At 36.5% G+C, this 114,783-nt stretch overlaps 7 protein-coding genes and 2 pseudogenes across 7 annotated transcripts; 8 read left to right on the top strand and 1 right to left on the bottom strand.

Annotated features, from left to right (window-relative positions):
• The first annotated feature begins 12,170 nt into the window (after nt 1–12,170).
• On the top strand, nt 12,171–13,121 carry LOC136175011 (olfactory receptor 52A1). The gene has a single exon (XM_065945304.1). The coding sequence runs from the start codon at nt 12,171–12,173 to the stop codon at nt 13,119–13,121; it is 951 nt and encodes a 316-aa protein (XP_065801376.1).
• Nucleotides 13,122–29,627: 16,506 nt separating this feature from the next.
• Nucleotides 29,628–30,578, top strand: LOC136175007 (olfactory receptor 52A1-like). Its single transcript, XM_065945299.1, has one exon. The coding sequence runs from the start codon at nt 29,628–29,630 to the stop codon at nt 30,576–30,578; it is 951 nt and encodes a 316-aa protein (XP_065801371.1).
• Nucleotides 30,579–41,242: 10,664 nt separating this feature from the next.
• On the top strand, nt 41,243–42,193 carry LOC136175828 (olfactory receptor 52A1-like). Its single transcript, XM_065946036.1, has one exon. It carries the CDS (start codon nt 41,243–41,245, stop codon nt 42,191–42,193), a length of 951 nt encoding a protein of 316 aa, XP_065802108.1.
• Nucleotides 42,194–53,921: 11,728 nt separating this feature from the next.
• LOC136175827 (olfactory receptor 52A5-like) lies at nt 53,922–54,878 on the top strand. Its single transcript, XM_065946034.1, has one exon. It carries the CDS (start codon nt 53,922–53,924, stop codon nt 54,876–54,878), a length of 957 nt encoding a protein of 318 aa, XP_065802106.1.
• A 7,465-nt stretch (nt 54,879–62,343) lies between these two features.
• On the top strand, nt 62,344–63,294 carry LOC136175074 (olfactory receptor 52A5-like). Its single transcript, XM_065945388.1, has one exon. It carries the CDS (start codon nt 62,344–62,346, stop codon nt 63,292–63,294), a length of 951 nt encoding a protein of 316 aa, XP_065801460.1.
• A 10,448-nt stretch (nt 63,295–73,742) lies between these two features.
• Nucleotides 73,743–76,119, top strand: LOC136175826 (olfactory receptor 52A4-like; annotated as a pseudogene).
• Nucleotides 76,120–81,451: 5,332 nt separating this feature from the next.
• Nucleotides 81,452–82,393, bottom strand: LOC136175121 (olfactory receptor 51V1-like). Its single transcript, XM_065945430.1, has one exon. It carries the CDS (start codon nt 82,391–82,393, stop codon nt 81,452–81,454), a length of 942 nt encoding a protein of 313 aa, XP_065801502.1.
• Nucleotides 82,394–82,922: 529 nt separating this feature from the next.
• Nucleotides 82,923–85,578, top strand: LOC136175825 (olfactory receptor 51V1-like; annotated as a pseudogene).
• Nucleotides 85,579–102,522: 16,944 nt separating this feature from the next.
• LOC136175824 (olfactory receptor 52P1-like) lies at nt 102,523–103,476 on the top strand. The gene has a single exon (XM_065946033.1). The coding sequence runs from the start codon at nt 102,523–102,525 to the stop codon at nt 103,474–103,476; it is 954 nt and encodes a 317-aa protein (XP_065802105.1).
• Nucleotides 103,477–114,783: the final 11,307 nt, after the last annotated feature.

The following is a 114,783-nucleotide window of genomic DNA, read 5'->3' as shown; positions in this document are numbered from 1 at the left end:
CAATAAAGCAAACAGAGCACACTATTAAAGATATGGAGGTAGAAGAAATTGTGGAAGGACATCTTGTTGAATAATGCAGAAATAATTTTTTTTCTTAGAAATAAATTTGACCCATAAAATATTTGTCTTTAAAACACTCTGTAAATATAAATTATGAAGCAAAACATGAAGAAATACAGTGAGAGAAGGAATACAAAACTTGTTAATGAATAATCAGACATATGTAAAAGATATATGACTAAATAAAAGCTAAATCAACCTATATACTGCCTACAAGAGCGTCAATGGATTTTAGAATTATGAACACCTAGAAGCTGAAAGTAAATGCACAGAGGAAATTTCATGACAGCGGCAAACAAAAGGCAGGAGTGGGAATGCTTTTATCAGACAAAATAAGCTTTTAGCTAAAATTGTCAGCAGGAGTTCCCTGTCTGTCCAATGGATAGGATTTGGCACTTTCACTGTCTTTGGCCAGGGATTTTGTCCCAGGGATTAGTTCCCAACTAAGCACTTCCCAGGTGGCTCAGTGGTAAAGAATCTCCAGCCAATGCAGGAGACACAGGAGATGTGGATTTGATCTCTGGGTTGGGAAGATCCCCACAGGAGGAAACGGCAACCTGGCTCCAGTATACTTGCTTGGAAAATTCCAAGGAAAGAGGAACCTGTAGTCTAAAGTCCATGGGGTCAGTCTATAGTTCACAGACTATATTCCATGGGGTAGCAAAGAGTCAGACAAGACTGAGCAACTAAGCATGCATGCAGAGAATTAAGATCTTGTAAGCTGCAGAGCGTGGAAAAAAAAAAAAAAAAAAAAAGATCACTTAAAAGCAAAGACATCATGTAACATTAAAAGGGAGGATTCACTATGAAAATACATTATAAATACTAGAAACCCCAAATATGTGAAGCAAGCATTGATATAACTAAAGGGAGATACACATAGCCACACAAAAATAGTAGGAGAGTTCAATATGCCACTTTCAATAGTGAATGGAGCATAAAATTCATATTTGAATTGTCTCATTAAAAGGAAGGGTCACATAGAAGGAATTCTATTTAAATAGAATTCATTAGCATAGAACATGTTTGCATTTAAATAGACCTTATACTTATTTGTCAATGAGAACAACAGAAAAGAAATTCACCCTATGTTGCTCTGGGAGGGACAGGGTGAGGAGGGAGGTGAGAGGGGGGTTCAGGAGAGTGGGACACATGTATATACCCATGGCTGATTCATGTTGATGTATGGCAAAAACCATCATATTGTAAATTAATTAGCCTCCAATTAAATGAATTGATTTAAAAATTAGCCTATTAAAAATAAATCTCTATATTTAGCCTGTGTGTAGTGTAAGGGTGGAGAATGTTAAGGAATTATCTGCAAGTTGTAGCAATGCTTTCAGGGATATTAGGTGCAGATACCCCAAGGAGGCATGATTAAAAGCCCTGTGTCATTAGCTAGTGGGTAGTAAATGCCTCGTTTTGTGTTTATAACTCCTCCTTCTTCACAATTCCATTAGGAAACATTAAAATCAGTACCTAGCAGGTTTTTGTTTCAATTCAAGCTGAATAAATTGACGCTATACCCCAGAATAACACAGATCTTGTTGTGAGTTTTACTGGAGAATAAACACAAAAGCATTATCTCAGACAGATCTACAAAAGATGAGAGATGTCAGTATTGCAGATAAAGGAGAAAAGCATAAAAGGTTATCTCAGAGATGGGCACCCATGGCAGATGGCCCAGCACCACATAACTAAAATTCCTGATGTAGACTCTGTGCAGTTACAAAGGTGCAGGTAAAAGGAAGAGGGATTTCAGGACATAGTATGCAAAGGAGTAAGACAAGCTGAGGAGTTCCAAGCCATGGGTGATAGTGATATGAACATGAATCTAGTTAGAGCAGAACCAACTCTCAACAGTTGGTAAGTAAGTCTCACTACTCCCAAATTTATCTTCATGGTTTTTCACTGCCAGTTTTTTCAATAATAATCACCCCATCCCATCATCCTTGTATTCACTTTATATATATGTACATACTTCCCACCGGCTATTCCTCTCTCTGTACTTGTCAGATCATGTTCAAATCCTACATTAAAATTACCTCTTCATTCTTTTACTTGAATTTTAACAGCACAAACCACAATTGCTTCCTGCATTACTGCCTGACTTATTGCCTATTAATTGTAGGATTAACTTCTCATGATATACTGATGTAAAACAACTTTATTGGAGAGTCTATGAAAGAAAGAAATAAGCTAACTTTATTTTCTCTGAATTATAGACAATTCTCCAATGTATAGCTTTGAGGATTATTTGATTGAAATTATATAATATTTAACAAGTAACGCTTTTGATCAGGAAAAAAAAATCAATAAAATTCATGATCCAGGTTTTCATAAAAATTAGTTCTCAGTGAATTGAGAAATGATCAAAAATTTCTCAATTTCTCAGTAGTCTCTGCTCAATTACCTCTAATGTCCCAATGTCAACCCTCAGTCTTCTATTTCTATTCTATGTTTAACTCCTTTTAAGGAACATATCCTTGCATTTCTTCATTTTCTATTAATTCCTTATGCATGGGTTCACAAGAATGACGCAAGTATTCCAGATTATTTATTTCATTAAGAAGTGATGAGCCTAAATTATCCAGATCTTATGGTATTGGTGACTATGAACAGTTTAAAGCCACAAAACAAGGCTCAATTCCAGTCAAGTTACACATTTACGCATGTTCCTGTATCCTTGAGTCGTTAAGAGTGAGTCTTCTTATGCTGTACATGACTCCTGATGCCTCTCTTGCTTCCTTGGAGATTGCTCCCTCTAGGTATCCATAATATACACTACAGTTATGAAAGAATTTTTTAATCTAATGTAAGGGCAAAACGTTAAGAATTTAAGCTTATAGAATTATAGGCAAAAGTATAGGTTTACTAGAAATGTAAACTATAGCAATGAACTTTAGCACAAATTCACTAAATCTTTATGGATTTCAATGACCTTTTCTTAAACTCTTCATTCACATTCTCCTGAAGGATATTCTGTCTTACATAGGGACAGATGGTATAGTTTGATAGATTTATGGATATATACATATACAAAATCTTAAGTTTTGGGTCACAAGTACTTCTCTCTCCTTCTCTTTCATAGGAAACTTTTCACTCTCACATATCGGTCAGAGTCTGAGGATTTGCTGGTCCAAACCAACTCTTCCTGATTTAGAGACAACTGACAAAAAAACAGTAGCAAAGCAATTAAGTAGAATGTGTAGAAATTCATCAAACTTTGATTAAAATAAAATTTTCAAGAAAAAGTGACGTCTATTTTTTGGTCCAAAGGTATGAAATTAAAACAGTCAAGTCAGCAGTTTATTTCCCACCCTAGTTATTTTGTTGGTTTTAAAGTATTGCATAGAAGATTTTACTGTGGTACAAGAACTGTGGATTTCTACTTATGGGATATCTTTCTTAAAAACAGTGATGTATATCTTTGGGTCTTTCTTTCATACTTCAGATATGTAAATGAGATGGATAATATGATCTCAGATTTCCAAAAAATCAGAAAGACTCAATATGCTGACTTTGGGTGAAAAGTAAAGGTAGAACAAGAAGTAGTAGCTAAAACTGACAAACATTTGTTTGCATCAGAAGACCCAAGGAGATTATGTCCATTTCAGCACCACAGTCTTCATGCCTTCTGTGTTGGCCCTAAAAGGGATCCCAGGCCTAGAGTCTGTGCAGTGTCGGATTGGGACTCCATTCTGTGTCATGTATCTCATTCCTATGATTAGAAATTTCCTGCTGTTTATCATTATCAAATCAGAACACAGTTTCCATGAGGCCGTATACATTTTCCTAGGCATGCTAGGAGTCACTGATATTACCCTTCATACCAGCATTGTGCTCAAGATGCTTGGAATCTTCTGGTTTCATGTAGCAGATTTATTTTGATTCCTGATTGCCTCAAAAGTGGCTTATTCACACATTACAGTGCATAGAGCTGGGCATCCTGCTTGCTGTGGCCCTGGACCACTAAGTCGCCATCCACTGAGACATATTGCCATCTTCACCCACCATTTAGTTACTCATAATCAAGGTTGTGGTACTACTCAGGGCTACCACTCTTGCATCTGCATGTGTGCTAAGCCGCTTCAGTGTGTCCATCTCTGAGACACCATGGACTGTAGCCTGCTAGGCTCCTCTGTCCATGGGATTCTCCAGGCAAGAATACTGAAGTGGGTTGCCATTTCCTGCTCCAGGGGATCTTGCCTACCTAGGGATTGAACTCGCTTCTCTTACATCTCCTGCATTGGCAGGCAGGTTCTTTACCACTAGTGTCACCTGGAAAGACTCTGGTACCTAATACTGATAAAGTTCTAGTTAAAATTTTATCATGCAAGAGTCATATCCCACTCCTAATGTGAGCATACGGCCATTGTGAAACTGATTGCAGGAAATGTCTGGGTCAACAGTTTGTTTGTGGCTTTCACTGTTGCAAGAGAGTTTCAGGAAAATATCTATTTCTGATTTATTGACCATGGTTTGTTTGTGGCTTTCACTGTTGCAAGAGAGTTTCAGGAAAATATCTATTTCTGATTTATTGACCATGCCAAAGCCTTTGACTGTGTGGATCACAATAAACTGTGGAAAATTCTGAAAGAGATAGGAATACCAGACCACCTGGCCTGCCTCTTGAGAAACCTGTATGCAGGTCAGGAAGCAATAGTTAGAACTAGACATGGAACAACAGACTGGTTCCAAATAGGGAGAGGAGTACATCAAGGTTGTATATTGTCACCCTGCTTATTTAACTTATATGCAGAGTACATCATGAGAAAATATGGGCTGGAGGAAGCACAAGCTGGAATTAAGATTGCTGGGAGAAATATCAATAACCTCAGATATGCAGGTGAAACCACCCTTATGGCAGAAAGTGAAGAACTAAAAAGCCTCTTGATGAAATTGAAAGAGGAGAGTGAAAAAGATGGCTTAAAGCTCAACATTCAGAAAACTAAGATCATAGCATCTGGTTCCATCACTTCATGGGAAATAGATGGGGAAACAGTGGAAACTGGCTAGCTTTATTTTTCTGGGCTCCAAAATCACTGTAGATGGTGATTGCAGCCATGAAATTAAAAGACGTTTACTCTTTGAATGGAAAGTTATGACCAACATAGACAGCATATTAAAAAAGAGAGACATTAGTTTACCAACAAAGGTCCGTTTAGTCAAGGCTCCGGTTTTTCCAGTGATCATGTATAGATGTGAGAGTTGGACTATAAAGAAAGCTGAGTGCCGAAGAATTGATGTTTTTGAACTGTGGTGTTGGAGAAGACTCTTGAGAGTCCCCTGGACTGCAAGGAGATCCAACCAGTCCATCCTAAAAGAAATCAGTCCTGGGTGTTCATTGGAAGGACTGGTATCCAATATTTTGGCCACATGATGTGAAGAGCTGACTCCTTGGAAAAGACCCTGATGTTGGGAAAGATTGAAGGCAGGAGCAGGAGGCGACAGTGGATGAGATGATTGGATGGCATCAGTGACTCAATGGACATGAGTTTCGGTAAATTCTGGGAGTTGTTTATTGACAGGGAGGCCTGGCGTGCTGCGTTTCTTGGGGTCTCAAAGAGTCGAACACAACTGAGCAACTGGACTGAGCTCTACTGTTGCGGGGTTTGGCCTCACATTCATTACATCGTCCTATGGATAGTTAGTTATCACAGCTTTTTCTTTTGACCCAGAGTGAGGCAAGGTTGAAAGCATTCAATACTTGTATCACTCATATTGGTGTCTTCCTCCAACTCTACCTCCCTGCCTTATTCTCTTTCCCCAAACCAAACATAGGTTTGGTTCTCACGTCTCACCTTACATTACATCCTCATTTCTAGCATTTACTTGGTGCTCCCTCCATGTCTCAATCTACTTGGTGCAAAGACTAAGCACATACTTATGCATATGGTAAAAATATTCTGTTCATAAAATTTACTATGAATAATGCAACGATGCATTTTTCTTTGTGCATAGTAACAAAGTTTCAAAACAAAACTACAAAAATTCATGTTTTTGAAATTCTTTAGTTTTCCATTTAAGTTTTATTTTTATTGTTTTTAATTTGCAGTCAAAAACCAGTTTTCATAATCTGGCATGACAGCTATGTAATGTAGATTCATGTACTCTATCTGGGTAAAGAAATTAAGAAACATAAAAGAGTAAACTAGTGAACATAGGTTCTTTCCTTTTCTTTCTGAAATGGTGATGTAAGGACCAATTCAGGAAGGAGCTTCTTGGGGCAAATAATGTTATAAACCTCAGTTGTGTTGTTACACATTTATGTCTCCTTTGCAAAAAATCACTTAAGCTGTACAAAGGATCATTTCTATACTTATATTAGACTTTAATATAAAGTTTAAAATATTAAGTAAGTGAATCCTCAAAAATGAAACAAAACAAAGGACAAAGGCAAAAAGTCTGAGAAGTTGATATAGGTTGAAGGAGTCTAAAGAGATATGAATATAAAATGCATTGTATAATCCTGAATTGAATTTTAGGCAAGAAAAATATACACATATGTCTTTGGACTGTTTTTAACCTCGGATATGGACTAACGCTTAGGTTATAATATCACTTCAGTGTTAAATGTCCTGATACTGGCTATAATACTACAGTTAAACAGGAGACTGTCCTTTTCCTAGGGAAGCATGTTTAAATATTTAGGCACAAAGGAACACTGTGTCTTGAATTTACTCATAAACACTTCATAACAATTATCTATCATATATCTATCCATGTATCTATCGAATTGTTCAGAGGTAAAGCAAAATTGAGCATAATGTAAAAAATATGTAAATCTGGGTGAATTGTTTAAGGAATTTTCTTATAATACTTTTGACAAATTCTATATATCAATGTAAGATGTGTTTGTACCAAGCACTGTTCTTTAAATATCTCAATTTAGAAACAGCTGCCATTATTTATTCAGTCAACCAATCCAGAAGCATCATTTGCCTTTGATGTTGTCCACAATTCCACATTGTACACGTAACCAATCATCTGATCGTATTTATCTCTAATGTATCCTCAAATAATTTATCTTCTCTCCATTAGTCACTAGCTATTCTTTTTTTTTTAGTCTTACATATGATCTTATGAAAAATAAAATACTTTGTTTTTCGTCTTTCATTTGCTGGCAGTTTTCATTTAAAAATAAAGTACTTGATTCATCTGTATCTTATTCCTAATATTTTGTATGCAAACGTATTTTTTGCCTGGCTGACTTCTATCCAATATTTATAATTTAGTTAAATGTTTCCTCTAAGAAATTTAGCCATTTTCCTTATTTTTTTCTCTACATCTCCTAATAGCGCTCATAGCATGCATCACAGCACCTCTTCCTTTTTTCTGTGTGTAACTTCTTTTTTCGTATAGGTCACATGTGTCATCTATTTGTATTCTCCTGACCTACACATACATGTTACATTTTAAATATGAATAAATGTATATTGCATGAAGGATTTAGACAATAAAGGCACAAAAATTCTACCAAAATTTTCATAATGAGCATTTATTCCCACAATAGAATAATTTAAATGGTTTCCTAATGAAGACATATGGAGGAAGAGTTGTTCCAAACTGAAATAACTTAAATCATTTAATCTTTTCCTATTTGTGGAATAAAAATTTGTTTCTACTATTAGATAAGTTTCAACTAATATCCTTTATTTTTTAGAGAGTTTAAGGTTGGCAGAAAATTGAATTAAAAGTCAGAATTCCCATATAAACTTTCTCTGCAGAATGAATATTTAACAATTACACCTGAGTTAAGCTGCATTGTCAGTCACAAAACCACGTCACCACATTTATTTGATATATCCTAAATTTAAAAGCATATGTCTAACATTTCTTCCTGTATGGTCTGCATATACCACACTAAGTAAGTTTTTTTGTTTATTGAGATATAATTTGCATACCATATAGCACACTCTTTAGAGAGTATTAATCTCTGGTTTTTGACATATCCAAAAACCCATGCAATCATCACTACTATCAAATTCCAGTACGTTTTTATCATCCTCATAAAGATATTCCATCCCCCTTAGCAGCCACTCCCCATTCTTCAACCCCATTTCATGGTGCACATTAATTGACTTTTTGTGTCTGTGACTTCTCATCTCTGGACATCTTATGTGAGTGAAATGAAACAATATTTGGCCTTTGAGTCTGGTTTCTTTGACTTAGAATAATGTTCTCAAGATTCATTTGGGTTGCAGCATAAATAAGAATGTCATTTACTTTCATACTTGAATGATATTCTATTGCATGAGGTACCTGAGTCTACTCTTGCACCAGGAAGCAGATCTCTGGCCATAAATCTTATCCATAGTCCCCTTCTCTCTCTGCATGGTAAGGATGTCCATCTTTATTCAAAAAATTCCATAAAAAGTATAAGCATGTCTAGACCCTTTACATTTATATTTCTCAGATTTCAATGAGATTTATTTCTTTTTATTTGATGATGTGCCCTGGTTTTGTGCTTTATTTTTTCTGGTTATGAGGTTATATCCTCAACTATGGCTGATTTCAATCTGCTGATATGAATCACTGAGTGCCCAGATGCAAAGATGTGCACACACCCTGATCCTGGCTGAGCTGGGTTCCTTCATATAAATGCCCTCAATCCTATACCATTGTTTTCTCTAGGAGGATGACAAGTTTATGGCAGTTTGATATGAGGATGTGGTCAGAGAGTCTTAATTCAAAAGGAATAGGACTACTGAATGGGGCCTGACCCAATGACACAGGACAATACCAGTGTGACTTCAAGTAAGATCATCAGGTAATCCAGGGTTGTTAGCCTCTCTCTTGTATTCGTCAGTGAATCAAAGTTTATTCCCTTCAAAATATTAAAGCTTAAAATCCTATTGGAAGGCACAAAGTCTTCACTCAACCTAGTAAATACATGTCCTAAATAACAGTTTCAGGTTGGGAAGTTGATATCAATTTGTGAAAATATATACAATCCTTTCATAATAATTCTGAATATGACTGGAACAACTTGGAGAGAGATAATTTGGATACTGGAAAGATTTGTGTAATCAGCTCTTACATGGGAGAAGCTCAGAAATTGTCTGTAACTGAGGCTCTGAGGTGAATGTTCCAAAGTCAGCACCCATTAGGACCCTAAATAAAAAGACAGTGACCTTAAACAAGAAATATAAAATTAGATTAAAAACATATTATTTTAATTCTCTGTCAGTATGTCTATGCTGACTAGTCTGAATATCTCAAGTTGTTTTTATTTACCTTTATTGTCCCATTATTTTTGTAGATAAGTGTCACCGATTTGTTTTTTCTGGTCTTTGGCACTGTCTTCTCTTAGGAATTTATAAACAGAGGCTAATTTTGGTTCCCAGTCCTAAAATGAAACCAAAGTTTGAGAATTATTTTCAGATGCTAAACCATCTATGAGAGAAAAGGTTTTGTATGTTCTGAATGATAGTGTGCTTTCTTTTCCATCCTTGTCCCCAGTGAAATTTAACATGCACCAGAGATTTGTGAAAACCAGTCCCCAGGAGCATCCTATAGTATAAAACCTTCACCCTTCGCCATCTGAAATGTCAGAACATTTTCTCCTTTGTGGCTTCTCTGTGTATTATCACAGATAAGCCCTGGTAAGTCTTTGGGGATAGAGATTCTGCACTGATTATGGGAAACCGGAGGGTTGGTTTCAAAAACAAGTATATGCCAGGTGATCCAATATAATTCCAGGATGAAAAAAAAACAAAGCAAAACAAAACAATACAGTCTTATAGTAGTTGAGTGTTCAGTCACTAGGGAGATGTGTCCCATGCTTTTCAAAGCATTTTGAATCAGTTAACGCTACCCTTGGTGACAAGCTGTAAAGCAAGTTTGAAAAAAGAAAGGTTTTTGGAGAATGTCTGTGTTCATAGATGAATGGAAAGCCTGTTTGTTCAAAGGTGAGGAAATTACACATGCTCAGACTGCAAAAGATGCAGGAAAAAATAATCATCAAGTAATTCTGTAGAAATGCTCTTTCACATAAAGGACTCCTTTAATATCTCAAGATATTTGTGAGAAAAAGATAAATGTGCATTGATTAAGAGCTGGCATTTATTGACAAATCCATGCACCTTATGATTCTTTCCAAATATTTAGATGGACTATATCATGTAGTACTGTCACATCATAATTTGTTTCTATCTATGATACTTCTTTATAATAAAGAAACTGAGACAATGTAAAATTTCATAATTGTGTTCAGGGCAGGCAAAGCTAAGTAGGACCATCCAGAATTTAAATTCTGTTGAGTGGCTTCAGATCCTGGACAATTAACAGCCATGACCCATGGCTAATTTGTATCATTGGGGCATATATTTGAGACTATTTTTAAAAAGAGGCAATTTAAGGTTCATTATAAAGAAGACCTATTTGTCATCTAGAGAATTCATGAGCCTCAATTAGACAATTCTCTTATTAATGGAAGCTATGTGAAAGTCATTCGGTCATGTCTGATTCTTTATGAACTCATGGACTACACAGTTTATGAAATTCTCAGGCCAGGATACTGGAGTGGGTAGCCTTTCCCTTCTCCAGGGACTCTTCCCAATCAAGGGATTGAGTCCAGGTCTCATACTTTGCAGGCAGGTTTTTTACCAACTGAGCTATCAGGGAAGCTCAAGTATTCCAGATTTTCTATTTCATGAAGAATACATGAGCTTCAATTAGATGATTCTCATATTAATGGCCATTATGTATATTTTAAACCCAAGAAACAGCCTGTATTTCAGTCAAGTTACACTTTTGCTCATGTCCTATATCCCTGAGCCATTAAGAATGAGTCCTCCATCTCATTAGAACGGATTCAAATGAATTCTTTTTAATGGCTGAGTATTATTCCATAGTATATGGATGATTCATGTTAATGTATCACAAAAACCACTACAATATTGTAAAGTAATTAGCCTCCAACTAATAAAAATAAAATAATAAAAAAAGACTGAGTCCTCTTGCCACTATACATTGCTGATGCTGTTTCCCTTATGTCCTAGAGATTCCCTCTCCTCTAGGTATCTTATACTACATATAAAGGAAAATTTTTAATCTTTGATTTGAAATCTTTAATTTTTAAGCACACGATAAATTTTATGTAACTCGGCTGTTAGAAATATGGGCAAAATGAGTACAGCTTTATTAGAAATGTAAAATGTAACAAAGAACATTTCCCCAAATTTGCTAAATGTACATGGATTTGAATGACCTTTCCTTCAACTCTTCCTTCACATTCTCATAAAAGACTATCAATCTCATATAAAGACAGATTGCATTGATTGGTAGATAAACATATTATGCTTTTGAATGACAAGAGTTTCTACCTCTATCTTCTTTAATAGGGATTTTTTTCGTTCTGATATACTGATCAGAGATTGTGCATTTGCTGGTCCAAGTCAACTGTGCCTGATTTAGAGACAACTAAGGAAAAGAGATGCTTCCCAGGTGGTCCTAGTGGGAAAGACCCCGCCTGCCACTGCAGGGGACTTAAGAGATGCAGGTTCTATTCCTGAGTCAGGAAGATCCCCTGGGGGGGTCATGGCAAACCACTCCAGGATTCTTGCCTGTGGATTCCCGTGGACAGAGGAGCCTGGTAGGCACTGTCCTTGCAGTCGCAAAGAGTCGGAAATGACTGAAGTGACTTAGCAAGCAGCCAATAGAGGAAAAGAGGCTAGTGAACCTGTTAACTGAAATATGTAATGTGGAGAGATCCATTAAACTCTGATTAAAATGCAAATTTCACACAATATAAACAAGTTTATTTTCTTTCCCCACAGGTCTGGAATGAATAAGAGTCAATACAGCAGTTTCTTTCCCAATTCAGTTATTTTTCAGATTTTAAAACATTGCCCATCTCTGCACACAACATTTTATTGTGGTACAAGAACTATGGTACTGTGTGTGTGGATGTCTTTCCTAAAAACAGTGATATCTCTGTTGAACTTTGTTTTACCCTTTACATGTAAATGAAACTGATGATATTATCCAAGATTTCCACATAAATCAGAGAGACTCAATATGATGACTTTGGGCAAAAACAGGAAGATGGAAAGAAAGTAGGATTGAATGAGAAACTTGGGTTTGCATCAGGAGGCTCAAGGATTATGTCCATTTCCAACGTTACAATCTTCATGCCTTCTGTGTTGACCCTTATAGGGATCCCAGGCCTAGAATCTGTGCAGTGCTGGATTGGGATTCCATTTTGTGCTATGTATCTAATTGCTATGATTGGAAACTCCTTGCTTCTGATCATCATCAAATCAGAACACAGCCTCCATCAGCCCATGTACATTTTTCTAGGCATGCTAGGAGTCACAGACATTGCTCTCAGCACAAGCATTGTGCCCAAGATGCTTGGAATCTTCTGGTTTCATGTAACAGAGATATATTTTGATTCTTGCTTGCTTCAAATGTGGCTCATCCACACACTTCAGTGCACAGAGTCAGGCATCCTCCTGGCCATGGCCCTGGACCGCTATGTAGCCATCTGTTATCCACTCAGACACGCTGCCGTCTTCTCTCACCACTTAGTCACTCAGATAGCAGCTGTGGTAACACTCAGGGCTGCCATTCTTGCAACACCATGCCTAGTGCTGATAAAGCTTCGATTACAGTTTTATCATACAACAGTCATCTCTCACTCCTACTGTGAACATATGGCTGTTGTGAAACTAGCTGCAGAAAATATCAGGGTCAGCAAAATCTATGGTTTGTTTGTGGCCTTCACTGTTGCCGGGCTTGACATTGTATTAATCACATTGTCCTACATACAGATATTCATCACAGTTTTCCGTTTGCCTCAGAAGGAGGCCAGGTTGAAAGCATTCAACACTTGTGTCGCTCACATCTGTGTCTTCCTCCAGTTCTACTCCCTTGGTTTCTTCTCCTTCTTTGCACATAGATTTGGTTCTCACATCCCTCCTTATATTCACATCCTCTTTTCTAGCACTTATCTGCTGGTCCCTCCATTTCTCAATCCACTTGTCTATGGTGCAAAGACCAAGCAGATCCGTGTCCATATGGTAAAAATATTTTGTTCAAAAACTTTACTGTGAGATAACCTTTACGTTTATCTTTCTGTGAATAGCAACACTATTTCACAACATGGTAAAGCAACAAAAAGTTCTTGTTATTGGAAATGTTCAAGTTTTCTATTTCATTTTTTTCAACTTGAGTCCTAAAGTTTTTATCCAATCTTAGCAAAGGAGATTTTAGCAACTTGGGAGACTATTCCAGAACAGTTATCAGTTAACAATAAGTAAAGGTGTACATTAGGGCAGGTAAATTGACAATGCTAATTAAGATTTAAAATGTGTTCAATCTTCGTTGCCAGGAAACCTCAGTTCAGTTCAGTTCAGTCTCAGTCATGTCAGACTCTTTGTGACCCCATGGACTTCAGCACACCAGGCTTCCCTGTAGATCACCAACTCCTGGGGCTTGCTCAAACTCATGTCCATTGAGTGAGTGATGCAATCCAACCATGTCATCCTCTGTCGTTCCCTTCTCCTGCCCCCAGTCTTTCCCAGAATCAGGCTGTTTTCCAATGAGTCAGTTCTTTGTATCAGGTGGCCAAAGTATTGAAGTTTCAGCTTCACCATCAGTTCTTCCAATAAACACTCAGGATTGATCTCCTTTAGGATGAACTGGTTGGATCTCCTTGAGGTCCAAGGGACTCTCAAGAGTCTTCTCCAACACCACAGTCCAAAAGCATCAATTCTTCTGTGCTCAACTTTCTTTATGATACAACTCTCGCACCCATACATGACTGTTGGAAAAACTATAGCTTTGACTAGACAGACCTTTGTTGGCAAACTAATGTCTCTGCTTTTTAATATGCTGCCTAGGTTTGTCTTAGCTTTTCTTCCAAGGAGCAAGTGTCTTTTAATTTCAGGGCTGCAGTCACCATCTGCAGTGATTTGGAGGTCAAGAAAATAAAGTCTTTCAGAGTTTCCATTGTTTCCCCATCTACATGTCATGAAGTTGAGAGGGTAACAGGCAGGAAGGCCAGGGGGTCTCCAAATGGAGGAAAGAGGCTGCAAGTGCCAGACACTTTTTTCTCTCTTAAGCGGCAGGAAGAAACAAACCAGCGATCTGTTTTTCCTTCTCTATACAAATTTAAAAGGAGGTTTCTCTTAACATGCTGTGTTGCCATGACACCTGGTCTCACCTAAAGCTAACTACTCTCAAACCTTGAGTTAACCAATACATTTCTTTTTCTTATGGAAATGTTGTCTTAAGCTATGTTAATGTACCCCAGACTCTATCTTCCAGTTGGTTCCGCCAAAGGGCCTAAGTTACTTCCTCAGGTATTGTTCCCCTAATCTATGTAAATGGAACTATTTGTTGGTATTCTGCCCTTCTACAAGATTCAAGTCAATCGTTTTATGGCCAGGGATGAATTATCTGGTGCCATTCTAAATTTTATGACATTCCTTTCATTTCATTAACAGACTGTGAGTGACTATATAACATACAGCTAAAGACTAAGAGGGGGGTACTCTTTTGCCCGCTTCTGATGCCTATGTCAGAAGCTTTCCCTATCTCCTTTATACTTTAATAAAACTTTATTACACAAAAGCTCTGAGCGATCCAGCCTCGTCTCTGGCCCCGGATTGAATTCGTCTCCTCTGGAGGCCAAGAATCCCGCGTCTTATCGTTCAGCAACAAACTTTCAAAGTGATGGGACCGGATATCATGATCTTTTGTTTTTTGAATGTTGAGTTTTAAGCCAGCTTTTTCACTCCCCTCTTTTACTTCATCAAGAGGTTCTTTAGTTCCCTTTTGTTTTTTGTCATATGGGTGGTGTCATCTACATTTCTGCTGTTTTTGATATTTCTCCCGGCAATCTTGATTTCAGCTTGTGCTTCATCCAGCATGGCATTTCCCATGATGTACTCTGCATATAAGTTAAATAAACAGGGTGACAATGTACAGCCTTGATGTACTCCTTTCCCAGTTTGGAAATAACCATTGTTCCATGGCCGCTTTTAACTGCTGCATTTTGACCTGCATACAGATTTCTCAGGAGGCAGGTAAGGTGGTCTGGCATTCCCATCTCTTGAAAAATGTTCCACAGCTTGTTTTGAGCCACACAGTCAATGGCTTTTGTGTAATCAATGAAGCCAAAGTAGGTGTTTTTCTGGAACTCACTTGCTTTTTCTATGATCCAACGGATGTTGGCCATTTGATCTCTGGTTCCTCTGACATTTCTAAATCCAGCTTGAACATCTGGAAGTTTTGGATTGACATACTGTTGAAGCCTAGCTTGGAGAATTTTGAGTAGTATGTTGCTAGTGGGTGAGATGGGTACAATTGTGAGGTAGTTTGAATATTCTTTGGCATTGCCTTTCTTTGGGATTGGAATGAAAACTGACCTTTTCCAGTCCTGTGGTCACTGCTGAGTTTCCAAATATATTGACATATTGAGTACACTAAATAGCATCATCTTTAAGATTTAAAATAGTTCATCTATTTTAAAATTCTATCACCTCCACTAGCTTTATTCATAGTGATATTTCCTAAGGTCCACTTAACTTCACACTCTAAGATGTCTGACTCTAGGTGAGTGATCACACTATCGTGGCTATCTTGGTCATGAAGGTCTTTTTTGTGTAGCTCTTCTGTGGATTCTTGACACTTTTTAATATCTTCTGCTTCTATTAGGTCCATAACATTTCTGTCCTTTATTGTGCCCATCTTTGCATGAAATATTCCCTTGGTGTCTCTAAATTTCTTGAGGAGATTTCTATCATTCCCATTCTATATTTTTTCCTGTATTTCCCTGCATTGATCACTTAGGAAAGCTTTCTTATCTCTCCTTGCTATTCTTTGGAACTCTGCATTCAGATGGGAATATCTTTGCTTTTCTTCCTTGCCTTTAGCTTCTCTTCTTCTCTCAGCTATTTGTAAGGCCTTCTCAGACAACCACTTTGCCTTTTCGCACTTTTCCCCCCTTGGGAACGGTCTTGATCACTGCCTCCCGTACAGTGTCACAAAACTCTGTCCATAGTTCTTCAGGCACTCTTTCTATCAAATCTAATCCCTTGAATCTACTTGTCAATTCCACTGCCTCTGAATAATAAATATTTTATCTGAATAAATAAAATCTTATATATTGAGAGAATTTATTGTGTTTAGAGTCAAAGTCTGAGTTAATAGTCCATCTCAATCCCATATCAACTCTGTGAATTTAAGGAAGTAGCAGAACTTTCAGAGCCTTTGTGAAATCATCCCTAAAACAGTGTCTCCTGATAATTATGAGGGCAATACATTAGAATACAAATGCAATTCTTGCCTTTTTTAAAAAAATGACCACTGATTTTTACATTACATTCTATTAATAGCACCAGGATCCATGCAGTGCTGCACTCAGTCATGTCCAATTCTTTGTGACCCCATGGATGGGAACCTGCCAGACTCCTCTGTCCATGAAAGTTCCCAGGCAAGAATACTGGAGGTGCTGCCATTTCCTTCTTCAGGGGGTCTTCCTATCTCAGGATTAGAACCCATTTCTTATCTGTCTCCTCTATTGCAGATGGGTTCTTTACCAGTAAGCTACCTGGGAAGCCCAAATAGTGTATGTTAAGTGACATTCATTCAAATTTAATCACGTGTAAAGAGGACAGAAATTATCAATAAATGTTAAAAAATTAGGTATATGCCATGCATAATGAGAAGGCCATTAAGAGTCTGTATGTTCTCAGCACAGTTCTAACTGATCCTTTAAATGAAGGGTTGGAGGAGACTAATTTCTTCCTAATTTCTGAGGCCCCTTCCTTTCAAAACTATGTCTGCTCCTTTCAAAATGGCTGACAGTCAGTCAAGTCTATTGCCTGACCCCCTCCTTCTTTTTCTTGCTTTATAAACCTCTTCTAGATTCAAGCAAAAAGGCCTAGTTATCTCAATTTTTAGCATAGACTAGCCTTGCTCATTGGAAAGTCCATTCCTAGTCTAACATGTAATAGTCTGTGATCAAAACCCAAATAAACAGAGTTTTCCAAGCCTTGCTGTTTTCTACTAAATATGATTTAACCCATATTCTTGTTCAATTCCCAGAGCAATCACACTGAAGTCAACAACTCTAGTAACAGTAGAGGGCAGTAATACCAGAATCAGACATACTGACAGGGATAGAAGCAATGTACACAAATTTTTCACGACTGACACATTAAAAAAATTCACCACAGTATACAACCATAGCAAAATTCTCCCCAAACTATGAGTGGCACATTCTGTGGACCAAACTGTCTCCTCATAAGTCATATATAAAAGCCCTACCTCCCAATGTGATGTTCATTGGAGATGGGACCTTTGATAATTAATTAGGTTTACTTGATGTCATAAGGGTGAAGTCTGCATGACAGAATTAGTGACCTCATGAGAAGAGAAACCAGAAAGGTTAAAGTAAAAATTTAAAAATTGCTACTACATTTTAGTCAAAAATTCACAGTAGAATACATGATTAGAAACAAAAAGCGATAGAATTGAAGGAGGAGAAAGATGGAAACCATACAGGCTAATGAAAATAAGATGCCATCACAGAAAATAGTACTATTTTACCAAAGAGATATTTTATACAAATCTCATGGTTTAAACAAATTACAAATCTAGAAAAGAGACCAAAATTGAAAAGAAAGAAAGAAAAGAAACAGAGAAACATTAAAGAAAACCATTTGAATCTGAAGTGGTAGAGAGAAAAACAAGGGAAAAAGAATTGCAGATCTAGAGCAACCAGAAAACAAAAATGATGAAATGGCAGTACTAAGTTCTCATTTGTCAATTTTCACCATAAATAAAAGTGTATTGAATTCAATCAAGAGACGCAGCCTGGCTGGATGGACTAAAGGACAGAATTATATATTACTGACAAGAGACTTAGCTCTAAAGACAGAAGTTGGCTAAAGTGAAGGGATGGAAGATGATACTCCAAAGAAATGGCAGTCTAAAGAAAGCAGCTTTTATTATACTCACATAAGACAGAATAGACTTCAAACCAAAATAGGTAACGAGAGCAAAAGATAGACATTATATACAGGGGGAAATTCATCATAATAACTTGAGTTATTAATACCTAATGTGGGAGCACCAAAATATATAAAGGAATTATTAAAAGACCTAAAGAGTAAAAACAATATCACCACATAATATTAGAGGTCTTTATCACTTATAGCGATGGATATGTCATATAGACAGAGAATCACAAAGACAGGAAACAATGGCCTTGAATAAAACTTTAGACCAGATGGATTTACTAGGTTTGAGCAAATTATGCTCTCCAAAAGTAGCAGAACACACTCTGCTCATTAAATGCATAAGCAATTTTCTCAAGAATAGAACATAATTTGAGATGCAAAATAAGGCTTCATAATTTTATGAAGATTTAGACCAAACATATCAAGCATCCTTTCTCACCATAATCATATGAAACCAGAAATAAAAATAAGCTACAAGAAAACTGGGAAAAATATTTGGAGATCAAACAACATGCTATTTAACAGCTAATCTATTAATGAAGAAGTCAAAAGAAAAATTTCAAAACTATCTGAAGATAAGTGAAGTTAAAAATATAAAATAAAAGTCTATGGAATGTAGCAGAAATAGCACTAAAGCAGAAGTTTACAGCAACATAGGCCCACTTCAGGAAACAAGAAAGTATAAAAGATCAACAAAAAGACAATATAAACGGTCAACAAAACTGAAAATAGATACTTTAACAAGATAAAATTAACAAACCATTGCCTAGACTCACTAAGAAAGAAAGAAAAAGAGACACAGAAGTACAGAACAGACTTTTGAACTCTGTGGGAGAAGGTGAGGGTGGGATGTTTCAAAAAAACAGCATGTATATTATCTATGGTGAAACAGATCACCAGCCCAGGTGGGATGCATGAGTCAAGTGCTTGGGCCTGGTGCACTGGGAAGACCCAGAGGAATCGGGTGGAGAGGGAGGTGGGAGGGGGGAATCAGGATGGGGAATACGTGTAACTAATGGCTGATTCATATCACTGTATGACAAAACCCACTGAAAAAATAAATAAATAAATTTTTTTAAAAAAAAGCAAAAAAAAAAAAGAAAGAAAGAAGGCTTAGATAAATGAAATCAGAAAGAAAAGAGATGAAATTATAGTTGACACCACAGAAATACTATAAACATCTATATGGCAACAAACTGAACAGCCTAGAAGAAATGAATCCATTTGCAGAATCATTCAATGTTTTAAGACTGAATCATGAAGAAATAGGAAATCTGAATATACTGATCACTAGTAGAGTTAGAATTGTTAAAAATCCACCCTCCCCAGCAGCTGTTCAGGACCAGAGAACTTCACAGCTGAATTCTATCAAAACATTCAGTCAATTTAATAGCTATCTTTCTCAAGTTCTTCTAGTTTCTGAATTATTTTATTATTGCCAATATTTCCCTGAAACCAAACTATTCATAGAAAAGGGCACTAAAATAAAGAAAAATTAAAAGCCAAAAACTCTGATGAATTTGAATGGAAAATCCTCAAAGCAAAATATTATCAAACTAAATGATATGTTGAAAATGTCATATATCATGATCAAAAGGAGCCTCCTGCCTATCTTCCCACCATATCCTTCTAAATTATTGCAGAGCATGGATCTGAGCTCCCTGGGTTATATAGCAGCTTCCCTCTCGCTATCGAATTCACTCATGGTAGTATATATGTCAGTGGCGGTGGTGGTTTAGTTGCTAACTCATGTCTGGCTCTTGCATCCTTATGGACTGTAGCCCATCAGTCTCCTCTGTCCATAGAGTTCTCCAAGCAAGAATACTGGATGGGAAGCCATTCCCTTCTCCAGGGGATCCCCCTGACCCAGGGATCGAACCTGGGTTTCCTGCCTTGTTGGTGTCTCTATTCCTACCCCTCAAAAAGTTTCATCAGTACCATTTCTCCAGATTCAGAAAATAACACAACCCTGTAAAGTAATTATTTTTAATTGAAAATGAAATAATTAAAAATAAATAAAAGAGAGGAACACAAAAAATTAAAAAAGAAGAGAATAGAAGAGAGAGAAGCTAGGAAATACTGGTCAACAGTGGCAACGTCTAACACAGGTGTAGAGACAATCTGCTGTCTTTTCACCAGAGTACATCCTGAGAAGAATGAATCTTCTAAACATGATGTGGCACTCTGTTCTACCACCCATTCAATCAGTATTCTTCTTCCTCTGAAACTGAATGTGTGACGATTTAATAGTCTCTATCTCTTACTTACTGATTAACCTATGTGTGTGTGTGTGTTCAGTCAATTCAGTTGCGTCCAACTCTTTGTGACCCTATGGACTGTAGCCCACTAATTCCTTTCTCCATGAGGTTCTCCAGGCAAGAATACTGGAGTGAGTTGCCATTCCCTCCTTCAACCTAGGGACTGTACCCTTCCCTCCTGTGTCTCCTACATCTCTGGTGGATTCTTTACTCACTGAACCACCTGGGAAGCCTCCTTCAGTTTCTAACAGGAAAAGAGGAAATACTATGTCAAAAGTATATTAAGCTTGATTTAAACACGAGAGGCTGTACCTGGCACAGAGAGAACGTGATGCCAAAATTATGCTTTTCATCCAAATCTGAAAGAATTAAAATACTTATTAGGGTAGAAATATTATAGAAACAAAAGAGATGAAATATGGAACAGTAGAGACTAGTGAAGACTGATCAATGGAAGAGTTTCTCCTGTACAAAATAGGCAGAAATGTTGCTGTTCCAGCCAATTCTTATGTTAACGTGTTTTCAAACAAAACTACATAGGTAAAACTTTAGGCTATCAAGAATAATAATGATATGATTATTTGAATAAATCTCTAGCATATGCTAACATTCTTATTCTTGCAGAAATACTAGGAATGGGAATGCTGGGGCATTTGCTATGTGAAAGGTTACCATTTAAAACAAATTTCAAACAGCCCTCACTAATGGCCATACAATTTTACACTCCCATCAGCAGTGTATGAGAGTTTTGGATGTTCCTCATTATCACCAGTGATTGGCAATGTCAATTTTTAAATCTTCATTTATTGTAGTTGATGAATAATTATATCTGATCATAATTTTAATGTGTATCCTCTAAAAGATGCTGTGATTCTTTACATGTGATTTATGTGCTATATGTATCTTTTTGTGTGTTTAGGTGAAGTAACTTAAAAATCTTTGTAACATATTTTTAGAAATATTCCCAAATATTTTTTAATGTACTAATATTTCTGAGTCTATATGTATTTTAGCTAGTTTTCTATCTGATAATGATTTTAACCACAAACTACTGTCTTCTGTGCTGCTGATATCATCTCATGAATCACAAAATTTTTAAGATTTACTAAAAAGAATTATTTTTAATGAATTTTTTAATTGTTGTGAATGTTTTTGCATTTCCTAAATAAAAAAATTGGCTGGTTATGTATTTTGCAAATATTTCCTCCAAGTAGTTGATTTTAATTTAATCTAATAGTATGTTAACAGATATTTTTTTGATTTTCATGAAGCCTCATTTATCTCTTTATACTCTTGGATTATGCTTTTTGGTCCTTTCTAGGAAATCTTTGCCTAATATGGTAACAAAAGTGTTGTTATGTTTAGCTTTATAATCCATTTCAAATTATTTCATTATCACTTGTTAAAAACAAAGCTAATATTTTAAAAAATGGCTATCCTGCTGTTTAAATATTATTTGTATAAAAGACTATTCTCCATTGAATTATCTCAACATTGTTTTTGAGAATCAATTTATTTTTTATGTAGCAATTAATACTGACCTCATATTCTGTATGTGTTTTCATTGTAGCAGATTTTGGAGATAGAAGTCATTCAATGACTCATATTACTAAAATAAGAGATGGACAGAAAAGAGTTCTTAGGTCTTACTCTGCTAATGACCTAGTTTACAAGACTGATGTTTGCTTCATAATGAATACATATCTGTAATTGTGGTAAACAAATTAAAATTGATGACATTCTATGTTAAACAATATTTAATAACCTTTCTAAAATAAATGAACAAGAGAAGGGAAGGGAAAAGGAAAGAAAGAAAGAAAAAAAAAAAAAAAAACCCAACAAGCATAAGGATTGATTTAGGTATGAAGGTATTTCTAAACGTTCAAATAAAAAAAAGTAAATCCATCCTTCCAGGAGCAAAATTAACTGGGGACAGTTTTCCAAATATATTAACATGAACTGAAATCTGAATAAGATATGCTAGGCTTCTATAACGGAGAAGGCAATGGCATGTCACTCCAGTGCTCTTGCCTGGGAAATCCCATGGATGGAGGAGTCTGGTGGGCTGCAGTCCATAAGGTCGCTAAGAGTCAGACATGACTGAGTGACATCACTTTCACTTTTCACTTTCATGTTTTGAAGAAGGAAAGGGCAACCCACTCCAGTGTTCTTGCCTGGAGAATCCCAGGGACGGGGGAGCCTGGTGGGCTGCCCTTTATGAGGTCGCATAGAGTTGGACACAACTGAAGCGACTTAGCAGTAGCAGCAGCAGCAGCCTTTTATAATGGGAACAGAGTGAAGAAAATGAAAAAAAAAAATTGCTGGAGTATTGTTCTAGTAGATGATATGCTGAAGGTAACTGATTTATTTTAAGTAGGTGAAATTGCTATCATATTTGTATAATTTGAGTGTGAGGACTCAGGCAAGAACTTGGGGAAACATCAAAATTTATACTCAATTAGTAGAAGGCAACAGGTGAAAAACGAAATGGTAAATCAGAAAATAAAAGATAGGCTGAAGAGATGTATAGATGTCAGTTGGACCTCTGAATCAATTCCATTCAACATGAATCAATATAATACTTTCATTCTCCACAGGAGAATTTCTGGAAGGAAAATTTTCGTCGTATCTCTTTTCGTCGTATCTCTTAGTCACCTTGAAATCCATTGGAAATAACCTCCTTCAGCCCACAGAAAAGATTTGCCCTAAATCTGCCGACATGTCTAAGCTACATTAAGTATATCTAAAATTTAGTTACATATAAGAAAATCTAAAAACTGGGTAAAATGTCAAAGAGAAAGTTATCATGTGCCTAAAACTTTCTTAGAATTTGTTTGCACTCATGATGAAAGATATCCTAATTTGTCTCCTTATTTCCCAAAATTTGAAAATATATTTTCTTAATTAAAAGCACATGGAATGATATCTTCATATATCTGTAACACACGTAATACCTTCTTTATGAAGGAAGAGAGGAGAAAAGGAGGGAAACTTGTAAAGTGAGGGATGGAAAAAATTTATTCATGTGTACAATTTAGTCAGAACTCTCTCTAGTAGGATTTAGAAATGTCAACCACTATTGGTCACGCTAAGAAATAAACAAAAAAAAAAAAAAAAAAAAACAAATATTGAATATACAAAAGTAGTCTCAATAAAATACAAATCAAAGGAGTGAGACTGTAGGAAATGAGAAGTACATAATAAAATAGCATGTGGATATAGATTTTTCCTCTCAAAATGCCTCATTGCAAGAAACTGTCACAGGTTTTTTATTCAAGGAGAAATCATTGGCAAAGAAATGTCTATATTTAAGTAGAGCTTAGATTTTTTTTTTTTGCAAATTAGGAGATCAGAAAAACAACTGAGATATAAAAAGAACACAGGTATATATAAATATCTCTTATTCATTTTATGCAAGAGAAAAATAGAAGAGCAGGGATGTGTCTGTAAATTGTAATAATAATTTCAGGGATTCCAGGTGTGGATGAACCCAAGAGGACATAACTATAATTTGCTGGGTCCCTTGTGGTTTAACTGATGGTTAATAAACCCCTCATTTTATGTTTATAAATCTTCCTCCACACATTCATTATAGAACATAAACTGATGGGCAGCAGCTTTCTTATTCAATTCAAGCTAAATAAATTGATGTTATGCCTCCAAGTAATACAGATTTTGCCCTTGCTTTTATTACAAAGTGACCACAGATATATGGTCTAAGACAGACTTACAAAAGATGGTGAATGTCTGTTATGGAGACCAGAGAAAAGCAGGAAAGGCTGTCCCAGAGATGTTTCCCCATCACAGATGACGCCGTACATGGGGTGTGGATGGATTTGTGTTCCTGACGTTGAATGAGTGTTGTTACAGAGGGTCCAAATAGAATGAAGAGGAACTGAAAACATGCAACACAAACAACAAGAAGAGGCAGTATGTTATAAGAGTTGAGTGATGTTAATATGAAGAATTGACAATACCTTTCTGATAATCTAGTGAGAGCAGAACCAGCATGCAGCAATTAGCAAGTAAGTCTCACCTTTCCCAAGTTTACCTCCATAGTGTTTCATTGCCAGATTTTTCAATAATAATCACTCTAGTCAATCAAACTTGTACTCAGTTATGTATTTTCCACCTGACATTCCACTGTCTGTACTTATCAGATCAAGCTCAAATATTGCTCCTACCCCTTAAAAAACTCAGAAATTGTGGTTGTTTTTAAAGGATTTCTATTTTAATTCTTATTATGTTTTAGAAAGAGAAATGATTATTACTAGAGTCAGTAGGTGGATTAATCATAAAATTAGTCCTTGAGGAGCAAACCAGTGGATATCCGACTGCTTCTTTAGTGATCAGTCTCTCATAGATAATTGTCAACTGATACAGGCGACAGAATGAAAATGACCTACTGATTCTTTCCTTTGTGGTTTAGCAAGAGGAACCACAGCTGCTTCCTGTATTGCTGCCCCATTTGTTGACATTCATTGTAGGGTTAGTTGATCATGATTTTACTCATATGAAGCAACATTATCGCAGAGTCGATAAAAAATAAAAATAAAAAATCCTAACCTTATTTTCACACAATTACAAATATCTCTCTAATGTATGGTTTGAGGATTTCTTGATTCAAAATACGCAATGTATGCAGTGCAAAATATGCAATTGGAAATGCTTTTGATCTGATAACAGCTTTCATATAATGGATAAGCTCCAAAGTTTTCACAAAAAGTCAAAGAATTGAGTAATGATTACATTTTTTTTTAAGTTGCTGTAAATTTCTCTTCCTAAATATTTCTGAAATTCCAAGATCAGCTCTCTCTCTTCTTTGTATAGTTCTATATTTGAATTCATTTAGGGAATACATCTTTCCACCAGTTTATTTTCTAATAATTTCTTATGCCTCAGCTCAGAAAAAAATGACTCAAGTGTTTCAGAGTTTCTGTTTTTCACGAAAAATTAATGAGCCTAAATTAGTCAAATCTCATGCTAATGATAGCTCTGAGAAATTTAAAGCCAAGAATCAGTCAGTTCAGTCACTCAATCATGTCTGACTCTTTGTGACCCCATAGACAGCAGCAGGCCAGTCTTCCCTGTCCATTACCAACTCCTGGAATTTACTCAAATGCATGTCCATTGAGTCAGTGATACCATCCAACCGTCTCATCCTCTGTCATCCACTTCTCCTCCTGCCTTCAATCTTTCCCACCATCTTGAGTCAGTTCTTCACACCAGGTGGCTAAAGTGTTGGATTTTCAGCTTCAACATCAGTCCTTCCAATGAATATTCAGGACTGATTTGCTTTAGGATGACTGGTGGGATCTCCTTGCTGTCCAAGGGAATCTCAAGAGACTTCTCCAACACCACAGTTCAAAAGCATCAGTTCTTCAGTGCTCAGCTTTCTTTATAGCCCACTCTCACATCCATACATGACTACTGGAAAAGCCATGACTTTGACTAGATGGACCTTTGTTAGCAAAATAATGTCTCTGCTTTTTAATACGATGTCTAGGTTGGTCATAGCTTTTCTTCCAAGGACCAAGTGTCTTAATTGCATGGATGCAGTCACCATCTGCATTGATTTTGGAGCTCAAAAATATAAAGCCTTTCAATGTTTCCCCATCTATTTGCCATGAAGTGATGGATGCCACGATCTTAGTTTTCTGAATGTTGAGTTTTAAGCCAAATTTTCCACTCTCCTTTTTCACTTTCACCACGAGGCTATTGAGTTCTTCACTTTCTGCCATAAGGGTGGTATCATCTGCATATCTGAGGTTATTGATATTTTTCCCAGCAAACTTGATTCCAACTTGTGCTTCATCCATCCAAGAATTTCCCATGATGCACCCTGCATATAAGTTAAAATAAGCAGGGTGACCATATACAGCTTTGACGTATTCCTTTCCCAGTTTGTAACTGGTCTGTTGTTCCATGCCCAGTTCTAACTGTTGCCTCTTGACCTGCATATAGATTTCTCAAAGGGCAGGTCAGGTGGTCTGGTATTCCTGTCTCTTGAAGAATTTTCCATAGTTTCTTGTGACCCACATAGTCAAAGGTTTTGGAATAGTCAATAAAACAGAAATAGATGATGATTTTCTGGAACTCTCTTGCTTTTTTAATGATCCAGCAGATGTTAGCAATTTGATCTCTGATTCCCCTGCTTTTTCTGAAACCAGCTTGAACATCTGGAGATTCACTGTTCCTGTACTGCTGAAGCCTGGCTTGGAGAATGTTGAGCATTACTTTACTAGCGTGTGAGATGAGTGCAATTGTGTGGTCGTTTTAACATTCTTTGGTATTACCTCTCTTTGGGATTGGAATGAAAATTGACTTTGTCCAGTCCTGTGGCCACTGCTGACTTTTCCAAATTTGCTGGCATAGTGAGTACAGCACTTTCACAGAATCATCTTTTAGGATTTGAAATAGCTCAACTGGAATTCTATAACCTCCACTAGCTTTGTTTATGGAGATGCTTCCTAAGGCCCACTTGACTTCACATTCCAGGATGTCTGGCTCTAGGTGAGTGGTCAAACCATCATGATTATCTGGGTCATGAAGATGTTTTTTGTATAGCTATTCTCTGTATTCTTGTCACCTCTTCTTAATATCTTCTGCTTCTGTTAGGCCCATACTATTTCTGTCCTTTATTGTACCCTTTTATGCATGAATTGTTCCCATGGTATCTCTAATTTTTTTGAAGAGATCCTTAGTCTTTCCCATCCTATTGTTTTCCTCTATTTCTTTGCATTGTTCAGTTAGGAAGGCTTTTTTTTTTTCTTTTTTAAAAAATCTCTCCTTGCTATTCTTTGGAACTCTTCATTCAAATGGGTATATCTTTCCTTTCCTTCTTTGCTTTTTGCTTCTCTTCTTTTCACAGCTACCAAGACAGATGGGTCATGGTGAAGACTTCTGACAAGTTGTGGTCCACTGGAGAAGGGAAGAGCAAACCACTTCAGTATTCTTGCCTTGAGAACCCCATGAACAGTATGAAAGGCAAAAAGATAGGACACTGAAAGGTGAGCTCTCTGCTACTGGAGATCAGTGGAGAAATAACTCCAGAAAGAATGAAGGAATGGAGCCAAAGCAAAAACAACACCCAATTTTGGATGTGGCTGGTGATGGAAGTAAAGTCTGATGCTGTAAAGAGCAATATTGTGTAGCAACCTGTAATATTATTTCCATGAATCAAGGCAAATTAGAAATGGTCAAAGAGGAGATGGCAAGAGTGAACATTGACATTTTAGGAATCAGCAAACTAAGATGGACTGGAATGGGTGAATTTAACTCAGATGACCATTATATCAACTACTGTGGGAACGAATCCCCTAGAAGAAATAGAGTAGCCATCATAATCAACAAAACCCAAAATGCAGTACTTGGATGCCACCCCAAAATGATAGAATGATCTCTGTTCATTTCCAAGGCAAACCATTCAATATCAGAGAATCCAAGTTTTGCCCCCAGCAGTAATGCTGAAGAAGCTGAAGTTGACCAATTCTATGAAGACTTACAAGACCTTCTAGAACTAACACCAAAAAAAGATGTCCTTTTTATGATATGGGACTGGAATGAAAAAGTAGGAAGTCAAGAGGCACCAAGAGTAAGAGGCAAATTTGGCCTTGGAGTACAGAATGAAGCAGGGCAAAGGCTAATAGAGTTTGCTAAGAGAACACACTGGTCATGACAAACACCCACTTCCAACAACATAAGAGAAGACTTTACACATGGACATCACCAGATGGCCAATCCAAAATCAGGTTGATTATATTCTTTGCAGCCAAAGATGGAGAAGTTTTATACAGTCAGCAAAAATAAGACCGGGAACTGGCTGTGGTTCAGATCATGAACTCCTTATTGCCAAATTCAGACTTAAATTGAAGATGGTAGGGAAAAACCACTAGACCATTCAGGTATGATCTGAATCAAATTCCTTATGATTATACAGTGGAAGTGAAAAATCAATTCAAGGAATTAGATCTGATAGACAGAGTACCTGAAGAACTGTGGACATATGTTCATGATATTGTACAGGAGGCAGTGATCAAGAGCATCCCCAAGAAAAACAAATTCAAAAAGGCAAAATGGTTGTCTGAGGAGGCCTTACAAATAGCTTTGAAGAGAAGAGAAACAAAAGGCAAAAACCCAAGAGAGAAGACTCTATTCCAGTCAGTTACCCATGTTCCTATATCCATCGGTCATTAAGAATGAGTCCTCATACCTACATATTTTGCTACTGTTGCCAATATTGCTTTCTTGAGTTCTCTTGACTCTAAACATTTTGTAATGTGTATTACAGAATATATTTTAATTTCAGCAGAAAAATGAAGCATTTCAGCTGTTGGAAATGTAGGCAAAACAATTCAGTTTTATTAGAAACATAAAGTACCAAGAAACTTTGGTTCAGACTTAACGAAATGTACACAAATTTTAATGATCTTTTCTAAAACTGTTCCTTCAAGTTCTTCTGAAAAGACATCTATTCTTCCACAGAGATGGATAATACATATCCTCAATACATAGACAAATATATTTTGCTTTTAGGTGACAAGTGTTCCTATGTTTATTCTCTTTCTTAGAGAGAAACCTGCTCTAATATATTGCCAGACTCTCAATGTCCAAACCAAACGGCCTTGACTGAGAGACAACTGAGAAAAACAAGAATGCTGAAGCAGTAAATGGAACGTGGAATACGAAGAGCATCATTAACTTCTGATTAAAATATAATTGCCAACCAAAATAAACAATTTTTTTTGTTTTCACAACTTCGAAGTTAAGTGACAGACATGTCAGCAGTTGAGTAAGAAGTCCTTGTGTGTTCTTGTGAGTATGTACTAAGCCACTTCAGTTGTGTCAGACTTTTTGCAAGCCCATGGACTGGAGCCCACCAGGTTCCTCTGTCTGTGGGATTTTCCAAGCAAGAATACTGCAGTGAGTTGCTCTGTCCCTCTCCAGGGGACTGTCAAACCCAGGGGTTGAACCTGTGTCTCTTATGTCTCCTGCATTGGCAGGTGGGTTCTTTACCTATAGTGCTATCTGGGATCAGGTATTTGGTTGGTTCTAATGCAGTTGCACTGTAATGCTAATACAATTTTTATGATGGTACAGGGCTTATGCATGCCATTATTAAAAACATGTGTCATTGTAGATCTTTCTTTTACCTTTTATCTGATATGGATGATATGATATGATATTATATGAGGTGGATGATATGATCTGAGAGATCTAACAAAATCATACACACTCAATATGATGACTTTGGATGAAAATAAGAAATAGAAAAGGAAGTAGCATGGACTGAGATATATCTTTTGTTTGCATCATGAGGCCCAAGGACACTATGTCCATTTCCAACACCACAGTCTTCATGCCTTCTGAGTTCACACTAATAGGGATCCCGGGCCTAGAGTCTGTGCAGTGCTGGATTGGGATTCCATACTGTGCCATGTATCTCATGGCTGTGATTGGAAACTCCTTGCTTCTGATCATCATCACATCAGAACGCAGTTTCCATCAGCCCATGTACATTTTTCTAGGCATGCTGGGAGTCACAGACATTGCTCTCAGCACAAGCATTGTGCCCAAGATGCTTGGAATCTTCTGGTTTCATGTACCAGAGATACATTTTGATTGTTGCCTGCTTCAAATGTGGCTCATCCACACACTTCAGTGCACAGAGTCAGGCATCCTCCTGGCCATGGCCCTGGACTGCTATGTAGCCATCTGCTATCCACTCAGACACGCTGCCGTCTTCTCTCACCACTTAGTCACTCAGATAGCAGCTGTGGTAACACTCAGGGCTGCCATTCTTGTAGCACCATGCCTAGTACTGATAAAGCTTCGATTACAATTTTATCATACAACAGTCATCTCTCATTCCTACTGTGAACATATGGCTGTTGTGAAACTGGCTGCAGAAAATATCAGGGTCAGCAAAATCTATGGTTTGTTTGTGGCCTTCACTGTTGCCGGGCTTGACATTGTATTAATCACATTGTCCTACATACAGATATTCATCACAGTTTTCCGTTTGCCTCAGAAGGAGGCTAGGTTGAAAGCATTCAACACTTGTGTTGCTCACATCTGTGTTTTCCTCCAGTTCTACTTCCTTGGTTTCTTCTCCTTCTTTGCACATAGATTTGGTTCTCACATCCCTCCTTATATTCATATTCTCCTTTCTAGCACGTATCTGCTAGTCCCTCCATTTCTCAATCCACTTATTTATGGTGCAAAGACCAAGCATATCCGTGCCCATATGGTAAAAATATTTTGTTCAAAAAGTTTACTGTGAGAAAAAATTTTATGTTTACCTTTTTATGAATGGTAACACTATTTCCCAACGTGATAGAACCTCAGAGTCCTTGTTATTGGAAATGGTTTTTGTAAAAACAAGTTTTGCTCAAGTTTTCTATTTAATTTATTTTCTTTTTTCAATTTGCAAGCATGTTAGCTATTGGCTATTAACCCATGACAGTAGTCAATAGGATTGTGGATCCAAGACAGATAATGAGAAGGAGAAGCATAAAGGAGGAAAGAACTGAATGTTTCTCCTTTACATTTCTCTTTAATTTTTTTAGTACCTGCTTGAGTGTACTCTTGTAAACATCTAGCTCTGGAAAGATTCACAAATTGTGCATCTCTCAATGAATTTAGATAAGCCCAAGGCTCAGTGTTCTGCAGTATCCTGGTACTCAATTCATCTAGCTCTTGATTTTGTTTCTTTGTTGTCTGGGTCTTCTTTAAAAAATGGAGGAAGAATATGTTAACTGTTCTTATCAAAAAAAAAAAAAAAAAAAAACAAACAAACAGAAATTATACCTTTATGTTTGTAATGAGAAAATGAAGTCTAAAACTTTCAGTATTTTGCAGAGTCATTCATAAATTTATAGGCACAAAACTCATAAGCAGTAAACTCGTAAGCAGTAAAATTATTCCTCTTAATTAATTCAACAAGTGTTATCAAATTCCTAAGCCATAATAAATACTATGCTACAGAATAGTAGCATAGCGGTAAATTTGACACAGCGATCAATTTTCATGAGTTTGTAAACTTTGTATCCTTTTTATTTCCTAGTGAACAAGAGAGAAACAGAGACATGGCAATGAGAGAGAAGTGGTAATAGCATGCACAAATTAATCTCCAGATTTTGTAGGAAATTGAATATTTAGAAGACAAGAGTGCCAGACTCTCACTTTTTTGAGAAATGTCCAATCTTCATGGTAAGCTTTTGAATCTGACTCCCTTGGGTCCAGGTGTGAAAAATCACAACTGTGTGTTCTCCCAAGAGCAGGGAATAAGGAAACTCCAGGACAAATCATGAATGCCCTCACTCATTCAAGTGCTGAGATTTGAGCAGGAGATGGGGAAATGGTGGGTGGTAGAGATGGTAATCAGTAGTAGCAATAGAGACAAATACAATTTATACACCATGTCAGCTATTCATAACTTAGGAATACTTAGTGACTTTTTTCAACTTTAAGTTTTAGTACAACTCTGGGACAAGAGGGGAAAAAATAATCGAAGTTTACATTCTCTTCTTTGTGAAATAGATACTAAAATCAACCTTAAATTTATGGCCTAAAGTTTTTATCCTACCATAGCAAAGGAGGTTTTAGTAATTTGGGTGGCTATCCAGAATGGTTTTCAGTTAACAATAAGGGAAAGTGTACATTTGGGTAGGTAATTTGGGAATATTAATTAAAATTTAAAATGTGTAGAAGTTTTATGCCAGGCAACATGGAAGACTATAAATCAAATGTTGAAAATAGTTACAACTAAATGGGTGAGATTTGGAAAAAAAAATATTGTTTAAATTAATATTTCTGTAATCTGTGAAGTTTTTAGAATTAGGTACAATAATAAAATATACATACTGAACATGAGTATCATGATGGCTAAAGACAAAATGAGGTGGATTTTTCTGGGATAGTAAGAGGAAATTTAAGCAGAAAGTGATTAGAAAAAAATCGGATGTGATATTGTTTTCTAACCTAAATTGTACAACTTTGAGAATTAAGAAATGATTCTTAGATGCCTTACAATATACTTTTTTAGCATTCATACTTTCCTTTATACCATCTAAAACAAGTAATTATAAACCTCTTGAATATACACTTCCCAATAATAAAATTACCTACCAAAATATATATTTTTACAAACTATTTACTCACAACTTCACAACTGCTGGACTTTATCAAACTTTAAATCTTTAGCAGTCTGAGGGATGAAAAGATGAACTCTCAATGTTGATTAAATTTTTATTCGTCTATTAATAAGTTTGGGCATGTTTTCTGTTTGCTGAATGGGCAATATAATGAGGGGCAATTAAGAGTGGGAGTTGTACCACACAGCATTGTACACCTTATCTTTGACAAAGGAGGCAAGAATATACAATGGAATAAAGACAATTTCTTTAACAAGTAGTGCTGGGAAAACTGGTCAACCACTTGTAAAAGAATGAAACTAGAACACTTTCGAACATCATACATAAAAATAAACTCAAAATGGATTAAAGCTCTAAATGCAAGACCAGAAACTATAAAACTCCTAGAGGAAAACATAGGCAAAACACTCTCTGACATAAATCACAGCAGGATCCTCTATGACCCACCTCCCGAGTAATGGAAATAAAAGCAAAAATAAACAAATGGGACCTAGTTAATCTTAAAAACTTTTGCACAGTGAAGGAAACTATAAGCAAGGTGAAAAGACAGCCTTCAGAATGAGAGAAAATAATAGCAAACGAAGCAACTGGCAAAGCATTAATCTCAAAAATATACAAGCAGCTCATGTAGCTCAATACCAGAAAGATAAACTACACAATCAAAAAATGGGCCAAAGGACTAAACAGACATTTTCCAAAAAAGATATATGAATGGCTAACAAACACATGAAAAGATGCTCAACATTATTCATTATCAGAGAAATGCAAATCAAAGCCACAATGAGGTACCATCTCACGCTGGTCAGAATGGCTGCCATCAGAAAGTCTACAAATAAATGCTGGAGAGGGTGCTGAGAAAAGGGAACCTTCTTACACTGTTGGTGGGAATGCAAACTAGTATAGCCACTATGGAGAATGGTGTGGAGATTTCTTAAAAAAACTGGAAATAAAACTGCCATACAACCCAGCAATCCCACTGCTGGGCATATTACACCAAGGAAACCAGAATTGAAAGAGTCCCATGTACCCCTATGTTCATCGCAGCACTGTTTACAATAGTTAGAACGTGGAAGCAACCTAGATGTCCATCAGCAGATGACTGGATAAGAAAGCTGTGATACATATACACAATGGAATATTACTCAGCTATTAAAAAGAACACATTTGAATCAGTTCTAATGAGGTGGATGAAACTGGAGCCTATTATACAGAGTGAAGTAAATCAGAGAGTAAAACACCAATAGAGTATATTAATGCATATATGTAGAATTTAGAAAGAAGTAACAATGACCCTATATGCGAGACAGTAAAAGAGACATAGATATAAAGAACAGACTTTTGTACTCTGCGAGAGAAGGTGAAGGTGGGATGGTTTGAGAGAATACAACTAAAACATGTTCTATGTGAAACAGATCGCCAGTCCAGGTTCGATGCATGAGGCAGGGTGCTCAGGACCGGGGCACTGGGACGACCCTGAGGGATGGGGTGGGAGGGACGTGGGAGGGGTTTCAAGATGGGGGACACATGTGCAGACATGGCTGATTCATGTCAATGTGTGGTGAAAACCACTGCAATATTGTAAAGAATTAGCCTCCATTAAAGTAAATAAATAAATTTTAAAAAATGCTAAGATTGTGGCATCCAGTCCCATCAGTTCATGGCAAATGGAAGGGGAAAAGGCAGAAGCAGTGACAGATTTCCTTTTCTTGAGCTCTAAAACCACTGTGAATGGTGACTGCAGCCATGAAATTAGAAGACCATTGCTTCTTGGCAGGAAAGCTATGACAAACCTAAACAGTATATCAAAAACCAAAGACAGCACTTTGCCAACAAAGGTTCATACAGTCAAGGCTATGGTTTTCCAGGAGTCATGTATGGATGTAAGAGCCTGACAATGAGGCAGAGAGTCAAAGAATTGATGCTTTCAAACTGTAGTGCTGGAGAAGACTCTTGAGAGTCCCCTGGAAAGCAAGAAATTCAAACCAGTCAATTTTGAAGGAAATCAACACTGAATATTCTTTAGAAGGACTGAAACTGAAGCTGAAATTCCAATACTTGGGCCACCTTATGTGAACAGGTGACTCATTGGAAAAGACCCTGATGGTGGGAAAGATTGAAGGCAGAAGGAAAAGAGGGCAACAGAGGATGCAGATGGTGGGATGGCTTCACCAATTCAATGGAAATGAACTTGGGCCAGCTCTGGGAGATGGTGAGGGACAGGGAGGCCTGGCGTGCTGCAGTCCATGGGCTTGCAAAGAGTCGGACGCAACTTGGTCACTGAACAACAAAACAACTGTTATTCAAACAAATACACATTGATGCATCTTCCTTATTAAAAATTATATTATGTGGCCTATTCATGTTGATGTATGGTAAAAATCACCACACTATTGTAAAGTAATCATTCTATAATTAAAATAAATAAATTAACTAAAAAAAAAAAAAAGAGTGTGGATTCTAGAGGAGTAGTATTCAACCATTTTCACTCTAATACTCCCTAAATTTTTAAAACCAATTATGTATCAATTATCATATTTTAATGTTGACGTCTAATATTTTTCACCTTAACTCGAAATAGATTTTAAATATATTATTTTACAATATTTTGTTACATATGTGATTTAAATATATTTCTGCTAAGTCTTTGGATCTGCAATATATCTTTTCTGTATAAAAATGCTAAATGTGTACCAACTTTACAAAAATCAGTACTCATTATTGAAATCAGATTGACATTGTTAGAAAAAGTCCAAATTTACTTGTCAAACATGTTACTATGCCCTCCATATTTATGTTTGCTTTTAATTCTTAGAAAGAAGCAAAGAAGAGAATGAGAATGAGGAGAAGAGGGAAAAGAGGGTGGGGTGTGAGGGAAAGAAAGAAAGAAGGCAAGAAGGAGGTTAGTTCAAGAGCAGAGCTCTGCTGAAAGTCTGACACTCTCTACTGCACTTTACTAACCCTGCCGTCAGAGAAGACAGACATATTCTTGAAACAGTCTCTTGGCACAGAGAGAACATTATGTCAAAATTATGCTTTTCATCTCAATCTGAAATAATTAAAATACCTACTGGGGCAGAAACATTACAGAAATAAAAGAGACTAAATATGAAACGGTAGAGACTAGTGAAGACAGCAATGGAAGAGACCTTTCCCTGTACAAAAACGGCAGACGCTATGCAGTTCCAGCCAGATCTTAGCATTCAGGAATAATAGTCTTATGTTAATGTATTTTCAAAAAAATAACATATTTAAATTTTTAGGTCAATAAGAACAATACTGATATGATTATTTGAGTATATCTCCCACATACATTAACATTTTTATTCTTTTTGTGTAAATACTAAGCATGGAAATGCTGGGACACTTGTTATGTACAAGATTAACTTTTAAAACAAATTTCAAACTGCTCTTACTAATGGCCATACAATTTTATGCTCTCACCAGCTGTGTATGAGAGTTCTGGATGTTCCTCATCATCACCAATGATTGGCAGTATCAATCTTTAAATTTTCATCTATTGTAGTTGATGAGTAATTACATCTGATCACAATTTTAATTTGCATCCTCTAAAAGATAAAGATGCTGTGATTCTTTTCAAGTGCTTAAATGCCATATGTGTATTTTTGTGTGTCTATGTTAAGTAATTTAAAAATCTCTGTGATGTACTTTTAGAAATACTCCTAAATATTTCTTAATATATTAATATTTCTGGGCTTCCCTGGTTGCCCAGTGATAAAGAATCCACCTGCCAATGCATGAGATCTGGTTTGATCCCTGGGTGGGAAAGATCCCCTGGAGAAGGAAATGGCAACCCACTCCAGTATTCTTGTTTGGAAAATACCATGGACAGAGGAGCCTGGTGGGCTATAGTCCATGGAGTCACAAAGAGTTGGGCATGACTGAGCGCAGCACAGCTATCTAGCAAGGATGGATTTCTGGGTTTATATGCATTTTAGTTAGTTTTCTATTTCTAGCTTCTTCAATTATGATAATAATTGTAATTCTACAATATGCTCTCTTCTGTATTACAATACCATCTCATGAGGGGCAAAAATTTGAAGAGTTATTAAACAAAACCATTTTTAATGAATTTATCTTTTTAATTGTTGTGAATGTTTAAGCATATCCTGGATTAAAAAAAAAAATGACTATCTATGTATTTTGCTTCCCTGATAGCTCGTATGGTAAAGAATCTGCCTGTATTGCAGGAGATGCGAGTTCAATCCCTGGGTTGGGAAGACCCCCTGGAGAAGGGAATGGAACCTACTCCAGTATTCTTACCTGGAGAATTCCATGGACTGAGGAGCCTGAGGCTATGGTCCATGGGGTCACAAAGAGTCGGACACAACTGAGTGACTAATATATTCACATTCATGTATTTTGCAAATATTCAAATATTGCCTCCCAGTCTCTGGTTTTATCTTTCTACAGCATGTTAATCAATATTTTTTATTTTCATGAAATCTAATATTAATCAGTTTATACTCTTGTTTTATGTTTTTTGTACCTTTCTAAGAAATCTTTGCCTAGCATGATCAGAAAAATGTTGCTTTCTCCACGCAATTGTATAATTTTCGAACTTACATTTAGGTTTATAATCAATTTCAAGTTATTACTATTTGTTAAGAGGAAAATTAATTTTTAAAAATGACTCCCCTGTTGTTTAAATATTATTTGTGCAAATGACTATTCTCCATTGAATTATCTCAGCATTGTTTTTGAGAGTCAATTGATTTTTTAATATGGGTATTAATAACAACTTCATGTTTTATGGATTTTGGCACTTTAGCAGATTTTGGAGATACAAGTCGCTCAATGACTAGCTTTTTTTAAAATATGAGATGGACAGAAAATAGGTCTTAAGTCTTACTCTGCTGAAGGCCTAATTTGCAAGATTGATGTGTGCTTCATAATGAATACATGCCTACAATTTTGGTAAAAAAAAATTAAAATTGATGGCACTCTATATTAAAGAATATTGAATTACTTTTAAAATATAAACATGAAAAAAGAGAAAAAAGAAAGAAAGACAGTGAAAGCCAACAAACATAAGGATTGACACTCATGAATGTATTTCCAAATGCTAAAATAAAGAAAAAAACTTGTTATCCTTCTGGGAGTAAAATTAACTGGGGACAGTTTTTCAAAGAATATTCAGTTTTTCAAAGAATATTCAGCATGAACTGAAATCTGGATAAGATATGCAAGCCTTCTATAATGGGAACAGAGTAAAGAAAATGAAAAAAATTGTGTGGAATATTGTTCTAGTAGATGACATATTGGAGATCACGGAATTCTTTTGAGTAGATAAAATAACTGTTGTATTTGTATAGCTTGAGTGCCAGGACCCAGGAAATAGCATTGGGAGTCACCGAAATTTAAACACAATTATTAGAAGAGAACAGATGGGACACAAAATGGTAAATTAGGGAAAAAAACATAGGCTGAAAAGAAGTATAGATGTCAGTAAAATCTCTGAATTGGTTTCATTCAACATCATCAGTATAATGTTTCTGGAAAGAGAATTTAGATCTTTCACTTTTCATCACTATTTCTCATTCACCCTGAAATCCACTGTCAGTACTTTCCTCCAGCCCACAGAAAAGATTCGTCCTTAATTTGCCAACATATCCAAATTACATCAAGTATGTCTAAAGGTTAGTTACATATAATAAAGTCTAGAAACTGGGTAAAATACGTCAAAGAGAAAGGCATCATATGCATAAGACTTTCTTAGAATTTATTATTCGCACACATGATAAAAGTTATACTAATTCATCTCTCTGCATTTCCAAAAATTTGAAGAAATACTTTTCTTTATTAATAGAATGTGAAATGATTCCTTCATATATCTGACATACATAACAACTGCTTTAGAAGGAAGAGATGACCAACTGAAGGGAAGTTATAAATGGAAGGGTGGAAAAAATAGTCATGTGTTCAACCATTTACTCAGAACTCCAACTGGTCGGATTTAGAAATGTCCCCCACAGTTGATCACTCTGAGAAATTCGCCAAAACAAAATTACTGAATGTACAAAAATAGTCTCAATAAAGTACAAGTCAAAGGAGTGAGAGTGCAGGAAAGAAGTGCATAATAAAAGAACATTATGGATACAGATTTTTTTCTTCCCAAATTGTCTGATTGAAAGGAAGTATTCCAGGTTATTTATAAGTAGAATTCATTGTCAAAGAAACATGTCTATAGTAGTAGTAGACTTTCTGTTTGTTTTTTCCTTTGAGAAATGAGGAAGGAAGAAAAAGAACTCAGCTTATTAAATGAACACTGGTGTATATAAATATCTAATTTTATGCAAGAGAAAAAAAGAGCAAGGAGATATCTGTAAGTTGCAGCAATACTTCAGGGATATTAAGTGTGGATGAACCCAAGAGGACATAACTAAATTTGGTGGGTCCCTTGTGGTTTACCTGGTGGCTAATAAACCCATCATTTTATGTTTATAAATCCTCTTTCTCCACACATTTGTTAGAGAATGTTAAACTGATGTTTAGCAGCTTTCTTCTTCAAATCAAGCTGAATAAATTGATGCTTTGCCTCCAAGAAATACAGATATTGCCTTTGGTTTTATTAGAGAATGAATGCAAAAACATGATCTCAGACAAACTTACAGAAGATGGAGTATGTCAATTAGAGAGACAAGGGAAAAAACATGAAAGGCTGTCCCAGAGATATCTACTCACCACAGATGGCCCCAGCACCAAATGGATATGTGTGCCTAACATTGACTGGGTGGTGTTCCAGGGAGTCCAAATAGAATGAAGAGGGACTGAGAACACAGAACACACAGGAGTAAGCCAAGTCAGTGTGTTATAAATGTTGAGAGATGTCAATATGAAGAGCTGACAACACTTTTCAGATATCTGACAGAAGCAGAACGGGCACTCAACAATTAGCAAGTAAGTCTCACTGTCCCCAAGTTTACCTCTGTAATGCTTCATTGTCAGCTTTTTCAATAGTAATCACTTCCTCCAGTCAACTCTGCACTCAATTATGCACTTCCCACCTGCCAATCCACTATCTGTAATGATCGGATCATGCCCAAATATTGCTCCTACCACTTTAAATGCTGTGGATTTCCATTCTAATTCTGATTATGTTTCAGAAAGAACAACTTGACTATTGTTAGAGTAAAGCATGCATGGATTGATATAAAATTAGTCATTGGGGAGCAAACCTATGGATATCCAATTGTTTATTATAATGACTAGTCTATCATAAATATATGTCAACTGATACAAGTTATAGCATTAAAGTGACCTCTTGAGTCTTCCATTTGTGGTTTGGCAGCAGGAACCACAGCTGCTTCCTGCATTACTGCCCCATTTGTTGACATTGAGTGTAGGGTTAACTGATCATTAGTTTACTCACATGAAACATCTTTATTGGAGAGTCTATGAAAGAATGAAAAAAAAAACTAACCCTATTTTCATAAACTTACAAACATTTTTCTAATGTTCAGTTTGATAAATTCTTGATTTAAAATATGTAGTGCTTAACAGGAAATAATTTTGATCATATTAGCAACTTTGATATAATGGGTAAGATCTGAAGTTTTAAAAAATATCATTTGTCAGTGAATTGAATAATGATTACATTTTTTCACTTGCTTTAAATTTCTCTTCTTAAACATTCCTGAAATCCTGAGGTGAGCTTTCTGTCTCCTGTGTGTAGTTCTATGTTGGACATCTTTTTTTTTTTTCTTTCATCTTTAAAGGAGCATATATTTCCATCCCTTCATTTTCTATTGAATTTTATGCCTGGAAAAGTGGCTCAGAAAAAATGGCTCAAGTGTTCCAGACTATTTTGCATTATGAGCTTAAATTAGTCAAATCTCATGCTAATGACAGCTTTGAAAGGTTTAAACGCAAGCGAGAAGACTCTGTTAAACTTACACTTACCCATGTTCTTATATCCATAGATCATTAAGACTGAGTCCTCTTACGTCTCTATTCAGTTGCTACTGTGTCTCTTGTTTCCTAAAGGTCCCTCCACTCTATTTGTTTTGTATGTATATTCAGTAATGTATTTTATTCATTTTAAAAACAAAAACAGTTATTTCATCTATGGGAAATATGGGCAAATCTAATAGTTTTATTAGAAATGTAAAAGGTGGCAAGAAACTTGGGATTTGAGTGATGTTTTCTAAAACTCTTCCTTCACATTCCTCTGAAAGATATCTAGTCTTCAATAGAGATACGTAATATAGATCACTACATAAACAAATATATTTTCATTTCAGGTGACAAGCTTATGGAGGTCTATTCTCTTTTTTGGATAGCATTCTGCACTAGTAATGGTCAATTCTGAGTTTTGACCAGTCCAAACTGACTGTTTTAGACTGAGAAACAACAGAATAACAGAGCACTAAAGCAGAAATTGGAATGTGGAATATGGAGCGAACTATCAACCTCTGCCTAAAATGTAACTGCCAACAAAACAAACAAGCGTACTATTTTTGTCCACAGGTCTGAAGTGAAATAACAGATGAGTCAGTAGTTGATCCCCTTATTCGGGAATTTGACTGGTTCTGTCTAATGCAGTGGCAAATCATAGTTTTAGGGCTTGCGGGTGTCTGTCTTTAAAAAATGATGTGTCATTATGGATCTTTCTTTTACCTCCTATATTTGAATGAGATGGATGACATGATCTTAGTGTTCTAGCAAGAATCATGCATTCAATATTGTGGCTTTGGATGCAAATGGGAATTAAAAAAGGAAGCAGCACTGACTGAGGAATTCTTTTGTTTGCATCAGGAGACCCTAGGATACTATGTCCATTTCCAACATCACAGTCTTCATGCCTTCTATGTTCACGCTAATAGGGATCCCAGGCCTAGAGTCTGTGCAATGTTGGATTGGGATTCCATTCTGTATTATGTATCTCATTGCTATGATTGGAAATTCTTTGCTTCTGATCATCATCACGTTGGAGCCCAGCCTCCATGAGCCCATGTACATTTTCCTAGGCATGCTAGGGGTAACTGATATTGCACTTCTTACCAGTGTTGTGCCCAAGATGCTTGGAGTCTTCTGGTTTCATATGCCAGAGATATATTTTGATTCCTGCTTGCTTCAAATGTGGCTCATTCACACGTTTCAGGGCATAGAATCAGGCATCTTGCTGGCTATGGCCCTGGACCGCTATGTAGCCATCTGTTATCCACTCAGACATGCTGCCATCTTCACTCCCCACCTCATTTCTCAAATAGCAAGTGCAGTAACACTCAGGGCTGCCATTCTCGTAGCCCCTTGCCTAGTACTGATAAAATTCCGATTGCAATTTTACCACAAAACAGTCATCTCCCACTCCTACTGTGAGCATATGGCCATTGTGAAACTGGCTGCAGGAAATATCCGGGTGAACAAAATCTATGGTTTATTCGTGGCTTTCAACATTGCAGTGTTTGATCTCTCTTTCATTACATTGTCCTATGTACAGATATTTATCACAGTTTTTCGTTTGCCCCAGAAGGAGGCCAGGTTGAAAGCATTCAACACTTGTATCGCTCACATCTGTGTCTTCCTCCAGTTCTACTTCCTTGCCTTCTTCTCCTTCTTTGCACATAGGTTTGGTTCTCACATCCCCGCTTTTATCCATATTCTCATTTCTAGCATTTACTTGCTCATCCCTCCATTTCTCAATCCACTTGTCTATGGTGCAAAGACCAAGCAGATCCGTATGCAAATGGTAAAAATGTTCAGTTCGGAAAATTCACGATAAATAATACTTTGCTGTTTAACTTTTTATAAATGGTAACAATATTTCACAACATGATAAAACAACATGCAATTTGAGATTCTTGAATTTTCTGTTTGTTATATTTGTTGTTTTTAATCTGCCATCATGATAGCTGGTTTTAGGATCCTATTGAGTGGGTTAGTGAGTGACTGAAGTCGCTCAGTCATGTGTGACTCTTCGTGACCTGGTGGACTGTAGCCTACCAGGCTCCTCCTTCCATGGGATTCTCCAGGCAAGAATACTCAAGGTGGGTACCATTTCCTTCTCCAGGGGATCTTCCCAACCCAGGGATCGAACCCGGGTCTCCCGCATTGGAGGCAGACGCTTTTAACCTCTGAGTCACCGGGGAATCCTATTAGCACATGTCAATTCTCTGTTAATAGGATTGTGGACTCTACCTGGGTAATGAGAGCAAGAATCATAAAAGAGGGAAATTGTGAGCATATATCTTTCCCTTTACTTGCAGAAATGGTGATATAATGAACAATTCTGAAAGGGGCTTCTAGGTGCAAGTAATGTATTCTTCAACTGGGTGGTTACATTTTTATGCCTACTTTGTGAAAAATTATTTAAGCTGTACAACATATTTCTGTGCATATATCAGACTTCAACACAAGCTTTAAAAATATTAAGTCAATGAATTTTCAGAAATGAAACAAAACAAAGGAGAAAATTTATCAAGTCAAAGAAATTGCTATGGGTTAAAAAGTCTAAAATGACTTGAATATTAAACGCACTGTGTATCTGAATTGAATTTGGAGCAAGAAAATAAAGGTATAGAAGTCTTTTAACTATTTTCAAACTTAGAATATGGACTAATATTTAGGTTGTAGTATATATTTAGTGCAAAATGTCCTGATATTGGCTATAACTAACTATAGTTATACAATAGATTATCCTCTTCCTAGGGAAATATATAACAAAATCGTTAGGTGTAAAGGGATATTATGTCTCTTGTTGACTCAAAAACACTTCAGAAAAATAATCTATCCAATTATCTACCTATCAGTCCATCTATCTAGGAATATGTTGAGTGATAAAGAAAAACGGGGCAAAGGGAAAAATCATTTGTGACGCTGGGTAAATTGTATAAGGGAGATTATTGTACTATTCTTGAAAAATATTGCACATCAAGATCAATTGTATTTTTCTCAAGTACTTTTGAAAAATATTCTCAATTTAGAAATGGTTACCATTATTTACTCACTCAACCAAGCCAGAAATGTCATTTGCTTTTGCTGTTGTCCTCAGTTCAAAATGTACAGATCTCTGCTGGGAGCCGTTATGGGAGATCCCGCCCGTGACGAGGTCACGAAGAAAGTACCAGACAGGCAAGGCCGTCCGGGACCCCATCCATGACGAGGTCACGAGGAGAAAACCTGACAGGCAAGGCCGTCTAGGACAAGGGAGCCTTCAGGTTGGCCTCGGCCTCTACCCCACCCTGTATCCTCCCCCCTTTTCTGCTGTTGTTCTTGTTCGCCTGCTGCGGATTCTTGTGTTGCCTGCCAGGAGCTCTCCTGCTCCCCTTTCACTGAATAAAGACCAACTTAAAACCCTAACTAATAAATCTCCTGGACGCTGGTACCCTATGAAGGGGCCAGGGATGAAGGAAATGCTTTAATTCAAACCCTTTTGCTGGCATTCTGGCTTGATTGATAAATGTGTGCTGTCATTGCAAAAACTGCTCTTGATTGTTCTAAACATCCTAAGCACAGTACACTAACAAAAGAAACTATTAAGCATAGGCCCCTTCACGGGGTGAGAAAAGCTCCACAAATATAATAGCCATAAATGTGCCTAATATAAAATAGTTTAGATAGAGATTAGCTGGCGACTTCTTGCAGGTAGTTCGCTTTTACACTAAGAGCCTGTTTTGTGCCATATCTGCTGTTTCTGCAGTCCTTCGCATTTCTGTTCTGTAAAAATGTAATCCTATATAGTTCCCATAGAGATGATGCCTATTTTCAAAAAATAGATTAATTATAAGAAAAACAGGGTCGGCTACTGAAGTTGCTTAAGTTACACCTGGTGCAAGCCATAAAATGTTAGCAGGCCTGAAGGCCAAATGATAAGAAAGACTCTTGTGAACGAAAAGTATGTGGGTGACATCCTGTTTCTGTTAAAGGTCAAGTTGCTCTAATGTTTTGAGATGACCTGTGTGTAAGTGATATGCACTTCCCCCCAAAAAATGTTGTTAAGTGTATAAAGGGGCCGTGCAAAAATAAACTTCAGACTTTGTCTGTCTCTCTCATTCGCCAACGCGGTTCATCCTGAGGGTTCCCCTGGATCCTGCTGGGGCTAGACCCCGGCAGGTCTCAGTGATTATTTTGAAAATAAATTCTCAAATAAATTACCTTCTCTTTATTGTGTGAGCGTGTTCACTTGTGTCCAACTATTTGCAACCCCCTAGACTGTGGTCTACTAGTTTCCTCTTTCCGTGAAAGTCTCCAGGTGAGCATATGAGTGGGTAGCCATTTCTTCCTCCAGGGGATCTTATTCCATTTTCCAACCTTACATAAGAGCTTATAAAGAATAAAGTAATATATTTTTCACCTTTTATTTGCTGGCATTTTTCATACAAATGCTGTGGAGTTTTCAACAGAAAGTACTTGAAAATCTGTATCTCATTCCTGATCTTATGTATATCAACATATGTAGTTTTTTACCTGCTGAATGCTCTCCTGCTTTTAGAACTTAGGCATTTTCTTTAGGGAATTTAGACCATTTTCTTTTCTGTCTCTGTCCCTTCTAATAGCTCTCATAGCATGTATCACAATATTTTCTCTGTATGTAACTTCTTTTTTCATATAGATCTCATGTGTAAGGTATATGTATACTCCTGACCTACACATACATAACACATTTTAAGTATAAATAAATACATATTGCTGAGCATTTAGAAAATGAATGCACAAAAATTCTACCACAAATTTCATAATGAGAATTTATTTTCACAGTAAGATAATCTGCATAGTTTCCTAAAGAGGACAAAGCCTTCTCAGGTGGCACAGTGGTAAAGAATGCCCCTGGCAGTGCAAGAGATACAAGAGATGCAGGTTCAATCCCTGGGTCAGGGAGATTCCCTGGAGTAGGAAACATCGACCCATGCCAGTATTATTTCCTGGAAAATTCCATGGTAAGAGGAGCTAGGCAGTCTACAGTCCAATGGGATGCAAAGAGTAGGATGTGACTGAATGAATGAAGAGGCATGCACTGAAAAACATGTGGAAGAAGAGGTGTTCCAAACCCAAATAATTTAATCATATAATAGTTTCATAGTAATAGAATAATTATTCCTACTCTTAAATTATCTTTCATTGCTACCCTTTAGAACAGTTTAAAGTTTACCACAAAAATAGGTAAAAAGTCAGAGTTCCCATATAACCTTTCTCCCGGAATAAATATTTAACAATACATTTGAGCTTAGCTGCCTTTTTGATCATCAGTTCATGTCACCACACTTATTTGATGTATCCTAAATTTAAAAGCATGCATCTAGTAATTTTTCTAGTATGTTCTTTCTATAATATACTGATTCAAAAAATTTTTTTAATTCATTGAGATACAATTTACATACCATGTAACTCACCTTTTAAAGAGTATAAATTTCTGGTTTTTTATATGCTCAAAAAATTGCACAACCAACACTACTATCCATCCCAGAACATTTTCACCATCTTAATAAAGATATTCCACTCTCCTTAGCAGCTACTTCTCATTCTCCTGCCCCATTACAGGGCAACCACTCATTGACTTTCTGTGTCTGTGATTTTACTACCCTGGGCATCTCATATAAGTGGAATGAAACAATATTTGGCCTTCTGTGTCTGGCTTTCTTCTTAGAAAGAGTAATGAATAAGAAAAGATAAGAAATAAAGATAAGAAAGATATCTACCTATCAATTAATGTTCAGTTCTATCAAGATAATTAAAGATAAGAAACAAAGAATAATACTAAGAAAACATTTAGAATAATGTTCTCAAGGTTCCTTTGTGTTGTACATAAATAAGCATGTCATTTACCTTTTTGTTTGAATGATATTCTATTGTATGATGTACCTGAATATGCTCTTGCATCAAGTAAGCAGATGTCTGGCCAAATAAGCTTTTCCATGATCCTTCTCTCTCTGAATGGTATGGATTGCCATCTTTGTTCAGACAGTTCCATAAAAATTATATGCATGTTCAGACCCTTCTCATTTTTAGTTTTCATATTTCATTTAATCATATTTCTTATTTGATGAGTTTTACTAGCCATCTGTAGTAAAGCTATTTGACTTCACTTTCTAACTGGTTATGTCTTTAAATTGTTTTTACTGTTTGTTTGTTTTTGTAAACATTGGGAGATAAGTGCCTTTTCTGAAAATCTGCTCTGTTTCCTATTTTATTTCACAAAGGTATGCATTTCTATTAAAAATGCTTTGGAAAAGTTCTTATTGATATTCAGGGTGCAAAGGAACTATAATACATGTGTCACAAAACAAAAAAAACAATCACATCATGTAGAAAACATATTTTCCCCCACTGTACTAACAGATTTTAGCTAAGTAAATATATATGCTTCTAACATTCTACAGCATTAGGATGGCTTCAGGTTCAAACATTTTCTGCATATTTTCAAAAAGTATATACGGAGTCATACAATAGGCTTATATTGGCCATTGCAATATATATAAAGAGTAATGTATAGACTTCAGAATCTGTGGTCCTCACCTCCACCTGCTTCATGTACTATCTGAAAAGTAGTAATCTTGATTTTCCTGAAAATATTTCATTTAATCATGGGTTCACCTGTTACTTCAGTGGGCTATTGGCACTCTGATAAGTACAGGTTTTGTGTCTTATTTTTCTGGTGCAGATGCTCAGCTAAAGCTGATTTCAATCTGAACCACTGAGCGCCCAATGGCGAAGGCATGCACACACTCTGATCCAGGCTGAGCTGGTTTTCTTGTTATCTGCTCACAATCCTATACCATTGCTTTTTCTGAAAGTGGAAGCTGCTCAGTTGTGTCTGACTCTGCGACCCCAAGAGCTGTAAGCCCACCAGGCTCCTCTGTCCATGGGATTCTCCAGGCCAGGATACTGGAGTGGGTTGCCATTCCCTTCTCCAGGGGATCTTCCAGACCCGGGGATCGAAATCAGGTCTCCTGCTTTGCAGGCAGATTCTGTACAGTCTGAGCCACCAGAGAAGCCCACCGCTTTTTCTAGGATGATGATAATTTTATGGCCATTTAATAAGAGGGTGAAGTCAGAGAGTCTTTTAATTCAAAAGGGACAGGACTAATGAATAGTGCCTAACCCAAGGATACAGGACAAAACCAGTGTGACTTCAAGTATGATCGTCTGGTAATCCAGGGTTATTAGCCACACTCTTTTGTTCTTTTCAGCGAATCAAAGTTTATTTCTTTCTCTTCTTGATACTGAAGCTTAAAAACACAATTGTGAGGTACAAACCTTTCTTTCAACCAAGTCAATAACTCTCAGAAATCGATATAAATTTTAGACACTAAAATTTTTCAAAATACACACCATCCTTTCATAATAATTCTGAACATAACTGGGCTAATTTGGTGAGATCTGGTTTGGATATGGTATAGATTTGTGTCCCAAAGTTTACATAGAAGAAGCTCAGAAAATGTTTGGTAACTGAGGCTCTGAGGTGAATATTCCCAGGTCAGCGCCAACCATGGGACTAAACAAGAAGTCAGTGCTTCTCTGACTAAAATTAAACTACAAAAATATATATTTTTTACTTCTCTGTCAGCATGTCTTGGCTGATTATTTTGAACATTTCAAGATGTTTGTTTTACCTTTATTGTGTCATTATTTTTGTAAATGAGTATCACTGACTTGTTCTGTGATGTCTTGAAGCACTGTCCTCTTAGGAATTTTAGGCAGGAGGTTCATTTTGGTTCCTAGTCCTAAAGTGAAACCAAAGTTTCAGAATTTTTTTAGATGCAGAACCAGCTATTAGAGATAAATCTTACATGCTCTAAATGATAGTGTGCCTTCTTTTTCATTCCTGTCTCCAGTGACCCTGAAAGCTCACCAGGGATTGGTGAAAACCAATCCCCAGGTGCATCCTCTAGTATAAAGCATTCACTCTTCACTATCTGAAATGTCAGAAAATTTTCTGCTTTATATTTTCTATTTGTCTTACCACAGATGAACCCTGGTAAGTCTTTGGGTTTGGGATTCTGCACTGAGTGTGGGAAATTGGAGGATTGGTTTCAAAAAGAATGTATATGTCATACAATCCAATATAATCCCAGGATGTAAAAAGCAAAAAGAGAAAACGTAATATGGTCTTACAGTAGCTGAGTGTTTAGTCACCAGAGAGATGTGTCTCATGCTTTTCACGACATTTCTGAATCACTTAAGCCACACCTGTTAACAAATTTTAAGATGAGGTTGAGAAAAGAATGATATTTAGAGATTGGTCTGTGATGAAGATTAATGGAAAACTTATTTGTTAAAAGGTCAGGAAATTATACATGTTTACTTCCCTGATAGCTCAGTTGGTAAAGAATTTGCCTGCAATGCAGGAGATCCCGGTCCAATTCTTGGGTTGGGAACACATGCTGGAGAAGGGATAGGTTACCCACTACAGTATTCTTGGGCTGCCCTTGTGGCTTAACTGGTAAAGAATCCACCTGCAATGCGGGAGACCTGGGTTCAATCCCTTGGTTGGAATGATCCCCTAGAGAAGGGAAAGGCTACCCACTCCAGTATTCTGATGTGGAGAATTCCATGAACTGTATAGTCCATGGGGTCACAAAGAATCAGACACGACTGAGCGACTTTCACTTTCACATTCACACCGGAAAAAATGGAGGAAAAACCTGCCCTTCAAGTAATTCAGTAGAAACACTTATTCAGATAAAGTGTTCATTAAATATCACAAGTTATTTGTGAGAAGATAAATGTCCATTGGTTAATAACTGGCATTTATTGACAGATCAATACCTTTTATGTTTCCTTCCAACTATTTAGATGGATTTTGTCAATAATAATCAAAGTCACATGGTAATTAGTTTCTATCTATGAACATTGTTTTAGAAGTAAAGAAATTGATACAATTCAAAGTTTTATAACTGGGTGCAGAGAAGGCAAACCTAAGTAGTAGCATCCAGATTTTAAACTCTCTTGGCTGACTGCAGATCCTGGGCAATTAACTGCCATGACCCATGGCTAATATATATCATTGGATTGCAGATTTATGACTTCAAAAAGAAATTAAGAGGGAAGCCATTTAAACCTCATTATAAAGAATATCTATTTGACATTTGGAGCTGTCCTGAAATGTGGCATGCTATCTCAGAAACAAACAGTCCTCCACATTCATGAGGACTTGAGGCAGCGATTGGCAGGTGAATGTCAGAGAGTTCATAGAGGAAAGATTCCTGACATTGTAGAAAGTGCGGAGATAGAACCCTGAATTCCTTAAATGTTTTAGATCTTTAAATTCAGCTGATTAAAATTGGAGTTGTAACACTAATAATTCATGGTTTATGCTGTAAAGATGATCCATGTATATTTACCCTGGTTTAGGAATTTCAAGAGCTTAAGATGCCTTTCCTCAGTCTTCTAAACTACTTACATTTGTATACACAGAGTTCTTTGCAGCTTTTCTTTTGTCATTTATAGCTGAAATTCTCAAGGAAAAAGCTCCTTTAGCCTCATCTCTCCTTAATTTCTGCTACATAAAGTCAATGAATCTCACAGATTTTTAATTCCTAGTTTTTCTTTTGCTATACCATAATACTTCATAATGCAATGTGTGGACTATCACAAGATTCATTCTGACTGGGTCTCTTTACACTTAGCTGCCACATCTTACATGCCATTCATCAAACTGCTGACAGAGTGAATTCTTTACCTTCAAAAGAAAGTGTCCTTCCACCAAAAGTATAAAATCATTTGGATTCAAACATTTGATATCATTTCCTTTTATTAGCCATCATTTCTGCTTATGAAATGTTTTGTATATGAAAAATATTTATATTGAGAAGATGTCACCATATCTCCCATGCTCTTGTGATTTTTGTACAAACTATTTTCTGTTACTCTGCCTGTCTCAGTCTCTTTTATCTGGTAATTTCTACCAAAAAATGATTCCCCTTCATAGGCAATTTGTTCTGCCCATTTTGATTAAAAGTACATAATCATTCATTCTTATTCACTGAAAAGTGCTTTTTCTGTATAACTGTATAACAATGTTTAGCAACCAGGGTGATCTGTTTTTCCCTACACATCTATGGGCTATTTGGTGATATCTGAATACCTTTTTAGTGCCAAGATGAGAAAGAGCTACTGACATCTAATGTGTAAGAAACAGGGATGTTGTAAACCTCTACAACGCAGAGAATTACCCCCAAACAAAAATTTATCTGACCTATACTGTGGTGGGCTCCCCTGGAGGCTCAGTGGTAAAGACTGCCTGTAATGTGGGAGACCTAGGCTCAGCCCCTGGGTCGGGAAGATCCAACCCCCTGGAGAAGCCAATGGCAACCCACTCCAGTATTCTTCCCTGGGAAATCCAGTAGACAGAGGAGCCTAGGGGGCCATAGTCTATGAGGTCACAAGGAGTCTGACACTACTTAGCAACTAAACAATGTACCATGCTTAGGAAACACTGTCCAAAGAAAACTGTCATTAGGACTCATAGAGTTAGAGTCAATGAAAAAGTTAATCTAAGAAACAAATCTAGAATTTTATTTGGGTCTAATTGAAGATTAGAATCCAGGAACAACATCTCAGAAAAATCTGTGGACTGTTCCCCCTATTATATATGAAAGCATAGTTACATAAATTTTAGGGCATAGAAAGGTGTACTTTGAATGATGATTATTGAGAGTTTATATTCTGGATCTCCAAGAACAACGTGGTGGGTCATTGCAACCCCTTATAAGGTGAAGAGGGACTGTTACCTTTTAAGGAGCTGTGGTGTCAGGAGAATGTCTTTCTAATGAAGCAGGTATTTCTGCCCATGGGTTAGTTTGGTCTGATGCTTAAGACAGATAAACATTGCAATCTAGGGGGAGAGAAGAGGTCAAAGGGCAGAGAAAATGATTTCATGTTTAAATTATTTGTCTTCTCCATAAAACAAGAATTTTCTTTCTCAAAAGGAATATAAAACTATCATCTGGAAAGATAACTGCATTTTTCATAAGCGATATTGTCTTTTACACTGAAGGCACACTGTTGTATTTCGGTATCTGCTCATTTGTTTACTGCTCTCTTCTCTTTTGCTCACCTTTCTCCAATTATTCACAGTATTAACTTATCTAGAGCTATGGCTTCCATATTTTATGGATTCTCTAGGTCAAATATTCCTTATACAGCCATGTTAAATCTCTCAAATATTCTGTATAAAGAGAGTAGTATATATTTTTGAGTCAAATCACAGGGATTGTTAGCAAGTATGTGGATAAGATGACGTTCCAAGTCGGGTTCTATGCCAGACAAGTAGCGTCTGACAAACATGTACTATAATGTATGTAGTAAAACTATTTAGTAAGTTAAGAAGCTAACCTAAGAGTTGTCTTCTTTTAGATCCTGAGAGGAACAATCTCATCGAAATCTTTAGTGTATTTTAATACAATCCATCCTGATTTAGCTGTACTCTGAATGTATCTCCTCATATTTACTGAATTGTAGCTGTAAAATCTCAGAAGACACAAATTACTTTTTTTGTTTTACCTAGATCAATATCCCATATAATTTAGAACAAAGTACATTTACTTACGGGCTTCCCTGGTGGTTCACTGGCAAAGAATTTGTCTCTCAGTGCAGGAGATGAGAGTTTGATTCCTGGGTTGGAAGATCTCCTGAAGGAGGAAATGGCAACCCATTCCAGTGCAACTTCCCTGGGAAATCCCACAGACAGAGGAGGGCTACAGTTCACGGGCTAGCAAGAGAGTCAGACATGACTTAGCGATTGAACAACAACAAATATTTATTTATAAATTAACAAGTCTTAGCTCTTCATTAACTAAATAAGGTAATGCTAATATAATAGAGGAAAATAAAAAAAATTAAAAATTTACAAACTTAGATAAATAATATAATACATATTTAATAACGGTTGACACTACTTTCTGAGTTTCAAGCACTCAGCATAATGTAAGTACTTCATAGTTATATGGTAAATACACTGACATTTGTTCTACAGTTGGTGCAAATAGTACTTTGATTATAGTGGATGCTTAATTAATATATATTTAATAAAATCACTAGGAAATAAACTTCTCAAATGTCAATTTCTGATTTGAAAAACATCTGATTGGTATATTGTGCATTTGCTCCAAGAAGAGTTTCTAAACATGAGTGTCCAAAAGGAAAGCCTTGTTCATAGGGGAATAGATTTTGAGAAAAATAAGCAACAAATGCTCTTGCAATTGACCTCAGGTAGGATAGATATATCTTTTTGTCTGTGAGAGAATCTTAGCTCATCAGGGGAGACAACTTGAAGGATGATGGAGAGAATATGAACAGAGATTTTCCATATTCTGAATCTATTGATTTAGGACTTTCTCATAGTCTTTGTTTTATATTTGTTTTAATGGTTCCAAAAAGGAGCTTTATAATTAGTCAAAAAATTTACTAATTTACTAATGAACTAATTTACTAATTTACTAATTTACTAATGAACTAACTAGTGAAGGGCAGAGACAAAGAAGGAGATGAACCTGGTCCTATGAAATACAATTGTGTAAAAGAAAAATGTCAACTACAGAAACGGTATTTTGAGTGGCCATTAGATGCATAAGGCTATAAGTAAAGGAAACATTATATTTAATACAAGTTCTTATGTTATCGCAAATAATTAAGAAAAAAATAAAAGCTTTTCAGACCTAATGGTCATTGGTAAAGAGGGGGAGGAACAGAAGACTTAAGTTGACACTTGAAATTCAATACAAGTGATGTGCACATAGCAGGGCACAGTGAGAACAAATCTTAAAGGAACTGCTAAGGATAAAGGGGTAACACCCATGAATTTAACAGTAATGGATTTATTTTCTGACAGCTTAAGTAGAGGAAGGTAAAGATGTGTGACTCATTTTTGGGAAAACACTGAAGGTCTGAATAATTAGTTGAAAGCACTCTGAGACAGTGTATTTCAGAGGGATCTGGCCTAGAAGAAACCAATTTAAGAGAAAAAAAAATAGCGAGCTGCAAAACTGAAAAATATTCTAATCAAACTTGCTTTCCGATTATGATCAAACAGAATGACTTACCACTACTGTAGATCCTTTATGCCAGACTAGGTACAGTCTAGTCTTCAAAGTCATTACTTTGAATTAAATGAATTTTTCCCTCAATTCCAATTGGTAGGTGACCAAGACAGAAAAAAACCACTAATGATGATTAGCAAGCACAAAAGCAAAAGCTAAGGGGAATCTCTGTCAGGAGTCATGGACCAGGAAGAAGTCATACAGTCCACTTAATTTTTCTGCCTGAAAAAAAAAAAAAAAAAAAAAGGCATGCAGAAACATAAAATCTGATGATTGGTTACTTAAAGACATTGAGAAAAGAGACGGAAAATTAGAGAGGAGTCATTGGGCAGAGAAAGTAAGATGGTATCCTCCTAATCTAACTAAAGTATATTTTGCCAAAATAATTCATTCTAATTTTTAATTTTGCAGTCTTAACAGGAGTTAAAAGATGACATAGAAGGAGTACTTCTTGATTCCACTACTCAGATCACCATGCTCAGACCCAATGGCTCAGTCTTCATGCCCTCTGTGCTAACGCTCATTGGGATTCCTGGCCTGCAGTCTGTGCAGTGTTGGATTGGGATTCCATTCTGTTTCATGTACCTTATGGCGATGATTGGGAATACTCTAATTTTAGTGATAATCAAATATGAAAACAGCCTTCATAGTCCAATGTACATTTTTCTGGCCATGTTGGGGGCCACAGACATTGCACTTAGCACTTGTATTCTCCCCAAAATGTTAGGCATCTTTTGGTTTCATTTGACAGAGATTTCCTTTGATGTCTGTCTTCTACAAATGTGGCTTATTCACTCATTCCAGGCAACTGAATCAGGTGTTTTACTGGCCATGGCCCTAGATCGCTATGTGGCCATCTGTAACCCCTTGAGACATGGCAGTATCTTCTCCCAAAATCTCTTGACTTACATTGGAATTGGTGTGATACTCAGGGCTGTCGTTCTTGTAGCACCATGCATAGTGCTTATCAAATATCGTCTTAAATTCTACCGAACCACAGTCGTCTCCCACTCTTACTGTGAGCACATGGCCATTGTGAAGCTGGCTACTGAAGATACACGGATCAACAAGATATTAGGTCTGTTTGTTGCCTTCACTATCTTAGGATTTGACATCAGCTTTATCACTTTGTCCTATGTTCAGATCTTTGTCACTGTCTTTCAACTACCCCATAAGGAAGCAAGAGTGAAAGCCTTCAATACATGCATCGCTCATATTTGTGTCTTCCTGCAGTTCTACCTCCTTGGCTTCTTCTCTTTCTTCACACACAGGTTTGGTTCTCACATACCACCATACGTTCATATCCTTTTATCTAGCCTTTACCTTTTAGTTCCACCTTTTCTCAACCCAATCGTCTATGGAGTGAAGACCAAACAAATCCGTGACCATGTCCTGAAAATGATCTTCTCCAAAAGACATCCTGATCATTAGTGGCTCCTTCTGTAGAGATGTTAGGTTAGTCTAAATTAGCAACTATAATATGGTGAGAAGTTACATCATGAACAAATATCTACAACTGAAAACAATCTTTAAAGCTCAAATGCTGATAGTTTAACAAATCCTCAAATACTTAAAAACTTGGGTTTGCTATTCACATAAAGAATAAGCTCTCTTATGTGGACATTTCAAATTGTTTCTGTTACTCTTGTTTGGTCCTGTTTAAGCCTAGAATTTCCCTTCTAGCAATATATATTGACAGCAAAATTACAGAAAACAGCACTTTATTTCCAGTAATTTTCAAGCACCGTGAAATATATCAATATTTTCAGGTTGCTAAACCAATTCAAAGCTATAATTCTAGTTATGTTTCACTTTCTAATATTTGTTTATGAATCTATATTTTGACTTTTTAAAATTACTTATCTATTTTTGTCTACTTTCTCTGAATAACTGCTGGATATATAAGCTATGTAAGATTAGTAATATCAATATCAGAAATATAAAATCTGTATGATGCTGACCAAAGTCTATCAACACTGAGGAGTTTTCACAATAAAGCATGCATTAAAAAATACTAATAGAAACTTTCAGCATATCAAAAATATGCATTTTTTAGCCAAAAAATCCAATCAGTATCTAAATAGAAAACATCCTTCCAGAGAGAAATAGTTTAATGATTTTGTCCAATTTGAGATTTGCTTGAAATTAGAGCTTTAGTTCTAGCATTGAACACATATACAAATACATTTTCACTGCATTTAGAAATTTCATGCTGCAAGCATCTTGAGTAGAGGAACTGTGTCTAATTGGTGCTTTTGTCAACAGTAAGGTAATGCTTGAGGCTTCTTCAAACTTCAGAAAAATGGCATTGAATAATGAACAATTAAGACATGTTCTTACTGTTGATCAATGGTATTCAAAATCAACAAACAAAGAGACTTTAGGGTAATAAAAAAACTTAAGAAAAACACATTAAACAAAGAGAGATATCTGAATATGTAGTTGTAAACTAATGCATAGTCAAAGAAAGAAATAACCCAACATTTCACTACAAAAAAAAAAAAAAAAAAAAAGAAAAAGAAAGAAAAAGGAATCATGTCATTTAAGAGGAAGAAGCAGATAATTACTTTGGAAGAAATAATTTTGTTGAATAAAGCAGAATGAACTTGTGTCATCATGTACTTTTGCAACTGACCTCAGGTAGGTCAGATACTAAACAGCATGTGGAATCTTTGGAATGTTTGCTCTTGACCAAGGATTGAACCCATGCCCCCTGTATTAAAAGGGATGAGTCTTAACCACTGGACTGCCAGGGAAGTCCTGGACTAAGTTTTTAATAAAATTTTTATAAACCTGAGGTATATGAAGAAAGAAAAAATACAGTGAGGGAATTAATAAAGCAATATGTTAGTGAATCTGAGATGTACAAATATTTCTTTAATCAGGTAACAAAAACTTAATTACTTTTAAATCTGTTACAGCATTAAGTGTTTCAAAAAGTTGTGGCAACCATAGTGCATAATGAATAACTGATGAAGCATCCACCTCTCAAAAGAAGTAAAATAGCAAATATATGAATTCTCCCCAAGAGGTTATAGCATGTAATGTGCACAGAATGAAGATAAAAAGTTGTGATATCCCTTAATAAGAAACCAAAGCAAATGGAATGTGATGATAATAACCAATTAATTATGCAGGATTGGGAGAACCATATTCCAAAATATGAAGTGCAAAATATGCCAATGTGCATAAATTATACTAGAAAAAGCACATACATTTAAAAAACTCAGTAAGAAAAATCAACCTAGCTGTATCAACAACAACAAAAAAAGCAAACACATTCCATGTCCATCAGAATGCCTGGCTTCATTTATCTTCTGGAGTATGAGAAAAGACAAACAACATTAACCATAAAATTACATCATCATACACAAAAGTAATTTTCAAATGAGTTATGTAGGGTATAATATGACTGTGGGTTGACAGTCACGTTTTTTAAGCCTATAATTAGCTAAAGAGACCAATAACAAGGTGTAATAATCGAGCAACTATTTGTTGTCTCTAAAATAGAAGATTAGAAATAGGTCAATTAGTAAGAGTTGACAGTTCCAGAGAAAATACAAGCAAAGTAATTACCTTACTTTTCATAAGAATTAATAGTTAGAATTTAAACATTGATTCAGGTGATTAGAAGAAAGTAATATAACCACTAATGCAGATATATTTCCTTTGATTTTTGAAATATAATTATCATACAGAAAAGTGTAAATAACCAATTTTTATAAAGTTCATGAAAATAACTTCTAGATGAAGAAACAATTTCTCATTCCTTACAAGTCTTGTGTTGTGCTCCTTCACCACTACAGTCTCCCATTGTTCCTAAAGATAATCTCTATATTAATAGCTAAAGTAATTATACATTTTTCTATATATGTTGACAACCTAAGCATGCATTCTTAAACCTTATAGTTTAGTTTTGCTGATTTTTCAATTTAAAATAATTGGAAGTACATAGTATTGATTTTTTTCTGTTTTACTTCTTGTGAATTTTTGGCTAGAATATTTCTTGTACATTTATCATGCTCATGTTCCTTGCTGCATAATGTATTCTGGTATGAATATACTACCGCTTCTTTACCCATTCTCTGTTTATGGGCATTGGGAAGATTTGATTATGAAGAACACAATTTTAAACATTCTTGTATATGTATCGTGGTGCACTTAGAGTGATGATTTCTGCACCTAAAAGTCATATTGCTAATTCATAGGGTACTGCCAATGTTAGCAAGTGGTGTAATGCATTTCTAAATGCTGGTTCAATTATATTCACTGGCAGAATATAAGAATCTTTACTACTGGACATCTTTAATAATATTTGAAATAGCTTCTCATCATTTTAGCCATATGGTACATTTATAATAGTAGTTCTTTGTGATTTTAGTTACCATTTTCAAATAAATAATCAGTTCAGTTCAGTTCAGAGAGTTCTTCAAGAAAATTAGAGATACTAAGGGAACATTTCATGCAAAGATGGGCACAATAAAGGACAGAAATGGTATGGACCTAACAAAAGCAGAGGATACTAAGGAGAGGTGACAGGAATACACAGAAGAACTATACAAAAATGTTCTTCATGACCCAGACAATCACAATGGTGTTATCACTCACCTAGAGCCAGACATCCTGGAATGTGAAGTCAAGTGGGTCTTAGGAAGTATCACTAGGAACAAAGCTAGTGGATTTGATGGAATTCCAGTTTGAACATGAGTTGCTCACATTCCTTGCTTCATCCTTGCAATAAAACGGTTCCTGCTCTAACTCACAACTTTTCAGTTTCCTTGTTCTCCTGTGCTTTGCTCATAGGGGTTTGGCAAGAAAGTTGTTTTCACATAGGATATAAGCACTACTGTATTCAGTGTTAAATACTTCCTAATATTAGATCTTCTGGAGTTAACACGAAAAACAAAAAAAAAAATTTTTCCATCATAGGGGAATGGAATGCAAAAGTAAGATGTCAAGAGATACCTGGAGGAACAGTCAAGTTTGGCCTTGGAATGCAAAATGAAGCAGGGCTGATTCTAACAATGTTTTGCCAAGAGAATGCACTGGTTATAGCAAACACTGTTATAGCAAACACCTTCTTCCAACAACACAAGAGATGACTCTACACATAGACATCACCAGATGGTCAATACCAAAATCAGATTAATCATATTCTCTGTAGCTAAAGATGGAGAAGCACTATACAGTCAGCAAAAACCAGACTGGGAGCTGGCATTCAAAAATAGATTATCATGGCACCCAGTCCCCTCACTTCATGATAAATAAATGGGGAAACAATGGAAATAGTGACAGACTTTAATTTCTTGGGCTCCAAATCACTGCAGAAGGTGACTGCCACCATGAAATTAAAAGACATGTGCTCCATGGAAGAACAGCTATGGCAAACCTAGACAACTATTATAAAGCAGAGACGTTACTCTGCTGACAAAGGTCTGTACAGTCAAAGTTGTTTTTTGCAGTAGTCATGTATGGATGTGAGAGTTGGACCATAAGAAGGCTAAGTGCCACATAAGAATCCATGCTTTTGAACTCTGGTGTTGGATAAGACTCTTGAGTGTCTCTTGGACTACAAGGAGACCAAAACAGTCCATCCTAAAGGAAATCAATCCTGAATATTCATCAGAAGGACTGATGCTGAAGCTGAAGCTCCAATACTTTGTCTACCGGATGCAAAGAGCCGACTCATTAAACAAACAAACAAAAAAAAACACCTGATAATGGGAAAGATTGAGGGCAGGAGGAGAAAGGGACAAGAGAGGACCAAATGGTTAGATGGCATCACCAAATCAGTAGACATGAGCTTGAGTATGCCCTGGGTGATGGCAAAGGGTAGGGAAGCCTGGTGTGCTGCAGTTCATGGTGTTGCAAAGAGACACAACTGAGCGACTGAGCAACCAAATATATTTAAGCATACCGAAGTTCCTGTGATCAAGATGTTGTGGGAAAATTCTAGATCTCCATTTCTGATAAGACCTATCTCTTTAACCTCCTATCTCTTGAGACAGGAAGTGCCCAATCCGCGCACTGCTGACTTCTTTTTCCCTTTATATTTGCAAGTCTTACTTCTTATAGAGCTTGCATGCTTGCTAAAAGGCTTCAATCATGTCTGACTCTTTGTGACCCTAGCACTCTAGCGTGCAGGTCTCCTCTGTCCAGAGGATTCTCCAGGCAAGTATACTGGAGCAGGCTGCCAAGCCTTTCTCCAGGGGATCTTCCTGACCCAGGGATCAAACTCATATTTCTTACGTCTGTCTTCTCTATTGTCAGGTGGGTTCTTTACCGCTAGTGCCACCTAGGAAGCTCCTTACAGAACTTGCTGAGCAACAAAGCCCCATCTGCCCCACCATTTGCAAACACACTACTGCCTTGATCACTGATATGCATCTGGAAATCTTTAGAATGATGTTGAATGGTCAACAGTAAATAAGTAGAGGAAATAAGAAGAGGCAGTTGTTTGCTTTATTTCCAATTGCCTTTCCTTAAAAAGCATGAGATAAAGTAGGCCAATGTGCTCAGCCATTGAATGGAGTTCTACTCTATGAAGCTTTCCAACTTGGCATTTCTTTTCTGTGTCACCTATGTGAGAATAAGAGGAATACCAATTTCTAGTGCTCTGGGAAGCACAATTGTGCTCTTTGATAAAGACAACATTGTCATCTCTTGCTGGACTGGATACATCCAGTCTCCTGGAAATTGAGTGAGAAGAGTATGCCAAGAAATGTTCATTTCCTTCTGGCCCTGAACCTCCTTCTTTGTCTCATGGAGTTATAAAAAATAAATAAATAACTCTCTGAAATTGCAAAAGTTTAATGAATTTGTCAGCAGGGAAATTGATGTTCCACGCAAGTTTTTTGTAACTAAGACCAGCAAAGAACAGCCTTCTCTTGCAAAGAACAACTTATTTTTATAACTAGGACCAGCAAAGAACAACCTGCCACTTCTCTCTCCTGCTTATAGAAACTAAGTGGATAGTTAGGAATGTGTCCTAGGTTAAGTGGAGATGACATTATATCTTGAAGTACAGACACAGGTACAAAACAATTAATAGAAATTGCAGAAAAAATAAAAGCCCATGTCATAAAAATAAGTGTTAATGCATTTTGATATAGTCTGACTTTGAACTTCTAGGAATTACAATCAAACAGTAATAATAAATTTGAGAGTCTGCTTTGGAAGATCATGAGGTTAAGGGCAGTGAGCATCAGGCTATTGGAGATGTTGAGTAGACCTGCGGATGTTTTAGTTGAATGAGAGAGGATCTTAAATGATTTGAAAACTATGTATCTTCAGCTGTTGTATATGAAGATACAGAGTTCAAAAAAGAAGACAGGGTTAGACGTTAGCTCAATATAAGCTCAACTTCTTGTAAGAGTTGTACAGTAATTACGCACATAGTTGTGGAAAGCATCAGCATATACATAATCAGCTGTCAGGAAGCTATACTGAATTCTGCATGAAAGGGAGATTTGATAGAACAATCTACAGTACATTTCAAATTTAAACACTATGAGTAAAAATAAGGGTCGTTTGGGCTAGTGAAGCACTCAGAAAACTATCTGGAGGTGATGACTTGATTTATGGAGAAATGATTTGCATAGTTTAGAACATCCACACTTTAAAAAGGTATTGTTCAGCTTGATTTAGACTTCAATTACTAATTACTATGCTACTTTTCTACTTTAACTTCAAAAATATATATATTCATTGACCCATGCTCTTGTTATCCTTACAGCTGAACTTTATAGTCCATTACCAGTGTTTAGTTACTGGAAAGTGTCAAGTGTTCCTAGCAACAGCCTTTGTATTGCAATGAGATATCATTTCAGTAATTTCTTTTTTCTGTTCCTGCTGGCTCCCAAGACAATTCCACCTGAAAGTGCTCATGTGTTTTTTCATTATTCTCCAGAGAACATCTTGAACAATTCTCCAAGAGGACCACTCTAAACTTTTTGTGTTTCAGCCTTCATAGAAGAAACATCATTCACTCAACCTTACCCCAAACCTCATCAGCATCTTCTCATTGCTCTCCTGGTGAAACATCCAAGGACTCTCTTCTCCTCCATCATGAACTTTCTAACCCTATTAATTTTACTAAATAATGCTTTCAAAGGGCAGAATATGTGGTAAAGAGACAGATCGAGGACTGTAGGTACTAAAAACCTGAGAAGTGGAGATATAAGACTCATGTCCTATGTCAGAATTTCCAAGATCATAAAAAAAATGTACAGCTGCCATTGTTGATCTGATGTCTGGGCACTGAAGCAAGCTCATATTTGAAAGTTATTTGCTGAAAAGGAACTTCATGGTAAGGAGACATTTGTTATTTTTAGTACTGGATTGTTCTGTGGAAACAACAAGACCTGCTACAGTGAAAGGACAGCAAAGTGTCGGGAGAAAGCTGAGAAGAAAGAAAAGTGAGGCCAAAGGACTTTGATGCCTTTCTGTATAGTGTATTGTTTCATTTTTTCCTTTTTCTTTTTCATTTTTTTCCTTATTTTAATGAAACATTAAAAAAACAAAAGAGAAGATGGAGTGTAATAGGAAGAGGAGCATGCCAGAAAAGCCCAATCACATGGGCCCCATCATAGGCATGGAGTCCAAATACTTAGTTTTTATGCTGTGGATGTCACAGAATATGGGGGGATAATTATGCTAAAGTGAATACTGGTGAAATACAAATATTTCACTAAAGTGAATATCTTTCCATAGGTCTCAATATTGTCATTTTTTTATTATTGGAAAAAAAAGTTATAAATAAGCTGATGAATGTGTTCTCTTATTTCTGTCATTCAGTAGTTGAGTGACTGGCTGAAAATAGCATAGGTATATGAGAGTAGAGAGATTCAGAGTTTGACCACTGTTGCCCCCTCGCTAAGATGACCCCTAAACTGTCATGTCTATTATGAATGACACTGTGTTTATGCCCTCTGTGCTGACCTTTATTGGGATTCCTGGCCTAGAAACTGTACAGTGCTGGATTGGGATTCCATTCTGTGCAATGTACATCATTGCTTTGATGGGAAATTTTCTACTTTTGATCGTCATCAAATCTGAACCCAGTCTCCATGAGCCTATGTATATCTTCCTGGCCATGTTGGGAGCCACGGACATTGCACTTAGCACCAGTATTGTCCCCAAGATGCTTGGAACTTTTTGGTTTCACTTGTCAGAGATCTATTTTGATGCTTGCCTCTTTCAGATGTGGCTCATCCACACATTTCAGGGTATTGAATCGGGAGTCCTGCTGGCCATGGCTCTGGACCGTTATGTAGCAATCTGTTATCCTTTGAGGCATGCTACAATATTCACTCAACAACTAGTCACTAACATTGGACTTGGAGTGACATTGCGGCCAGCCATCCTTGTTATCCCATGCCTACTGCTCATAAAGTGTCGTTTGAAACTCTACAGAACCAAGTTAATATCCCACACTTACTGTGAACATATGGCCCTGGTGAAGCTTGCCACTGAAGATGTTTACATCAATAAATTCTATGGTCTCCTTGGGGCTTTTATTGTCGGTGGCCTTGACTTCATTTTGATCACCCTCTCTTATACACAGATATTTATCACTGTCTTCCATCTGCCCCAGAAAGAGGCACGGCTTAAGGCATTCAATACATGTATTCCCCACATATGTGTCTTCCTCCAGTTCTATCTCCTTGCTTTCTTCTCCTTTTTCACTCACAGGTCTGGGTCTTATATCCCATCATATATACATATCACCTTGTCCAACCTTTACCTATTGGTACCACCTTTCCTCAATCCATTTGTCTATGGGGTGAAGACCAAGCACATCCAAGATAAGGTAGCAAAAGTGTTCTGTTCCAAAGATCAGGCTTGACCCTGATAGAGCAAGTTTCTCCTATGGATTTATTGTCTTATGTCTTGGGCATATGTGATCTGCAAAACCAGTTAGTGGCTTGAAGTATCATCTTACTTGATGATGAATACTTTAGTAAACAAATAAATGATTGCTTTAGAAAGTTCACAGGGCATTGGACTTAAGTCCAAATGAAATTAGAAGAAATTGAGGGAAATAAAGCCTAAGGCTCTCAAAGTCTGAATGCTTTTATTTTGAAAAGTCATAAAAAATGATTTTCGTCATCACCAGGGCGAAGTTTGGCTGAAACAGACAATTGTAGAGATCTTTCTTAAATCCAAGAATGCTGTAATACTTACACAGATTCTTTCATTCTTAGAACTTGAGGATCCACCACCTTAGTATAGTAAGTTTCTGCTACATTCTCCAACTATTGTAAAATCTTCTCTAGAATTTACTTATCCCATCAAAATCTGTCCCTTGCATATCTTCTGATCAAATATATACAGAAATTCACATAAATACCTTCTTCCTGAAGCCTATTTCTATTTATTCATGCTATCATATTGGCAATTTTCATCACACAGAAACTTCTGTTTCAACAAATCTAGGATTAGGACATACAATACTATGCTTATCTTTCATGTTCTTAAGTATTCATTTAATGTCTTTATTTGTATAAAGAGTAACTTGAGTCATAAAGCTTTGATATTTGGGCCATTTTATAAATGTTATGAATGTGGAGGCAAGTTCTAGAATTACTCTAGATAATACTATTCTAAAGTTTGCTAAATTATTTTACTGACTGAACACCAATATCACTTTGACCTAATAAGGAGAGAGGTCTAAGAAACTTGGACAGAAATTATGGAAGTGAAGATTCTTACTGTATTTGTTTCCCAAAGTATCTTTGCTTTTTTTCATAGAAACTTAGGGGTTATTTTTGTTCCTTATTAAGATGCTCATATGCCAATGATAATATGTAATGGAGAAACTACATTTGCATGCCATTCATTAATGACTACAAGCAATCAGTTGTTTGCTAGGAATATTCACTAGAAAAGGCAGATTTCAACTGGGTAGGAAAAAAAATCATTGAGGAATTTTATCACATGCAGGAGTTTTGAAGCGAAATGAGCTTGGTTCAAAACTTGTTCTTGCCATTTCTTATCTACATTTGCAAAACAAATTATTGGCACAAATTAAGCTCTCTAATCTTTAATTATAAAAGAATGATACATGTCTCTTTGAAAACTAAGGATTATGGTTGTCATAGTATAATATAATGGATACCTTTATATAATGGTCTTTACAAGGGGCTTGGTAACTGTTAAGGAATCGGTTTTCATGACCTTCAGCTTTATCATCATCATTATGTTTCCTCATGCAAATCATCATCTCTGCTCTTGTTATTGATAGAAACATTGTGCAGTACATTTCAGACAGTTTATTAGTATCCTAAAAAATGCATTTTAGAACTACAAATTTGAAAATTTTTCATGACCCAATTTAGATACTTTTTGTTGACCTATGCATGTTGAGTGCAATGTTTCTGTATCTGTATCTAGTTTCATTTCTATATTTTTATGTGTCTATAGTCAAATCTGTTAATTTTATGTGACTTTATTACTTAAAATTGTGCATTTGCTTCCTTATTTTTAGCTTTTGAAGTGTGCTAAAAAAATTTAATTATTAAATATGGCTTATTCAATTTGTCCTGTTAGAACTGTTGAATTTTTAACTTGTGTATTTTTAAACTAGAGTAGATATTCACTTCCAATTATTAAAAATACATATAGCTTTAAAGCAAATGTTTCTTCTTGATTAATTCACTTTTTCATTATGAAGTATTTCTCTTTCTCTAGTAATATATCTTGACATAGCTTTAATTTTATTTTCTACTAATTTTTCTTCTAATTCTATAATCTTGTCTTCTCTCTGTAATTCTTTCCTGATTTCTTAGGTTCTGCTTTTGACTTCATAGTTTTGGAATATCCATCTAATTTGTTCTTCTTATCTTTCTCTCTCTTTTATACATTTTGGTTAAATTTTCAATCTTCTTATTTTACTTATTTATTTATTATCTGTTTCTCTATTTCCTTGAACACACTGAACCCAGTACTTGAAAATTATTGACTGTTAATTATGATAAAATGCAACTTTGGATCCTTTTCTATTAATTGTTCTCTTTGTTTCTGAACTCATATTCCTTTTTCTTGCTAAGTCTTATTATGTCTCACTGGGAGTTTGACTTTTTATACATAAAATTGTGAATTCCTGATGAAGTTATAGTTTCCTCCAGTGATAGGAGGGCTCAGCTTATTAGACATGGAGTCCAAGGTATTCCACAACCACCTGTGTCTAGTAGAGAGTTGATTATATTTTATACTGGCTTATATCCTATCTATAAAGCAATGAACATCTTAAGTGAGGGTCTTACTCCAAGAGCGTTCAAATGAGAACTTAAGGATGTTGCTTTAAGCTAAAGCTGAACAAACAATGTTTTAGCCCAGAAATAAGACAGATCTGAGAATCTCCACTGCCCTTCCGTCTACTTCCTACATACCGCTGGGCATGCTGTTTTCTCTTCTTTAAAATGGGACTCAAAACATCCGTTCTAGAGAGCTATTGTGAGAAATAAGGAAATACTCCCCAATTATGTAGTTCATATCATTGTAATGTAGACATATCATTGTAAATATCCAGGGCCAACTGTGGATACTCCTGGAATTAAGATTAGCAGAAAAACAACTACATGTTCAAAAGCAGAGGGACAGAAATGTTGCACAGCTGGGAGTCCTCAGGTTGGAACACAGCCAAAGTCTCTGGGCAGGACTATTGGAAGCTTACTAATTAGCACATCAGATTCCCTTTTACTTATTCCATCTGTTACTTTTACTGAGATGTAATTCATATACCATAAAATTTGCCACTTTAATAGGTACAATTCAGTATTTCTAGTAAAGTTTAATGATTGTGCAGTCATCACCGCTATTGAATTCCAGAATATTTTCCTCCTCCCTTTAAGATACCCATACTCATTAACAGTCAATCTAAATCATTTCCCTCCTCCACCCTAGTCTTAGGAACTGGCAATACACTTTGTATCTTCAAGTTATGTCTTTCTGCGTATTCATGTAAATGAACCATCCTATATGTGGTCTCATGTGTCTGCTTCATGTGTTTAATATAACATTTTAAAACAATTTTTAAGGTTCATCCAGGTACCACAAATCAGTATTGCATTCCTTTCTATGACTGAGTTGTACTCCACTGTATGGATATACCATTTTATGTTTAGCTATTCAAAAACTGATGAATGTTTCAAGTGTTTCTGCTTTGTGGAATCATGAGCCACCATTTAAAAAGCATCATCAAAGAGGACACTTGAGGCTAACTGTCATCAGTTTAAAGCAAGTTCAGTCAGGGTTCTTTATGCATTTTTATTTAGTCATTATCATTAGCATGACTGAAGGAATGAACAAGTGGTATTTAAATTTAGCCACATATCTAGTGAAATCTAATGGCATCAGAAAAGAGAAAAGGAGTTGAAAAAATGGCAGGTAACTTTGGTAAGATGGGATGTGAACTGTGAAAGAGAAAATGGATGGTAATAAGAGGGTAAGATCAAGAGATTAGATGCATCTCATTGTGTTAAAGTATTATTGAAATCAACTGGTTACAAATACAAGAAAATATATTCAAAATAATAATCACCAGGTGAAAAGTGAAATCATTAGTCACTCTGATTCTGCAATTCCATGGATTGAAGCCTGCCAGGCTCCTCTGTCCATGGAAATCTCCAGGCAAGAATACTGGAGTGTGTTACCATTTCCTCCTTCAGGATATCTTCCAGATGCAGGGCTTGAACCCAGGGCTCCCACATTGCAGGCATATTCTTTACTGTCTGAGCCAGGTAGACAGTATCTACGACCTCTGAAAATAGGGGACAAAATGCTGTGCAGATGGTGTAGAAATGTGACTCAATTATATTGATACTTCTCTCTGTGACAGGTTTTTAGCTTTTATTCTTAATTTCCTTTTTTACAGTTCATTATAATACTTCTGAAAAAAGCTATGTGAACATATTCCTGATGTGTTACTTGGCAAACAAGTTCAAACTGAATAGGACCCTCAGGTACAAATCTCACCCAATCCCCTATGTCTTTTTACTTGATAAAAAGCATCATTCCCTGAGTTCCAAGCAGATTCAAGCGGATACTAATTAGGGAAGCAAAAGAATGCAGAAATAAAGGAAAAGCAGTCTAGGAAAACAACAGAAAGGGAAAAACTAGAGATCACTCCAAGAAAACTGGAGATACCAAGGGAATATTTCAAACAAAAATGGATACAATAAGGGATGGGAATGTCAAGGACCAAACAGAAGCAGAAGAGATTAGAAGTGCAAGAATACACAGAAGAACTATACAAAAGATCTTAATGACCCAGAAAACCACCATAGTGTGGTCACTCACCTAGAGCCAGACACACTGGAGTGTTAAGCCAAGTGGTCCTTTGGAAGCATTACTGTGAACAAAGCTAGTGGAGGTGGTGGAATTCCAGCTCAGCTATTTCAAAGCCTAAAAAATGATGCAGTTAAAGTGCTGCACTCAGTATGACAGCAATGTTATAAAGCTCAACAGTGGCCACAGGATTGGAAAAGGTCAGTTTTCATTCCAATACCAAAAAAGGGCAATGTAAAGGAATGTTCAAACTATTAGTCCAGTTGCACTTATTTCAAATGCTAGCAAGGTAATGCTCAAAATCCTTCAATCTAGGCTTCAACAGTACATGAGGTGAGAACTTCCAGACACACAAGCTGGATTTAGAAAAGGCATAGGAACCAAAGATCAAATTGCCAACATCCTTTGGATCATAGAAAAAGAAAAGGAATTCTGGAAAAAACATCTACTTCTTCTTCAGTGACTACACTAAAGACTTTGATGTGTGGATCACAACCAACTGTGAAACATTCTTTAAGAGATGGGAATACCAAACCACCTTACCTGCCTCCTAGGAAACCTATATACATTTCAAAAAGCAACAGTTCGAATCGAACATGCAGCAACAAAGTTTGGTTCCAAATTGAGAAAGGAGTACATCAAGGCTGTGTACTGTCACCCTGTTTGTTTAACTTCTAAGCACTGTACATTATGTGAAATGCCAGGTTGGATGAATCACAAGCTGGAATCAAGATTGAGGGGAGAAATATCAACAACCTCAGATATGCAAATGATAGCACTCTAATGGCAGAAAGCAAAGGGGAACTAAGGAGCCTTTTGATGATGGTAAAAGAGGAGAGTGAAAAAGCTGGCTTAAAACTCAATGTTTAAAAAAAATAATAAGCTTATGGCATCCAGTCCCAACACTTCATTGCAAATAGATGTGGAAAAAGTAACAGAATTCATTTTCTTGGGCTCCAAAACCACTGCAGATGGTGACTGCAGCCACAAAATTAAAAGATGCTTCCTCCTTGGAAGAAAAGCTATAACAAACATAGGCAATGTATTTAAAAGTAGAGACAACACTTTGCTAACCAAGGTCCATATAGTCAAAGCTATGGCTTTTCTAGTAGTCATGTACAGATGTGGTGTTAGAGTTGGAACATAAAGAAGGCTGAGCACCAAGGAATTGATGATTTCAAGCTGTGGTGCTGGCAAAGACTTCTGAGAGTCCCTTGGACAGCAAAAAGATCAAACCAGTCAATCGTAAAGGAAATCAACCCTGAATAGTCACTGGAAGGACTGATGCTGAAGCTTCAATACTTCGGCCATCTGATGCAAACAGTCAGCCAACTGGGAAAGAGTTTGGTGCTGGGAAAGTTTGAGGTGCTGGGAAAGGTTGAGGAGGAGAAGGGGGCAACAGAGGATGAGATGGTTGGATGGCATCACTGACTTAAAGGACATGAGTTTGAGCAGACTCCAGGATATAGTGAAGGGCAGGGAAGCCTGGCATGCTGCCGCCTGTGAGGTTGCATAGAGTCAGACACAACTTAGTGTCTGAACAACTAGTCAAGGAAAATTAGTGCAGTTATAAGGAAGAGCTGTAGTTCCTCTTCAGTGTATGTTTATAACAACCTGATACATGTCTTTAGATCTTTTCCAAGAACTAAGACCCCTTCCAGCTGGAGGATGGTAATTTCATACTGGGCATAGGCACATGGACCCCAGACCGATCAAAACCAGATGGCTGATAGCTGAAGTTTCCTGACCTCTATCTAATTACTTCACTGCCAACCAATCAGAAGAAAGTCACACATCCTTAGCCCTCCAGCCAAATTTGCCTTTGAAAATTGCTCCCTAAAAATCCATGGAGAATTTAGGTCTTTTGAGTTGAGGTGCTCATACTCCTTGCTTTGTTCTTGCAATAAAACTTTTTCTACTTCAAACTCCAGCTTTCCAGTTGTTTTCCTCACTGTGCTTTGGGCACAGGCATTTGCATTTGTCAAGAAAGTTTTGGGACTTCCCTGGCAGTCCAGCAATTAAGAATTTGCCTTGCAATGCAGGGGATGCAAGTTCCATCCCTGGTTGGGAAACTGAGATCAGGTTGCATGGTGCAGCCCAAAATAAAGTTATTAATAGTTTCACATGGGATATAAGTGCTTTATATTCAGAGTTAAAATCCCTCCTAATGTACTTTAACTTCTTTAAAAAATATTTATTAAAGTCTTCTTTGTTTTGAAAATTGTGATATAGCTTGGGATAAGGCAATGATTGTAAACATACACCCTAGAGTATATTCTATGCATAAATATCATTTGTGTAGAATTTCTTGAACTTAAAAGAACACAGTTTCCAATGCTCATGTGCTATATTAATAAAGGGTTGTCTTTTTCACAAAATTTAATCTCATTCAGAGATAATATTTTGAACATGTTTCATAAATTGTTAAATAATTATGAATTAATGATACATCTAATGTAATTATTAGTAAAAATAACCAAATAAAACTGTTAAAGAGCAGTTTTAGCCAATAGGTTAATAATATTTTACTTTCAGTTTTTAAATTATTAATATTTTCCCTTTTTTGCATTAATTTTGCATGATGAGAAATTTAAAGTCTATATATATATATCTTACATTAAACTATATATTAAAAATGTTTAAGACTACAGAAGTTCCTGTGATCAAGAGACTGACTGTGGAAAAAGCCTATGATCTCCATCTCTCAGAAGAACAATCTCCTTCAACATCAGTCTCTGTAGATAGGAAGGATATCTTCAGTTCCCCACTGATTTTATTCCCCTTTATCTCAGCAAGTCTTGCTTTTTATGGAACTTATTACACAACAAAGCCCTGCCTCCCTACCTTATCTAAACACACTCCTGCTTGTATCATTGACACGCATCTGGAAATCTTTGGAATGGCCATGGATGCTTAAGAGTAAATAAGTAGAATAAATAATAAGAAACAGTTGTTTTTTTTTTTTTTCCCCAATTTATTTTGCTTGAAAAGCATGGGATAAAGCAGGCCAATTTGCTCAATGATCAGAGTCCTATTCTCTGAAACTTTCCCCTCTGATATCACCTTTTTCTGTCACATGTGTAAGAATGAGAGGAATCTCAATGTCTGGGGCTGTGAGAAATGCAATTGCACTTTTGGATGAAGGGAATATTGTCACCTCAAGCTGAACTAGATACATCAGGGTCCCCTGGGTATTGAGTAAGAACAGAGTCCCAAGAAATTCTGGCTGCCCTTCTGGCCCTCAACCTCCTTTTTTAACCCAAGGATTAAAAAAAAAAGGAAAAAAAAAAAAAAACTCTGGCATTACAAGGGGCTAATGATCTTTGGTTAACAGGGAAAATAATATTACAAAACATAAATCTTCCATAGCTAGGACCAGTGAAAAAATGACCTTCTCCTTTGCTGGCCCTTTCCCATACTGTTTGTGGATACTGAGTAAGTGGATAGTTAAGAATGTGTACTAGGTTAAGTGGAGACGAGATTACATATTTTGAAGTACAAACCCAAGTACAGAAAATGGATGAAGATTTCAGGACAAAATCCAAGTCATAAAAGTAAATTGTATGGATATTATTTTGATAGAGTTGACTTTGAGGTCCTAGGAACTACAATTTTAGAACAGTAATAATACATTTGAGAGTCTGTTTTGGAAGATTGAGAGGTCAAGAGTAGTGAGCACCATGCTACTGAAGAGGCTGAATAGGCTGACAGATATTTAAGTTGAAGGAGACAGAATCTTAAGTGACTTGAATCTTTGTGCTGCTACAACCTAAGATATGTAACTTCAAAAGAAGGACAGTCTTTACAGGGAACCTATTAGCTCAATAGAAGGGGTATTCTTGTGAAAGCTGTACAGTAATTACACAGACAGTCCTGGACAGGTATCAGCACACATTGAGTCATCTGTCAAGAAGTTATACTGAATAATTATGTTTGACAAAGGTGATTTTGTACTCTGTTATACAAGAGATTCCATATATAAATTTTATGAGTAGAAATTAGGATTATTTGAGGCCAGAAAAGCACTAAGAATATTATTTGGAGGTGATGACTTGATTTAGAGAGACATGTCTTGGAATGTTTAGGACTATGGCACTGTAAAAATGTATAGATCATCTTAATTTAGATATAGACAACAAAACACTTCTGCAAACTTTCTGCTCTCATTTAAATATATATATATATATATATATATATATATATATATATTGATATATAAGCATGTAATCCCTACAACTAAACTTTATATTTTATTGCTGGTGTTCAGTTACTGGAAAGTGTCAAGAGTTCCCAGCAAAAGGCTTTGTATTATAGTGAGATTTTGATTTCTTCTCTGCTGCCAGAAGTGCAAGATATTTCCTCCTGAATGTGCCTGTGTGTTTGTCAGTTATTCTCCAGGTACCACTAGACAATTCTCAAAGAGGTGTACTTCTTCACATTTTTCATATTGCAGAAGATAAAATCCTAGACATGTTTACTTTCCTTTGGCGGTAAGTAGCCTTGATGTCTAAGTTATGTCTCTGTGATCTCTGCCTTCACATGAAGATCTAGGCTTCCAATGTCATTCACTCAACATTTGCTCTAACCAGGCAGGCATCTTCTCATTGCTCTCCTGGTGAAAAATCCAGGGTCTCTCTTCTCCTCCACCATGAACCCTGTAACACTCTTAATTTTCTTAACTAATATTTTAAAACTGTCTTTACTCTTTAGTGTGTGGGAAAGAGACAGAGTGATGAGCTGTATGTACTTTTCTAACTGAGGAATTTGTGTGTTAGACTTGTTACCTGAATCAAAATTTTAGGCATCTGACATTGTCTACCTGGATGTCTGAGTTCTACAGCAATTTCATATTTGAAAATTCTTTACTGAGAAGGAATTTCAAAGTCAAGAGAGATAGATCATTTTGTGAGTGGAGTCACAACCTTAGAAAGGAGACTTCATTCAATTTTGATCAAAGCTATACTGGTATCTTCTTTATGTACCAGCCTAAATTAGAAGCATATTAAAAAGCAGAGACATTACTTTGTCAACAAAGGTCCATCTAGTCAAGGCTATGGTTTTTCCAGTAGTCATGCATGAATGTGAGAGTTGGACTATAAAGAAAGCTGAGTGCCAAAGAATTGATGCTATTGAACCACGGTGTTGGAGAAGACTCTTGAGAGTCCATTGGACTACAAGGAGATCCAACCAGTCCATCTGAAAGGAGATCAGTCCTGGGTGTTCACTGGAAGGACTGATGTTGAAGCTGAAACTCCTATACATTGGCCACCTCATGAGAAGAGCTGACTCATTTGAAATGACCCTGATGTTGAGAACGATTGAGGGCAGGAGGAGAAAGGGATGACAGAGGATGGGATGGTTGGAATTCATCACCGACTCATGGATATGAGCTTTTGGGTGAACTCTGGGAGTTGGTGGTGGACAGGGAGGCCTGGCGTGCTGCAATTCATGGGGTCACATAGAGTCAGACACGACTGAGTGACTGAACTGAACTGAAAGTAGAAAGACAGTAAAGAGGTTAGAGAAATTTGTGAGGAGAGAAAAGTGCAGCCCAAGGATTTTGATGTCTCTGTGTCTAAAGTATTGTCCCACTGTGTTTTTATTCTTCTTTTTTGCTTTCTTCACTCAATGAACAGGTTAGAAGAAAGAGAAGATGGATTGGGGGAGGAAGGAGAATGCCACAGAGCTTCCTGATCCCACTGACACGATCACAAGCATGGAGTCCAAACACTCAGTATTCATGCTATGGATGTCACTGAATATGGGAAGATAATTGTGCTAAAGTGAATACTGTTAAACTTTCCATAGGTCTCAGTATTGCCATTTTCACAGCTAATGCAAAAAAAAAAAAAAAAAAAAGTGATAAATGAGCTGATGAAGTTAATTCTCCTATTTCTGTCATTCAGTACTTGAGTGAATAGCTGAGAATAACATATGTATACAAGAGTATAGAGAATCACAGTTTGGCCAAGGTTGTCCCCTTGCTAAGAGGTCCCCTGAGCTTCCATGTCTAATACAAATGGCACTGTGTTTATGCCCTCTGTGCTGACCTTTATTGGAATTCCTGGCCTGGAAACTACAGTATTGGATTGAGATTCCATTCTGTGCAATGAGCATGATTGCTTTGATGGGAAACTCTCTACTTTTGATCATCAACGAATCTGAACCCAGTCTCCATGAGCCTATGTATATCTTCCTGGCCATGTTGGGAGCTATGGACCTTGCACTTAGCACCAGCATTGTCCCCAAGATGCTTGGAATTTTTTGGTTTCACTTGTCAGTGATCTATTTTGATGCTTGCCTCTTTCAGATGTGGCTCATCCAAACATGTCAGGGTGTTGAATCTGGAGTCCTGCTGACCATGGCTCTGGACCACTATGTAGCAATCTGTTATTCTCTGAGGCATGCTACCATGTTCACTCAACAACTAGTCACTGACATTGGAGTTGGAGTGACATTGCAGGCAGCCTTTCTTTTTATCCTATGCATATTGCTCCTAAAGTGCCATCTTACCTTTTACAGAACTCAATTAATATCCCATGCTTACTGTGAATATATGGCCCTTGTAAGGCTTGCCACTGGAGATGTTTATAAGTTCTATGGTCTCCTTGAAGCTATTGTTGGTGACTTTGACCTCATTTTGATCACCCTCTCCTATGCACATATTTTTATCACTGTCTTCCACCTGCCCCAGAAAGAGGCACACCTTAAGGAATTTGATACATATATTACCCACATATGTGTCTTCTTCCAGTTCCAGTTCCAGAACTGGAAGAACTGGTTTTTTCTCCTTTTGTAATTATAGGTTTGCACATATATCTCATCTTATATATGTATCACTTTGTCCATTCTTTAGCTGCTGGTTCCACCTTTCCTCAACACTTTTCTCTATCAAACAGCATTCGAGATAAAGGAGCAAAAAATGTTCTGTTTCAAAGGTTAGGCTTGACATTTGATAGAACTAGTTTATCCTATGGATTTAATGTCTCATCTCTTGAGCATATGTGATCTGCAAATCCAGTTAGTGGTTTGGAGTATCATCTTACTTGATAAATATATTAATAAAATGTGAAATATAAGGGATCATATGGTGTTCACAGACTAAATAATAGTCTATAGGAAGAGTCAGAACCCATGACTCTTCTTATCACCAAGGCCATGTCTGAGTGAAAAAACAAATGCAGAGACCCTCTGCAGATCCTAGTGGAACAACTGAACTTTTCTTATACTTAGAGTCACAGGATCCACCTCCTATGTTTAATATATAAGTCCCTTTACATTCTTTCTCCAGCTATTAAAAAATCTTCTTTAATGATTACTGAACTGAACTGAATGATTACTTTGTCTCATCAAAATCCACCCCTTGAATATCTCCTTCTGGTCTACTAGAGACATAAATATCTATAAATATATCCTTCTTCATGAAGTTATACTTATTAAGTATTTTATGCTGCCAAATTGGTGAGTCTCATGCCATGAAATATGTTTCTTCTGACAAATCTATGACTAGAGCAAACAATGTTATCCTTATATTTTTTATTATTATTAAGTATCCACTTAATTTCTTTTTATAAAGAGCAATTTGAAAATATCTTTGGTATTTGGCATTTCTATGAATGTTATGAACATAAAGGCAACTTTCAAACTTACTGTAGGCCACACTGTTCTAAAGCTTACTCAACTATTTGATTCAACAAACAATTTTGACCTAGTAAGGATGGAGGTCTAAGAAACCTGGACAGAAATTATGGAGAAATTATGAATTTTAAAATTATTATTATTTTTAAAATTTATTTGTGTCTATGCCTGGTCCTTGTTGCTGTGAGGACTTTTCCCTCGTTATGGAAGCAGGGGTTACTCTCTAGTTGTGGTGCACAGGCTTCTCACTGTAGTGACTTCTCTTGTTGCAGAGAACACACTCCGGGGTGCCAGGCTTTAGTAGCTGTGGCTCCGAGGATCTCGAGTGCAGTCTCTGTAGTTGTGGCTCATGTACTTAGGTGCCTCATGGCACGTGGGATTTTCATGGATCAGGGATCCAGTTTGTGTCTCCTATATTGGCAGGCAGATCCTTTACCACTGAGCCACAAGGAAGCCCTGGAATTCTTACTGTATTGGTTTCTAAATGTCTTCTTTTTTTTCCTTCTTCTTTTTTTTTTTTTAGTATTAAACAAATTTTATTTTGTTTTTCATTAAGATTTCCATGATAACATTTCATAGATAGGTTTCATTTTTCAAGCTCATCACTAATGAGTTAAAGCAATCAAATGTTTGCCAAGTATATTTAATAGAAAAAGCAAATTTCAATTTGGTATTAAAAATGGTGGAAATTGGTTACATGTGAGAGTTCTGGAGTCAAATGAACTTGCTTCAAAATTTTATTTAGTCACTTCTTAAACGTATGCATTGGAAAAATGTTTACTGTCACAAATTAAGCTGTCTAACCTTTAATTATGAATGAAAATATGTGTCTTTGGGAACAAAGGTCATCATGCAAATCTTCATTATGCCTGCCATGTTTGAGTAGTATTGTGCCTCACTTTTCAGATAGATATACAAGTTGAGTGCAGTATTATTTATATCTGTAACTATTTCCATATCTATATATTTTGTGTCCATAATCAAATTTGTCAATATTATATGATTTCATTATTTATACTTTTACAGTTCTTTGCTTGTGTTTTTAGCATTTAATAGAATTAAAATTTTCCACTGTGAATATGGATTACTGTGTAACCTATTTCTCCTGTTAGAACTACTGAATTTTTATTTTAAGCATTGAGTAGTTAGACACTTCCATTTATTAACTAAATATTAAAACAAATATAACTTATTGGTTGATTGACCTTTTAATCATGGTGAAATGTTTCTTTATCTCTAGTAATGTATCTTGACCTATAGACTTAGTTTTGTTATTTTCAGCTAGCTTTTTTTTCTAATTCACTAATCCTACCTTCTGCTCTGTAACTCTGCCTTCCTTATTTATTAGGTTTAGTTTTTGTGGCTTATGGTTTTATAACATTCATCTAATTCATTCTTCCTATCTCTTTGTCTCTCCATTTAATTTTAATTTTTGGTATATTTTGGCGAAATTCACAATTTTCTCATTTATTTATTATTTGTTTCTCTGTTTACTTGAGCAATTACTTGAAATTACTTGAAATTACTCAGTTACTTGAAAATTCTTGTCTAATATTCACAATAAAAAACTACTGGGTATTTGTTTCAATTATTTCTTTTTTCTCCTTGTTTTTGAACTCATGTTCCTGTCTCTTGCCAAATTTAGCAATTTTTCTAGGGTGTCAGATTTGACATATAACATTTTCTGACCCCATGGACTATAGCTCGCCAGGCTCCTCTATCCATGGAGCTTTCCAGGCAATAACACTGGAGTGGTTTGCCATGACTTTCTCCAGGGGATCTTTCCCACACAGGGATCCAACCTGCATCTCTTGCATCTCCAGCATTGGCTGCAGGTTCTTTACCAGCCAGGATTTATTAAATTTATCTAATCAAGATTCTGACTCAAATGGAGCTTCCTCTCCCACTTTATTGGCTACATTTCTGCATGTAAGATTTTGCTTGATAGAGCTGTCAACTGTGAGCTAAATATACAATCCATAACCCAGCTTAATAATCCTGAGTCAAGCACCGCAAGACTGCCAAAAACTATACCTCCAACCCCACAAAGTTCTCTGCATTTTTGGTCCCATTCAGCCAACAAGTGCGTGCGTGTGCGTATGTGTGTGTGTGTTAGTCACTCAGTTCTGTCTGATCCTTTGCGACCCCATGGATTGTAGCTCATCAGGCTCCTCTGTCCATGGAATTCTCCAGCCAAGAAGACTGGAGAGGCTTGCCATTCCCTTCTCCAGAGGAGCTTCCCAACCCAGAGAGTGAACCCAGGTCACCTGCATTGTGAGCAGATTCTTTACTGTCTGAGTCATGGGAAAGCTCCATTCAGCCAATATGTCCTGTGAAAATGACTGCATTATCAGTCTTAGTTTTGGGTTCTTCTTTCTTATCTGCAGTTAGATCCTTATATCGCCTGCCTCTTTCTCTCTCTTTTTGTTGTTGTCTTTTCTTGACTTTTAAAATTGGTTTTATGCCAGGAAAAAAAATTGTTCTTCTCCTCCTGCTTTATCCTCAGGAACAGCAGATGACTCTACAAATGTAGCTTTAGATAGTCCACTTTCTCTGTCCTCTGAAATTTTCCTCTGTCATCCTATTGCTTCAGATTGTCTGTAGTGCATTTTAACTTTTTTTTAAAAGTAATTTATTTATTTTGTTCATTAGTATATTTTCCCTCTAGCTTCTGTTATCTGCTTATCTTGTCTGAGTTATAATTTAGATTTCATATATATAATATTTTATTTACCTTGTTTTCACCTTTCAATATATTTAAAATTTATGCTTAGATAACTTTACAACTACAAAATTATATATAGTCTTTAATATATATGAAACCTTTAGTGACTTCTACATATATGAAAAATCAATTAAATCAAAATTACACCACATTCATGAAAAATCCACAGAATATTCTTATTTAAACTGAAACAATGCATTTTCTTATATAAAACTCAAACAATGTAAATTGCTTCTTCTGCTTGCTCTCTTTACTTTCCTATCAGATTTAATTAAAGAGTGTGGTATTCAGGCTTTTTAATACGAGGATATATGTGGAATTATTTTTAAACAAAAATGAGTTTCATATAATAAATATTGCCCCTTAGGAGTTTTCCATCTACTGTCATAAAACAGACACCTCTGTAATTAAAACTTCTGGGCTTCCTTCATTTTTGAAATTCCTATAACAATATTGTAGAAGTTTCATAATTTAGTTAACTTTTTCTTTAAGTAAAGATTTTTTTAAACATATTAATGATGTCATAAGCATGTGTGTTTGTGTATATATCAAACCTGCGTTTTCTGCACTACAAGCAGATTCTTTACCGTCTGAGCCACCAGGAAAGCCCCATATATATGCATAGACACATACCACGTGTATAGATATATATTCACAAAATGCACAAAATGTATTAGTAGTAAAGTCAAAGTGAAGTCTCTCAATCCTGTCCGACTCTTTACGACCCCATAAACTGTAGCCTACCAGTCTCCTCCATCCACGGGATTTTCCAGGCAAGAGTACTGGAGTGGGTTGCCATTTCCTTCTCTAGGGGATCTTCCCAACTCAGGGATCAAAGCCAGGACTCCCACATTGCAGGCAGATGCTTAACCGTCTGAGCCACCAAGGATTAATAATTCATTTCTAATTATAAGTCATCTATATATTTTAACTTAATTAAAGACTGAATGTGTAAAAATAGCATTTTGACTTTGACATTTCATGAATCACTTTTTTCAAAGTTTTCTTTTTTCACTGTTATTTACATGGGTTCCTTTCAGTTTGTGTCTTCCAGTCAGTTTTCAGAATAAAGAAACTGAGAGGATAACTTACAGTATGAGATTTTAAAGAGACTTGAATATTGGGAAACTTTTCTTAGAAATATTTATGGAGAAAAAAAAAAAAACCCTCAACTTATATAAAATTTAAAATTCCCCAAACCTGTTTTACTGTTGTATAAAATGGAGAATACTACTGCCCATGGCTAACTCTGATAGTTAGTCTTACTTCAGAATTTGACTTATGATACACATAAATATATTTTGTTTAATGTCAACCTTAATGTATATATGATAGGGATCATTTACATCATCATTGATCAATATCACTATTGAATATGACGTTTCTTCCCATCCTTATTTCTGAAATAACATACATTCTCCATTGTTACTAGAACAAGTTAATTAATAATAATTTGCAAATAAGACTGATGGGAAAGACGGGGATTCTGAAATTTAAAAATTACCCTCACAGGGAACTCAGAAGACAGGCAGCATAAAGAGAACTCATTTAACAAGGGCAGAGCTGCTTAGGCAGGCTGAGCCGTAAGGATGTGTGTGGGCATGAACGGTGACAGTTCTGAAAGGCAAGAGTCACACACATAAACTCAGAGTCTTTTACTTAAAGAGAAAAAACAACCATTATTTGTCTCATAATAATGCACTAAGAGACAAACTGAAAACTAACAAAGCAAGCAGTAATTTTCAAAACTGAATATTTCCATATTCTCTAGACTATTATGGATGGAACATTATATTCATATTTTTCTTTAACTTTATTTTATATTGGAGTATATCTGATTAACAAAGTTGTGATAGTTTCAGGTGTGCAACAAAGTGATTCAGTTATACTTATACATGTATCTATTGTTTTTGAAATTGAGGTTGTTACATGATACTGAGCAGATCTCCAGGTGCTATACAGGGAGCTTTATATATTTCAAAGTAAATGTGAGGCAATTTATTTTTAATTTGTGTAGTTAAACTGCAGTTAGCCCCTGCTAGTAACCCTGCCGCCACAGTCATGACAAGTACATAGCCATGATTAAGTTGCAATATTCAAAATAAGAAAGAAAAAAAAGAAAAACAAACAAACCTTGAGACACACCAGGTTTTTCATTAACTTTGTTTTTTACTTGGGGGGCATTTTTTTAAATTATAACCTTCCCAAAAATATACACCTGCTTTTATGATTGAATTAAATTATCTAATTTTACTTATGAAGAGGATGAGAATTAGAAATGGGACATATATTCAAAAGAGTCTCAAAAACACAGTTCTGTCCCTGGCTTAACCACTAATGTATTAGTAAAACATTAATACCTCTGATCCTCAACCTCCTCTCTTAAAAATAAAGAGGCTGATCAAACTGTAAAGTGTCATTTTGTCTGCAGACCCCAAAGTAAAAGTGAATTGATATTAAAGTCAGTTAAGTGTTAGTAGCTCAGTAGTGTCTGACTCTTTGCGACCCTGGGGACTGTAGCCTGCCAGGCTCCTCACTCCATGGGATTCTTGAGGCAAGAATAACACAGTGGGTTGCCATGACCTCTTCCAAAAGTCAATTAAAATATCTTTAAAAATCAATAAGCATCCCACACTACTCTGAATTTACTACAGTTTGCAAATGTGTGTATTTGGGGGTACTGGATAGGAAATGTACAAATGTGAGAGCTGATTCAATGTCCTTATTTATCAAGCTTTTGCACTAGCTATGTAATGTAATCTATGAATATCATACATTTTACTAGATGGAATGGAATGGGCTCTCCAGACACTTTTGTTCAGTAATAAGTAGAAGTATGAATATCTTGATAGAGATGATTTGTGACATATAAAAATAATATATAAAATCTGTTTCTTCCATGCATATTAAACACATATAATAGTTACATGAAAAAATAAAATACTCTAAACTAGAATTCAAAAAAATCGTAGATGTACTATAAATTGAGAAATTTGAAAATGCTCATTGGCACACTATGGAACATAATTCACTTCAGTTAACATTCTACTTAAATTTACAGTTAAGAAATAAGACTAATAACCCTTTCTCTCTGACTATAAGACCAATAAATTTTGCTCTACATATTTCTCTGATTTTCAAAAACTAATAAAAAAATACTTTGTATATTCTTTTCAGGTTAATCATGTTCAATTTGTAGTATAAAACAGTGACAAAAGAAAGAAAATTACTATAAATTTGCCTTTAACATGTTAAGTATTTCATATACAGTTATTGCTGCTAAAAGTCATTATTATTCACCTCTCTTGTGAATACTACCTTCCCTCCCCTAAAACATGTTAACCTCTAGAACTCAAGTTTGTTTAATGAACCATCTCTGAATCCTGTTACGGATTTGTTGGGTCTTGATGCTGTAGATGATGGGGTTCATCAAGGGTGGGAAAAGGATGTAGATGTTGCCCATAAGGACATGGACCACAGGCGAGAGGTGCTTCCCAAAGCGGTGTACCATAGTCAGACCAATGATTGGAATATAGAAAACCAGGACAGCACAGGTGTGGGAGACACAGGTCTTCAAGGACTTGAGCCGCTCCTCTCGAGATGCAATAGTCAAGACAGAGTGCAGAATCAATGTGTAGGAGATGAAAATGAGCACTGAATCCAGAAGCAGTGTACAGATCACCAGAGCTAAGGCATACAAGCTGTTGAAGCGGATATCAGAGCAGGTCAGCCGGAGTAGGTCCTGGTGCAAGCAGAAGGAGTGGGAGAGGATGCGTGGTCGGCAATAATGGAAAAACTTCAGGCGGACAATCGGAGCAGTAATGAACAGGAAGCTCCTCCCTAAAATGACCATACCGATGTTGATGATTCTGGTATTGGTGAGGATAGATGTGTATCTTAGAGGATTGCAGATTGCAGTAAAGCGATCAAAGGCCATGGCAAGAAGGACTCCAGACTCCATGCAAGATAGCCCATGAACAAAGAAGGTTTGGGCAATGCAGGCATCCAGCCCAATCTCCTGGCTGAGCCCCCAGAGGATCCCCAGCACCGTGTGTGCTGTGGACAACCCCATGCAGAGGTCAGTGAGGGCCAGCATGGCTAGGAAGTAGAACATGGGCTCGTGCAGGCTCGGCTCCGTGCGGATCACATGCAGCACCAGGCAGTTTCCTGAGAGCACCACGACATAGATGCAGGAGAAGGGGATGGAGAGCCAGGGATAGTGCTGTTCCAGACCAGGGAAGCCCGTAAGGAGAAAGGTAGAGTTACTGATTTTAGAACCAGGTCGGACAGACATTGATTTCCAGAGACAGTGACCTCTCAGGGAAAAATGACTGCCTTCAAAAAATCTCTGAAGTAACAGCTGTAATAAGAAATGGATTAGTACAGTAGCTGTTTAAATATACAACCAAGGCTTGTAGTTTTTCAGAAGCTAAGTATTCTCTGAAACAGAGACAAATTTATGCATACACATGAAACTTCCCTGTTATTAGATTTTTGGCCCCATCAGAGGCCATATCCACAAGGTCACCAGCAAATTTTAGCTGAATGCTTCACATTACAGGTCTCAAATATGATGGATCTTTTACTTTGCAAAGAGTAATAATGTTTAAGCATGCAAAGTAGAAAAAGAAAGCACATTTGGGTTGTTCACATGTAAATCCTGGTGAAATAAACTGCAAAGCACAGCTGTTGTGTGGAGAATTAAACTCTGCTTATTACAAAGGCATTAAGTCATTTAAAACAGTCGTTTATTAGTGATGTTGTCCATTCTAACACTCATGCTTCAGGGACTGAGTAAAAGACAACTCTCACTCACAGTAGAGATGTTCTTGCCAACCTTGAAAATCGATTGTACTCTTTTTTTATTTTTCCCTTGGAACACAGTGGCCTTTAGATTCTAGAAGAAGCAAGATGTATGCATGTGCAAACAGTATAGGAGCCACTGGAGTAAATCCCATATCCTGGGAGATGTTGAGGATAAGTGACGCAACATATAGTGCCTACATCCCTTGGGAAGAATGGGAGAAAACCCATGGGGGGTGTGTTCACGGCAGACTTTTCACTTCACCACGTTTTGAATAATGTTGCGAGTCAGTTCAGTTTAGTTGCTCAGTCATGTCCAACTCTTTGCGACCCCGTGGACTGCAGCAGGCCAGGGTTCCCTGTCCATCACCAACTCCTGGAGCTTGCTCAAACTCATGTCCATCAAGTTGGTAATGCCATCCAATTATCTCATCCTCTTTTGTCCCCTTCTCCTGCCTTCAATCTTTTCCAGCATCAGGGTCTTTTCCAATGAGTCAGTTCTTCACATCAGGTGGCCAAAATATTGGAGTTTCAGCTTCAGCATCAGTGTTCCAGTGACTATTCAGGATTGATTTCCTTTAGGATGGACTGGTTGGATCTCCTTGCAGTCCAAGGGCCTCTCAAGAGTCTTCTCCAAAACCACAGTTCAAAAGCATCAACTCTTCAGTGCTCAGCTTTCTTTATAGTCCAACTCTCACATCCATACATGATTACTTGAAAAACCATAGCTTTGACTAGACGGACTTTGTCGGCAAAGCAATGCCTCTGCTTTTTAATATGCTGTCTAGGTTGGTCATAACTTTTCTACCAAGGTGCAAGCATCATGGTTGCAGTCACCATCTGCAGTGATTTTGAAGCCCCAAAATGTGGTCTCTAATTGTTTCTATTGTTTCCCCATCTATTTGCCTTGAAGTGATGGGACCAGATGCCATGATGTTAGTTTTCTGAATGTTGAGTTTTAAGCTAACTTTTTCATGCTCCTCTTTCACTGTCATCAATTAAAAAAAAAAAAAAATTCTCACCCTGGGAAACTTGGAAATGAGCTTTTGATAGAGAGATTCACGAAGTTTTAGTAGTTTCCTTCCTCCCTGATTGATGTTTACATTTTATTTGAAGGGAAGCAGATATCTCTTATATAGAACAAGTTATTGCTATTAATATCAAATTTCATTTTCTTTCCCTGAACTTCATCTACAAGCTCTCTTGTTCTTTTTTGAAAGCATGGCTTAAGTATTCAAAGAATGCATGTGCTAGGTAGCAAATATAAAACATTGCTTAAAGTCACATAATTTTGCATATGATTGATAATTCTTATAAGCCAGTTAAAACCAGAGCCTCTATTTTCATAATGACCATATTAAGGAACATTTTTTTTTAACATTTACTATGTATTAGGAGGGCTTCCCTGGTAGCTCAGCTGTTAAAGAATGTGCCTGCAATGCAGGAGACCTGGATTTGATTCCTGGGTCAGAACCATCTGCTGGAGAATGGATAGGCTACCCACTCCAATATTCATGTGTTTCTCTGGTGGCTCAGATGGTAAAGAATCCACCTGCAATGCAGAAGTCCTGGGTCTGATTCCTGGGTTGGGAAGATTCCCTGGAGGAGGGTATGACAACCCACTCCAGTATTCTTGCCTGGAGAATCCCCATGGACAGAGGAGTCTGGCGGGCTACAGTCCATGGGGTTGCAAAGAGTTGGACATGACTGAGTAACTAAGAGGAGCACAGAATAACTTATTAAACTGTTAATATTCTAATTATAATTCTGTAGTTGAAAATATTTAGTTCAGCAAAAGTAGATCTAGCATATATTGAAATCTGAAATACAACTGTATACTTTATCTTCTCATATCTCACTCATTTGAAAATATAAAATAATATGAGCTAATTTAAATATGAAATATAATCTATTTTGCTATCATTAAGGTTTCAGAATATTTTACAAAATATTAAGTCCTAGGGATCCTGTCTCGGCTCAGCCAGGAAGTCAACCTGGATGCCTCGATTGCCCAAACATACTTTATGCATGGTCTCTCCCTCACACAGTCTGGAGTCCTTCTTGACATGGCTTTTAATCATTTTACAGGAATCTGTAATCCCCTGGGATATATATCCATATTAACCAACACCAAGATCATCAAAATCAGGCTTGGGATTTTAATCAAGAGTGTTATGTTCATAATTAGAAGTTTTGTTTTCACTGCTCCCATTATCTGTCTGACGTTTTTCCACTGCTGCCATTCTTACATACTCTCTCATTGCTTCTGTCTTCACCAAGACCTGCTGAGGTTTCCTGCTCTGACTCCCGCTTCAACAGTTTCTATGCCTTGACTCTGGTGACTTGCACTCTTTTATTTAATTCCATATCAGTTCTTGAGTCCTGCATTCTGATCCTGCACTGTCTTGGCTATTCCATCCCAGGAGGAGTGGTTCAAGTCCTTGCAGACCTGTGTCTCTCACATCTGTGCTGTCCTGCTTTTCTATATCCCAATCATCAGTCTGACTATGGCGCACCGCTTTGGGAAGCACCTCTCTTCTGTGGCCCATGTCCTCATGGGCAACATCTGCATCGTCTTCCCAACTTTGATGAACCGCATCATCCTCAGTGAAGAACCAACAGATCCGTGCCAGGATTCGGAAGTGGTTCTCCATGAAAGGGAGTGAAACATTTTAAATCAAAAGCTGGTTAGTTTCAGAAAACTTTTGGCAAAGAAGGAAAGTATATTGAACATTAAAACTTTATATGACATGCCATTATCATGTGAAATATTTCAAGATTTATAAATATCAAGAATGGTAAAAACTGTTATTTCTAAATTACTCATTAAGTATAATGTTGAAAGTTCTGATCATAGATTTATTCATCAGAGATCCCTATCATTTTTGTCTAGGAAAAGGTAATATTTACAATTGTCCAGAAAAAATCACCACTTGGTATGACTGCCTTGATCAACATAGAAGTTACAACTGGTTTCTAACTTTAAGTGATGTTTTCAGACTGGTTCCCTCATGAGCTGTTCAAAAGCACCATCAGCCTTCTCTTCTTACTGAAGCATCAATTGATAACTTTGTATCTAGCTTCTCGGAGGAACTTTTATCACTGTCATTTTTACATCTATAAATGGCTACCAATCTCACAATCTTAATTATAGTCTTTGATGTCCTTTAATTCTAAGACTGCTGGCCTTTCTAGTTCTGCATAAATGCTCCATTTAAAGTGAAAGAGGAGAGTGAAAAAGTTAGCTTAAAACTCAATATTCAGAAAACTAAGATCATGGCATCCAGTCCCATCACTTCATGGCAAATAGATGGGAAAGAAATGGAAACACTGACAGACTTTATTTTGGGGGGCTCCAAAATCACTGCAGATGGTTATTGCAACCATGAAATTAAAAAACACTTGCTCCTTGGAAGAAAAGTTATGACTAACCTAGACAGCATTTTAAAAGCACAGACATTACTTTACCAACAAAGTTTCATCTATTCAAGTCTATGGTTTTTCCAGTAGTCATGTATGGATGTGAGAGTTGAACTATAAAGAAAGCTGAGTGCTAAAGAATTGATGCTTTTGAATTGTGGTGTTGGAGATGGCTCTTGAGAGTTCCTAGGACTGCAAGGAGATCCAACCAGTCTATCCTAAAGGAAATCACTCCTAAATATTCATTGGAAGACTAATGCTGTAGCTAAAACTCCAATATTTTGGCCACCTGATGTGAAGAACTAACTCATTGGAAAAGACCCTGATGCTGGGAAAGATTGAAGGCAAGAGGAGAAGGGGATGACAGAGGATGAGATGGTTTGATGGCATCACCGACGTGATGGACATGAGTTTGAGTAGGCTCTGGAAGTCGGTGATGGACAAGTTAGCCTGGCATGCTGCAGTCCATGGAGTCTCAAAGAGTCAACATGACTGAGTGACCGAACTGAACTGAACTTACCTACTTTATTGAATCTTATCTTATCTGTATTTGTTAACCAGTAAGGCACAAAGTCTTTGGTATAATCATTTCATACTGATGGAGAAATATGTTACTCTATAATCAATATGAGGTGAGAAGATAAGCCATTTGGGAAATCAATGAAGCCTATTCTGTACTACAAACCCAGTGGAATTGTCATTCATGAGGCCATTCTCATAAGGGAGATGATATTATTGTCTTTTTTATTGCTAGCAACAAATCACCTTCATTATCCTTATCCTTATTACCAAATTGGAAGAAATACTAACAAATATGCTATTAGATGGATCTTCCCTGGTGTTTCAGATAGTAAAGAATCTGCCTGCAATGTGTGCGATGCAGGTTCAATCCCTGGGTCAGGAAGATCCCCTGGAAAAAGAATGGTTGGGAAGGTCCCCTGGAGAAGGGAAAGGCTACTCACTCCAGTGTTCTGGACTAGAGAATCCCATGGACTGTATAGTTCATGAGGTCACAAAGAGTCGGACATGACTGAGGGACTTTCACTTCACTTCACCTCACCCACTCCAGTATTCTTGGCTGGACAATTCCATGGACAGAGGAGCCTCTCGTGCTACAGTCCATGGGTCACAAGCAATTGGACATGACTGAGCGACTAACACTTTGACATTCATGATACTAGATAAAGCAAATCTTGATTGCTTTCGAGACCTCTGTCAATGAATTTGTTAGACCAAATTGGTAAACATTACATCTCCTAAAAATTTCTCCAAATATTTCTACTCAGAACAACATCCCCTGTTCTGTACCAGAGACTCTGAATTAGTCATTTCATTACTTAATCTTTATAGCATTCTGAACAGGCAATACTGTCTTTGACACAAATGTAAAACATATTAAGGCACAACAGATATGAAGCAAGTTAACTAATTGCAAATAAATAAACATACACACTGTTGTTCTGTTGCCCAGTCATGTCTGATTTTGTGATCCCATGAACTGTAGCATGGCAGGCCTCCCTGTCCCTCACTATCTCCCAAAGTTTGCCCGAGTTCATGTCCATTGCATCAATGATGTGGTCCAGCCATCTCATCCTCTGATGCCCTCTTTTCTTCCTGCCCTCAATCTTTCTCACCATCAGGGACTTTTCCAATGAGTCAGTTGTTTGCATGAGGTGACCAAAATACTGGAAATTCAGTACTTTATAAATATACATAGTAACTTATAAATATACACTTTAAGTATTTATTACATAATACTTATGTGTGTATTAGACATACACATTCTGTACTTTTAAATATATACATTGCTGCTGCTGCTGCTGTGAAGTTGCTTCAGCCGTATTAAGAGCTCTTAAATTTCACTCTTAATTAAAAATGTTTAAAATAGAAAAGGAAGAGTTGAGGAAGAATTGTACATAGGGAAAATGTGAGTTTGTTCTTAGATTTCTTTGGAGTCTTACATTTTGGAAGTTAAAAAAAAAAACTGAACAAATCACAAATGGTGCAGTGGATTAACAATAAAAATCTTCAAGGGTAGCATGACATCCAGTTCACTACATCAGATTCGACTTTTCTCCCTGCTTCTCAGTAAAATTTACTTAAATGTACATCAAAAGATAAACGACGACGCCTCACACCCACCCCTGACCATCGCCCCGGGCAGGCAGCACTTGTTAATGCCCATTTGGCCTTGTGACACACGGCGGCCTGGGCAAGATGACCCTCCATTAACCTCAAATCTCATTGTCTTGTTTACAATCTGTTTTACATGTGCGTCACTAGGGTATTAATTCTCTCCTGTGCAACCTTAATTATGGCTTTAATTCTTTCTTTCTGAGCTCAGAGAAAGAGTTCCCATTTTCCTATTCAAGCTAATACTCATGCCAATCTTTTATATCTTGTATATAAAGTCACCTTGGGTTCCTCATGTTTAAGATCTTATTACTTTAGCCTCATACGGTACAAAAAGCAGTCTTTCTGTTTTCTGTCTCACCCAATAGGATTCTTGCATCCGAGAGCTAACTTCCTGTTCTTGTGGCCCCTCTGATTTCACTTTAATAAAAACAGCTGTTACCTCCGCAAAATAAGTAAATAAATAAAAGTTTAAAACAGAAAAAGTAGAAGGATATAGTAGACCTGAAAACACTGTGAACCAATTCAAATAATTAAGATTTATACCATTTTCACACAGCAGTAGGATACAAATTCTATTCGAGTTAGTAGACTGTAAACTAGGAGACACTGAAACACATCCAGGGACAGACATGAAACAAGGTGCAAAAACGTCATGGTAAAAGGTATGGAAATCATACAGAGTCTGTTCTCTTATCACTATAGAATTAGGTTAGAAATTAATATCGGATCTACTATATCTTTCTACGGGGGAAGGAAACGACAACCCACTCCAGTGTTCTTGCCTGGAGAATCCCGTGGACAGAGGAGCCTGGTGGGCTGCTGTCCATAGGGTCACAGAGTCGGAGATGACTGAAGGAAGAGCATGCATGCATGCTTGGAGAAGGCAACGGCAGCCCGCCCCAGTGCTCTTGCCTGGAGAATCTATGGGGTCGCACAGAGTCGGACACGACTGAAGTGATTAGCAGCAACAGCAGCAGCATATCCTTCTACTTCCCTTTATATTCATTCTATTAATTTTTTTCATTTATTTTTATTAGTTGGAGGCTAATTACTTCACAACATTGCAGTGGGTTTTGTCATACATTGACATGAATCAGCCATGGAGTTACATGTATTCCCCATCCCGATCCCCCCTCCACCTCCCTCTCCACCCGATTCCTCTGGGTCTTCCCAGTGCACCAGGCCCGAGCACTTTGTCTCATGCATCCCACCTGGGCTGGTGATCTGTTTCACTTTAGATAATATACATGCTGTTCTATTAATTTTTAAGAGCTTGATATTGAAACGCCAACTAAAAATCTTGTTTACTTAAAAAATAATTTTAAATACATAGTGGAACTGTATGTAACCTTGTTCTTTATTTTCAATGTCTCCTGTAAATGTGTTATCATACTTTCATAATTAAAAAAATAAAAACGAAAATAAACCTTATGGAAATAGGACCTATAAGGAGAGGGATGGGATATGGAGGGAGGAAGGAGGAGGGGTTTGGGATCAGGGACACATGAACACCCATGCCTGATTCATGTCAATGTATGGCAAAAGCCACCACAATATTGTAAAGTAATTAGCCTCCAATTAAAGCAAATAAATTAATTTTTAAAAGTATAAACTATAAAGAAGAAAATTAATTTCAAAAATGAGTTCAAAACAACTTGACAATAAGGAAAACCAAAGATTGAAAACGTGGAAGTTATTTCCATTGTGTAATGAGACTATATTGTAAATGGAGCTGTCTTAAAATATATATTTGATAATTTATTTCTCTTTACTTTGTGAACTGAATTGAAATACAAATTCAAATAAATAGGGAAAAAATTTTTATTCCATCTAATTTATAGTGAAACAGGTGAAGTTTAAAATAGCAATAACTGCTTGCAAATGAAAAAAGATTTTTCATAAGTTGTTGTCATAATTCCCTTTAAAGAATGGGAAAAGTATGAAATTCCCACTATAAAATGAGAATTTCATGTTATTTCTTTATTTATTTGTCAATGAAATGAATTGAGAAATTAATTATAATGTTAAACTGTGATGGAAGAAAGCAATATTCTTATTTATACCAAATATACTATAATTGCAAAATTCAGTAATTTTTTCCTAACAATTTGTTAAAATTATAAACTTTTAGCAAGTAGCACATTCTGAAAATAAATCATTTACATTAAAAAATGCCACTAGAAAGTAAGGTAAAAAGACAAATCCTATTAACAAATGTAGCACTTCTAGATATTAAAGTTCATGAACACATTTAGAAATCATTAACACTGATAATTGTAAGAACATTCACTTGAGGAAACAGAACCACATTCTCTACTCTATTTAACTATATTTGTCCTCCTAAAATAAGTCTACAGTTTCACTGTGACTAAGTAAGTTACAACACATTTAACTTACATTCTTTTATATAGCCTCTGAGGCAGGTTAAACAAGAAATAGAAAAAAAAATTAGTAGTTTTTAAAATTAATAAAGTATGTTACAAAGCAACACTATTTGATACAATGGGATATATGAACAAAGAATACTCATACTTCCGAATATAAAAGAACATTATGTAAAAGAATATGTGGATTGTTTAATGGCCATTTGGGAAATTTAAAGTTAATTCTACACCAAATTTGCTTAACCTAAAAGCAAATATCACAATATTCCCAAATAATTTATAAGTAGATCAACATTATATCCACAAAAATGAAACCATAGAATTAAAGAGAAACATTTTCTCTGTAAGGATTTTTCCTAGCCTCTTTTTTATTTTAGCTTTTCATTTAAAGTATATTTTTTTTAAGTGCACGGCTCAATGGTGCTTAGTATGTTCACGTTGTGAAGCCTTACACTGTTATGTAAAGCCTTTCTTTTTTTCACAATTCTTGTTTTTAAATTGGAGTATAATTGCTTTACAACGCTGTGTTAGTTTCTGTTGCACAACAATGTGAATCAGCCACATGTATACGTATACTCTCTGTCATCCTCCCTCCCGCTGACCCCATCCCATTCCTCTAGGTCATCACAGCCCAGAGCTGAGCTCCCTCTGCTGTACTCAGCTTCCTGCTACTTGTTTCACACACGGTAGTGTATATATGTCAATACTATTCTCTCAATTTGCCCAACCCTCTCCTTCCCATTCTGTGTCCAAAGTCCATTCTCTATGTCTGCATTTCTCTTCCTGCCCTGCAAACTGGTTCATCATAAGCTAGTTGTTGTTCATCATTGTCAACCAAGTCCTGTCCTACTCCTTGTGACCCCAATGACTGTAAGCCTGCCAGGCTCCTCTGTCCATGGGATTTCCCAGGCAAGAATACTGGTTTGAGTTGCCTCCCCAGTAAGGACAGGAAACGAGAGTTCATAAAATGAGGATCAATTACATTGACTACACACAAGCATGTGTGTGTGTGTGTGTTTGTGGGTATGTTTGTGGTGTGTTTAATGGCTAAGTCATGTTCCTCTCTTTTGAAACCCCGCAGAGGGTAGCCCACCAGGCTCCTCTGTTCAGGAGATTTCCCAGACAAGAATAATGAAGTGGGTTGACATTTCCTTTCCCAAAGGATCTTTCAGACCCAGGAATAGACCCGCATTTCCTGCATTGCAGGGGGATTCTCTATCATTGGGCCACCAGGGAAGTCACACACATGCACATAGATACATAAAAATGACAGGAAATCTCAAACCTTTAAAATAAGCAGAATTCAACACATGACAGAATTCATTTGCTTAGGCAAAACATTCTTATAAATCAGTGTAACAAAGGATAAAACAAGCAAACAGAAAGAATATATAGAGCTTGTCACTACTTAGAAAAGAAATTAAAATGGCCAATAAATAGGGAAAGATATTTAGTCACATTTAAAATTCAGAAACCTCCAAATTTGAATAATAGAGCAAATAAAATTTCATAGTTGGTAAACAAATGAAACATTAAAATTGACTCTCAGGATCCAGAGTTGCTAAGGTTAAAAGATCAAAGGCTTGTATATACTTTTGATATGGCTGAAAGCTAGCAAAATATTTTTGAAGGTGCACACAACAATGATATTCAGATATTAAATCACACATGTTAACAGTGAAATCTCTTATTTAGGTTAGATTGAGGAACTGCTAAAGTATATATCCTTCTATAAATTATATACCTTTGGGTATTTTTAACTAATTTTTATTAATTTTATAATAATACAATTATTAAGGTGTATTATTTGTTTTAAAAGTTGTGCCATGAAATTACACTTGGCATTATTTTTCTTAATTTTTACAAAATATTTGAATCAAACTCTAAAAATCACCTTTTTTTCTAAATTTAGTCTATATTTTCCTGATGACAAAATGTAAGAAAAAAATATCAGAATCTGGTTTATGTAATAGAGAAATATTTACAAATACCACCAAATCTTGGCTGGAGTGCTCTTAAAATTAACCATTCTCAACAGGATTTTTCAAGAAACTAAAATTTACTTGAGGAGCAAAAGATAATTTGTGGAGAAATGACCATGATTTTCTGAGTTGTAGGATATCCAAAACTTTATTTGTTATGAACGCTTGTCAAAAAGAATAGCTTTGAAAATTGAGACAAAATTTTTCTGTCTTGGAAAACACCACAGACTACTCAGATCTGATTAATGAACACGTCTTTTGATGCAAATTTTAATTCCTATTTTCATTTGTTAAAATATATCTATGTGAGCTAAATGCATCAAGCTGGTTGCATCTAAATTTCTGTCAAGACAAGTACTAGCTTTCTATGGCTCACAATTTACAATGGGTAGAACTGCATGGTGACTTATATGACATCAGAGTTAGGTTTTACTGTAATCAAAATCAGTTTCTTTCAATCAAAGAGATAATAGTCACAAAACATGAAAGTTGCTGGCAGTCTGTAACACCTTCACATCACTTATTTAAAATAATGTTAGTACCATGGGCAAAAAATTAGGTTATTACATTGATTTTATGATCAAGTTATTAATAAGGCCCAGAGATCCATAATTTTCATTTCATGGAATAGTCTGTCCAGATGTAGTGGAGAATTCCATGACCAAAAGAACCTCATGGGCTACAGTCCATGGGGTCACAAACAGTCAGACATGACTGAACAGCTAACACTTGCATGTTCAGGTATGTTAGTATTAAGGGAGATGGATTATCTGAAATATATGAATCATTAGGGTATCAATTAATTACCACAGAAGACAGGAAAATATCAGAAACTTTAAATATAAAAGTACAAGCAACATAACTTCTGAACTGCTGGTAGGAAAATAGATGGGAGAATACACCTGAGCCTGTACCTAGGAGCATATGTGTATATGGTGAGAACTAGCAGGCCAGACGGCACAAGTGCAAAGGTATCATAAAATGGAAATCCTCAGAGTCTGAGTTTTCAGATCTTGCTAGCCTTGGTATGTCCTGTGTCCTATATTAATTTCCAGATTGTATGTTTGCACAAATTTCACTTGCAATTGTTAATCTTCTCACAGCCTTTTCTATGGGCTAATGTGATCAGCAGGACAGTAACACCGGGTGCTACAGGTCTGTCTCTCGAGACTGTATTTTCCAAATAGGAACAGATGAGCTCTATCCACACACAAGCTCCGGGGAACCACAGTGTTACATGTTCTCCCTTGTGTTAATATGTCTGTGCATAGTCCTGGCCCAGTCTTATTTTCCCTTCATCTCTATGTCTCCTATGTGTATAATCAGGGGACTGCTGGACCGTCCAAATCCTGAAGAGAATCATGAGTGTCACAATATTTCATCACTAGGAAACCTTAGCTACCAATCCACAGAGGACTCGTTGTCCAAATCCCCCCACCACTGTTATATATTTTAACCATTCCCAAACAAGAGGCTTTATATGGACACTACAATGGAAAACGATCATTTGAGGATTTGAAGAGAGCCACAACTTGTCTTATTATATGAGGTATTATTTCAGATAAAGTATGTGGAAGTCAAGTCATAAAGAAATTGTCTAGATAGCAAACAACATATTCATGCTTATAACTGACATAACTAGTCTTTCAGTAATGTGATTTGATACTAGAAAATAAAAATGAAATGTTCTCAAAGTTAAAATAGTTCTGATGCAATTGTTGCAGTTATTTTTAGTCTCTAAGGCTTGTCTGATTATTTTTTTGCAATCCCATGGACTGTAGCCCTCCAGTCTCCTCTGTCCCTGGGATTTTCCAGGCAGGAATCCTGGAATGTGTTGCCATTTCCTTCTCCAAGGGATCTTCCTGACTCAGGGATTGAACACCCATCTCCTGCATTGGAGGTGGATTCTTTATCACTGAGTCACCTGGGAAGCCCTCCTGGTGCAATATCTTTTTAATGCAAGAATTGAGGTTCCTTTAACAGAGTTGTTTCTGTATATGCAACTCATGGTAGTCATACTGTTGAAAGAATATACCTTAGGAAAGAGGTTTAAAAAAATGAAAAGTAGAAAATGATTCTGCAGACACTGGTCATCTCTGGAAGGTCTAATGCTTGAGTTGCAGGATAAAAACCTATGATACTTAAGTTACACTAAAACGTCCAGTTTTCACTCAGAATTTATTGGAAGCTTATTGGGTTTAAGTACATTCTTTTTAATGAGGCTCATAGCCTTATGCTGGAGATGAACATGAGAATGAACAGGGGCATTTCATTTAATAACACTTAAATTCTCAATAGTTTTAGGTAAACATGTACCTATTTTGCACAAGTTTTATTTATCCATAGTAGAAATAAATTGATGTCAAAAGTAGATAATATTCTATTTTACTTCAAGAACCATGTGAGCTATGGGCTGAGTAAAATGTAAAGCAAAAAAGTATTAGTAAGTTTAAGTCACTGCAATTCACTAAGAGAAAGTGTACAGTTGGTAGAGGGAGGTGTACTTTTAGGAGAATCATAGTTATTGATATAGTGAATAGTATAAATGTAGATCACTGGTTTAGAGCAAACATGGAGATGGAAAGTGATTATTTCTTTTTTTCTGTCTTTAGACGGGATGGTAAGATAAGCATATATTTTAAAATGGTTTCATGTAGAATAGGAAATATCAAGTAACATAATTCATAACAATTTCAAAGCCACAATATTTAATATTGCATAAAGACAAAGTTAATTACAAACAAAGCTAGTGGAGGTGAATGGAATTCCAGTTGATCTATATCCTAAAAGATGATGCTATGAAAGTCCTGCAATGAATATTCCAGCAAATTTGGAAAACTCAGCAGTCGCCACAGGACTGGAAATGTTCAGTTTTTATTCCAATCCCAAAGAAAAGCAATGCCAAAGAATGCTCAAACTACCACACAATTGCACTCATCTAACACGCTAGCAAAGTAATGCTCAAAATTCTCCAAGCCTGGCTTCAACAATACATGAACCATGAACTTCCAGATGTCAGGTTGGATTTAGGAAGGGCAGAGGAATCAGAGATTAAATGAATCATTATCCAAGGAATCACTGAAAAAGCAAGAGAGTTCTAGAAAAACATCTACTTCTTTATTCACTACCTCAAAGCCTTTGACTGTTTGTATCACAAGAAACTGTGGAAAATTCTTCAAATGCTGGGAATACCAGACCACCTGATCTGCCTCCTGAGAAATCTGTATGCAGGTCAAGAAGCAACAGTTAGAACTGGACATGGACAACAGACTTGTTGCAAATCAGGAAAGGAATACATCAAGGCTGTATATTGTCACCCTGCTTATTTTAACTTATATGCAGGGTGTATCATGAGAAATGCTGGACTGGATGAAGCACAAACTGGAATCAAGATTGCTAGGAGAAATACCAATAACCTCAGATATGCAGATGACACATCTCCCTTTGGCAGAAAGTAAAGAACAACTAAAGAGCCTCTTGATGAAAGTGAAAGAGGAGATTGAAAAAGTTGGCTTAAAACTCAACATTCAGAAAAATAATTTCATGGCATCAGTCCCATCACTTCATGGCAAATACATGGGAAAACAGTGGAAACAGTGATAGACTATTTTCTTGGGCTCCAAAATCACTGCAGATGGTGACAGCAACCATGAAATTAAAAGATGCTTGCTCCTTGAAAGAAAAGTTATGAACAATCTAAATAGCATATTAGAAAGCAGAGACGATACTTTTGTCAACAAAGGTCCATCTTGTCAAAGCCATGGTTTTTCCAGTAGTAGTGTATGGATGTGAGAGTTGGACTATAAAGAAAGCTAAGCGCTGAAGAATTGATGCTTTTGAACTGTAGTGTTGGAGAAGGCTCTTGAGACCCTTGAACTGTAAGGAGATCCAAGCAGTCCATCCTAAAGGAAATCAGTCCTGAATATTCATTGGAAGGACTGATGCTGAAGTTGAAATGGCAATACTTTGGCCACTTGATGGGAAGAACTGACTCATTTGAAAAGACCCTCATGCTGGGAAAAATTGAAAGTGGGAAGAGAAGGGGACGACTGAGGATGAGATGGTTAGATGGCATCATCATCTCAATGGACATGAGTTTGAGTAAACTCTGGGAGTTGGTGATGGAAAGAGAGGCCTATTGTGCTGCAGGTGGGGCCACAAAGAGTTGGACACAACTGAGTGACTGAACTGAAAGACAAGGTGGTAAGTTTAGGTTTGTTGAATTTATTAATTAACATTTTTTGGGTATTCACTATGTTTCAGCCACTTTTTAAAGTCAAACTTATTTATTTTAGTATGCTTTTATTTCCATGAATCTTCTCATTTGTTATAGAAACCATTGGAGTATTCTTTATTTCCATCATCCTTATTAGGAAACCAAGAAAAGGAAAGGTTAAATAATTTTTTGAGATGGAGAGAAAACATCTCTTAAGTAGAACAGCCAGAATTTCTACCTAGTGAATGCTATTGTTGGAATATTATCTCTCACAAAAATAGCTACCACTTATTAGATGCTAACTATATGCTCATATATATTATATATACATAATACACAAAACAACAAAACAAAACTAAGGTATATTTCTATTACCCACATTTTAGAGTTGGGAATATTGAGATATAATTTAAAGGACTTAATTCCCTATAGCTATATGATTTTCCTCAGTAGTATCAATAGAGCAGATGCAAAATCAAAGGATTTAGATGCAAAGATGATGTTTTCCAAAATAGACAAGAAAAAAAAGAAAGGAAATAAGATATTTGAGCATTCTGATGAGCAAATTTTGCTGTTATGTTTCACAAAGTCTGTTTATCTAGAGAAAAGGAATTGAGCTCAGTGTTAAAATTTGGAAGAGTAGGCGGTGGTTTCTATGATGCAATATTTTGGAATTAATGTTTTCAGAGGAGCACAATTATAGAAGATAATAGATACATGTGTGATGATATAGAGTGTAGTATAATTCATTGTTGAAGGAAGGAAACTAGGAATAATGAATGAACACTGGGATTCATCCATATACGTACAAAGTTATCTATTAATGTAACAATAAAACAGGCTTGATTATGCAGGCCTAACAGTACTTCAATGAATGGATTTGAATTCTGGTTACTTTTAGACATCAAAGAAGATGATGAAGAGTGTTTTTTTGTGGGTGGTTTGAAAGTGAAGTGAAATGAAAAATCGTGCAAGGAGTGAGGCTCTTGACCACTCTCCATTTTACCTCAATTTAAGAGAAGGGTGTACTTAAGAAAGTTATCATTTTATTTTTCTTATCATCTCCTTCCCTTCTTTCTTTTTTCTCTATAGGATGAGAGAATGTGCTGGAATTTTGTGAGATAAAACTGAAGTTATAGACATGAGATAAATAATCTTTCATTTCTCTAGCTTTTTTAATGGAAAAAAATTGGTATTAATTAGTTTTCAAAGTATAATTGCTTTCTCTCAAGCCCTAGAAACTTAAGGGGCTAAAAATATAGATTTGGCATACATAAATTGTTGCCCTTTACTATTTTAATATGCTTGATATTTGTTTAATGATAGCAAAATTTGGAATAACAATGGCATCTAGAAAAAAAAAACAAAACTCAAGGTAACTTATACATGAGCACAATTGCTTATGAAGAAGTAAAGTAGGTTTGAAATTATGCCTGTCACTCAAAAATGTAGTCATGGAATGCTATTTTCAATGTCTCAAAGGAATTTCTTCCATATCCAGTTAGGATGTAGCACACCAGGGTCATTTGGAGGTAAACTTATGACTTCAAGCTGTTGTTTTATAGAAATAAGCACAATGTTGATAAAAATTAAGAGAATCTGTTTGATTAGACTGGAGAATGCCTGAATTTGATTATAATGAGATATTTAGGAAGCCTAGAACCAACACTCCCCTCACTTACTGACACAGAGCATTAGGCACTTGTGGTTCCGATGGCAAAGAATCTGCTTGTAATGTTGAAGACATAGATTTGATCCCCAGGTCAGGAAGATCCTCTGGAAGAGAGCATGACAATCCACTACAGTTTTATTGCCTAAAGAATACCCATGGACAGAGGAGCCTGGTGGGCTACAGTCCACGGGTCACAAAGAGTCAGACCCAGCTGAGTGACTAAACACAGCACAATGTGATATTATCAGGCATAAAAGATGTCTCAGTTAACATAAAATCACTGACAGTTTAGTTGCTTCCACAATATAAAGTGAGTAGAATAGTGGAGACATAAAGTCTTTAAGATATGTTTTTTTTTTTTTCATTTCATGTTTTATATGATAGTAGAGTACTTAAAGCAAGTAAATAAATAGTTTCCAAAGGATGTGATATCTGTCCGCATTAATGTGTATAAAAGATATATGCTTATTGCAAAGATGAGTCTTTAATTGTTCGAAATGGACAGCAAAGATATTTGGATAATGTTTATCAGGGGTTAAAGAGATAAGTAGAAGTTTATCAAGTAGATAAGGGAAAGTAGAATCAAGTCCAAAGCTAAAAAAGGTCTAAAAGCATAGAAAAGTAAAAACAGGTAGTATGATCCCAGCTCTGCTAGAAGTCTTAGAATACACTGAAGGAAGGCAGGGCAAGATGGAAGGCTAGAAAGAGATTGGAAAAGGATAAAATATATTTAAGTTTTTAACATAGAATTTTGTTTTTTATTTTTATTTTTTTTAGTAAGAGGATGCATTTAATGGTAAGATTTTAAGTAAGCTAAATCATATTTTACTTTTGAAGGATAGCTGATAATGCAAAATTGACTTTATAAAGAAAACTATAAACTGCCATAAAATGTGGGCAACACTGAATATCATAACTGAAGGAGATGGAGATGAATGAGATATGCTATATTTAATGGATAGTAAATAATTCAAGTCAGCAATATTTAACGGTGGCTTGATTTCACTATTAAAGTTGCAAGGTCAAGGAGCGAAGGTAACTGAGATTTTTTTACCTAAATGACTGTGTGCATGCTCTTGCCAGCATATGAGATACACTTAAATGGATAGTGGAGCTTTCTGGGGAAATGTGAAATATTGTTTGGGATATCTTGAAGAGCATTATATAAGACATTATATAAATAGCTGGATTTAATTTGTAATAAGTAGTACGCAAAGCAACATTTGTTCCAGCACCATGAAGGGGCAAAATTCCAAGTAAGGGACTCTCTGCTAACTGACCCTAATGCAATGCCAAAGTCTGGAGGCAGAAGGAATATTGTATCCATACGTTTCAGAAGCACATACAACAGGAGGTTGTAAATCTGTCTGCTGAATATAAAGTAATGAACAACCTAATCGATTTCATTCAAAATAGGCCTAAAATAAAACTGAATATCTGCAATTCCCTGAAGGTAGCCTGGTCCCTTTCAGTCAAAGCTACTTAACATCTTTCTCTTTGTATTATCTTATAAGTAAATTCATTGACAGCTAAAGATGTATTTGCTAATATCACAAGCAATTAAGTTTTTTTTTTTTAATCCTAAGAAATTTTCTTGGAAAAAAATCATGTTTATATTTCTATGTGTATTGTCTAGCTTGTTGTACATCTATTCCTCTGTCAAACAGTCATTTGAGTTTTGGGGTCTTCCAAAAGCAGAAAAAATTCTGAAGCATGAAAAAAACCTAGAAAGGTATCAGTTGCTCTTCTTATTAAATTTAAATCTCATTATTTATATACTCAGTACTCCTAGCTTCTCGCCTCAAGTCCTTACCTCTGTCTAAGTTTATAGGACTCATTTCTGTTGTAGTAATTCACTAAGTCTAGGTTCCTATACTTTAGGTAAGGTTTGATATCTAAAGTCTTCTAAATACTTTTAATGACTAAATTTGAATTCTTATATTCTTGCAAGAAAACACCCCAAATACTGGGCATATGTCCAGACACGTATATTTTAATGCACATATTATATTCAGAAAGTTTTTATCTACACACGTAGTATTTTAAAATTCAAACAGAAGAGTATTTTCAATAGGAGTATTTATTAATATTTAATGAGCTTTCATACCAGTGGCATGCAGGAGCAAGATTCTAGATATATTATCAATTAGGATTTTTTAAAAGTGTGTCTTATGAAGAATGAGAAGCACATCCTAGAATTATGATACTAGAAGGAAACTCTGTCCAAGGAAGGTTAGAAGACAGTTATCACAAGAAAAGCACAAGGTCAGAGCAAGAATCATAGGAAGATACTTGTGACAATGAGGCCTTGAAAACTGAATTGTAGCTGCTTCCTTTTTCACTGCCATTAAGACAGGATGGGTACCAAAGCCAGAGGCAAGAGTAGGAGCCAGCAAGAGTAGGTGGGTAGAACTCCAGCCAAGCTTATATTATTCTGTGTTCATTTACAGCAGTGTTTTAATTATCTGAAAGGGTAAAGAAGCAAAATTTTCAACAAAGAAAAAAATTGGAGAATGTGGGAGGTATCATTTGCAACTGTCATTGTCATCTCTTAAAATGCTCAACAACTTTACATGTAAATCTTTTAATTACATATCATAACTTTCATGGGATGTTGAACAAAATTACCTATTCTTTATGGTTCAGAAAAGCCGGTTCATCATTATGACCGAAAACATAGTACAGGCTGAAAAAAATTGTGTGGGTTAACACATGTAGTGACATAAGTACTTATTTTTCAGTTACATGAAAAGACCAAGTTGTGTAAGTATAGCCATGGCAAAAACTTGTATTTAGAGAATATGCATTTAAAATTTTAATGGCCTATTTGCATCGTTCTACTGTTTTCAGCAGGCATTCCTTTCCACACTTTTAGGATGTGCTTCTGATGTACTTACATCTTCTGATTATCTTTAAGATCTTTTAAGATATTTTCTGAAATAAAAATGCATTAACCAAGAGTGAGGATAGGAGTTTATTTTTAGTGTTCATAAGCATTTTGGTTCCACTTAAATTGTTTGTATTTCTTTTTCTTCTTTCCTGATTTTTGGTTTGCCTGTGAGCTAGTATACTGTTAAAGCTACAATTGTCTTCTCTGTGTGTGCTCAGTCATGTCTGACTTTTTGTGCGTGGACTGTGGCCCTCCAGGCTCCTCTGTCTGTGAGATTTTCCCAGCAAGAATACTAGAGTGCATTGCCATTTCCTTCTCCAGGGGATCTTGCCAACCCAGGGATCGAACACATGTCTCCTATGTCTCCTACACTGGCAGGCAAATTCTTTACCACTAAGCCATCTGGGAAGACCAACTGCCTTTTGTATAACCTGTTAATTATTGTGTGCATGAATGTATCTCTGTGTATTTCTATACGCATTTTCACACTTGATCAAAAATTCCCTAAGAGTAGTGCTTTGTGTTCTCTCATACAACCCAGAAGATGGTTCTTTGGATTGTTTATGTCACACAAACTAGACACACAGAAGCAGAAATTTTATCATGACCTGCTTACTTATTAGATAATAAAAATGAAAGAATGGAATACAATAAAACTGAAAGTCAGGAGAAAAATTTTAAATAACAATGCAGTCTTCTTAATTGCAGATGAAATATTGAAATTTAATATGGCAAAGTGATTTACCTATCCATAGAATAACAGAAGTTTTGGGAAAATCAGCTCCTCAGAAAGATCATTAAGAATCTAAAATTTTCATATACAGGACCATGGAAGAATTAATCTTCTCATCCTGCTTTTTTCTCATAGGGAGAGTCACTTGCCTATTTTTATCTGAGCATGGGAACTGTCCAGTTTTAACATGGCAGACAATGCTACTCATCACTACATTTCATCTTTCTTCTTGGTTGGTATTCCTGGCTTGCAAGATTTTCACTGCTGGATAGGTATTCCTGTCTGCCTCCTGTTTTCCCTGACCATGCTGGGGAACAGCATAATCATCATTACCATCAAACTAGAGCCAAGCCTCCACCAGCCTATGTATTTCTTCCTTTGCATGCTGGCAATGAATGACATGGCCCTTGCCTCTTCCACAGCCCCCAAGATGCTTGACATCTTTTGGTTGGATGCACATTGGATTGACTTTGATATCTGCTTAGCACAGTTGTATTTCATCCACACATTTTGCATAATTGAGTCAGCCCTCTTAGTTGCCATGGCCTTTGACCGTTATGTAGCTATTTGCATCCCACTACATTATACAACCCTCTTGACAACAACAATGGTCATTAAAATGGGTCTAGCTAGTGTGCTCCGAGCTATCTTCATGGTTTTGCCAGGTCCCTTTCTCATCAGAAGACTACCATATTATACCGAATATGTCATCAATCATGCCTATTGTGAGCACATGGCTGTGGTGAAATTGGCTAGTGCAAACACCCATGTTAACAGAACATATGGAATCTCTGTGGCCCTTTCAGTGATGATATTGGACCTCGGGCTTATAGCCACATCCTATCTCAAAATCCTTCAGGCGGTCTTCCAGCTCTCCTCTCAGCATGCCCGCTCAAAAGCACTGGGCACCTGTGCCGCCCATGTGTGCACCATCCTTGTCTCCTACACACCTGCCCTCTTTAGCTTTCTAACTCACCGCATTGGCAAGAAGGTGCCTCCAAGTGTCCATATCATTTTTGCAAGTTTGTACCTTCTGGTGCCCCCCACAGTCAATCCCTTGGTATATGGTATCAAGACAAAGCAGATTCGTGACCAGGTGATTGGTCTCTTTTTCCTAAACAAAAAAATTTCTGAAAACTAAAACATCTAAATTCCAGTCCAAATTTGTAGAACATGATCCTCGAAGTCATGGCTACAGTGATGAATAACTCAGCCCTAGTCTCCAACTATATTTTCTGGGGTTTTCTATGACTTACTTATGACAAACTTTGGAAAATTCTTCAATAGATGGGAATACCAGAACACCTGACCTGCCTCCTGAGAAATGCATATTCAGGTCAAGAAGCAAGAGTTAGAACGGGACATGGAACAACAGACTGGTTCCAAATAGGGAAAGGAGTATGTCAATGCTATATATTGTCACCCTGCTTATTTAACTTATGTGCAGAGTACATTATGCAAAATGCCAGGTTGGATGAAGCACAAGCTGGAATCAAGACTGCTGGGAGAAATATCTATAACGTCAGATATGCAGATGACACCATCCTTATGGCAGAAAGCAAAGAAGAACCAAAGAGCCTCTTGATGAAAGTGAAAGAGGAGAGTGAAAAAGTTGGCTTAAAACTCAACATTCAGAAAAACAAGATCATCGAATCTGGTCTCATCACTTGATTGCAAAGAGATGGGGAAACAGTGGAAACAGTGAGAGATTTTATTTGGGGGGTGGGTGGGGGCTCAAAAATCACTGCAGATGGTGACTGCAGCCATGAAATTAAAAGATGCTTGCTCCTTGGAAGAAATGCTATGACCAACCTAGACAGCATATTAAAAAACAGAGACATACTTTGCCAACAAACTGTCTAGTCAAAACAAAGGTCCGTCTAGTTAAAGTTTTTCCGATAGTCATGTATGGATGTGAGAGTTGAACTATAAAGAAAGCTGAGCACCAAAGAATTGATGCTTTTCAACTATGGTGTTGAAGACTCTTGAGAGTCCCTCGGACTGAAAGAAGATCCAACCAGTCCATCCTAAAGGAAATCGGTCCTGAATATTTATTGGAAGGACTGATGCTGTAGTTGAAACTCCAATACTTTAGCCACCTGATGTGAAGAACTGACTCATTTGGAAAATACCCTGAAGCTGGGAAAGATTGAAGACAGGAGAAGAAGGGGACAACAGAGGATGAGATGGCTGGATGTCATCACTGCCTCTATGAACATGAATTTGAGCAAGCTCCAGGAGTTCGTGATGGACAAAGAACCTGGTGATCTGCAGCCTATGGAGTCACAAAGAGTTGGACACAACTGAACTGAACTGATGCCTTATAGCAGCAATATTTGGTGCTGTATATTTTACTTTTAAAAAATTATCTTTATAAACATAATAAAACCAAATCAGAATGGTATCAAAAAGTGCCACTTGGAATGTATTTAATATATTTCACCAAAATTTTTTATTATTTTCTATATAGTTTAATATCAGTTATTTCAATATTATTTTACATCATATCCCCAAATGTGATATAACTAAATAAATAGTACAAAAATATAAAAACACTCAGTTCATTTTCTCAGGTTGATTTCTGAATATATGTTTTATCAATTCATACTAACCACAGTTTTGTTTTTATTAATTAGTATGCCTTTAGGCAAACTTTAATTACCTTTATTACCTAAAATGTATATATGAGCCAAAACTACAGTTGTCTGCAGTTTAGGCTTCTGATAAGGAAGGTAATAGCTTTCTGTGTCACAATATAAGCTAGGATAACTATGGTGACTTATAGCAAAACCAAAATGATTTAATCATAAGGAAGAGAAATTTCTTCCAATCAAACCATTAGTTGACAAATATGTTACGATTTCAATCAGTCCCTAATATGTTTATATAACTTACCCAACTTAATACTACACAATGGACTTAAATAGTAAAGAATTCATTCTTTGTACACTCAAGTCACTAACAGGACCTGTGGTCAACATCTTTTGTTGCACAGAATATTGACAATTATTCCCAGTAGGGACCATTTCACCTGGATAGAAAAACATTGCATAGTGGTTAAGAGTGTAATCTCTTTTGACAGAATGCTTGAACCAGTGGTCTGTCTTCGGGTGTTAAACTGATAGATGTACATCAGTTCTTTCATCTGTAAAAGGTTTATAAGAATGTAATTCAGAAGATTAAAGCAAGGAGTAAATGATTAGCACAAAGTGTGCTTAGAACAGATTTTGGAATTTACTATGTACAGTATGAGCTAAATTTATTTTTAACTTACGAAAATAGATTTTTCTCAGATACTATAGCTAATTATTAAATATGAAAGTGAAAATCACTCAGTCATGTCCAACTCTTTGAGACCCATGGACTATACAGTCCATAGAATTCTCTAGGCCAGAATACTGGAATGGGTAGCCTTTCCTGTCTCCAGGGGATCTTCCCAACCCAGGGACTGAACCTAGGTCTCCCACATTGCAGGTGGATTTTTTACCAGCTAAGCCACAAGGGAAGCCCATTAAATATGAGGATATCATGAATAATATCAGCTTGTGTGTTTAAACAGAATAGTTGAACACAGATTCAAAAAGAGAGAGAGAGAGAGAGAAGCAGCATAAAAAAGCTGAAAACAAAATAATTCATTTTCCAAATAGAATAAATTAGGGGTAAAATCAATAAATATGATAAGGTATTTAAATATACCTTTACATCCTGCAGTCTATCCTTTTATTCTTGTCTAAGGCCCTAAGAAGAAACTCAAAGCTCTTTCTATTTGTGGGCGGTGATTTGCCCTGTAATCTCAGTTCTATGATGCCTTCTAGAAAAGTCATTAAGGGAGCAGATCCCAAGAGGACACAGGTGGCCAGGCTGTGAGAAGGCTCCTGTGCCTGGCAAAGTTGGCAGAACCTGTTGGAAGAGCTCTGGGTGCAGAAGTCCAGGGGCAAAGGCAGGGGTCCTGGGAGCCACAGCAGCAGGGAACAGTCACTGCCCTGTTCACCTTGATCCCCACCAAGAGGTAGAAGAAGGGGGTTGTGATCAAAACCAACAAGAAAAAGATCATTGAGTTTCAGTTTGTCTAGCTTTAAGTATGTGCATTTAGCTTCACAAAAATTAAAAATCTCTGATGTGAAAATACAATGCTTAAAAAAAAAAAAGAAAAGATTAACTATAACTTAAGATAAAATTCATGGATCATATTTTCTAGATTATATCAAGAATTATCAAAATTCAACAAATTGACAGCAAATAACATTTTAAAAAGTACCTTAAAAGCTTGAACTGATATTTCCCCAAAGAGAATATAAGAATGGCAAGTAAGCACATAAAAAGATTTTCAACATAATTATCTATAAAAGAAATGTAAATTAAAACCATGATGACATAAGAGTAGGCACCCAATAGAATGACCAAATAAAATAGCAAACAAAAAACAAATAGTAAGTGCTATCAAGTTTGTGGAGGTGCTGGAATTATTAGCATTATGATTGTTAATAGAAATGCAAAGTTCTACAAGTACTTGAGAAAATAGTTTGGCAATTCCTTTAAAATTAAATACACTCTTTTCATATAATCTAACAATCCCACTCTTGAGAAATATCTCCCTAAATTAGAAATAAATTTCAGAAAAGAATCAAAATTATCTTCAAGCAAAAGGATGTCTTCATTGTTCACAAGGTTTGCAAACCAGGACACATGACCTTGGGCAATGAGGAAAAAAAGAATCCTCCTGGTGAGGAGACAGATGAGGGGGTGAAGGATTTTTAAGTGCAAAAACCTTAGAAGCCACAGTTGAGATACTCAGAAGGGGATTGAAGCCCGTTACAGCCTGATCATAAGTCTTTGCAGCTTGACTCTAAGTTTTTGATGACAGGCTGTCACTGGGGTTTCTTATGGGCCTTCTAGACAGGAAATTCTGTGGAAACTCAAGAGTTCTTACAGTTTTGTATGTTTTATGTTTAATACTTGATTTTCAAAATTCATGAAACCAAAACAAAGAGAAATAAAGGAGAAAATAGAAAAAAGTACCAAAATCAGTGAAGATTTTATTGTTCTTCTCTCAATAATTAATATAACAGGAAAAAATAGGGATGATATAAAATTTTGAACAAAAATCTTCATCAACTTAATTTATTGGAGATTTAGAGAACACAAAAGAAACACATACAGTACTTGAGTTTCAGGTTTAGCATTCATATGGAAGGGGCTTCCCTGTGACTGAGTCAGATAAAGAATCTGCCTGCAATGCAGAAGACCCTGGTTTGATTCCTGGATCAGTAAGATCCCTGGAGAAGGAAATGGCAACCCACTCTGGAGAATCCCATGGACAGAAGAGCCTGGCAGGCTACAGTCCATGGGGTCGCAAGAGTTGGACATGACTGAGCAAATAAACCACCACCACCATTCATATGCAAAAATAGATTATTTGTCAGTGTTATAAAGAATCATGATGTATAAAGATTGGATAAGAAGAAATCAAATTGCTATTTAAAATATAAGATATATCAGTTTTCCCAGCAAAACCAACTAATACATAAAGAAATTATTTTTGACACAATATTAACTTTGAAAATATATAAGGAATATATAGCCTCAAATATGATTTAAAATAAGATTACACTTTTATAGAAAAAATGTTACAAACTATCTAGAAATCAGTCCCAAATATTAAGTTTATCTTTTAATTTTAATCTAACAGAAATGATCTGAATTAATCAAGAAGTTATTATAATACATTGCCATTGACAAATTCAGTGCAATACAAACCATTCTTCTAATTACATTTTTTTGGGAATGTGATAACTTCCTGTAAAATTATAAGGAAATTAAAAGTTCATAGATGAAATAGTAAAAGTAAAAGTCAGAGCTTTAAAACATGACACAAAAACATGATAATAAAATGAAATGAAATATATAGTCTCAAAAAGATATATATAACTATAAAAACAACTGCAAAGTATAATAGAGATCCATCCATTTATATATAAGAATTTAAACAAATTTAAGAGGGCTTCCCTAGTGGCTCAGACTGTAAAGAATCTGCAATCTGCCTGCGATGCAGGGTACCCAGGTTTGATCCCTGGGACAAGAAAATCCCTTAGAGAAGGGAATGACTATCCACTCCAGAATTCTTGCCTGGGGAATTTAATAGACAAAGAAGGGAACCTGATGGGCCTTAGTACATGGGTCACAATGCATCTAACAGTACTGTGACTAACATGTTCACTTTCACATAATAAATCACTACCAAAAGATGAAAAAAATTGCAGATATATTTTTGATATCTCTGGTAAAATTGACTTTTTATATAAAATCAGTAAATAAAAGTGAATTTCTACTTAATATCATATAGACAAAAGGGCATACTCCAAATGCGTAAAATACCAAAATCTTAAGTTAAAGCTGTGAAATTAGTAAAAGTTAATGCAGGAAGATAACTACAAATAAGTATGAAAATTCCAAAAGTACAAAACATACTGTAAGATTTTCATTCAGTTCAGCTCAGTTCAGTTGATTAGTCATGTCCTACTCCTTGCTAACCCATGAATCACACCACGTCAGGCCTCCCTGTCCATCACCAACTGCCAGAGTCCATCCAAACTCATGTCCATCGAGTTGGTGATGCCATCCAACCATCTCATCCTCTGTCGTTCCCTTCCCCTCCTGCCCCCAGTCCCTCCCAGCATCAGAGTGTTTTCCAATGAGCCAGCTCTTCGCATAAGGTGACGAACATATTGGAGTTTCAGCTTCAGCATCAGTCCTTCCAATGAACACCCAGGACTGATCTCCTTTAAGATGGACTGGTTGCATCTCCTTGCAATCCAAAGGACTCTCAAGAGTCTTCTTCAACAGCACAGTTCAAAAGTATCAATTCTTTGGTGCTCATCTTTCTTCACAGTCCAATTCTCACATCCATACATGACCACTGGAAAAACCATAGTCTTGACTAGATGGGCCTTTGTTGACATAGTGATGTCTCTGCTCTTTAATATGCTATCTAGATTGATCATAACTTTCCTTCCAAGGAGTAAGCGTCTTCTCATTTCATGGGTGCAATAGCCACCCACAGTGAAGTTGGAACTCAAAAAAATAAAGTCTGACACTGTTTCCACTGTCTCCCCATTTATTTCTCATGAAGTGATGGAACCAGATGCCATGATCTTAGTTTTCTGAATGTTGAACTTTAAGCCAACTTTTTCACTCTCCTCTTTCACTTTCATCAAGAGGCTTTTTAGTTCCTCTCCACTTTCTACCATAAAGGTGGTGTCATCTGCATATCTGAGGTTATTGATATTTCTCCCGGCAATCTTGAATCCAACTTGTGCTTCTTCCAGCCCAGTGTTTCTCATGATGTACTCTGCATATAAGTTAAATAAGCAGGGTGACAAAATACAGCATTGATGTACTCCTTTTCCTATTTGGAACCAGTCTATTGTTCCATGTCCAGCTCTAACTGTTGCTTCCTGACCTGCATATAGGTTTCTCAAGAGGCAGGTCAGGTGGCTTGGTATTCCCATCTCTTTCAGAACTTTCCACAGTTTATTGTGATCCACACAGTCAAAGGCTTTGGCATAATCAGTAAAGCTGAAATAGATGATTTTCTGGAACTCCCTTGCTTTTGTGATTATCCTACAGATGTTGGCAATGATCTCTGGTTCCTCTGCCTTTTCTAAAACCAGTTTAAACATCTGGAATTTCACAGTCCACGTACTGTTGAAGCCTGGCTAGAAGAATTTTGAGCATTACTTTACTAGTGTGTGAGATGAGTGCAACTGTGTGGTAGTTTGAGCATTCTTTGGCATTGCCTTTCTTAGGGATTGGAATGAAAACTGATCTTTTCCAGTCCTGTAGCCACTGCAGAGTTTTCCAAATTTGCTGGCATATTGATTGCAGCACTTTCACCGCATCATCTTTTAGGATTTGAAATAACTCAACCGGAATTCCACCACCTCCAATAGCTTTGTTCATAGTGATGCTTCCTAAGGCCCACTTGACTTCACATTCCAGAATTTCTGGTTCTAGGTGAGTGGTCACACCATTGTGATTATCTTGGTTGTGAAGATCGTTTTTGTGGTTCTTCTGTGTATTCTTGCCACCTCTTCTTAGTATCTTCTGCTTTTGTTAGGTCCATACCATTTCTGTCCTTTATTGAGCCCATCTTTGCATGAAATGTTCCCTTGGTATCTCTAATTGTTTTGAAGAGATCTCTAGTCTTTCCCATTCTATTTTTTTCCTCTATTTCATTGCACTGATCACTGAGGAAGGCTTTCTTATCTCTCCTTTCCATTCTTTGGAACTCTTCATTAAAATGGGTATATCTTTCCTTTTCTCCTTTGCTTTTTGCTTCTCTTCTTTTCACAGCTATTTGCAAGGCCTCCTCAGCAGCCAATTTGCCTTTTTGCATTTCTTTTTCTTGGGGATGGTCTCGATCCCTGCCTCCTGTACAATGTCAGGAACCTGCATCCATAGTTCATCAAGCACTCTGTCTATCAGATCTAATCCCTTCAATCTATTTCTCACTTCCACTGTATAATCATAAGAGATTTGATTTAGGTCATACCTGAATGGTCTAGTGGTTTTCCCTACTTTCTTCAATTTAAAACTGAATATGGCAATAAGGAATTCATGATATGAGCCACAGTCTGCTCCCAGTCTTGTTTTTTCTGACTGTATACAGCCTCTCCATTTTTGACTGCAAAGAATATAATCAATCTGATTTTGGTGTTGACCATCCGGTGATGTCCATGTGTAGAGTCTTCTCTTCTGTTGTTGGAAGAGGGTGTTTGCTATGATCAGTGCGTTCTCTTGGCAAAACTCTATTAGCCTTTGCCCTGCTTCATTCTGTACTCCAAGGCCAAATTTGCATTTTACTCCAGGTGTTTTTTGACTTCCTACTTTTGCATTCCAGTCCCCTAAATAAAAAGGACATCTTTTTTGGGTGTTAGTACTGGGAAGGTCTTGCAGGTCTTCTCAGAACCATTCAACTTCAGCTTCTTCAGCTTTACTGGTTGGGGTATAGACTTGGATTACCGTGATATTGAATGGTTTGCCTTGGAAATGAACAGAGTTCATTCTGTCTTTTTTGAGATTGCATCCAAGTACTGCATTCCAAAATGCATTCTGAATTCTTTTGTTGACTATGATGGTTACTCCATTTCTTCTATGGGATTCTTGCCCACAGTAGTAGATATAATGGTCATTTGAGTTAAATTCACCTATTCCAGTCCATTTTAGTTCGCTGATTCCTAAAATGGTGACCCTCACTGTTGCAATCTCCTGTTTGACCACCTTCAATTTGCCTTGAGTCATGAACCTAGCATTCCAGGTTCCTTTGCAATATTGCTCTTTACAGCATCAAACTTTACTTCTATCACAAGTCACAGCCACAGCTGGGTATTTTTGCTTTGGCTCTGTCTCTTTATTCTTTTTGGAGTTATTTCTCCACTGACCTCCAGTACCATATTGAGCAACTACCAACCAGGGGGGTTCATTTTTCAGTACCCTATCTTTTTCAAATATATAAAAATATTAAATCACTATGTTGTATACCTGAAACCATAACCAAGTAGGAACCTATAGCATCTTCTCAGGAGAGAGCCCATCCCGTCCTCCACCTATCTCTTGTTTGTAGAAAAATGTTAGCTTCACAGGCCTTCCTCTAGTTACAAAGAATAAATTTCATTAGAGAAAATGCAGAAAGAAAGGAAAACTATGAAGAAAACCAAGGTAATAGTAGTTTGGCCACTAAACAAAGTCAAGGACCTTTAACATCCTCCTCAACAGCTATTGATAATATCGTGAGTCATGTCCTTTGAGCTCTTTTGCAGATACTGAAACCACCACTGGGAAGAAGTTACCTATATGCTGATCACAAGCACAAAGATCCCAGACTGTTTGAAACCAGGTTGATGATGTTGATTCCGGATTAACACACCACTGACCAATTACATTGAGATTTCTGCCTATCCACACCACAATGGTTCTACCTTCTTAAAACTCAGATGTGAAATGATCATACAAGGGCAAAAAAGCAGTGGTACCACAGTTCTAGGAAGAACCCCACTTGTTCCTGGAAAACTAAGACATATACCAACATCCCCCTCCATTAATCTTGACCTTAGAGTCTTGCCTTAATCATCCCCTGGGCTTCCCTGATAGCTCAGTTGGTAAAGAATCAGTCTGCAATTCAGGAGACCCTGGTTCAATTACTGGGTTAGGAAGATATGCTGAAGAAGGGATAAACTATCCACCCCAGTATTCTTGGACCTCCCTTGTGACTCAGCTGGTTAAAAAAAAAAAAAAAAAAAAAATCTGCCTGCAATGTGGGAGATCTGGGTTCAATTCCTGGGTTGGGAAGATCCCCTGAAAAAGGGAAAGGCTACCCACTCTAGTACTCTGGCATGGAGAATCCCATGGATTGTATAGTCTATGGGATTGCAAAGAGTTAGACACGACTGAGAAACTTTCACTTTCACTTTACTTTCAATCATCCCCTAGGCGACAATTTGATTTGTGAACTAAGTTCCTGCTTCTCCATTCTCTGGAGGTTGAATAAAACTTGTGCTGCTTCAATCTCAGCTTAGTTTTCATTTTGACTCTGCAAACCTGAACAGGAAAAGAACCTTCCTTGCCTAAACAGGGGGCCTCAGTTGGGCTAGGGCCCAAATAAGGGTCCATATGACCTAATTCATTAGCAAAACTAACATAATATTGTATGTTAATCATATTTCTTTTTTTTTTTTAAATACTACATTCTGAAATGGAGAAACACATAAGAGCTATCAATACAAGCTCTGGGGAGTTTAGAATATTAACATAGCTCTTTCAGAAGCATGGGGCTTCACAGGTGGCCCTAGTGGTAAAGAGCCCACCAACGAGCGGAGGAGACATGAGAGATGTGGGTCCCATCCCTGGGTTGGGATGGCATGAAAATGCACTCCAGTATTTTTGTCTGGAGAATCCCCTTGACAGAGGAGCCTGGCAGGCTACAGTCCATAGAGTTGCAAAGAGTCACACACGACTGAACTGACTTAGTACACATGCATTCCAGAAGTATGTTGTTATTGCCCTGTATTCATTGTTGGCCTAGTCCTCTTTTCAAATTTTTGTCTCCTAAGGGATCCATCTGACTCACAAACAGAGGGGCCTCCTGAGCATTGGAATAACCCATTAAAAATAACTATAACTATCAACTTAACCACAGAGTCTTCACTGTTCCAATGGTAACCACTGTCATATTTTTAAACAATTCCCACATATACATATTGGCCTACATGCTACAATGCAAGACAATCATTTGAGGATTTGCAGAGAAGAGCAGTTATCTTTTATTATCATCTATGATATATCATGGGCTGTGAGATAGAATTCAAGATAAAGCAGGTGAAAGTAAAGCAGGAAAGGAGGAGTTATAAATTTATAAATGATGTTACACATTTTTAAGAAACGACTGAGTAATGTCAGTAATGTGATTTGGTAGTAGAGAAGAGGAACCAAGTAAAACCATATATATAAATATACACATATTGTGTCACTATTATTTATGGAAGAGCATAACCGTTTTTGGAAATTTCTGCTACAGGGAAGTTTCTGGTTATATAACTCATAACCAGAAACAATTCTGAAAGCACATATTCTAAGAAGACAGTTGAAATAAATGAAGGGTAGTTAATGACTATGAATAAACAAGACATCTCTGGTGAGTCAGAAGCCTTGAGAGCAAGATAACAGTCTGTGAAATTCTTAAGAGACTGTAAAGGATGTTGAGAAACATCACATCAATCATTCCTCAGAATGTACGGAGAGTTTACTGAGATTGTGTACCTTTCTTGGATGTGCATAGTCTGATGAAGGAGATTCACTTGAAAATAAATGCACACAAAACATAAGGTAAGAGATCTAACAGAAATAGCGACTTAATAGCTGCTTGACTGAGGCACTAGAGATAAACAGAGGAGGCAAGGATAATTCTGATAATTCCTAGTTTAATGGCTGGGTGTCTGTTGTTGTCAACAAAATAAGATACGGTTATATGGAAGAGGAGGGGGGAACTTACTGAATTAAGCTTGGGGATTTTTTTGTGTGATTATTAAAATACCTTAATATAAATTTATAATGCTTTCAACAAAGACTGTTTAGAAAATACCATAGCATTCCAAAAGAGTCCTCTCTACTGGAGTGGTGGATTTCAGCCAAGCGCAATGCTAACTGACTGAGCAACAGGCAAAATATCAAAGCCCAGGGTGTCAGAAAGAATTAAATACTTGTATGGTTTGGAAGCAGATGGAACAATAGTGACAGCAGAAATGTTAGAGAGGTCTTGAGCAGATATTTTGACTACCTAAGCAGATTATCTGCTGAGGCTAATATAAAGAATGACTTTATTGAAACAAGTGAATTTCTCCAAAATTTCTTTCAACATAAGCCTGAAAGAAGACAGAGAAGAACTTCTAGGTGG

The sequence above is a fragment of the Muntiacus reevesi genome, chromosome 9 (genome assembly GCF_963930625.1).
Source record: "Muntiacus reevesi chromosome 9, mMunRee1.1, whole genome shotgun sequence".
NCBI classification, from domain to species: domain Eukaryota; kingdom Metazoa; phylum Chordata; class Mammalia; order Artiodactyla; family Cervidae; genus Muntiacus; species Muntiacus reevesi.
The sequence above is the reverse complement of the archived record's forward strand: the minus strand, read 5'-3'. Positions and strand labels throughout refer to the sequence as shown.

Excerpts from the sequence above, each read along its gene's own strand:
- LOC136175011 (XM_065945304.1), top strand. The coding sequence starts at position 12,171 with ATGTCCATTTCCAACGTTACAATCTTCATGCCTTCTGTGTTGACCCTT.
- LOC136175007 (XM_065945299.1), top strand. The coding sequence starts at position 29,628 with ATGTCCATTTCCAACACCACAGTCTTCATGCCTTCTGAGTTCACACTA.
- LOC136175827 (XM_065946034.1), top strand. The coding sequence starts at position 53,922 with ATGCTCAGACCCAATGGCTCAGTCTTCATGCCCTCTGTGCTAACGCTC.
- LOC136175121 (XM_065945430.1), bottom strand. The coding sequence starts at position 82,393 with ATGTCTGTCCGACCTGGTTCTAAAATCAGTAACTCTACCTTTCTCCTT.
- LOC136175824 (XM_065946033.1), top strand. The coding sequence starts at position 102,523 with ATGGCAGACAATGCTACTCATCACTACATTTCATCTTTCTTCTTGGTT.
- LOC136175828 (XM_065946036.1), top strand. The coding sequence starts at position 41,243 with ATGTCCATTTCCAACATCACAGTCTTCATGCCTTCTATGTTCACGCTA.
- LOC136175074 (XM_065945388.1), top strand. The coding sequence starts at position 62,344 with ATGTCTATTATGAATGACACTGTGTTTATGCCCTCTGTGCTGACCTTT.